Below are 132,377 nucleotides of genomic sequence, written 5' to 3'. Positions count from 1 at the left end.
AAAAAGTCTAGCTCTGCAGTGATTTCACACCCGCCAGATCATAATCATAAACGTGACTTGAAGGACAGGGATGAGAAATCATTTATCAGTGGACCAAGTTTAATAAACAGGATGATTGTGATAATCGAGTTCAGGGCTCAGAATGTTTCGCAACCTTCTGTTCCTGTTTCTTTCTGTTCTTCGCGTTGCTTCTCTCATGGATAGCTTCATACTAGTAGATGATTTTTTTTTGTAAATGCTCAGCCAGACAACACTAATAAGGGAATCCATTGACATCGTACATGATGTCAAGTGGACAATCTTTGGTAGTTCGGTAGTTGGTGTAGTGAAAAGGACATTTATCTTTTCCATAAAACCAGGTTTAATCTACTATTTTCCATACGAGAAAATGCGTGTATCAAGACAGGAATATGACAGTTGTTATCCGTTCGTTTTATGTGCCTAAGCTTTTAATTTTGCCATTTGCTTAGGGACATTCCCTTGGAATTAAGTTTTTGTTTTTATCTCCTTTTTCCAAATCTATGTACAGCAACTAGTAGACTTCCTGATCCACCTTTTTAAAGAGAAATATTTTTCTCCCTCTAACATGAACGCCCAAGACGGAAGATTTTTTTTTATATATAATACCTTATATATCTTGGAATTTGTTTGCAGTTATAGTTATCAAAGGTACCAGGATTATAATTTAATACGCCAGACGCGCGTTTCGTCTACATAAGACTCATCAGTGACGCTCAGATCAAAACAGTTAAAATTCCAAACAAATACAAAGTTGAAGAGCATTGAGTTATATCGGTTTTAAAATTTCATCCTTTTGAACCTAAAATGGTTGAAATCAAGTCATTATTATAAAAAATATTGTCTTGCCTTGGCCTCTGGTAGAAGTGATGTTCGTTCGTTTCTTCACTGCCGATCACCGCCTTCGTTTTAATAGGAATAAGCCTTCTGTTACTCTCTTTAAGGTCTCTCTCTCTCTCTTAGATCACCCCCAGTTTTTTGGTGGGGTTCATGTTGCTTAGTCTTAAGTTTTCTATGGTTTGTCTTGTGTACTATTATTATTTGTCTGTTTGTCTTGTGTACTATTATCATTTGTCTGTTTGTCTTGTGTACTATAATCATTTGCCTGTTTGTCTTTTTTTTTTTAGCCATGGCTTTGTCAGTTCATTTTCAATCTATGAGTTTGACTGTCCCTCTGGTATATTTGGCCCCTCTTTTTAATGATCCTTTTTTTTAAGCCAATAACGGAATACAGGGCTGAGGTTTAGATCCAATAGTGATTCCGACCCTTCCCGATTTAAGTTCTAAAGTTCTCGGCCCCACCCTTACGTTTATACCTTCAGAGAACTCTGAAGTCTGTGTATCCCTCAAGTTCCAGGTTATTCATTCTTATTCACAAAGGAAAGCAAGATTAAAGATTTGTCTACTAAAACCATGCTCAACTTGGATCTGTTAAACTTCAATTAGATCACGCTTCTCTAGAGGACGTTTATATAATTTACTTCTCACTATCTGAAATTTATCTTCTCAAGCTCCTAGTGTGTATGGTTTTAGACCTTTAGTTTCTTCACAAAGAGTTGTTTTCCTGTTTACAAAACTTTGATTTTTTTCGAAAAACTAAGGATTTATTATGCCAGGCATAGATTACCGTAGCCGTATTTGGCACAACGTTTTGGAATTTTGGATCCTCAATGCTCTTAAACTTTGTACTTGTTTGGCTTTATAAATATTTTGATTTGAGCGTCACTGATGAGTCTCATGTAGACGAAACGCGCGTATGGCGTACTAAATTATAATCCTGGTACCTTTGATAACTATTTCCCTCCTGTATCTTTTGGTTCAGATTCTTCCACTTTGCGTTACATTCTGGATATTACTCAGAATTTATAATGGTTAGTATTTATTTAATAAAATCTTATTTTACATTAAAAATGTACAAGTTTTTGATTTTTCTATCAAAGGGTCTTATTTGGGTTGTGTTAACAATCCATCAGTGTGGTAGTATAGAAAAAAAATCCAGAAAATGGTTGCATAAAATTGTCAACTACATATTTACATTTGTTTACAAAAGAGGGGCGAAATCAAATGACAATAACAGAGGCTCAACTTCACGTGATCGGAAACGTGTGTTTTTGAACGACGACAGATATAAACTGTTAGCTGTGGGTGTCAATATGAGTCTGTCCATTTATAATACATCAGTGACTCAATTTATTACTACGGTATACTTTTAAAGGTAAAAACACAAAAATACTGAACTCAGAGGAAAATTCAAAAAGGAAAATCAAAAATCAAAAGGCAAAATCAAAAGTCCAAACACATCAAACGAATGGATAACAACTGTCATATTCCTGACTTGGTACAGGTAATAGTTTTCTGATTAGCTGTGGTTCCCTATGTTGTTTATATATATAATTATATATCAAAGGTACCAGGATTATAATTTTCAAATACGCCAGACTCATCAGTGACGCTCCGATCAAAATATAAATAAAGTCAAACAAGTACAACGTTGTTCAAAGAGCATTGTGAACCCAAAATTCCAAAAAAGTTGTGCCAAATACGGTTTCCTGGGATAAGAAAAATCCTTAGTTTACGAAAAATTCTTATTTTTGTTGACAGGAAATTTATAAGAATGACCAAATACGGTTATGGTTATCGACGCCTGGAATAAGAAAAATCCTTAGTTTACGAAAAAATCTTATTTTTGTTGACAGGAAATTTATTAGAATGACCATATAATTGATATTCATGTCAACATCGAAGTGCTGACTATACTGGGCTGGTGAAACCCTCGGGGACGAAACATGCACCGACAGTGGCATCGACCCAATGTTGTAAATATACATCAAAGGTACCAGGATTATAATGTAATACGCCAATATGCGTTTCGTCTACATAAGACTTTAACAGAACTTTCAATTTCTAGGTAAATTTGGTTTATGGATATATATAAAGTTATGGTTCAAGTTAAGATATTTTTGTTTCAATATAAACCACTGTTAGATCAGATTTCAACATTGTTGTGCTGCTACTCCACTTTGCATTTGTTGTCTCAATTTCAAAAGAAAGAAATAGAGGGGTCATAAACAGCAGATAACTCGGATTTTCCAAGTTTAGTTTGTTTTATTACTGCTGCACACATCGTTTTATGGGAATTTCAACAGAAGTGTAGTATGTTGATGTTGAGAAATAGCTGAATTGTATATTTATACATTTGCTGATTATGACAGGGAGTACTCCACTCAAAGTTGTTGTTTTAAAAAATCTTTATAAAAATCATCACTGTAAAATGTTCACCTTATATTTGGATGGATCCTCCTCACTATACATAAAAATATTATCCAAGATAACAGAATAGCTGATTGTTAGCTGCTTAAAACTGTAACTTAATGCAACCCTTACATATACTGTATGTATGTATAAAATGAAATACTGAGTATTCTTTTTAAATTTTATTTCATAAACTAAAGGAATCAATACATTGAGAAGGATCATTCCAACTTAATCTATAGTTATTTCGATTTAGAGCTTTATGCAATTAAAGCCGTTCATGACTGAAATGAAGTTTCGGTCAACTGATCTTGCTGTGGTATAATGGCCTGAACCTAAAGATGTATAATTTGTTTATCTTATTAGGAAAGTCAATGGTAATGTAATGTTACAAATCAACCATTATGAACGGTGCCCTCTACTGCACAGCTACATGTTGTAAGTAGACTTCTCACTTCTTTGACAACATCATAAGGCACCAAAAAATATGAAATTAGAATACAAATTAAAATGACATTTAACTCGAAACCGCCAAGAAAACGGATGTTTCACAATAAGGCTGAAGTCTACTAGACTTATCCTGATTCAGAATCTAAGAAAAGACTTCTTGTTGTTGATTAGATGTATTGAGAGAATCAAAGGAAGAACATCAACAATGGGGAATTCAGTAAGCTAATTTCAAATCATACAATGCATGAACTAAATAAGATTCATTTAGGATGCATATTTCATTACTTGCACAGATGAAAGCCGTTCATGTGTATATGTAGGTACATGGAACCTTTAAAATTCAAGCAATTCATGTGTAAAATGTAGGTACAGGTAACCTTTAAAATTCAAGAGAATGTATGTATATAAAAAGAGCATATGCATGTAGAAATGTCCAGTTTCTAAGAGCGACTTATTGCAAGTTTCATATAAATATAGTGTATCAACTATATAATTGACAAGGAGTTAAAAATAGAAAATTGCCGAAGATCATCAGTTCTCTTCTATACCAAGACTTTTGTCTAACAAGGAATTGCTCATTATTGAAGGCCGTACGGTGACCTATAGTTGTTAATGTTTGTGTCATTTTGGTCTTTTGTGGATAGTTGTCTCATTGGCAATCATACCACATCTTCTTTTTTATATTTTGTCCCAAATAAAGACTAATCATTGATATATTGACGGGCACTGAGGTTGATATTAAATACCAACAAGGAAAGCATTACAATTTTTTTATTGCACGTGTCTAGGCATTTATTGAGACTATGTTAAACGTTACTAACCTCAGACAACTGACCTTGAAATTACATGTTTTGTAGCTATTAGAAACTGTTGATGAAATTCAGTCTTCTATTCTCCAAAAAATTGATTTTAAGACAAAACAAGCTGTTATCCCAGAGATATGTCTCTCCTTTTTGTAATTTTGATATAAATGCAAATATTAAAATAAAAATAGCAATACTTAAATATGTAAATTAAGCAAATATTCAAAGTTGACGAACCATGACTATTACGACAAAAGAGATGATTTCAGCTTTCCAATTGTGAACTTTCCATTTCTAAGTAGCAATATTCCAGCAGCACCTGCATACGGGGTATATATCTCCCAATTGATACGATATTTCCGTGCTTGCAGTTCCTATCATGATTTTCTTGATAGAGGGTTGCTGCTCACAAACAAGCTATTAAATCAAAACTTTCAAATGGTGCAGTTAATGAAATCATCCCTTCGTAAATTTTACGGACGCCATCATGACCGTTACGAATAACCGTTTCACAAATAATATCGGATATGTTCCTTACGTCGTAACTACAATTCCCTTCCCTTTCATGAATGTGACCTATAGAATTAGACTATTTGCCGGGTTTGATATCACATAAGCAACACGACGGGTGCCACGTGTGGAGCAGGATCTGCTTACCCTTCCGGAGCACCTGGGATCACCCCTAGTTGTTGATGGGGTTCGTGTTGTTTATTCTTCGATGTCGATGTCTCTGCTGGTGGACATTTTGTCCCCGAGGACATCATCTGCCCAGTAGCAAAACTACAATTCCATGAATTTACGAAGATCAAACAGGAAACTGGCTCGGACGCCGCCCAGTATAAAAAGGTCCGAAACAGACGTCACCATGGACACGGTGTCGTCTGATACGGCAGGTGTCCCCTCATCACCAGACATTACAAATATCTCAAATATGACTAATTCAGATTATCGTCCTAGTGACAATAGCAATATTACACATTATACAGCCATGTTCAGTTCTCCTTAAAGACATTTTGGTTTTTGATGACACAGTACAACACTGTCGCATTTCGAAATGCGAGACCAAAAGCTGCAAAACTTGTGCAATTTTAATTACAGATGCTGAATTCACTAGCAATTTGACCAAGAAGTCCTATTTTACTTTGTATTATAGCTCTTCATCTTTCATGTAAGCTTTGGATTTCAAATATTTTGGCCACGAGCATCACAGAAGAGACATGTATTGTCGAAATGCGCATCTGGTGCAAGAAAATTCGTACCGTTAATTTTATTACTTCCACTGAGTCGATGCCTCTGCTGGTGGACTATTAGTCCCCTAGGGTATCTCCAACCCAGAAGCTAGTACTTCTGTACTGGCATGAAAATACGGATTGTGTGTGTTATTTAAATTTGCTGTTTCAAAATAATAGAAATTATTATAAATTAAGGAATGTATCTCCCTCATGCAAAGCTCTGATTTCTTTTCACGAAATTGGCTATACTTTTTGGAACTTTTGGATTATAGCTCTTCCTCTTTCATGCAAGCTTTGGATTTCAAATATTTTGACCATGAGCATCACTGAAGAGAAATGTATTGTCGAAATGCGCATCTGGTGCAAGAAAATTGATACCGTTAATTTTATTACCAGACGTTACGATGATCTGAATTGTAAATCGATAAATGTCGTCTCCGGGTTAGAGTGCAGCCTTTGTGGATTGGTATACTAGTACGTCTGTGAAACGAAAGGAAGGCTAAACAAATGTATGTGCGGTCATAGATCAGATATTAACCTCAATGCTAACGACATTCTATACCAGCATTTCAATCAGCCCGATCATTCCATCGTTTCTATGACAGTTCGCATTATCGAAAAGATATACCATAGCTCTAACAATCCTAATCTTTCAACGGCTTTCCGTAGACAAAAAAAAGACTACTGGATTAGACAATTGGGAACTGCGACACCTTATGGCAAAATTGATGGTATAGGTATTCCATCTAGTCCTTCGTGTAACTCGGTGAATGTGATGAATATTTTCAACTCGACTCCTCAACGTAGACGCAGTCATGGTCATCGTCATTATACATCACCTTCTCTGCATGATGTCTCTATAAATGACCTGCTGCCATTTATACAAAAGCCGTTAGGTATTCATCACATTCGCACGAAACTTAATGGCCCAGGATCTTTATTCATTACCCCTTACAAAACTTCATTCTCTGTTCATTTTATGCTGGAATCCACTGTTACAAACCGTCATTCAAACCAATACAAACTTGGAGCTATAATTTCGGATATTGCCAGTCACAGACTTTTCAAGCCATTCCGCATTGGAAAAGATGAAAAAGAGAAAAGATTTTTCCTCAATCTTTCCTTTGCCAACAAAGGTCTCGATGTCGTCAACTTAGGCAATATCCTCCATCATAAATTAGTTCAATCGAAAATACCTCCTGATTTCAAAACCAGTCTGTACCAATCATTTCTTATACCTATACCAAACCTATTGCAACTAAAATGTTCAATTACAACCACGTTTTGCAGGATCTCGATATTGACGACTTCAAGTCTAAACCTCTTGATTGCACTTGTGCTAGTTCCCAATTCACATATAATCCTGCAGGCCACGTTATTACCGGTGACATCAACATTGTTAATAACACTTCTCTACGCAATGTGTTATCGAAAGGTCCGAAATATCGTGAGCCTAAATCCATCAATTGGAAATACAACTTTAAATTTTTATGGATTCAGTCGAGGATTATGCCAGGCAATGGGCTAAACGCGAGAAAGAAGACGTGGACACTCTTTCCGAATGGATTAAGGCAGTGAGGTCGTTGATACAAATCAGAATTAAGAAACTGAATGGGTCCATCAATACCCATGCTACGTCAATCCTTAAAGACCCAAATGATGCTAAAGACCTATCCGACCTAAATGATAAATAAATTAAATATGTTGTTGTATCCGCAGACAAAGCCCCAAATAACATCGTTTGTGTGTGTAAATTTTATAGCTATAAATACGTTACCATCATAAATTCTGAGTGTAACCCCAATTGCGTCATAGGTCAGATGGAAAATCCCAACTAAAAATAAACGTACTCTCACTGGTCCGGACATATACCCCTGTTTGCCCATATTCTTCCATTCAATTTCCATCTGCGACATCGGTCACACGTGCACATCAAGTTTTACAGATTCAACAGAGAAGTGTTTAGTTTTTTGAATAGCTTAATTGCTTTTCATATATATTGTGTATTTTATTGGAAATATATTCCCTTGTTTTGTTTAAATTTCTAAACAAATTATTTGTGTTTTTTTGACTAAAGTAAAATTTATTATGGACTTTAATTTGAATAGTCCGTATGTAAGTATTCCTGGTTCGGACTATCTCTTAGATGGGTCACTACCTTTAAGTCCCCCCCCCCCAAACTACCAGTACATTGACCGGAGTTTCGACAACGGTGTCTGGTAATGCTACCTATCCGACCCTTTCACAAGGTTCGGCCATGCATTTTGGGGGGTACCTACGTCAACGTCGGTGACTCATACTTTATCTAGGTCTGTTAATTCAGCGGGTACTATTAGTTCTGTCCCAGGTACAGCTATGGGCTTGAACTTGCCAGGTTCTAGACCCCCATTATCCTATTGTGGGTATATGCTTCCCAACACGGGCACACAACCTTTACCCTCATGGTCTCAGCCACCTTGGCCACAGTCTTACCCTTATGGTGGGTTTATGCCAAACCAACCTGGTTTTTGGCCTTATAGGGACAATTTCTATGGTCCCCCTTCTGGGGTAGCTACTGCACCACCTTTAGCTCCTGCTCTACCCGTAGCAGTATCTTTGACTTCTGCAGTACATGTAGCTCCTTCTACCACCGTACCTAAATCTCAAGCTTCTAGTTCTTCTCATGGTACTCAGGTTTCTGATCATGCATCACCTTTGGATGGTTTACAGAAGTTACTTTTAGACTTTGGTGAGTCTTTCAAGGCTGAATTTAGTACTCTATCCAGTCGTATGACTCTACTGGAAAATAGAGTTTCTTCTCATCAACCTTCTCCAGCTAAGTCTGTAGAATGTGATGAGAGGGAGGATGACGAGCTTTCTGTTTCCCCTGGGAGTCATGAAAGGGCTTTCCTCACTGATGAGGATGTTGAAAGTTCTTCTTCTCCCAAGGTATCGAAGACGGCCCCTGAGCCTTCTTCTAAGTCAGCTCAACAACCTCCCACCAAGGAGACTGAGGATCCTCCTTCCTTGAAGGATCTTAGGGATAAGGTGTATACCTTGATGAGGGATGAAGCACATATCCCTTTTCTCTCTCCTTCCAAGCCGAAGAAACCTTCTTCAACTTTTGAGGCTTCCTGTGGTATTTCTCAGGATACTGTGACTTCTCACAATTCTTTTCCTGAATCTGGCCATATGGCTTTTGCTTTACAATTTATTAATGAAGGTATCGCTAATTCTGCTAGTGAAAAGGTTTCTAATAACAATATCTCAGGATTTGGAATGTCATCATTTTCTGATCAGGTTAAGTACAAGGATTTTGATATATTTGATTCTTCACTGGGTAGACTTGTTCCCAGTTGTGACAAATCTATGTCATCTTTATTGGGAAAAAAGCCAGTAGATGGTCTTCGTCTCACTCAACCTGTTTGGTCAAAGACTGAGAATCTCCTTCGTAGTGCTTCTCAAGTTCTTGGCACAGCCGAACATTTTCTAGCTGCAACCGGACATTTGCTTAACAGCGAAGATTCGGTTGTTCCAGCAGAAGTACGATCCTTCTTACTTCAACTGGATAAAGCTTTAGGTTCATCTCAGTTGCTTTTAATGGGTTCTATTGCTAATTGCACCCTATCTAAAAGAGCAGAGTTTCTTGAAAACATTTCTATCGCTGAGCCTTTGAAAGATTCTTTACTGAAATCTCCACTCTCTGACAAGATGTTTGGTTTACCCTTACAGCGGGTTCAAGAGGAACTCAGCAAAAACCCTCCTCCAGTCAAAGTTAGTGTACAAGTTACTAATGGCAAGAGGTCGGTTAATGCTACATCTAGTTCTAATAGTACTTCTGCTTCAGGTGGTCCTCCTTCTTCTGCTAAGAAAAGGAAGAATAACTACGGCAAACCGCAGAACAAACCCAATAACTCAGGAAAAAGCTCAGGTAAGCCTTCTGGTGGTTTTAAGGGTTCCAAGAAACCTGGGTCTAGTACCTAGGTTCTTGCCCCCTCGTACGTTATTGACAGCTTCCCCAGGGGAAAATTTACAACAAGTTCCTCAAAAATCAATACCAGTAGGGGGGAGGTTAAGTTTTTTCCTAAATCAGTGGAAGAAAATTACCTCAGACTGTTATGTGCTGTCAATAATTCGAGGGGGATTAACACTTCAGTTCAAGAACCCACCTCCTCTATCTGCAGTTCCAATAAGTTTGTCTCATACACAAGACCCAGTCAAGTGTCAACTTCTATCAGTAGAAGTGGACACTATGTTACAAAAAGCTGCAATAGAGGAGGTGTCGATCTTAACTCTGTCTCCGGGATTTTATTCCCGTCTTTTTCTGGTTCCAAAGAAGACTGGAGGAATGAGGCCAGTCATAGACCTATCTATTCTGAACAAATTTCTTATTGTTCCCCACTTCAAAATGGAAACAAACAGATCCATCAGGGCTTCAATCCTTCCAGGAATGTGGACTACTTCTCTGGATCTTTCAGACGCGTATTTCCACATTCCCATTTCCAAAACTTACAGGAAATACCTTCGCTTCGTTTGGAACAACAAAGTTTTCCAGTTCAAGGCTCTCCCTTTTGGCCTGTCTACAGCCCCTTTGGCTTTTACCAAAATCATGCAGGCAGCTATAGCGCACCTACATTCCCTGTCTATTCAGATTCATTCCTATCTGGACGATTCCCTTCTCAAGGAATTTTGCCCAATCAAATTGAGGGTTCAGACAGATTTGGTCATCAATTGTTTTCTGTCCCTAGGCTTCCTTATCTCTTGGAAAAAGTCAGAGATAATTCCGTCTCAAGACTTTGTTTTCCTGGGAGAACATTTCCTAACCAGTGTAGGCCTAGTCCTCCCACCAGAGGAGAAATTTACAAAACTATGTCAGAAAATACATTTATTCCTGACGGTTCAATCAGTCACAGCACGTCAATTCTTGCAACTTCTGGGTCTATTGAACTCTCTGGCAGATGTAATTCCATTGGGACGACTTCACATTCGTCCGCTTCAGTTTTATCTGCACAAGTTATGGATTGCAGCTTCACAAGAATGGGAAGCATTGATTCCAATCACTCAGCCTTTATTTCCACACCTTCAATGGTGGTTAGTACGGGAAAATGTAATGAGGGGCCTATGTCTGTCCCCTCAAGTTCCCAGTCTAACATTATTCACAGATGCCTCCACCCTCGGTTGGGGAGCATATCTGGAGGGGCTTACAATCTCGGGAGTCTGGAGTCCAGATCTTTTGGAAGAGCATATCAATGTATTGGAAATGAAAGCAGTTCTGTTTGCACTGAATCATTTCCAAATGTCTCTAAAGAATCAGTCTGTCATTCTGGCCACGGACAACACAACAGTTGTAGCTTATCTCAAGAATCAGGGAGGAACTCATTCACCTTCTCTTTATCAGATAGCCAGAGACATTCTCCTTCTGTGTTTTCAACTCCAGGTTCATCTAGTGGTGAGAAATATTGCGGGGCACCTCAATATTCTAGCCGACACTCTATCCAGATCCCTTGCTCCAGTAAACACGGAGTGGGAACTACTTCAAGTAGTTTTCAAAGCTGTGACTTTTCATTGGGGGTCACCTCAGATAGATCTGTTTGCGACCAGTCTCAATCACAAACTTCTAACATTTGTGTCTCCGGTTCCAGATCCAAAATCTTTTGCGGTAGACGCAATGAGCCTATCTTGGAAAGGAATGTTCGGGTACGCCTTCCCTCCTTTCAGGTTTCTCTCCCCAGTACTTCAGAAAATAGCAGGGGAAAATTGCAAGATCATAGTTATTGCTCCAGCATGGCCAAAACAGTCTTGGTTTCCAGACCTTCTGCACCTATCATGTGCTTGTCCTCTAGTTCTACCTCTGAGACCAGACCTTCTGTCTCAAATCAAGGGCAAGGTTCTGTATCAAAATCCAGAAAAACTTCATCTACACGCCTGGCTTCTCTCAGGGTTAGCCTCAGAAAGAGAGGTTTTTTCTGAAGGAGCAACCAAGCATCTCACAAAGTCTGTCAGAGACTCCACTAGCATTGTCTATGATGCAAAATGGTCAATCTTCTCAGATTGGTGTAGTGAGCGGGAAATTGATCCTTTCCAAGTCACTGTACAACAATTAGCAGACTTTCTAGTTTTTCTTTTTGAATCCAAAGGATTATGTCCCTCTACTATTAAGGGATATAGATCAGCTATCTCAAGAACTATTCATATTTCTGGTGGCCCAGATTTTGGAATCAATGAGCATATTTCTCTTTTGGTTCGTAGTTTTAGTCTTGAAAGACCAAGACAAAAAACTTTAGTTCCTAAGTGGGACCTTGGACTAGTTTTATCCTTTTTAAAACTTCCTCCTTTTGAACCAGCAGAAACAATAGATTTAAGGTTTCTTTCCTATAAATGCTGTTTTCTTTTAGCTTTGGCTTCTGGACGGAGAAGGAGTGAAATCCATGCCTTCTCTATTTCTGATGCTTGCCTTCGATTTAACAGGGATAAATCTTCTGTTACTCTTTTAACGGATCCTGCTTTTTTGGCAAAGAATCAGATTCCAGATAAGGGTGCAGAACCAGTTGTGATTCCTGCACTCCCTAGCGATTCTATTTCTGTACTTTTATGTCCAGTAAGAATCCTATCTATTTATCTGGAAAGAACATGTAGTTTACGTTCTGTTTCTAACTCAAGACTCTTTATTCCTATTAAAAAAGGAATCTCAGATCTTTCTGTTAAAACTATTTCTACTTGGATATGCAAATGCATATCTTTAGCTTATGGTTCTTCTAAGGCAGAACTTTTAAATAGTTTTAATGTTAAAGCTCATGATGTTAGGGGTATCTCTACATCCTGGGCTCTGTTTAACAGTGCATCTTTAGAAGAGGTACTGTCTGCAGGTTTCTGGAGAAACGAGAACTCTTTTATATCTCACTACCTCCAATCTATGGCTACTTTTGCCGAGAGTTTATACTCTCTTGGACCTATAGTTTCAGCACAAAGATTGAACTTTCCTCCTGTTTCTTCTGTTACAGGGGATTCAGCTTTACGTTAGATTCTGTTACTCAGAATTTATGATGGTAACGTATTTATAGCTATAAAATATTCAAATTTTAAAGTAAATTTGGATTTTATTAGATAAATACTTACCATCATAAATTATAGGTCCCACCCACCTCCCCTTCATCCCCTTTCCTTATGTTTCTGTCTTGAGGAAATTGAATGGAAGAATATGGGCAAACAGGGGTATATGTCCGGACCAGTGAGAGTACGTTTATTTTTAGTTGGGATTTTCCATCTGACCTATGACGCAATTGGGGTTACACTCAGAATTTATGATGGTAAGTATTTATCTAATAAAATCCAAATTTACTTTAAAATTTGAATAAGTCATTACATTAACTGCTTGATAAACGACTTAGGTATTGACAATTCACTTGGACGCTCAACATATACCCTCACGACACTTAACAAGGAGGAAATCATGGATAATCATAAGTCTGTTCTTTGTTCCTTTGGAATTTCAACCAGAGATGAAGAACTGGATCTTCCATCACTGTATTGGATACCTAAACTACATAAGTGTCCTTAAAAACAAAGTATATTGCTGGGTCTTCCAAGTGCTCCACGAAACCTCTTTCTAAATTATTAACATCTATTTTATCAGCAATCAAAGACGGGCTTCAAAGTTATTGTGAAACTGCCTATTCTAGAGGTGGCGTGAATCAGATGTGGATACTTAAAAATTCCAAAGATCTTTTAGAGTACATACAATCCTCTTTCATCTTGTAACAGTATTAAAACATTTGACTTTTCTACTCTTTACACAAGTATTCCACAGTCCAAACTAAAAGACAAATTGAAAGAGTTGGTATTAAAAAAAGAATGGCCAAGTAGATACAAGTTTCTTGTCTTAGGAAGGAATAAATCCTACTTTGTAAAGGATCAGTCTGATTCAAACAAAAAATTCTCTGAAACTGATATTATTAAGATGCTTGATTTTTTGATTGACAACATATTTGTTACGTTCGGAGGACGTGTTTTTCAACAGACTGTCGGCATTCCATTCTTAGGAAGAAAGATAAGAAGTTAGCAATATCCTTACACTCTACTTTCCGCTATATAGATGATGTTCTTTCACTAAATACTTCCAAAATTTGGTGACTATGTGGACCGCATCTATCCCATTGAACTAGAGATAAAGGATACTACAGATACAGTTAAGTCGGCTTCATATCTTGACTTACATCTAGAAATTGACAATGAGGGTCGGTTGAAAACAAAACTTTACGACAAAAGAGATGATTTCAGCTTTCCAATTGGGAACTTTCCATTTCTAAGTAGCAACATTCCAGCAGCACCTGCATACAGGGTATATATCTCCCAATTGATACGATATTTCCTATCATGATTTTCTAGATAGAGGGTTGCTGCTCACAAGGAAGCTATTAAACCAAGAGTTTCAAATGGTGCAGTTGAAATCATCCCTTCGTAAATTTTGTAGACACCATCTCGAGTTGGTTGACCGTTACGGAATAACCGTTTCACAAATGATATCGGATAAGTTCCATAACTACAATCCCCTTCCCTTTCATGAAAGTGACCTACCGAATTAGACTATTTACCAGATTTGATATCACATATGTATGTGGAGCAGGATCTGCTTACCCTTCCGGAGCACCTGAGATCACCCCTAGTTTTTGGTGGGGTTCGTGTTGTTTATTCTTTGGTTTTCTATGTTGTTTCATGTGTACTATTGTTTTTCTGTTTGTCTTCTTCATTTTTAGCCATGGCATTTGTCAGTTTGTTTTAGATTTATGAGTTTGACTGTCCCTTTGGAATCTTTCTTCCCTCTTTTACATGGCTAAACGATCTCTAAAAATGAGATGAGCCAATGCTAATACAACTGCAAACTAAATACCATAGACTTATTATACATGTTATAAGTCATTACTTTTAAACAAATCTAAACGAAACAGTAATTTGTAAACTTTTTTAAAGTTTTAAAGTCATTAAACTATGATGAAAGAGTGGGGCTTATATAATCTCAATGGAAACAATACTTGCAAAGAAAATAAATTTCCACACCAAATATCATTTACTTAACATTAGCAGTTCATCTTAAACTGATCTAATCACAAACTATAAATACTTGTTAACTAGGCAAAAGTTTCAAAGTCAATAGACCATGACTGAGGGAGCAGGGCCAAATAATTTCCATTGAAAATAAGATGTCACAATGCAAATACAAATGCATACCAAATATCATCGACCTTCCAATAGTGGTTCACCATAAGCTAAAACTTATCACAAACTCATACCACCAGAAACAGCATATCTATGTCTCACTTTTGACTCTGTCAAGGCGAGACAAAAACTATAAGAATAAATGATTTAAACTGTTTTATATATTCTTTCAATGCTAAACCTAATACAAAATTAGAGATGATTCAATTAATATACAATGATAACAAATATGAAACAACACTCCATTACATTGTGGTATTTCTGAGATACAGATCGTTAAGATGTTACATGCTGTAATATATCATTATGTGTATTGATAAACTAACAAGTTTATATGTCAATGAGACAGCAGGAGCAGCTAGTCAACATTAAATATCTGTTATATATGATGTCTTTCAAGATATATATCAACAATGCATTTTCAAAGTTCTGAATGTGTTCAAAGTCTGTGCCATTGACAGCTCAGTTGGCGTAAATAGCTTTAAAGGAATTTAAGCTACAAATTTGTAACTGAAACAGCAAACAATTTCCAAAGAGTAACATTCTATCTTTTAATTGAAGAGTTTGTTAAGAAAATTACAGGGCTGCCAATTATTAGCTTCAACACATATATGTATCTGGCCTACAAACAAATATATAATAAATTTTCTGCAAAACTACGATTCATTGGAATACATCACATGTTCTATATCAATACATACAATGACCATTCAACACCTTTGTCTAAAACCATTAAAACAGCAGATCATGCATAATTCTGTTACATATGTTAACTCAATGTGGTAATATTGTTACACAAGGAAACCTCAAAGCTTTTTATAAATCTAAATGAAGGTTTAAAATATGTAATTTTGCATGTTAATATGTAATTGTTTTTAAACTTTATATTGAGACACTCATACTTATATCACCAACAACTAATGGTGATTGTGAAAATTCATAACAAATATTGCTATTACATGTACTTCTTATTATCTTGACGCAACAAGCATGGTTAAGGACACATATATATTGAAACTTATTAGTGACAAAAGCATACATGAAAGGCTTAAGAGTGGTATCAAATGATGAGGGAAATCAACTCAGGACAAAAATTTTGAAAGTAAAATAAAAATTCAGCTGATTAGATTCTGTGTATCTAAAAATAAAAATTTGTCAATTTTGTGAACAATAAAACAGCTTGCAGCTTTGTTTTGGTACTCAATACTTCTTATTATCCTTTGTTCTGACAAATAACCTTCATTATTGACTTTTAAGATAGTAAAAAAAAAATCTTTATATTTGGACATTTATTTGTATAAAAATATGTCAATATCGTTTTATTGCTAATAAAACAATTATCTTCATGTATATGTATTTATGTTAATATCATTGCAAATTCAGGCTTTGTGCTCATAACACTATTACATTTTTAAGTATGACTGCTATCCAAAAATACAATATCGCGTTCATGGTATTGTTAATTGTTTTGTTACTATTTATTTGTTTGCAGTATTTACAAACACTGAGAGTCATGATGTTATAAATATGTTTTTTAATCTTTTTTGCCGACATTTTTTTAAAAATAATTCAAACATTTTAGTTTTAGATTAAAGAAGAGAGAGATTCAGTAGTTCGTACCTTATAGAAATTCATTTATCGCTATTTTGTGCATTTTTTCTTTGATCTTTTTTTGTGATAATTTTCATATCATGCTTCTCGCTTGAGATGGAAAAATTATTGCTAGAAACTAAGGAGGCCACGTGGCGTTGCTAACGAAATTGACATTGAAATTGACAACGTCGTCATAGGTAAAATAGCGATAAACAGATTATCATTGATCATCTCAACTCGATTGCTTTTCTCACTTTCGCTGTACCAGCTCAAGCGAGAAAACCAATCTCGTTGAGATAATCAACGATAATCTATAATTATACAACATTAGAAAATCTAAACATAGCAGGCTCTTGAGATGGCACTTCTTTTTCTGCTTAAATATTGAATTTGTATTAAATGTAATTATTTGCCAACAATAACATTATACCATCATCATGAAATTCATTTCAGTTTGTATTTGTTAGGGATAAGTTTACTTAACGAATTGGATGCTAGTTTAATACAATTTGCATCAACAAATGAATCTCTTAAAAACAGCTTCTGAATTTAAAGACGAGGCCTACAACTTTTAATTTAACTATAATTCTTCAGAAATTACAACATTTCAATTCATAACCATGACTACAGCAAGCTTTGTTCATTCAGCTATACCTGGTTCACAAGTGACCTACTTTTTTAATGAATTTTCAATTTATAAGATTGATACTACTCTGGTTTTATATTGCTTAGTTTAGAGTAACACACACAAAAAAATCTTGGCCCTTCTCAAAAGCAATTTTAAAATATACTACTATTTTTGATTTGTATTATTTTCTATTACTATTATTTTCAAAAATATAATAAAAATATTACTGTAAATTCAGAAATTATTGCAAGGTTTTTATTATTGCGAAATATGCGACAAAGCTGTATCGCAATAATTTAATCTTGCATTTTCAAATATTTTACATGAATTAAACAGGATTTTTCTCAAAATGGTCAAAATTAAAATAGCAGTTAAGTCTATAACGACAAAATCGCAATAAAAATTGCACGCAATAATTTCTGAATTTACAGTATATGAATATACTGTTACACTACAAATGATATTTCTTGTTTTTACACACTTATATGTTTGTTTCATTGATTGTTTATTTTAATCATTGACAAGACACACCCTACTGGTACCAAGTAACCCACAATAAATACAATCAGATCAAAATACTTATTTTGTTTCTTTAACATGACAGAGTACCCTACTGATATGGTTTTATTAATTCATTCTTGATGGTTTTTAGTTTTCAAAAAAATATTATGTGACAATCAAAATTTAAACCCATTATCTACATAATATGATAAATACATCATTTGTACATTGTCTACAGGTAAAAGGTAATATATGGTGTCCAGCATGACAAACAAGACAAAAAGTAAGGCAAAGCAACCAAAAAAATCTTTTAAACAGTGTAAAAATATAAACACTTTTCTAGCATGGAGGATACAAAAGCAATTTCACATTCCCTATAACTGGAAGTGGTTTAACTTTATATTTTTTATATACCATACATAATTTTTTAATATTAAATGAACACAAATTTCTATTTGGATGCAATGTGCACTACATTTACATTATAAAGACATGATCAACAAAAACAAACACATTAATGCAAATACTGCAGAATAAGTAAAGGTGCACCAAAAATCCTTCCAAGGCTTGACTATAATGTGGAATAAGTCTTCATCTATATCTGCTCTTCAGTCACAATCCTGGGTTATGACAATCATACATTGTCTATGGAACTTCATTCATTAAAAGTTATGTACACACAATCGGAAAAATTCATGTGCTATAAAAAATGAATTAGAATCAGCTTTCAAAATAAACGTATGAGCATAGGGCATGGGTGGATCATCGTCTGTCTGGAATATAAATTATATAAAGTTAATGCCATTTCTCAACAGATAACTCTGTCATTCATATAATATGAATTTAAAATTATGATTTTTCATGATCTTATTTTTTGCATTGTTGCAAGACTTCTGATTTCATACAAAATATAAATAAGGAGATGTAGGATTGTCAATACGACAACTACATGTATCCCCCAGAGACTAGAAAAGTTAAATATCAATTATAAGGCACTATACTGCCTTCAAAAATGAGCTAAATCCATACTATATATAATTAATTGTATAAGCCCCAGAATGTTTCTTTTTTTAACGTTTTAAAATTGCTGTTTTTTTCTCATTGTAGTCTACATGGTTCTGCCTAGGCCAATCAATGAATCCTAGATTAATGAAAATCAGTCTAAACTCATCATTCTTAAAACTGGGAAATCCAAAAGTGCATCAAGATTTTAAATTGTGTATTAAATGAGCACAAATAGTGTCATTTTTACATTTAATAACAAAAGTTTGAGAAATCTAAACTTGATTTACCATAATAACGAAACTTGATTAACAGTAATAACCACTACTAAATCACTAGCTCCATTGATTAGTAATGTACACTTACCTTAAGTTGACCTATAATCACTACTATAAAACTGGCTCCACCCAGTGCTGATTGACACTTACCTTAAGGAGGTAGACCTAGGTTAAGGGAAATAACTCTTAAAATCATCAGTACGTTTGTGTCAACCATTTTCAAAAATATATTCTAAGCTTCTAGGTTACATAGATTATTTTCAATCTGTTTCAGGTAAATACTTAAAATACATTGATGAACTTGACTTTTACAAACGCATAACTGATTTAAAGAGTTATCTCCCTGAACCAAGGTCTACCCCCTTAAGTTGACCTATAATCACTTCTATAAAACTGGCTCCACCCAGTGCTGATTGACACTTACCTTAAGTTGACCTATAATCACTACTATAAAACTGGCTCCACCCAGTGCTGATTGACACTTACCTTAAGTTGACCTATTATCACTACTATAACACTGGCTCCACCCAGTGCTGATTGACACTTACCTTAAGTTGACCTATAATCACTACTATAACACTGGCTCCACCCAGTGCTGATTGACACTTACCTTAAGTTGACCTATAATCACTACTATAACACTGGCTCCACCCAGTGCTGATTGACACTTACTTTAAGTTGACCTATAATCACTACTATAAAACTGGCTCCACCCAGTGCTGATTGACACTTACCTTACGTTGACCTATAATCACTACTATAACACTGGCTCCACCCAGTGCTGATTGACACTTACCTTAAGTTGACCTATTATCACTACTATAAAACTGGCTCCACCCAGTGCTGATTGACACTTACCTTAAGTTGACCTATAATCATTACTATAACACCTCCATCAGCCATTGGTTGACAATCACACTTCGTTACATTATGTGCTATTTTTGTAATTGGTAAACTCTGAAGATTGAAAAAAAATGTAATCAGCTCTGATAAATTCAGCATACATTTGTCATCTCAATTGTTGACCAATGGAAAATAAGTCAGAATAAACAAAATAGTTCCAGGAATGCCAATGCAAACACTAATAAATCTATGTATGTACAAGACTCCAGCAAATCAAATAGTCATAAAGATAGAAAAAAATAGCCAATTTCCCCGATATACTCATTTAGTCAATAAACATTTTTTAATTGGATCTTCTTTAAAAAAAAAAAAAACATACATGACGGTGACCTAATACTGAGGTATTCGCTCTGACCAACTGTTCTTGACGTTATATGTATGGCATTTATCTCATCACTGATTTTGATCTAACAAAACATTGTCAAATGTAAATAAATAAGGCCATTAGTTTTCTTTGTAGAATTGTTACACATGTACATGTAGCTTACAAAACAGTATACATATTCTAAAATCAAAATAAACAAGTACAAGACTCTTATGAATCTTTTTTATCTGACACATATAAATAAATACTGACATAAGAGGTCTCTTACATGTAACACAGTAACCTCAAATCTTTGTTTGAAAAATTGTTCAAATAATTACCTTTATCTTATTAAGTATAGCTTCTTTGCCTTGTGCTGCAAAATCTTCAAATGTAAAAAAACAAGTGTCCTGAAATTAAATAGAAGATAATTAATTGTTGAACAGTAAATATTGTTTTAAATTTGGTATGACATTGTAACCAGTAGAAATTATTAGACGGTTTTAACAAACATTTCCCAACTTAATAACATAAGGGGAGATAACTACTATATCATTATAATTGGTCCTAGTTGACCTATGAGTTGTCCCACATTCAGGATACTTCTGTAATTCAATTACTTTTTTACATTAAAAATGATGGTAATTATTTGCCAGCACTAGTTGTGATATATCATGAATTGTGGTGTAGGATATGACAGAGGTATTTTTTATAATGGTGGTGTTTGAAATCATGGTAATACACCAATGTTGTGTTGTTGTTTTTTTTATTAATGAGAAACACATGTACATATGATTAAAAAAGGGCACATTTTGGATGATACATACCACAACTATGTAATTTAAGCATATATGCATGTGACTAGTCTACAGACTTTTTACAGATTATCCAAATAATTATGACTTCTTTCAAGGCTACTTTAATTTTTCTGTGACGCCTTCCATAGCCTTGCAAGATCAGAAGATATTTGGACTTAGGTAGGTGTAGACATAGGAACATGATCCCACATCCAGTTTTTGTTATGACTGAATAACAACAGTTGACCAGGGTTTAATCATTGTTATTAATGACACCCCAGGGCTCACGCTACCAGGCGACTTGGGCGAAGAAGTCGCTTTTCCGACCGTCACTTCGTTTTCCCCAACCCCCAAAAGCAAAGACAAGTTGCCCTGTTCTTGACCATACTTGCTTTCAGTCGCTTCTGTCATCAGACATTTCCAATTTTTACCAAGTTGATGAAACATCATTTTTTTTATATTGATAATTAAAGAAATTAAGACAGACGATTAATTGCTTATTAAAAAGATAGATATGTGTCATCAAGTACTTTTAGTAAAACAAAAACTCTATTCGAAACACACCTACTCTGATTTTGTGATTCATTACATAGGTATTTCATTTGACCCATATATTTCATCTTTTAGTACTGTGATTTCTTTATGTTATAAAGTCAACCTGTAGCTTTGTTAAATAAAAATGATAGAATCTGAAGCAAATTGATGCATCAAATATTCTTGCTTTTTACGTTTTCAAGACAAAGTATTCATGTATTCAGAGTAGGTGTGTTCGAATAGCTATTTTGTTGTTATAAAAGTACATGAAGACAGTCTTTTCAGTTGGGCCAAAATAAATAATAGGTTTGTTTGCCCAAACGCTACCTACCCAGAATAAAGCTGCCTACTCAAATTCTTTTATTGTCCTGATTTGAAGAAGTTTTTTTTTAAACAAATAGGAATGAAGACTAATAAACATCTGATACTTCAATTTCTTTTTTTGAAAAAAGAAAAGAAAATGCCTACCTACCTACCCACTGTCTCAACATTTGGGTAGGGTTTGGGCAAACCAAAATATTTTTAAGTGTGGCCTTGGATGATGAAAATGCTTAATTTCGAGGAAAAACAAATACAATTTTTTGGCTTCCATTTCAACGATTGCTCTTGTCATCTTGTGATGTTTTAAAATTTAGTGTCCTTAACTTCAAACATAACCTCCAATAAAATTTAAGTATGATGTATACAAGCTGAAGCCCCGCCCCTCTTAATTGCCATGCTTGAGCAAACATTGACGCAAACAAATTAAGCAAGTCAAAAAAAGATTTGTCTTGCTAGCATTAATGTAAAAGCTGTAAGATTTTTATATTTTTTATGTTTTCAAATTGTGGTGAAAGACCCAAAGTAAGAGAGAAATTCCACTAAATTAGGTATACATTCCCATACATGATAAAATCCGGCTAACTTCACAGCTCTGTCCTCTGGATTAGCTGCTGCTTCATAAGCCTGATAATATGCCTGAACGAACTGTGAACCTATATCGCTAAATTGAGGGTTGTAAGCCATGCCGATGCTGCTCCAGTAGATGGCGCCGTCTAGTTGTGCACGATAAAGTGTTGATTATAAATTCAGTACTTTCAATTATCGTTATTTACTCCAAAAAAAAATAGAATAATCAATTTTAAAAAATCTGAAGTGAAAGTGTTACCGGTATGTTTTTTCGTTTGAACTTTTATATTTGTAGGAATAATTTGTTAAATGTATTTAAAAGAGTGCTATTTTCGTTGCTGTGTCGGTCATTTTGACGTTTTTATTTTACAATCACCGGAAACCAGAAATATTGGCGGAAGTTTTGAATGTTTACAAATACTCCACCTGAATACGTCGATAAAAAGTGACCAAAACAAATAAAACTAAAAGGTTGAGGTAAAAAACAATTGATACAACACATAATTTCTAAACAAATCATTCAATGGTTAGTCTGTTTAAAACACTTTCGAGGATTTTCGGCCAAAAACCGGTGTGTTGTTTTGTCATAAATTTCACCACCTCGTCCTTGGTCGTTTCGGTCATTTACCATATTTTTTTCTTAATGATCATGTCTTTGTCAATCAATGATTTGAATAAAACCATAAGAGTTTAAGGCAGAGATAGTTAACCTTTAAGTAACATGGGAATATTTCTGAGTTTAGTATGACGATCTTTAGGCCAAAAAAGTGTATGTATGTTTCCTGCTGCCAAGGCAAATAAATCAGGTTCGGTAGGTCGGATTTTTTAAAATTTTTGCACTCCCTGTCAGATTTGCAGTCTGTTAAATGTCATGTTTGGTAAGGGTTCTGTACCCAAAATGATTTAATGCTTTATTAAAGTAAAGTACAGACTACAGTAATCATTATTTAAAGTCGGGTTGCATATACATAACAACAAGGCAGTGTCTGTGCGTACCCGCATTCTTGATGTTCGAAAAGGTATAATCAAAAGTAGGATGATGACACGAACGTACACCCTACAAGCTGATCGGCACAAATTCAGCAGATATGAAATTGCTCCAACTTGTCAAATGTGCAATCAAGAACCAGAAGACCTTACTCATATGCTTACTACCTGCTCAGCATTAAGTGAAACAAGAAAAGAAACTTTCAACCCTATTAAAAACCATGTAACGAAATTTATTGGAGAAAGGAAGTGGAAAGAGACATTCTTTGATAGACATCAAATTACAGTCCTTATAATTGACTGTACAAACTTCTCATATATATTTAGTGAAAGTAAGCTCAAAATAGAGGAACTAGAAATGCTCACGAAAGATATGTGTTATAAGATGCACAACTCGAGGCTAAAACTGATAAGTATAAGTGCGTAATGGCGGTTGACAATTATCACTCAATCTTAAAAACTTTTTATTTAAAGTCTATTTTAGATTTTAAGCAAGTGTATATATTCTTGGAGTGTGTATATAGTTAGACTTTTAACCATATTACCCTCAAAAGAGGGGTGTTCCTACCAGAGGAAGCTTATACGAAGAAAAGAAGAAGATGCAGGTACGAATAGTCAAATTGCCATTTTTGCTGTGCGTACCCACATCCGGTTTTCTAATAAAATGCCATCAGATGGGGTATAAAACTTGAAATATCTACGGAAATTATCGATAATATGGGAATAAAACGTGTAGAACGAGTGAAGAGTACGAAAATTAATAATATTTTCAAATTGTATTTATTAAATAATGATACATAATAAACATTGCAAAATTATATGCACAATGATGGAAAATGAAACTGTTCAGTCCCTCTGAGACTACTATAACACATGTGTTATAGTAGTCTCAGAGTCCAGTGTAAGAGAAAAACAGAAACTAAAGTTTTAAAATATTTAAACTACTAAAATTATAGCTTGAGTTTATAAAAATTAAAATTTAAAGAAGCAAGTAATAATGAATAATGAAACATGAATGTAGGCTGGCAACATTTGAAATGTGCAGCCGGGTTAAAAGCTGTGCCAAAACAATCATATTTGATATATGTAAAATTTGTTCCAAATCTTAATTAGTTACATGAATCTTTTATAATTGGTTAAAATTGATATAATTACTTGCTTCTTTAATTTTTATAAACTCAAGCTTTAATTTAAGTAGTTTTATTTTACTTTTTTTCTTTTCAGGGACTGTACAGTTACATTTTCCATCATTGTGCATTTAATTTTGCAATGTTTATTATGAATCATTATTTCATAAATACAATTTGAAAATATTATTTTTTCATATTCTTTACTTGTTCTACACGAAATCCCTATATTATCGATAATTTTCGTATATATTTCTCATTTCATTTATTAGAAAACCGGATGTGGGTATGCGCAGCCTAGAACGGCAATTTGACTATTTGTTCCGGCATGCGGGTATGCGCAGACACTGCCTAACAACAAGGAACATGAGCTCTCAAGAGCTCTTTAACCAACTGATATTTAAATCAAACAAAACATACATGTAATAACATCAGATACACACACAACACAAACATACAGACAGACAGCACATATATATCAATGCATAGATAGCACATGCAGAATAAAACTAAAAGCTTAGCAAGATATATTATAACAAATGTCTAATATCAGCACATATATAGTAGCACATAGTATAGTTTATATCCTAAGTAGCACATGCAAAATTAAGCATCATAAGCACAAACAACAGACTGCATGCAGCTATAGCGAAGGTAATGCATAAGCAGAAGAATAAATGGCTAAATAAAAATAAAATATCTGCAAAAGGATAAAAATAAAAACACAAAACAAACTGCAGGCTTAGAGATCAAGTTATGGGGCAGCAAGTAAGTACATTATTTACAAGAACTACATGTACATTTTCCTGAAATACACCAGGTGGAGATAAAATTTTTGAATTGGCCATAAGTTGATAAGCTCCTTGCCTCATTGCAAGGAGTTCCAGAGTTTTGCTGCCTCATAACTAAAGCTTTTTCTTACCATATCTTGTTGTTTTTGGCCATGGTATATCTGCTATGCCTTTGTACCTGAAGTTATATGAATTTGCTTTAATATTTACCAAGTTATGTAGGAATTTTGGACTAGATTTATTAATTATTTTATGTCTCTAATATCATGGTTCTCAATCGCCTGATTTTTAGTGCTGGTACATTGTAGCTTAGACTGTTCATGAAATGTATCATAAGAATTTGTGTAGTCGTCGTAAATAAATCTGAGTGCTCTTTCTTGTATTTTTTTTATTTTCTTTGTGTTATGTTCACTGCAGAAGTGCCATGGCATGTAAGAGGACAGTAGCTGAGGTTTGACATTATAAATAAGTGGTATATTGTAAAGAAGCTTTAATTGAATAATCCTCCCAGTTCCGACATTTTTTAAACCTTAATTGTTGCTGGGGGCAGCCATTTTGATTGTTTGGGCATAGTAAGATACAGATCTGGATTGGACTGGAAACAAATTTTTCCAGACCGGAAACGATTTTTTTCCAGATTTGAATAAAAAGATCTACGGTCAGGGGGTTTGAGTCAGGGTCGGTTGGGAAACAGGAAACAGATATATATATTTTTTTGGCCTTATCACTGAACTGGTATAAATTTTTGTTTAAGGGCCAGCTGTAGCAAGCCTCCAGTTATTATTAATATTGAATATAATATATGATTAGACTTGGAGATTTCACTGTCACAGAAAACAAGGCTACATTGTGTAGGTAAAGACAGTTCTGCCAACCTTTCATGAAGTAAATGCGTGAGAATTGGCCAAAATTGAAAAGATTAAAGAGGAAAAACAATAGATCAACGGATAATACTGCTAAAAAACATGAACATGCGTGAATCTCACGCTGAATGTGTGAGACTTGACAGCCCTGTAAAGATTAGAATTTTCTAAGTTGTTATCTGTTGTTAGAAGTCTTTAATTATAATTAAATTAAGTAAGAAAAAACATAATAATAATCGTACCATATTATATAACAATTATAAGTTTAGATTCTCTAAAGGTTTGAAAAGAAGATGTGATATGAGTGCTAATGAGACAACGCTACATCCAAGTCACAATTTTTAAAAGAAAAACTATTTTAGGCCTTTTAGGTCAAAGAACTGTCTTCAACACGGAACCCTGTCTCAACCCAAACATCTGGCTATAAAGTTCAAAAAAAAAATTCACATGATTGTACATGTTGTATATAAACATTTATTGGAAAAAAAGTTTTCAGCATATTTTCTGGTAAAAAAGTAACTGAATTATTTCATGTATATAATAAAAAATCATATTGGTAGGAATTTTATCTTTGACATCACTTTAAATCTTATTGATTTTTATCATTATTTTATAAAATAATGGCTAAAAAGGACACACCAAGGTCAATGTTGCAAGCATTCATTGAAAATGTTCCAACTACAGCTCCTGTAAAGAGGACAAGAGCTAGAACAAGATCTCCAGAAGACAGACATTTCAATGAAACTGTTCCTAATCAGAAAAAGAGAAGAAGATCCTCTCTAGCTGTGAAACAAACACCAAGATCAATGGTAAACTGTCTGTCTGTTAACTCTTATAGCTAGCATCCACAAACAAACACCAAGATCAATGGTAACTGTCTGTCTGTTAACTCAACATCCACAAAAAACATCTTGCGAACAGAAAAATCCTACTTTTGTAACAGTGAACATATTTTCAGTAACATCAAATTACAATGTCTATTTTTTTTAGAAAATAATGACCTTCATTTTTGAAAGTCTTCTATGCTTACATGTAACTAAAAAGGAGTTTTCAGGCACTTAATCATACAATGTTGATGACCTTATTTAGTGTTTTATTTTGATGTAATAACTGCCATTTACATGTGCAATGTATAAATTTACATTGTATATGTGTAACTGAGACAGACTTTTACAAACAATATTTATTCCTTCCCATCACTGTCATAAATTCCTAATCCCGAGGACTCCTAATTTTTGGTGAGGTGTATATCAATGACATTTTTGAATAGATATCATACATGTATCATCCACAAAATTAAAACCTCAAAATATTTTATCCAACGAAGAATATTAATTTAACATTCTTAGAATCCACAAATAATAAATCCCCATGAAAGGGAATTTAAAAACAAAACCATGAAACTAATGTTTCTACAGTTATCATAGGTAGGTCAACTACAATAACTTTGTGTGTGGATGTGAATTTTCATTGTTGTCTGTTTATGTATTTGTACTAGTCTGATTTTTAAAAAGTCACCCAGTATGTCAACCTGTTATAGTTATTGCTCTATTTTTCAGATTGAATCTTATATGCATGATCACAAAACACAGACACCATTTGTTCGTGTACTACGTAGACGGTCCAAAACTTTTACTCCAATTATACAGTCTGATGTTCGGGATGACGTTATTACCCCAAGAACAGCATTGGAAGGATTTATTAATAATGGTAATCTTTTTAAATGCAATCAACATCAATCATGACCATGACACTCAACAGACAGAAAAATTTGACAAAATAAATAGATAAAATTCTTTTGTAGCAATAACTATCAATCAATCAATCATAGAAGCTGGAGTAAATTTTATTGGTCCAATAAATGTATAACACATGTACATCATTTTCAATTAACCAAAAATCAAATAAATATCTAATAATGTAAAATGATAATGTTATTTTTAGCACCAGAGGAGACACCTGTCCAGAGGGCAGTGAATGAGAGTGAGCTGGATAGTGAATCAGATATCATACTGCCTAATGAAACCCTTCATGTCACTCATTCACCAATGTAAGTAGTAGAGGGAAATAGTCAAAGTTCCCAGTAACAAATTTTGCCTGTAGCCAAGACTTAAAATCAGTGGTCACAGTGAAAAATTGTTAGTTCTATATTTGTCTTTATTTATAGAGTAACTTATTGAAGATTTCATATAAAGAAAACTGTTCAACTAACCTAACAACACATTAAATCATGAATGTGCTTAAAGCAAGATTTTTTAAGAGTGTTGTTAAAAGGTTTTAAGTTGAATATTTTTCAATATTTGAATTCAGTGATTATTTTTATTATTACACTTATTTTTTCAATGGAAGTTAAGGAGAAAATGCAAGGAATTATATTGTTTTCTACGCATTCTTAATTTGCTTTTTGATGCAATGTCATCAACATTTTCTTGCCAAAACAAGTTTATATTACATGTGAAACTATTTGTTTTTTATTTGCTAGGAAACATAATAATTCATTGCAACCAATGTAGTAATATTTATTTCTGTCAATTTGGTCAACAAGTTTACCTTTTTTTCTATATATATGGTGATTTTGCATGTCTTGTATCTTATTGATGTTGATCTATGTATGGCTCATTGATTTTTGATGAGCACTTTGATTTTAAAAAGATGGGCAACTCCAAATCCCTTTGTTTGTTAACTTGATAACTTGAGGGTTACTCAACTAATCCTTTTGTGTGTTAACTTGAAAACTATTCAACCAATCCTTTTGATTGTTAACTTAAGAACCATTGACCAAGATAAAATTCATATCTTTTGGATTTTTAAAGTATGGTTGAAATAATTTATTTTCTTTTAATTTCAGACATAATGAAGATACTGGCTCAATGACTATATCACAGAAAGAAAGACAAAACCAACATCATATCACTCTACAGCAATTTACACAAGGGATGCATAACCTGACCGCTGGTGAGATCATGTGACCTTGTCATGTGATTAATGTAAAACCTATGTCATATAGTCATTTACTTTACTTTACACATGATATTATGTCAACTGAAATAGAATTCTTTTCAAAACAACATAGTATTATTTGATGAAAAAAGTACTAGGCATAGTCAGGGTACTGTTTTCCTGAGAGAAAAAAAACAATGAAAAGGGAGATAACTATTGTCTCTCCTGCTAAAAGGCAACATTGCAATCATACATGCTAGGGTTATAGTTTTATGAAAACAATTATAGTTTTAAACATCATTGACTTCTAGGACCTTTTACAGACAAAAATGGCAGAAATCTTCTCATATTATCATTTTCCATGTTTTACAAATAAATGTACTAAATTTGTTAGGGCTATTCCATTTAAACATACATCAACCCCCAGGAAGGCACTATGACAATAGGGCAGCCACCCAGAGAAGCATTTTTACAAATTTTGAAGGATTGTCCTCATCAAAACTTTGAAAAGGGCACCCACCACTAGAAGTGGTTTCAAAATGCCTTCCTGTGGGTTGATCTATGTTTAAATGGAATAGCCCTTATGGCAGTGATGTCACAACCAAGGAAAACATGATGGGAGAATGGCTACAATCATTTAGCAAGTTCATCCAACACCAAGAAGAAATAATTTCATTCTCTGCGGTATTATGAATATTAATTGAATGATTTGTTGCTTTTGTAATACAAAATCTTTACAATTCAAGATTCTAAAATGCATATACCCCTGCAGTTGACTCCACTGAAAAACACACCAAGTCAGTTAAATTTATTCAGTTTAGTTTCAGTATTATTTCATAATGTTTTCATTTTATTGTTTCAGCCAATCAGACAAAAGATAGGATGTTTAGCAGTGATTCAGAAGACACCCCTGAGATTCCACCTGATGTTACCCTTGATGTACTGGTAGACTCATTGAAGTAAGTCACATATAATTTACTCTAACATCACTTCACTTATTTTTTATATTAAATTTGGTTTTATTGGAAATCATACCACATTTTACTTTTCTATATAAATATAGTAAAATTTGTGTTATATAACCAGTTTTTATTCCATATTCTTTAAAAAAAAAAAATTTTGCATAATTAGAAATTTAAAAGGTCAAGAGATCCATAAATTCATTTCCTTAAACATGAGTTTTCTAAAAAAAAAAATCTGGATGGTTACTTATATTTATTATTATGGATATATGATGGAAATATTAATTTTCATTTGTGTTTCATATACCAGATAAATAAGGTGCAGCCTTATTTTAACTTTGTTTTTCAGTTCAGAAAGTGACAGAAGTCATATCAGGATGCCTCAACAAGACAGCAGACGACAAAATCTCAATCATATAACGTTAGAACAGTTCTCACAAGGATTGAAAGGAAAAATAGGTATACATCATACTTAAAATAATATCTTGCTGTGACATTGATTTCACCAAATTTATTTAAAATATTAAATGCTATATAGACATCGATATATATATATATATATATTCAAGTGTAAGTAATTTAACAAGTTTCACTACCTCAAAATCATAAAAGTAAATGAATTTCTTTTTTTTGTGCCAATACCAAACATCAAATGTGAACACATTTAAAAAAAGATTTGATTTATCACTTTGGCATACACACAAACACCCATTTCTTCAGCTCCCTCCCCCATAACATCCCTCAAACACCTTTAAATATCACAAGTAATGGAAAACAACTCTCACAACATTGTTTTTTTCCTTATTTGACTTTCTCCATGTTTTACAGGAAGTGGATCTGATGCTGGTGTTATGGGTGATGATGAAACAGAAGAGGAACATTCAGGTTTGATGTTAACACACAATTATTGTTGTTTCTTAATTATATTGCACTACATTTACTTTTTTTTACATTTTATTAACCAGACGTTTTTTTTCTGTACTTGACTTTAAATGTTTGAAAAAGTGATTTCTTGATGTGCATAGAAATCAATTTCACACGTCAAATTCTTTTTTAATAGAGAAGATGTATTTAAAGATTTTTGTGTTATTGGGTTGCTGTCAAATAGATGTATTTGTCATTTATATTTTAAATTATTTGAAGTCACTATTTTGATTTTCTGCTTTAATTTTTTTTCAATAACCTAATGGAACTTTAAGGTTGTTTTTTTTTTTTATATGAAATGAATATTCATATACCCATATTGACTGATATGTTTACCTACATCATAAAACATTAAAAAATTGTTTAGTGTCTAGAAACTTACTGCCATTAATATAAGAATAATGTTTGAAGCAAGGATTTCATACATATGCAATACATGTGTTTGGGAATGCATATTTATACATCTCTTTCATTCAACAAACACCTCACTTTAACACTGGTTTGCTACCAAAAATTTCTTTAAACTGCTGTTGTCCCTTTTAGTTTCCTGTGTTTATGAAATTAGTTTCAAGATTCAAGTATTTTTTCATGGTTTTATGATCTTTTTACAATCAGCAATTGAGGTAATTCACACAACAGTATTTGGACTAAAGAATTGTTGTTTATTTCAGATATTCAAACATTTAGAAGAGGTCAGAGGATGTCTAGTAGATTATCCATGGGGTCACTACATACACAGGTCTTAGAAAGATCCATGAACAATAGGTCTTATTTTAGTCCAGGAAAGTCAACACCACATGAAGATTTGACACCATCAAGAAGAACATCAGTCAGGTCCCCAATGGTTTCATTGCCTGTTGAATCAAACTTGTCCCCATCAAATAGAAATATAACTCCAGACAAGTCAAAAGAAGGTTCATTGATAATAGAACAAAACTTTACTCCATCAAAAAGTATTCAAAATGTTAACGTGACTACTGACTCAGATTTGACTCCATCAAAAAGACCTCTTAATTTGAAGGATTCATTGTTGAATCAAACAGATCTTACAAGATCACAAAGGACTGGTACTCTAAATAGGTCAACAGCATTTCATGTTCCATACGAATCAGACTTTTCACCATCCCGAAGAACACAGGTTGTCAGTGAATTAGCCTCAACACCGTCAGGAAGAACTCGGATTGACAGTAATTTAGACTTAACACCCTCAAGGAGAACTCAGATTATCAGTGAATCAGACTTAACACCATCACAAAGAACTCAGATTGACAATAATTCAGACTTAACACCCTCACGAAGAACTAAGATTGTCAGTAGGTCGTCAGCATTGCATGAACATGAAGACTTAACACCATCAAGAAGGACTCAATTCAAAAACAATATTTCATCTCATGTGGAGTCTGATTTGACTCCATCAAGGAGAACTGAGACCTTTAACAGATCTACAACATTTCAATCTCCAAAAACATCTGACCTGACTCTGTCAAGGAGGACTGAAAACCTACACAAATCTCCAACACTTCAATCTCCTGACAAGTCTGGCCTGACTCCATCAAGGAGAAGTACTGCTCTTGATACATCTTCATCTGTACACCCCTCAGCATTTAATGCCACTCTATCAAGAACAACAAATACACCTAGGGAGGCGGTAAAAACAAATGAATCATCACAGAATGAATCGGGAGAAACTGATGGATCATTACAAGGTGAATTAGGAGAAACTGAATCAAGTCTGTCACACACTGCAGATATACCTGTTTCATATGATAATGCTGACAAGTCTAGATTGACTAAATCTCGTATGGACACTTCACAGAACAGACAAATTGAAGATCATGGTCAGACACCATCTTACAAATCACCAGTAAAAGCATTGAACGCAATGATGCCATCTTCTGGTACTATTCTGAAGAAGAACAACCAAAAATCTCAAAATAGGACTAAGGATATATTGATGTCTGTACAAAATGATGAACAGGATAGTAAGACTGAGAAAACACCAAGAAGCCAGATAAGGTCGCAGTCAAAGCTAAAGCCACCTATGAGAACACCACTGAGTTCTAATGTAACAATACTTGAGAATATTAAGCCTTTATCCAGTAGTACACCAGCCAGAATTCTTATAAATAAACATCTTGGTACACCAAGCAGGGTACCAGTTACCCCATCATCTGGTTCCACTCCAAAAAGAGTTCCTATGACGGGCAATTCAGTGAACATGACTCCAGGAAGAATACCGATTAAAAATTTGTCAATGAATATTTCAAACAATGCTAAATCATCTGGAACTCCAAACAGATCAGTTAGAAATAAATCAAATCTTGGAGAAAACATGGCGAATTCATCACTGCCAAGTACAAACAGTTCACTTAGGAAGTTGTCACATAAATCAGTTAATGTGTCACAACAGGGTAAGAGAATATACTATTTCAGTACTTTAAATTTTGAAATACAAATTAAAAAATCATTAATTTTGTAAAATCAATGATATACTGCAAATCCCGCAATTATTGCGAGTTTTTTTTTAAATGTGAAAAATGCTACTTGGTGAAAATTATAAGAACTTGAATCTCATATCTTTATAATGCATTATCTGTTTGCAGATTTTCTGAGATTGAGATTATAAGTCTTGCTGTATTGTCCATTCTTGAAGTAATGCAGTTATTAAGCACACAATAATTTCTGAAAATGCAGTATCCAATAGGCTATTTTAACATGGTGTAATGACCCTACTCAATGATCCTACATTTGTCCATGTGACACTATTTATCAATAAGTTTTTTGGATGTGACTGACTTTGCCAATATTCAGCATTGTTATTTCTTGTAGTAAATAGTAATTCCTTATCATGTTTATAATCAATTTTTCATGGCCTTCATTTTGTAATATTTTAGCAGTAACTGATGGGTTGGAGGTACGTGAAAGTGAAGAGGAATCTGGTGAGGAGGTAAGTTGAACTGATTCTTGATTGAGGTCAATTCTAGACAGCTGAGTACTTTTAATATTCAGAAATTGTAAACAATTACCTGATGAGGCTTTTATGCATAATTATGCATATAAATGGCCCTTAATTTCTTTTAAATGAAGTTGGTGCATTTAATAGCTAGATAATTTGCATGTCAAACTTAAGGTTTATCATATTACAAAAATGGAGCTGATATCATGGATATTATCTAGTTTACAATTTACAAGATTGTTAATTTTTAAAATTTTCTTTGTGACTCACAATATCAATGCATGGACAAACAAAAATAATGTCACTGGTGTATATCATTTATTAATTATACCAAACAAACAAAAAATTAATCAAACTATGACCAATAAACATTGATGAATGATGAACAGGATGAAAAAAATGTTTCAATCAATCAAAATGATTTTTTTTCTCAGTAAATTGGATAATAAATATTTACACCACGAAAAACATATACTGTAAAAGCAGAATTTTTTGTGGAGGATTTAATTTCGTGTATTTTGTGGAAAGAATATATCCACGATATTAAAACCCCCACGAAAATTTAACCTACATATAATATCACTTTCATTTATTGAAACCACGAAATTAAATCCTCATTAAATCTTATATAGAGACAAAACCACAAAATTTTAACCCCACAAAAATTAATGTTTCTACAGTATACTTGTAAGCTGATTAAAACTGATTGCAAACAAAGTAATGAATAATAGAGATGTCAGTTATCTATCATTGATAATAACCAAATAACCAAAGCACATCTAGCATGTCTAACCATGCTAACTGATTACCAAACTTATCACTTTACAAACAAAATTATTTGGGAGTGTTTTTTTCAAAAAGTAGAAAACTCTTATGTCAAAAGTGTCCAATTACTACTAAGAAATGCACTATATGTTTGTCTCATGTGTTAGAATTGAGAATGGAAATGGGGAATGTGTCAAAGAGACAACAACTGGACTATAGAGCAGACAACAGCCAAAGGCCACCAATGGGTTAATTAATTTTCTTCTTCTGAAGTCAAATGTTAATTTATACTTCATGTACCTCCAATGTAATGAGGAAATTAATTTTGCTACATATTTTATATTGAATTGGTTGAAACTGTTTCTGAAGTGAGAACAACAGACTTACCTGTAAAAACAGTATAGTATGATAAATAAAAATGTATATGCATTGCAGCTGGATACTATAGAGTTATACAAACTAAAGACGCCCCACTTGAGAGGAGATATTTCACAGATACCTACACCAATATACAGCAGTACACCTGCACCTGTTAGACCTGTCCAGAAACAAATACCAAGGTGATTCTTTAAAAATATTTTAAGCAGTGTTCTAATTCTATCAGTACCTCCCATTTCAGAATTAAATGTGGGAGAGCTTTAATTAGATAGATGCTGTATATTCCTGTTGTCCCCAATTAGTGGGTGTGGTGTAAATTTGTTTTTTAAAGTGATTTCGCAAGGTCAAGTATATTTATATTTATAAAATCAAGGAGTAGAATGTATTATTTTGTGAGCTTGAATTGCTAGAGAATTTCCAGTTTCATTGAGAGCCATTTTCGTTTTGTATATGTGATTTCGTATCTTTACTATTGTGATTTGAATTTGATTTTGAAGTAATCTTCTTCACAACAGCTGTTTTTATTTGCTATATAAATTAATTGTATGACATAACTTTTTTTTACAGACCAATTCCTCAGAAGAAACAAGATACAAAGAAAAGTAAAAAAACAGTGTCTTCAGTATTACCAAACAATACAATAAAACAGGCCTTTCAGCATTTCTGTAACATGAAAGCTGCTCCTGACACTATGGATGAACTCATTAAATAGTAAGATATGTGGATGCATAAAAAAGACCTATTTAAATAACCATCTCACAACTGTTTGCCACTGGACATTAAGCAAACAACAATCAATCACAACTGCTTCAAGTAATATTTTCCTTTAAAGACGTTGGTTGACTAATTCATGTAATTTTTGTCTTTTTGCCTCTTATAAAAAAACAAACTGAAATAGATGGAAAGAAATGTGAACAGAACAATCGTCAGCAATACAAGGTCAAAATACATTCAAAGAATGGTTGATACTTTGCACATGTTATTTCCCTTAAATTACAAATTTTGACTTATTTATCATTATCTTCCTAAAGATAGATAGAAACTGCAAAGTACACTTGTATTATTATGATGACACATTATACAACAGTCACAAAAATTCATAAGACTGATCATGCTATCAATAATTATGGAATGGCTACTGTAAATTCAGAAATTATTGCGAGGTTTTTATTATTGCGAATAATGCGACTGAGTTGTAAACGCAATAATTAAAACTCGCATTTTGTAATATTTTAACTGAATTAAGCATGACTTTTCTTAAAATCGTAAAAATTAAAATCGCATTCAAGTGTAAAATGACAAAATCGCAATAATAAATGCACGCAATAATTTCTGAATTTACAGTATTTATTGGAGCTATGTATTGCCTTTTAATGATGATTTTCTTGATCTTATTTTTTTTTTTTATGTTCTTGAATTGAAAAACATGCAGATGGTACCATTTTGGTGATATTGAAAACTGCATACGAGAGAATCATTTGATTAATCGAGAGGATGAGAGGGTTGCAAGTTTTTGAAACTATTATTCTGTTTTCTGTTTAAGTAAATAATTTGAGCTGATACTGAACAAAAAGAAATAAAACCTTTGATTTTTTTATTGCAGCACTGATACATATTTTGAAAATACCTTTAAAACTTTAGAGGCATTTGCATTGCATGCTGGGAGAAAAACGATTGATGAATCTGATGTGGAACTCTTGATGAGAAGGTGAGATTACTATGTACAAAATGATGCAGAGTAAAAAATATATACAATTTTCCAGAACATCCATTACCTTTATCATGTTTATGGCATTTTGGGTTTTCTAATTTATACAACCTCACTTTTTTTTATTTGACCTAAAAATTGTTTTGAATTGAACTTCAGTGATAAGTTTTATGTCTAGGAAAAAAAAACCACAAATGTGGCTTTATTAAGGTTGCTGTCTTTAATAAAACCTTACAGCTGTAAAGCAAAAATTCACTGCTAAGTAATTTTCACTGCATCTTATTTTCATTATTCTGCTTTTACCATGTTTACAATTCCATAACATATCAAATTAATTTCCCAAGTAACACTTATTTTTTGCTTTTCTTATTTTAGTAAATATCTTTTAAAACATATCTCTGCAAAATCTTCTTATATTTTTTTCATTTCTAATTGGATTTTGACAAATCAAGAAATCTCTACAAAATATATGAAAAATAAAGAAATTAGATTTTTTCTATATAATTAAACATGTAAAATTGAGAAAGGAAATGGTGAATATGTCAAAGCGACAACCACCCAACCATAGAGCAAACAACAGCCGAAGGCAACCAATGGGTCTTCAATGTAGCGAGAATTCCCGCACCCGTAGATGTCCTTCAGCTGGCCCCTAAAAATATGCATAATAGTATGGTCATATATATTATTTCTTGTTAGTTTAATTTAAACATATTTATTTATAGTGGATTTGGAAACAAGTTATTGCAACTTATATATATTTCTAGTTGCCATAGTTGGTTATGCTTCTTGTCCAAATGTTTTTATGTCAAAAGCTTTAATGAGGAACCTTGTCCCCTGGGTTATATTGCACAGGGCTTCTATAACTTGCAGGAATGGGTCATATGATTTTTAGTCTCTTCTCTGACATAATGTATTTGTGTATCCTGCACATCAATTAATGTTTGCACATATCTTACGGTTATTAAATCTGTATGTGATATCTAACTGACAGATTCACACTATACCTGGAAAACTGGAAAATACTGGAACATTATTTCAGCCATCCCAGGCCTGAAAATGATATTTGCAAAAATTGAAAAATTATAAAACATTTAATTATATAAAATAAAATTTAAAAAAATATTTTGAAAAATTTCGAAGCAAATTATTAGACAAGCAAAATAGAAATCACAAAGCAACAATAAATCAATCCTCTTGGTATTGGCACATATAAGAAGAAAATGTTTTATCATCTGTTGAGGAAAAGTGAGTAACTATTGGGCAATGTCTAGGTCTTACAGAACATTGCATACTCTGGATTCTTTTATTTTTCTTGGGGACCAATTTCCTTGAATCGAGGAAAATTATGCAATCATGGATATGTATGATTTCAAGGTTTTGGCAAAATTTACTGACAAGCTATATAGACAGCTTGTACAATGTTGGACATTTAAATTTGTGGCTCACCTTTCAACACTGATTTGACAAAAATTGGTATCCAACATATAATAATGAATCCATAGTATTGAAACTTACATGATTTGCCTTAAAACAAATAAACTCATAACAGAGATATCAAAGTTTTTTCCCTTAATTTTGTTTTGTATATGGGACAAGATCCCTAATGTGCCTTGAAATGTGGAACTCAAAAGTCATGTGTAAACAAAAATTCTCTGTGTAGTGATATTTGACACTTTTCTATGATAAACAAGTGACTGAGCTTAACCATTTGAGTTAATTTAGAAAGTAGGGGAACACAGAATAAATGTGTAAAATCTATGGAGCTATTAAATGTGTTCAAAGTATTAAATTTTCAAAGAACTTATTGTGTTAAAAATGCGATTATTTACCATGAGGAGCCGCATCACAAAAGGATACTTGGGGTTTGCTAATTTACGGAAAAAGTCATCTCAGTTCGTACCCCGAAAATTTAACCACATATGTCAAAATGTCTCAGCTTCGAAATGAGCTATCACACATATCCAAGTTAACGATATGGACTGAGCAATAGAAGAAAATGTTACCATTATGGCCTATGGAAAAACTAATGCACATCTGCACCCATATATTTATAATAGCCTGCATTTATGACCATATTTCATCTTAATTCTTTTTATTTTCAGACAAGGCTTTATAACAGAGAAGCAGCCATTGAATGTATTAGTGGAAAACATTTTACCTTTGGAATTGCGACAAGAAATTATTCCAATGGCTAGAGCTAACAATGTTGTTGAACCATTATAAACAATACATATTTTATTTATATATCTACCAAGGACATACATGGATAATGAAGAATATAGATCCTAAAGATTAAATCAAATGATTTGCTTTTGCTTATCAAGGACATACCTGGAGAAAAACCAATGCATGCTATGGGTAGCTGATCTAAATGCAGTAGAGCTTAAGTAACATTTGATTGGACTGTCATATTACATTTTAGAATTGTTGTTTCCTGAAAACTTTCAAAATTATAAGAAGAAATAAATTTATTATTTAAAAGAAAATAAAACATTTTTATTCACTTACAGTTGTTTGGAAATTTAATCCAAATATAGGATATATTCAAATAATTCATGTTTCAATGTGAATTTGTTTTAATTTAACATATAGAATTTTTCAGATAATGATATACTTAATATGGAATTTTAAACATTGAAATTTATAATTATGTATATTTCATAAATAATGAAAAACGATTGGAGTTTATTGAGATTTATATATACTAGTGTTGTCAAAACGTACACTATTGCCTAACCGGTTACTCGGATAATCGTTCGACCGATTAACCGGTTAACCGGTAGTTTAAGTTGTTGTTTGAAAACCTTAAATCTTTAGTATCCTACACATAGCTATAGGATGTGGTATGAGAGTCAATGTGACAACCTTCTATGGCATACAAGTCATAAATTTACGCTTTTTGGGATTGAAGTTTGTCCTTAAGCAGTTTAAGGCTAGTCTGTGAGGATTTCTTTCGAAGTTTGACTTTACAACGTATCTACTATTGAGTTTGTATCAACTTCAGATTGAAAAAAAAAAAAAAAAATCTTGATCTCGTAGAAGCGAATATGTCTGAAAACGATTATTTTCTCTGTTCTCTTGTCTCCGAAATTAATGTGAAGTGTTTCAATTTGAAATGATTAAGCATGTTACTCGTACTAATAGTATCATTATGCATTTAGTACATTTACATTGCTTTTCATTTTTCAATGTTTTGAGTTAAGCATTTCATTTAAAGTATAACAAAGCCTTACATGACGGAGGTTGCACATTTCGGAGTAGGTCTGCACGCTATTAGATCAAAAAATAAAATAATGAAGTGAATCGTAAAATTTAATCGTATTACTGATTTAAAGTTTCTGTTAGAATAACATGTATACTAATTAAGTGTCATTAAGTTCTTGCTCCAAGCGAGCGACATTTTCTAATTAATTTAATGGGTTTTTTTCGGATTAACAATGGCAATCAATAGACTGGACAATTGATTTGTTAAATTAATTACCGCGACGACAATTTGTAAATAGAACATAACTTTTCAATTGTTTCGATACAAATTATATAGAATCTATTAAAATTGAAAACAATGTCCGGTTAACCGGTTATCGTTTTCGGTATTCGGTCGTTCGACAGGTTAACTGGTTAACCGTTGACAACACTAATATATATGCTTTGTTTTGCTCTGTTAAATACTCATTGGTGGCCTGTGGATTTCAGTGAAACTGCACATAAAACAGTACATAAACAAAGATAGTTCATTTCAAATAAATCCAAGGGAAAATACATAATTTAATTACCTTAGGTGAAGGGGCAACCGATCTTAGAACATAAATTGATGGATTGTAATGAAAATAGATAAAACTCCATATACACATAAAGATCTTCTGGATAGCAAAACTATCTAACATTCTGAACAGGAGGTTATTCAACTCTTGAATTTGATATAAAGTAGAAGAGAGAATCATGCTGTGACCTCATTCATAATGTCTCAGGTAGTTTACATCTAAAATTTATGAAGAGCCAATGCAAGCCACTAATTGAAAAGGGTCATATTTCCAATTTTGTTATTCCAATTCTATTGAGTTATTTCCCCTTTTAATAGCTTATACTTATATCGGTCTTTTATTTGACATATACATGTATGTATAAACCAGCTGAAGGACGCCTCCGGGTGTGGGAATTTCTCGCTACATTGAAGACCTGTTGGTGACCTTCTGCTGTTGTTTTTTTATTTAGTCGGATTGTTGTCTCTTTGACACATTCCCCATTTCCATTCTCAATTTTATAAACCCATTTTTTTTATATAGATACATCTTCATGAGAGAAACTTTCATGAAAGAAACTATGTTTGTTAAGTAAAGTTACTGCAGACAATCTTTTGCAACGTATATCCTAAGAAGGTTTGACTAAAGTCAGCTGACGATTAAAAATAATAGTTCCAACAAGAAAACATTTTTATATTTGATAATATGTCTTCCTATAAAAATAGAACTATGAATAATTCATACCCAATGTTATGGTTAAAACAAATTATCAACAGAGTTAAAACACTGAAAAGGAATGCATATATAGTAGTTAAAATCTGGCCTCACTTTTTCCTTGGCAACCAGATAATTCCATCATACTGAAATCCCAATTTATAAACATTCATTTTTTCACAGGGATTCTGGAAGTTTAAAATTTTATTGCAGTAAAATGGTTCATAGCCCAATTTATTGAATGTATGAAGCAATCCACTTGGTATATCGTGTCCAGGGCTATACCATTGCATATACACTCCTATTACATTTTTAGTGGTGAAAAAACTATAGGAACCTTCGATGATCCTTCGTTCAAAACTTTGAACATTCATTATTATAAAAACTTTTTTCATTGCATGTACCTCTGCTAGTGAGAGGAAATCGTTCAATGTAGCAGTTTTGACAGTTTCTCTGGGTTTACTGGAAAAGTTATTTGATTTTACATGCATTTCTTTTACAGACTTCTCTTTACTTTGCTTCACACTGCCGAATTTAAACTCTCTTCTTTGAAATGAAGGTGGCACATCCATGTGATTGGTACTAAGTGCATTGTAAACAATAGAAATCTGATTGGTTAGTTTGTGTTCAATGACAGATGCACATAAATGTTGGATGTGATGGTAGATTGTTTCCACGGCAATGACTTTTCTCCCTAATCTAGCCAGTGGTAAAGAGTAAATGCCAGACTTTGCTCCAATGTCTATAACACCAACAGAAGGGTCATTTTGAATATATTTGTAAATTGTGTTAAAAACCCATGGTTTGTATACATCTTTAGAATAGATTTCATTGGAAACGAAATCTGTTTGTGGATTGTATATATAAATTGTTAAATTGCCAAATGAAAACGGGATAGCTCCTTTCTGAAAATAATTCATGGATTTCAATGTCTTTATATATTGTTTATTACAAAGAGTAAAATTCCTTGTCCATACCACATCTTGAAAAGTATATACGATTGGTTCCTCTGGTACCATTCCTGAAATAATATAATCATAGAAACTGTAGTGACTCCAAGCATACTTATTATAACATTTACTTTTAGCAGAAGGTAATTCCAATCTTGACAATAATTATTGTGAAAAGACAAAAAATAACTTAAGAACAACCAAGTTGTAGAATCATAAACATCAACCCATTTTTTTATCCCTATAGGCCAACTCTAAATGGAGCAACCAGAATTTAATTCACATAATGTGACATTCCATCGAAAACAGTAATATAATCTTGCCAAGTTAAACTGTGTTTTTATGTTATTTGGACTGTGCATCTGTCCATGCGTTCGTCAGTCTGTCCCGCTTCAGGTTTGACTTGTTGGTCAGTGTAGTAATTGATGAAGATGAAGTCTTATTAACTTGAAACTTAGTACACATGTTCCTTGTGATATGGTCTGTCTTATTTTAATGCCAAATTAGAGATGTGTTCCCCATTTCACAGTTCACCAAACATTTTAGAAAATAATAGTGTGTCTGGGGCATCCATGTACTATGGGCACATTCTTGTTATACATATGTGCAACAGCATATATACTGTTAATATGTTCAAAGAAAACTTGCATTAAGATTTAGTTTAAACGCTAAATAATCTTTGAAGATCTTTGAAGCATATCGATTGAATTCTTTTCACACAGCTGCATATTTTTCAAAATTGTAAATGTTTGGATGCTTCCAGGCGCAATATGTTTTTATGATCACTCTTATCTTATAAATAAATGAACTGCAATAAATGCCATTAAAAAGAAAACCAAAAGTGCTATAACTTTTGGCAAACATATCTTATACAATTGCATACCTGTGCTTTGGTTTAACGTTGAAATAATTAATAAATATACTAGAACTGAGCACACCATTAGAATTACAACTCCATACTGAAACCAAATTCTTAAACTGCTTCCATTGGCCATTTAGCTATTAAAAATAAATATGACAATAAATACAAGTAAATGCGTTAACAACAAGACAATAATATGTAAGTTGCAAAAAGGCAGGGTTGCCATTTTTAATAAATTCCATAACAAAAGCAAAAAAATCTGTCTCTTATGGCTCCCTTCTTTCATTTTTCAATCCTAGCATTCCTCTTTTCACAATCATATATGTTGGAACCATGATCAAGCTAATGGATAAAATAAAGGCTTTAATAGAATTTGTATTATTGACTTGCAAGTGAATAACAGACCAGCTTGGTCTATAAGCTATTTGTTTTACTCCTTATAGCGAAAGAGTATTCATATCTACCTTTCTGAACATTTCAAACAAACAAATAAATCCTACTTCAAATTCTTGTTTTATTCTTAGCAAAATGTCCTATCTCAAAAATTTGAAAACAAAATTTAACTGAGTTCTGCAATTTTATAGTATATTGTCGAGCCTGCAACTTTTGTTGCAGAAAGCTCGACATAGGGATAGTGATCCGGCGGCGGCGGTGTTAGCTCACTTCTTAAAAGCTTTATAATTTAGAAGGTGGAAGACCTGGATGCTTCATACTTTGTATATTGATGCCTCATGTTACAAACTTTCCGTCAGTCACATGTCCAATGTCCGTGACCTCATTTTCATGGTTCAGTGACTACTTGAAAAAAAAGTTGAGATTTTTTAAATTCTCTCTTATTATAAGTAATTGGATAACTATATTTGGTATGTGTGTACCTTGCAAGGTCCTCATGCCTGTCAGATAGTTTTCACTTGACCTCGACCTCATTTCATGGATCAGTGAACAAGGTTAAGTTTTGGTGGTCAAGTCCATATCTCAGATACTATAAGCAATAGGTCTAGTATATTCGGTGTATGGAAGAACTGTAAGGTGTACATGTCCAACTGGCAGGTGTCATCTGACCTTGACATCATTTTCATGGTTCAGTGGTTATAGTTAAGTTTTTGTGTTTTGGTCTGTTTTTCTTATACTATATGCAATAGGTCTACCATATTTGGTGTATGGAATGATTGTAAGGTGTACATGTCTAGCTGACAGGTGTCATCTGACCTTGACCTCATTTTCATGGTTCAGTGGTCAAAGTTAAATTTTTGAGTTTTGGTCTATTTTGCTAATACTTTATGCATTAGGACAACTATATTTGGTGTATGGAAATATTTTATGATCTATATGTTTATTTCACAGGTTTTATTTGACCTTGACCTCATTTTAACGGTCCATTGCTTAGTGTTAAGTGTTTGTGTTTTTGTCTGTTTTTCTTAATTTATAAGCAATAAGTCAATTCTATTTGTTTTATGGAACATTGTTAGCTGTACATGTCTGCCTGGCATGGTTCATCTGACCTTGACCTCATTTTCATGGTTCATTGATTAATGTTTCATTTTCTTGGTTAATGTTAAGTTTTTGTGACAGTTGTAATAAAGCTTTATATTTAGGTCTATCAACATAATGTCAATGATTAGTAAAGAAGGCGAGACATTTCAGCGTGTGCACTCTTGTGTTTTCAAAATATAAAGCAAAATTTACCTGAAGCTATTCGATCCATAAAGAAATATACATAAATATTATTTGTCTGGAATCAAAAAGTGGTATTAAAAAGGAATAATTATTCGTTCTAACTGAAAAAGTTATTTGAATACTTGAACTATCAATTTAAAGAGACTATTAAATGATATTTACTAAGACTCTATTATTCATTTCACATAATTCATTTAAATGATATTTCCCATTAACGACACATGCGGATAAAAAACAGATAAATATACACTTGTATATGATAAAATATTAACTTTCGTTATCAAAAAGGAAAATGATTGTTACGATTGTTAAACAAGGATTCCATTTTTAAAATAAATGTAATCCACCTTATTGGCAAGACCGTTATTAAGAGTCGGTTTAAAAGCAACTGAAGATCGTTATGAAAAGATACATAACCACAGTCAATAGGCATTAGATGATGTTAAAGCTTGTAAAATGTTCATTGTGCATTAAAGAACGTTTGCCGGGCAACATCTCGCACGTAGTCTGTAGGTGACTTGTGGTAAAGTAAAGCTACGTTCCTGCACCTATTCAAAATATAACATCAACTTTGAAGGAGTCCAAACTGACTGATTCGGAAACTGATTTGCAGACATGAGAAAATTCCCAAAAAGGATACAGGAAGCCGGACTTCATATACTATATAGATGCAAATATAATGGGTTTATCCAGTTTTACGTGCAGACACACCAAATGTCGTTACATATTAACTTAATGTATTGCTTTTGTTTTCGTCCTACACAATATGAAATATCTGCCACTGTCATATATTCTAAAAACATAGTAATATGTTTACTATTGATTGCCAAATTAGAATTGAAAGGTGTATTTTTTTATATATTTATTGCTTTCTGTGAGAACTAAAGAGAAACATTACAAACCACAACAAAATTTAGTCAGTGTAAAGCAGCCATGTATTTTATACCTTTCAGATAAGTAAAAATTCATTTCAGTTTATCAGCTCAACGAAACTGCATGAAGAAGGGGTGGTGATAATTGTGATGCACTCGGTGTCCACTGTCACATGCAGTCGTCACTCAGAAACAAATTAAAAAGTATCCAACGGATAATGTTTTACTTTATACATGTGCTTTAAAATAGCTTGACATCATATATCTGGAACTGAAATCGAAATGATTCCACATGGTTCACGTTTGGTTTTCAGCATGTTGCCATTGGACGAATGACAGTCTGTGAAGAACTACCAAAGCGATATATGCGTCAAGTCACATAGAAAATTCATAAGATCATTGTATGTATATTTGAGAAATACGGTATCCTCTAGTTATACTTTTCAATATGTTGTCAAAGGGTTTCTATGACTTACCCTTTTATTATAATATTTAATATTAAATAAAAACAGTGCCTATATGACCAAATCCAGAATAATATATAAAGTGATGAAGATTTTGTCTGCTGTAAGATAGGAAATTTAAATCTCGCGACTGCTTGTCTGAGCAAACCAATACTTGTATTCCCGAATTGGCCGGGTGCTCGTTTTGGGAAATAAGGGAGGGGGTATAGAAAAGTCCCTGGAATAGTAAATGAAAAGGTACAGAAAGAATCCAAACCAGTTGTAAACTGCACCTTTTGGTCAAATCTAATCATCTCAATATGCAATAGCGTAAAGTCCTTACAGTTTTAGGTATAGTTTTTGTCAAAATTATATCATTTGGTATGCATCTTCGTTTAATGTTCAAAATTTTGAATAGGATGTTGGTGTTAGGATCAAGATGGCATGTCAGACTTAATATATTTCTTGTGCTTTTAATGACCAACAGAATATGTGCCACCAAAGGAGCTATCGGTTTCCTTTCTATTTGAATCACCTTCTATGAATTTGACCAGATGTTACTTGTTATGTGAACCACAACAGGTGTCACTAGTGGAGTTATCCTGACCCTTTCTATGTGAATGACCTTCTTTGAATTTCACCAGATGTTACTTGTGATGTGAACCACAACAGGTGCCACTAGTGAAACTACCCTGACCCCTTTCTATTTGAATGACCTTCTATGAATTTGACCAGATGTTACTTGTTATGTGAGCCACAACAGGTGCCACTAGTGAAGCTATTCTGACCCCTTTCTATGTGAATCACCTTCTATGAATTTGACCAGATGTTACTTGTTATGTGAGCCACAACAGGTGTCACTAGTGAAGCTATCCTGACCCCTTTCTATGTGAATGACCTTCTATGAATTTGACCAGATGTTACTTGTTATGTGAACCACAGCAGGTGCCACTAGTGAAGCCATACTGACTCCTTTCTATGTGAATGACTTTCTATGAACTTGACCAGATGTTACTTGTTATGAGAGCCACAACAGGTGCCACTAGTGATGCTATCCTGACCCCTTTCTATGTGAATCACCTTCTTTGAATTTGACCAGATGTTACTTGTTATGTGTACCACAACAGATGCCACTAGTGGATATATCCTGACCCCTTTCTATGTGAATCACCTTCTTTGAATTTGACCAGATGTTACTTGTTATGTGAACCACAACAGATGCCACTAATGAAGCTATCCTGACCCCTTTCTATGTGAATCACCTTCTTTGAATTTGATCAGATGTTACTTGTTGTGTGAACCACAACAGATGCCACTAGTGGAGCTATCCTGACCCCTTTTTATGTGAATCACCTTCTTTGAATTTGACCAGATGTTACTTGTTATGTGAACCACAACAGGTGCCACTAGTGGACCTATTCTGATCCCTTTCTATGTGAATCACCTTTGAATTTGACCAGATGTTACTTGGTATGTGAACCACAGCAGGTGCCACTAGTGGAGCTATCCTGACCCCTTTCTATGTGAATGACTTTCTTTGAATTTGACCAGATGTTACTTGTTATGTGAACCACAACAGGTGCCACTAGTGAAGCTATCCTGACCCCTTTCTATGTCAATGACATTCTTTGAATTTGACCAGATGTTACTTGTTATGTGAACCACAACAGGTGCCACTATTGGAGCTATCCTGACCCCTTTCTATGTGAATCACCTTCTATGAATTTGACCAGATGTTACTTGTTATGTGAACCACAACAGGTGCCACTAGTGAAGCTATCCTGACCCCTTTCTATGTGAATCACCTTCTTTGAATTTGACCAGATGTTACTTGTTATGTGAACCACAACAGGTGCCACTAGTGAAACTACCCTGACCCCTTTCTATTTGAATGACCTTCTATGAATTTGACCAGATGTTACTTGTTATGTGAACCACAACAGGTGCCACTAGTGAAGCTATCCTGACCCCTTTCTATGTGAATGACCTTCTATGAATTTGACCAGATGTTACTTGTTATGTGAACCACAACAGATGCCACTAGTGAAGCTATCCTGACCTCTTTCTATGTGAATGACCTTCTATGAATTTGACCAGATGTTACTTGTTATGTGAACCACAACAGGTGCCACTAGTGAAGCTATCCTGACCCCTTTCTATGTGAATCACCTTCTTTGAATTTGACCAGATGTTACTTGTTATGTGAACCACAACAGGTGCCACTAGTGGAGATATTCTGACCCCTTTCTATGTGAATGACTTTCTTTGAATTTGACCAGATGTTACTTGTTATGTGAACCACAACAGGTGCCACTAGTGAAGCCATACTGACTCCTTTCTATGTGAATGACCTTCTATGAATTTGACCAGATGTTACTTGTTATGTGAACCACAACAGATGCCACTAGTGAAGCTATCCTGACCCCTTTCTATGTGAATGACCTTCTATGAATTTGACCAGATGTTACTTGTTATGTGAACCACAACAGATGCCACTAGTGAAGCTATCCTGACCCCTTTCTATGTGAATGACCTTCTATGAATTTGACCAGATGTTACTTGTTATGTGAACCACAACAGGTGCCACTAGTGAGGCTATACTGACCCCTTTCTATGTGAATGACATGTCTATACAGTTGGAAAAATGTGACTGGTTATGAGCAATATAACAGGTGCCATCATTTGAGCTGGATCTGCTCAGTTCATCACTTTTTTGGGTTGTGTTCTGTTGTTTAATTATTATTTTTTTGTATCATGTTTTGTGGACTTATTTTTCTTTTGTGTATAGTGTTGCCGAGCTCTCCTTCCTCTTTAACCATATAGATGACGTACCATTTTACTATAGAAATTTTTATCCATCGACAATAATGTTACTGATGAGAAAAGTATGGTAACACCTGCTTTAAGTTGTCTGCATTATAGATTCAGCATGGAATTAATCTCCAAAGAGACAAAAAAGAAAACCCCTGGTTAATTAAAGATTAATTAAAGTCTAAAATTATACAAAGCCCTTTATTGTGAAATGTATTTTTTAATTGTCCAATATAATAACTTATAAACAAAAGCAATGATAAACTAGCACACATATGAAGTCATTTTACTTCAGGCAAACTATTTGAGTTTTTCCAATATGCCTTAGAAAAGTATTGTTTGCCAGTGACAGCTAATAATATATCCTTTATCATTATTATTTTAATTTCAGACCCTGTTTCTAGTAACTAATATGTTAATTAATGTGTTTGCAGCCTGAATAAGTTTGAAATATTTGCCACTGGATATGACCAATAAGGAAGATTTTTATCATTATATAAGTTAAGTTCAGAACCTTCACTACAAAATGTACTATCAATGGAAATCTATGTCTTTTTTTCAATCATATCAATGATTTTACAAAAAATACAGCTTAGTTTTTATTTTAACTAATTTTATTTTTATCATCTATTATTTTTGAAATTATAGTCTTCAAAGTCAACATCATAATCCTGGTAACTTTGATCATTAGCCTTGTCCTTTTCACTTTTTTCAAAAAAATCAGAATATTTTGTATCAGATTTCTTTTTCCATTTTTTCAAAACTTTTCCTTGTGTTGACTTTTCCTTTCCATCTTCAGATGTAGAATCTGATCCATTGGTTGTTTGAAATCTAGACCTTACGAAATATTTAAACTCATGGTCATTTGATGGTTGTCTATTTTTCAATTTGTGTTTTGAAACTTCTATTTTTTTCATCAAAAGTGCATGGTTTAAGCCATATAAATCATCTCTGTACTGATTATGTATGCCGTCAACAAACTCAGTTCTATAATTAGATTGAGTCTCATTTTGACATTTTGCCATCTCAGCTTTGATTTCCTGTGTATTATTAGATTCCATATGTACAACTGGGGTATCCCCTACATCAAATCTTTCTCTAATTTCTTGTAGTTCGTCTGTTCTATGATCATGACTTTCTATATAGTTTTTAGATTCTGTATCAGTGATTTCTGGCTCAGGCAGTTCAGAATGGAGACCAAAATCTGCTTCGTCAAACATTTTGTTCATTTTAATTTCCTGTGTTCGAGCATCATCTTTCAGAAACACAACTGGTGGTATATTAGCAATGGGTCTGTAAGATGTTAAAATTGATCTGCAAGAAATAAAGAAAACAATTCAGTGAAAATGTGATAAGCCACCTAAACTAACATGTTTGTTTGAATCATATTGTAAACATAGTTGTATCAGTACATTCTTTAAGGGAGTTCGCTTCTCAGTTTAAAAGTAATTAACTTTTCAAAAAGCTAGTTTATATTGATAGGGAATTAATAAAGAAATCCAAAGTGCAAAAAAGATATATAGGTCACCGTGCTTTGTTTCGATATATGAGTCATTGAAATTTTGGAAGGAAAATATTCTCTCTTGACTTTTCGTAACTTTATCATTGACAAGTTGAAGTTCTCAAAAACTGTTAAAAAGTAAATAAAATTTTATAAGACTTTTACAGATGGCTTATCATTAAACATGGAAAAGATTTTAAAAAGAAAAATGGGGGTCACTGGGCAAGTTTTTTTAAGGAATTCAAAAGGATAAAACTAGAGGATTTCGAAAATCTGACAAACAATCCAAAACATGATAAGCCAGCTTCCTTAACTAAAAAAAACTAATAACAAAATTTACAATGAATAACTGTGTAATAACTACAATAATATGCATATATTGAATTGTTCATACATTATAGATACCATTATTTATTAAACTTCCAATAAAAATAAGAACATGGTTAAACTTTACACATCATCAATTCTAATGCTTCAAAAGTACTCCAAATTTCATGATATTATAATATATTAAAAAATTTCATATATAGATATAGGAAGATGTGGTATGAGTGCCAATGAGACAACTCTCCATCCAAATAAAAATTTATAAAAGTAAACCGTTATAGGTCAATGTACGACCTTCAACACAGAGCCTTGGCTCACACCGATCAACAAGCTATAAAGGGGCCCAAAATCACTAGTGTATAACCATTCAAATGGGAAAATCAAACGGTCAAATCTATATAAAAAACAAGAAACAAGAAACACGTATAAATTACATTAACAAATGACAACTGCTGTACATCAGATTCCTTACTTAGGACAGGTGCAAACATTTGCAGATGGATTAAATGTTTTAATGGTACCAAACCTTCTCTCTTTTTCTAAAACAATAGTAGGACATCACAAGATAGAAAAACACATGATAATTATATCAATTGGAATTCTTAACTCAATCAAAAAATGTAAATTAACACACTATGAACAAATAAATTTGATCTGTGATACATGAATGCAAATACATAAGTAATAAAATTATTAGGGACAAACATTCAAGGCCAAAAAGCAAACAAACAAGTCCAAAAAAGTCATGGCAAGACACCACCGCGAAATATTTAACAACCCTTAGAAATAATCACTTTTGAAAAAACGGTTTGATAATATATACAGGTAAATTAAAAATTACTTTGTCGTTTTAGGTAAACTACTTCTGTGTATATAAAATCTTCCAATAAGGAATACCAAGAAAGTTTTGTAATATAAATACCTAATTTAACACTTATACATATGGGTGAATGTCAACAATAAAACTAGACAATTAGAGGTAGATAAAACTTCCCTGTACAGATAATCTTATCATATATCATGTATATTGATAGTGAAAATTGTTGAGGATTTGATACAAGACAACCAAGGGTGAATTTCTTAGCAACTAATCAGCTCTAAATTAGTCATCTGTCTTATTTCTTGGACTTAATAGTCTCTAATCTGACTATGAAATCATCCAATATAGTTTTGAAGTAAGACTCAAAAATATATTATGTTTGAACAGACAAACTGATTTCAGAGAAATCTTTATTGAATGTCATTATCAAAAGCACTGATTTTGATGATAGTGAAAAGATGGTTCTAGTTTGCATCAGCCCTGTTACAGTGTATTAAAATTGTAAATTGTGTACAAATTAACAAATATGAATAGTTTACCTCAATTTACTTTCCTTTCTTTGAAGAAGAGTATCTAATTCTATATCTTCCTCATTACCAAAAGGTAACCATAGCACATGAATGGCAGAGAAATCAGGCAGCATTTTAACCTTGACCAAAATGAAAATCATTTACAATAACGAAAATGTTCAACAAAACAAATATGGAAAGCAAGTAATTACAAGTTGATTTCACAAAAAAACACCTTACAACTTATAAGATTGATCGTAATTCATGAACAATTCATTACACTTATGATCAATCTTAGTCATAATTTTTTTGTGTGAAATCGACTCCAGACTCTTAATCAATAAAAAAAATTATATTGTAAAATGTATTAAGTAAAACTTTATATATAAATTGACTTTAGATAAAAATTCAATCATTCATGTTGAAGATGTACTTCACAAAAACATGAAAAATTTGCAACATTTAATCAAACTTGTGTTCAAAAGCAATATATACACCTTTTAAATAATAACTTAACTTTTATGGAAATTTGTAATATGTTGTAAAACATGAAAAATGATTTTAAATATTTAAACAAGGTTTCAATAGACTCTAGTATATATTTGTTTAGGGGCCAGCTGAAGGACGCCTCCGGGTGCGGGAATTTCTCGCTACATTGAAGACCTGTTGGTGACCTTCTGCTGTTGTGTTTTTTTATTTTGGTCGGGTTGTTGTCTCTTTGACACATTCCCCATTTCCATTCTCAATTTTATCTAGTCTTTATGTGCCTTGTATAGCTGACTATGGGATTTGCTCATTGTTGAAGGCCATACAGTGACCTATAGCTGTTAGTTTCTGTAAGTATCTTAGTAAGTTAGACATAAAAGTTAAGCATATTAAATCAAATTAATACCTGTGTTATTTCTACCATTGAATCAGCAATTTTTTGGTCGAGTTCTCCACTGTTAATTATCTCCCTTACATAGTTATACAATACAATACTGACATCATGGGCTCGTCTCTGTACTTTATCACTAGGGGCCCTGTATTTACTGCCTGGTCGGGTTCTTGTAGTTTCTAAGTCTAGAATTATCTGCTATATAATTTCATAAGTCTAGAATTATCTGCTATATAATTTCAAAGTAGAAAATTTAATTTTTAAATTACATATTTACTATAATTGTTAAAACAAGCACTGTAAATTCAGAAATTATTGCAGTGTTTTTATAATTGCTAAAAATCATTTAAATGTGACAGGGTTATAATTGTACTTATTAAAACTTCCATTTTGAATTTTTTTATATGAATTAAACAGGATTTTTCTCAATTTCGCATACTTTAAATTGCATCTTAGTCTTAAGGTGGTATGGGAGTCTAAAATAAAAATGATAGAATTTGTTCATACTTTTTCAAAATGTAGTTTCTATTGATACATGTTCAAAAATATTATAAAAATGATAGGTCACCGTGCATTTTCTCAAGCTACAGGTTGTGACAAAATGACAAATTTTGTATGGATTATACAGGAAAAAAACTACATTTTGTGAATAGAAACTAAACAAAATGATAGAATTGTAAAAAAAATTAGGAAAACATTGCTTTCATACAATGTTTTGAGAATATCAAAAGAAAAGATAGGGTCACCGTACGTTTTTTCCGGCTAAAAGACAAAATAGGAAAATTTCATGAAGAGTCCTTCAGAAAATGCACTGTTTTAGAGTTACCTCCCCTTAAATTGCAAATTTGAAAATATTATAAAAACAACCAAAAATAATCTACACTTGTAAAAATATTAATATTTATAAGTTATATTCTTATAAATTGATTCTTTTAAATGAAAGTTTACATTAAAAATCTGCATTCCAACATCAAATTTTGCTAACTTGATTGAAAATATGGACCTTAGATTCTCTGTTTTTTACAATCCAAGATAGCGAAAGACACCCATACCACCTTAAATGACAAAATCACAATAATAAGTAATAATTTCTGAATATATATATATACATTGTGAGAGTATAGTTATATATAATTCTTATAATATGATATGCATATTAAATGATTTGTTAATATGATTGGTTGAGCAAGCTAGAGGTCATGTAGGTACTAGGTAGTGGCTCTTTATTTTTGTATAGACAATGTTGCTACTTTTTGTAACCAAAGTGCATTGGATAAACCTGGCTGTATATTTATAAAAAATGAAATTTTAAAATGATTAATCAAAGATCTATCATAAGTGATAATTTAAAAATGAGCAAAATCAGAAAATTAAAATAATGACATTGTTAACAAATGAGAAATGAAACACTTATATATACAAGTATAATTTAACTGTATATTACCTCATCTATCATGACTATTGTTCTTAAAATACACTTAAAGGATAATACTGAAGCTCATTTCACTGTTTACAAATTAATTGCCTATCATTTTGCTGACCATGATGACAAATATTTCACTTCAATGATCATTTATTAATATATATAGTTTTTGTGGTTGACCTTGTCACATTGTAAAAACACAAACACTGATGGCAAATGCTAACCTTGGGTGAAGCGTTCCATCCTGTTGAATTTTTACTCCTTCTGAAATTAAAATATATGAAAATCATAATAAATGCAGAAAAATTTCACCTGTTGAGCATGAGGCTCTGTAAAACTGTAACTGCGCACAACTTAAGTAGCTTAATCATACTTCATGTACTTAAAAGTTAAATTTACATACAAAAATGATATTTCTTCACATTGTAGCTGGTATTTTTGAAGTTAAAAAATTCACATTAACTTAGAAAAAGATTTTTAGTACATGTGCATACATATTTAATTAAACTTTACAAAACCAAAAGCCAAGGTTATTATATAACGTTCCTTATCTCCATGTAAAATCTAACTGCAAAACTGGCATAATACATTGCGCCTTACTTTTATTGTTGTTTCAGTGACAATCTTTAAAAGTGAAAGTTAAAATGCTAGATTTGATGGGTCACTGTGAAAACTGTCCAAATATGAGAAAATAAAGGGTGGCAGGTAAATGAAACTTACATAAATGAAGAGTTGAACAAAAAATGAATAAATTGAGGCCCTCTTTATATGGCTACAAGGCTGTCAGTCAGCTCCAGAAGATACGAAATGAAGATTTAGGAAGCCACTAAACAGCACATCCATTTTGGACTGGAAAATATCCACTTTTTGATATGGGATGAGCTCTGACATTACCAGCCCTACATGTAGCTTGTTTGGAAAAACAGCTCTTAAACATTTTAACGTTAGGGTATCTTGGACTACACTCGGCCGAACTCAAAATGAAAATTGAAGAAAGTACAGTCTTCAGAAGCACCTGATGGAGATCACCCCCAGCTAGAGATGGGGTTCGTGTTGCTTAGTTGCTTTAGTTTTCAATGCTGTGTTTTGTGTACTATTGTTTATCTTTTCCTTTTTAGCCATGATGCTGTCAGTTTATTATTTTATTTATGAGTATGAGTGTCCCCACATGAGTTTGAAAACCTATCAATATCGGTGTAAAAATATACCAAACTCGACTATCACAGAGCTTCTCTCGTTACCCTGTTATTGATAGGATTTCAAACTCCAGTGATTTCCTATTGGTATCTTCCGCCCCTTTTCTACAAAGTGTAAGCACACAAGTGAGTTCACTCACAAAGAAACAATTAGGAACGAGGGTATTTCAGGATATTCCACACTCCGGCACCAGAGTCTTTCCCATACCAGGAAGAAGAAGAATGAGTTAGCCATATTGGTAAGCATTAATTCAGCGGATTTAATTTGTTTTCTGTAATGGGTCTAATGGTTTATCATGGGTGGGGGCGATTTGGCTATGGGACGAGCTGTCATAAATTCCCTGCCTACTTTTGTGACTTCTTCAGCATCTTGGCCAAAGCGCCTTCAATCTTGACAGCTTGTTGGAAACATGCACATGACTTCATATAATTCCTCTGCCACAGAATTCTAGAAAAGGCTAGCAATTTAAGAGTTTGCTGAGAAATAAGAGTTGACATTTTACGTTGTATTAGTTTTCATGGGCGCATCCATGTTGTAGATACGCACAGAATATTGGAGAAAATAACATTTAAAAAAAAAATCATATCTTAAATTATTTTTTTGTTTAGAACATCTGTAAGAATGCAAAGAATTAGTATTATTGGCTGATGTCTCAAATTTCACATATTAAACCTTATACATTAAATATCCCGCAGTGGGTAACTTCCGGTTTCTCAACAAATTGTAAACATTGAACATGTGGAACTTGACATAAGAGTTCCTGGCTTTACATCTGCACTTTTTGTCCTTATTTTGTACAATGTCATCTAGGGCATTGCGCAAACTTCATGGAAGACAAGAATTAGAAGGTCTGACCGTTGATGATGAAATAGACGAAGAAGAATGTCATGAGAAAACACAGACTGCTGTTGTAAACCCTTTTGCACTGGTAAAGGAAAACATTATAAACATTACACATACATGTATATATGTAAAATGCAACAACACAACAGTCTGACACATTTTACGATTCTTGGGATCTTTAATTATACTCCATAAATATGATAAATGTAGATTTATCTATACAGAACTAATATGGGGGTAGGATGTTGTGATATGGATTTCTTTAAAATCAGGACCTCAGGATTTCATGTTTTTAAGCTGGGGATTTCGGGATCAGGCCCCTCCTACCCTCCCCTTTAAACTTTTGATGTCATGTCATACAACAATCACTTTCACAAATGTTGTGCAAGATATTTTGACTTAAATATTATGGGAACCTTTGTGATGTCCAGTAATGCCCAATAATAGAGTTATGGTGTATAGAAATTTGTTTTGATCTTTTCTTAATTAAAAATAAGGAGATGTGTTTTGATTGCTAATCAATGAGACAACTCTGCACAAGAAACCAAGGGACACAGAAATGAGTCCATATTCACTGCTATCAAGATGTTAAAAGCTATCATAATAAGAATTACAAATGTAGATATTAGGTTATCCTTTTATATGTTACAAAAATATGCTATTTGATATAAACTCTAGAATTACATGTAAAAACCAAGAAAAGAAACAGGAATTAGAACAAGAACAAGAATTGTAATAATACAAAAAAGTTATTTAACTTTCATACCTTCATGACCTTCAATACTATATATAAAAATGCATGTACACGTAGATCATTTGTATATGTATAAGACCAGTACAAAAAAAAAAGACATGTGAGCAGGAATTAAAAGAAAATACCACACAATAACCGACCACAATAATCAACAGCCAAATTTTGTCTCCTGAAAAAAACTTTCTATGTTCATGATGTTGTAAAATTAAAAAAATATTTACAGCTTGGAGATGATGAAGAAGATGATGAAATTGAAGAAACAAATGATATAGAAAATGTTGTTCCTAAAGACATTCCGCAACAAGGTGCAAAGAAAAAGAAGAAGAAAAAGAAAAAGAAGAACAAAGAAAAAGTTGCAGAGAAATTTGAAAATGGCGAAAACATGGATGAAATTGATGCATCACTGCAGGAAGTTGAAAGAATTCTTGGTGAAAGTAAAAGTACACACATACAAGACACTGAGCAGTCAACCGTAACATCAAGCATGAAAGCCTTATTGACTGTAGAACACAAGTATTAGTTTTTATTTTAACTGAATATTAGAAATAACTGTAAATGTGGCAATATTCGTGCTGGGACTCTTTAGCTTGTTTGGCCAGAATGTAGATATTGTTAAAAATGTACCCTCCACAAATGGTATGTAGAAATCAACATGATCAATAAAATTGAAGTCTTGGATTCATGAATATTAACACCCATAGCAAAAGCAAATTACAACCATGAAAAATCCATGTTTTAAATAATTTTAATGAATAGACCAGTCTATCTAACAAAATTTGCTCTCACCTTGAGGTAATTGCAACAGAAGATTTTTAAGTTTTAATTCTTATCATTATATTTGTACTATAAACATGATAAAGTGCAACTAAATCTAACTTGAAGAAAGCTAAAAAAACACTTTTAAAATTCCTATGGAGATTTGCATTGAAATGGGAGATAACTCTACAAAAAAAGGCAGAAATATGAATACAAATTGATACAAAGTTATAACTTTACTACTTCTATTCAACAGATGTATTCTGGATATTTTAGCAGTCTTAAGAGTTCAATAAACAACTTTAAAGGTTTTTCATATCTTTTATAAAGCTACAACCTAGATTTCATAATTCTGATATTCATTAGTTGACCCTTTATTAGATTTTTCATCATGTCAAGGTAATTAATCACAAATTTAATAAAAATAATTGAGCATGTATTCTTCTTTTTGTGGTTTAAAGTTTCTTTAAACAAGGCCGATGCTGAACAAATATAATTTACAGATATAATCAATATCAAATATTCACATTATTTTTTTAAAATGGTCACAAAGCCATAAATTTCTTTAATGAAAAATGTGCAAAAAATATTAAAAATACCCATAACACTATGGTTTTGTACATTTCATAACTTATAATATAAATATAATTTTGTCAAATACGAACTTATGACCCCATCAAAGTATCATACTTTTAAGAAAATCAACTGAAAACTGACAAAAAAAAGACTAATTTTTGCTTAGTTATCCCTCTTTCAAATGTTAATTTCCACAGGAAATTAAAAATGTTGAATTTTAGTTTCCTCAAATCAGATTTTATGGGATTTTTTTCTGTGTTTATTTGGGGCTAAATGCTATAGATTAGAACTAACACATTTTCTGTTACTATTAGTTTGAGGTTCAAACTTAGTTTGACTGGAGTAAAATGAATATAGGCAGTATCCCAACAAGACATCCAGAGATCAATATAAAGTTTTCAGCATGTTGAGCTCTCTTCATTGTTATGGGTTAAAAATTTGGAAGAGGTTATATTAGATTGCCTTCAAAATCTTAACTCCAAAGGACATACATGTATACTATTACAATATTATTAAAGACAACAACTGAAGAAGTTTCCTGGTAGATTAAAACATGTTTATATCATCCACTGCAATACATGGCAATTTCTACAATTAAAGCGATATAATAAGATGAATGCCAATGAGACAACTCTCCATCCAAGTCATAATTTGTAAAGATCTGTTTGTAAAAAAATGCAAAAGCTAAAAACAAATTTTAATATTTAGCATATTATTGATGATAAGTATTTAAGATTTTCTGGCTGGTACTCAGTTTTAATTTCTAGTCCTTAATGTTTGTGAAAATGAGTTGAAATGTAACTGCTTAGGCAAAGCTTGCATAATTTATTAATTTCCAGATTCAGTTAAGTAGAATTTTATCATCATAAGTGCACATTAACGGGAGACACCTAACACCTTGTCTAAAATTAATTTGGCTAAATAAATTTTGAAATAATATTTCCTTTGATCCTTTGACCGTGTTTACAACAATAAAAAGAAAATAAAAATATTGAATCACACATTTTATCGGAAAATTGACATAGGAGTAAGAATAACACTAGTTTTGATCATTGAGAAGCTTACATGTAATAATACCAAAACAATAGAAATTGATTAAAACGTTTAGCTTATTTTACAAAGGTTATCTCCCTGTGTTGTTATGTACCACCTTTATAGATATACAGCATATAACAGGATGATAGTAAATTTCTTAAAATTTGTGTTTTGAATTACAGGAATTTGAACCCAGATAATGAGATGAAAAGAATTTTTGGTTCAAGAGTTGTTCAAGCTGAAATGAGGTACATTTTTTTCTATGATGCCTTCATGTTGACTGATGTGTCCTTAGAGCCTAAACAACCATCATTAGAAATCACATTAACATTTATGTGACATGAACACATGAATTCATTTTGCTTTTGTTTAAGTGTTGTGATTATTTAAAAAGTTGCAATAACACTTTACAATTTCACAAAATTATATTTTTGGTGATAACAATAATCCATTGTTTCTTTTTTTAAGCTTGGATAAAAAATGATTTGTACAATTTAAATACCAGTATATATATGATGGTGTGAAAAGAAATACTTTTTAATATTGTTATCATTTGAAATTACATTTATCATATCGATATTTGTTTGTATTTTATAGTAGACGACAACCAAGAAATGCACGCGCTAGGAAAAAGGCAACTTGGATGTCAACTCCTAAAGATACCTGGCCGCCAATTGGCAAAATAGGTAAACATACTTCATGATGATCAGTTTAACATTTTAAATTGATGCTGATAACACATTGAAATACTAAGGATTCATTTATTGTCTTGGGTTCAAATTTCAGTGCATTTTTGTGGCTATATGAAATGTATGATTTCTTGGTTTTGACAAACAGAAAGTCTGCATATTACCTTTTAAAAAATTGGTAATTTTGTTGAACATTTGATTTATGATTTACCTGTACTCATAATATCAATGAAAAATTAGTATCCAAATAATAATAATTTATCTCCTGAATATTAATGAAAAACTATAGGGAGCACAAATTAACAAAAAAAAGTTTTAATGAAAAACATAAGTAGAAATTGAACATTTTCAGTTGATATGTATTAAAGGAAATTAATAATGTGATATTTGTCACTACACCACGAACTAACAGAAACATTTGAAATGGTTTAATTATTCTCAGTTTTGTATGTATGTAATCATAAAAAATAAATTACTTTATATTTTAGGTTTATCCATGACCTTAAAAGAAACTAGAAATGGTGTCCAGTATTATATATTTGAGCACAGTAAAGACTACCAAAAAATTCAGTTCCAGTTTTATGAGGCTGTCGAATCTCTAAACCCACAGAATATAGCAGTATGTAAATAATCTCTAAACCCACCGAATATAGCAGTATGTAAATAATCTCTAAACCCACAGAACATAGCAGTATGTAAATAATCTCTAAACCCACAGAATATAGCAGTATGTAAATAATCTCTAAACCCACAGAATATAGCAGTATGTAAATAATCTGTAAACCCACAGAATATAGCAGTATGTAAATAATCTCTAAACCCACAGAATATAGCAGTATGTAAATAATCTCTAAACCCACAGAATATAGCAGTATGTAAAGATAGTTGTTTTCAGTCTTTCATTAACACATTAATCATAAATTGTAGATCAAATAAGATTAGCTCTACAATTCTCTAGCATATATTTTAGGTGCACTTAAATCCTTTTACCATAGGGATAAGCAGATGGGACTGTCAGAACCCCACCCTATTCATATTATTATTATTATTATTGATGTTTTGGGAGGCGACTTTCTTGATATATATGGAACTTGCGCCCTCATATTTACATATCATATTTATTTTTATATAATGAGACAAAAAATATACCTAAAACAGGATTCTCGCTAAGGATTTTTGAAGGCGAGTCCTGGGACTCATCATTTTTAGCCGTGATGAGTCCAACAGAAAGAAGAAAATATTTTATTGCATTATAATGTAATATTTTAGTCTCCATTTCCTAACAGAGCAATGCAATGACATTAAATTCAGATCACTTTTAAACTTTTGCTATAAAATGATGATATTTGTGTTTAACTGTGTTCAGTTTATACAAAATATTTCAATCTTGATGCATCTGTGGACTCACCAGTTTTGAAAATGATGAGTCCAGACAGATTTTGATGAGTCCAGGACTCATGGACTTGCCTTAGTGAGAACCCTGCTAAAACTTTCATGATTATGATATGTCATGAAGAGATGAATGAATTTGACAAAATCAACTATGATTTTAGTGGCATCTGTGAAAACAAATAGACATCTTATTATTTTCAGCTACTTGCCATTTCAGTTCCTTGTCATATCCATTACATCATAAGTCACTCCTAAGCCATGAATACAAACATAAAAGTGATTTTATATGTAGTAAATGTATTATAATGTATCTGAAAGGATCCATGAATAAATCCTATAGACATAAAATGACTAGTTGCATAAATAATTCGTAGTTTAGTATGATGTCCATTATCACTGAACTAGTATATATATCTGTTAAGTGGCCAACTGAATGACTTCAGGAGTTTCTGGCTGCATTGATGACCCATTGGTGGCCTTCGACTGTTGTCTGCTCTATGGTCGGGTTTATCTTTGACACATTCCCCATTTCAATTCACAATTTTATAAATATGTATTCTTTCACTATAAGTATTTAAAACCTATTATTTTAATGAGGACACCAATGCTTGAAATTGTGTACAAATACTAACTATTAATTTCGTCTGTAACGGTCAGAGACACAAAAAAAATGTGCAGTTATCTTCTTCTTTTTAAATAATAGATTTGTTTCATTACATCACCATGAAAAGTCATATATATCATTTTTGTAGAATATTTTACAAATACAAGGTTACCATATAGATGCCTTAATAGCTTTGAGTGATGTGTTTAAAATGAGTGAAGATATGCAGATGTCAGCTGAATTATTAGGTAACAGATTAATACAAATCTTAAGATAATAGATTGTGTAGTATTAGAACTTTTTCTCTGTATTTGCCTTTTATCTAAAATCTAACACTAAGTGGATATATAGCTTTATCCTGCAATTGGGTGTCCTACTATACAGATACAGCCCTACAGATATCGCTATATGCTGTATCTGTATACTATACAGATATCGCTTTGAAGCTCCGCCCACTGCCGGACTGAGTGGACTGAGTATTGTTTGAACCTGTGTGACCTCAGAATGTGTATTCCAGTTGCATTCCAATGACGATGACAATTGTTCATTTCAAAACTTGAATGTGTATGATTGTGTTGCAAAATCAACCATGTCAATTTCAGCATGTATGTTTAATGAATGTCAAGTCTGAAGCGTAGGACAACTCGTACACTTCTGTTTCAAATTTGACAATGTTTTGTTATTTGTTTTTACTGTTGAAATCAGTTGTTATGTTAAAATAGATAATTATTCACCTTGAAGGATGCATTAGTGTTGACCATTCGAGATTCTTTTATTGCGAACCCGTCTTCAGCATAATGTGTGATTTTGATATAACTACGCGGGCCTCAAGGGATTACAAGTCGAAATTAAATGCTAAATATGTTAGTTTTTGTGTCTTTCAAAACACAAACAATATACGGAACTAATTGCAGGATAAAGACAATAACTGTTAAGTGTCTTTAAATATCAGCTGTATTTGTACTAGGCTCGAAACAGGTGTAGTAGCTCGCTAAAAGCTCGCATACACCTTGTTTCCTAGCCTCGTACAAAAACAGCTGATATTTAAAGACACTAAACAGTTATTGTCTATATCATGTATATACTTGCTTTGATTCCATTTGGTACTAAAACCTGTATGTATGTATTTAATATACAATGTAAGGAAGTCTGGTGAGACATTTTGCTATACATGTAATGTTATTGAATTATTCAAATTCTATAATGTTTAAAGTAAGTTTTCTGCAGAGGAATGGTTTTTTAATGCAATATTTACATATTTTTTTATTCTACATAATGTATGAATTTTTTCTCAGCATTTTACTACAATTTGAATACTGTTATTTCAATTTGATAAATAAGTGAAAATAAACCACAAACATCTGTCTTAACTGTCTTATCCCTTATTTCTGAACTCAGCATATAATCATAGAATAACACCAAGCACAACACATTGTTCAGATAGCCTGGCCAAGAACAGACACACAATTTTGAGGCAAACTAGGTTTATGTGTGCACAAACCTCCCTCCTTCCTTATGCAGATAATATGTCATTAAACTAAAGCTTCAAACTTCTGTATAAGTGTCCTGGTCTGATAATAGTGTGCTTGCCTCATATGTGGATAGTGATTAGTTTAATCCTTAGCCAGTCTAAACTAATAACTTGAACATTGGTATTTGCTGCGACTCAGATAAGCACATGACATTTAGAATCAGTTTGTCAGTCAAATAAGAAACAGGGTTAATCACATCATTAAGTTGTTTCTCTGGAAAAAAAAATAGCACATTGAAAAATGATATGTCGCTAATGAACCTTACAGATTTTATTTTATCTTAACTTTATTTTAACTATTTTGTTTTACAGAGAGAGCTTTGCATTCATTTGAAACCTCCTTCCATCCACTATTTAGTTTAACCACAGGAAACTGTAGATTACAATTCAAAATAGCAGAAAATAGGTAAGTACCGTGCTGCAACCTGTGTAATTAGACACACTGGGGGGCCAGAAAAAATTGTCAAATTGAGCAGGGTGTTGGAATACCCAATTTTTTTTGCAAGGAAATGCATATATTTGGACCAAAATATGTTTCGGTTAAAGCAGGATGTTGGAATACTCAGGTGTTGTATAAGGCAGGTTACACTGTAATGAAATAACAGCTAGTAAAGTAGTGATTTTAATACATGTACATGAAAATGCTATCAAATTTTGCTTATAAAAACATGTGTGATTGTTACGGATGATAAAGGTTACATCATATTATAGTAATGTAGTATTTTGAAGCTTGCTCTAAACAATTTCAGAGCAATTAAGGTTTCAATTTCTTTTCGCAAAATTGCACACCTTTGGAAGACATTTTTCTAATAAGCTTATTTGAAGGTAAAGCATCATACATTTGTCAGGATTATTTTATGGTATACCAGTAATTATGCAGTAAACCTGATCATCTAAAGACTCTTACTCTATGTTTCAGACCTTTCTACTTGACAGTATTTAAACATTTAACCTATGTAGGACAAAGAGGTTGTTACAGGACTGCGTTAGAATTCTGTAAATTATTACTCAGGTAAGATTTTAAATTAGTCTATAGCAAATATATCTCTTACTAGAATTTTTACCATCTCAACATTTCTTACATTAAAAAAAAGACACATTTTATGTAAAAATTCACACCAAAAAGCGTGACATAGGTATGTGTTTCTGACGTCAGCTGTGGCAATTATGGCGTCAAAAATGTATTAGTTTGTGATTATGTCTAGTTTATGGTGAACCACAAGTGATAAGTCAAAGATATTTGGTATGCAGTTGAATTAGTAGTGGCACATCTCATTACCATGGAAACTATTTGGCCCCACCCTCAGTCATGGTCTGTTGACTTTGAAATTTTTGCTTAGTTTTTATGTATTAGTTTGTGATAATGTCGGATTATGGGAAACCACTAGTATGATAATTGGTATGCAGTTGTTTAAGCATTTGCATATAAATATCTCATTTCCATGGAGATTATTTGGCCCCACCCCCTCAGCCTCTATTGAGTTAAACTTTCGCTTAGTTTCATCAACTTTCATGTATTAGTTTGTGATTAGGTAGGTTAATGGGGAATCACCAGTGATAAGTGAAAGATATTTGGTATGCAGTTGTATTAGTATTGACATATCTCATTACCCCCTGTTCCCTTAGTAATGGTCTATTGAAGTTGGAACTTTTGCTTAGTTTTCATGTATTAGTTTGTGATTAGATCAGTGGTAAGTTAATAATAATTGGTATGCAGTTGTATAAGCATTGGCATATCTCATTTTCATGGAGATTGTTTAGCCATGTAGCTACAGTCATAATTCATTGACTTTAAATATTTGCAAAACTTACATGTTAACATTATTGAAATTTCTAAAAGCGAGAAATATCTCAGTGTTTATATTTGGTAAATTGGTAAGTATTTTACAATCAATGCTTTCAGAAGAATAAAATGATAGGGTCTTTTGTTGAGTACAAAATAAATGCTTTCTTACTAATAATTTAATTACTTACACATATATTTGTTGTCCACTGCTCAACATGTTGCTCAACACGTTGCAAGGGACATAGAAAAGCATGGTGGCCATCTGTCTGTCTTTGTGTTGATCTTGTTTCATTCTTTAATTGCTCTACTCTCTTTAATACAATTTTTCATCCCATATGTTTTTATACGACCGCAAAATTTGAAAAAAATTTCGTTGTATATTGCTATCACGTTGGCGTCGTCGTCGTTGTTGTTGTCGTCGTCGTCTGAATACTTTTAGTTTTCGCAATCTAACTTGAGTAAAAGTGAATAGAAATCTATGAAATTTTAACACAAGGTTTATGACCACAAAAGAAAGGTTGGTATTGATTTTGGGAGTTTTGGTCCCAACATTTTAGGAATTAGGGGCCAAAAAGGGCCCAAATAAGCATTTTCTTGGTTTTTGCACTATAACTTTAGTTTAAGTTAATAGAAATCTATGAAATTTCGACACAAGGTTTATGACCACAAAAGAAAGGTTGGGATTGATTTTGGGAGTTTTGGTTTCAACAATTTATGAATTAGGGGCCAAAAAAGGGCCCAAATAAGCATTATTCTTGGTTTTCGCACAATAACTTCAGTTTAAGTAAATAGAAATCAACGAAATTTAAACACAATGTTTATGACCACAAAAGGAAGGTTGGTATTGGTTTTGGGAGTTTAGGTCCCAACAGTTTAGGAATTAGGGGCCAAAAAGGGACCCAAATAAGCATTTTTCTTGGTTTTCGCACCATAACGTTAGTATAAGAAAATAGAAATCTATGAAATTTAAACACAAGGTTTATGACCATAAAAGGAAGGTTGTTTTTGATTTTGGGAGTTTTGGTCCCAACAGGTTAGGAATAAGGGGACCAAAGGGTCCAAAATTAAACTTTGTTTGATTTCATCAAATATTGAATAATTGGGGTTCTTTGATATGCCAAATCTAACTGTGTATGTAGATTCTTAACTTTTGGTCCCGTTTTCAAATTGGTCTACATTAAGGTCCAAAGGGTCCAAAATTAAATTAGTTTGATTTTGACAAAAAATGAATCGGTTGGGTTCTTTGATATGCTGAATCTAAAAATGTACTTAGATTCTTGATTATTGGCCCAGTTTTCAAGTTGGACCAAATCGGGGTCCAAAACAAATCTTTTGTTTGATTTCATCAAAAATTGAATAAATGGGGTTCTTTGATATGCCAAATCTAACTGTGTATGTAGATTCTTCATTTTTTTGGTTCTGTTTTCAAATTGGTCTACATTAAAGTCCAAAGGGTCCAAATTTAAACTTAGTTTGATTTTAACAAAAATTGAAATCTTGGGGTTCTTTGATATGCCGAGTCCAAACATGTACTTAGATGTTTGATTATGGGCCCAGTTTTCAAGTTGGTCCAAATCAGGATCTAAAATTATTATATTAAGTATTGTGCAATAGCAAGTCTTTTCAATTGCACAGTATTGTGCAATTGCAAGAAATATCTAATTGCACAATATTGTGAAATAGCCAATTTTTTTTTAATTAGAGTTATCTTTCTTTGTCCAGAATAGTAAGCAAGAAATATCTAATTGCACAATATTGTGCAATAGCAAGATTTTTTTTTAATTTGAGTTATCTTTATTTGTCCAGAATCAACTTAAATCTTTGTTTTATACAATATACAATGTATATTCACTTTTTACTACCAACTGATAAATTAAAATAATCTTTATCATTCAGTGATAACAAGCATTTTTTTTACATCTTAATATTTTATGATTTATTTAAATGAGTAGTTATTGTTGCAAACTCCATTAGAAATTTTAATTGAGATAAGTTTTGGAATAAGGGAAAGGGGGGTGTAATTAAAAAAATTAGGTTCAATTTTTCCCATTTGAAATTTCATAAATAAAAAGAAAATTTCTTCAAACTTTTTTTGAGAGGATTAATATTCAACAGCATAGTGAATTGCTCTAAGAGAAAACAAAAATTTTAAGTTCATTAGAACACATTCATTTTTTGTCAGAAACCTATGCTGTGTCAACTATTTAATCACAATCCAAATTTAGAGCTGAATCCAGCTTGAATGTTGTGTCCATACTTGCCCCAACCGTTCAGGGTTCAACCTCTGCGGTCGTATAAAGCTACACCCTGCGGAGCAACTGGTTCATTTTATATCCATAAAGTTTGCTTTATTTTGTTGTTGGTACGGGATATATATGTCAATTTTAATGTTTTAACAGTAGCATTATTTCCTTTTAATTTACTAGCATGATAAATTATCAGGCCTTATTTAAAAAGAAGAGGAATGACAACTACAATTATGCCAATTTGCATTAATCGAACATCCACAATTCTAATGAATGTAATAACATGAAAACAAATGATGTTTTATGAATTTTATTAATATGGTACATGAACCAAAATGCGTACTGTTTAATTTCAGTTTAGACTGATACCTTTACTGCCGATGGGATATTGTACAAGAGCAAATCAAAACAAATTGTTTATTTTATTTCAGTTTAGACCCTGACAACGACCCTATGTGCGTTTTGTTAATGATTGATTTTTATGCCCTGAGATCTGAAGAATTTGCATTTCTAATCAGATTATTTAATGAATGGGAGGTAAGAAACATGATAAATCTAGTTCTTTAAAGAAAAAAAAATAATAGCATACAAAAAAAAATAAAAGCCATGAAAGAACTCTCCAGAGAGACCAAATGACACAGAAATTAAAACAACTATAAGTTACTATACGACCTTCGGCAATGAGCAAAGCACCTATCGCAAAGTCAGCTATAAAAGGCACTGTAATGATAAATTTAAAACAGTTCAAACAAGAAAAAAACCTGCCTAATGTATGTACAAAATTGTGAAAGATAAACAAATTTGTTACAGAGAAACAAATGACAATAAATGAATTGTTGGCTCCTGACTTGGGACAGGCATAAACAGAAAGGTTTATATTAACACATACTACATAGTTAATATGAAAATAAATATTCTGTTTAATGTGGATATCCAGAGAATGCTAGAATCTTGTTGATAAAAACCGGTATTGAAATGTAATTTTTGTCGAGCCTGAAACTTTTGTTGCAGAAAGCTCGACATAGGGATAGTGATCCGGCGGCCGCGTTAGCTCACTTCTTAAAAGCTTTATAATTTAGAAGGTAGAAGACCTGGATGGTTCATACTTTATATATAGATGCCTCATGTTACGAACTTTCTGTCAGTCACATGTCCAATGTCCTTGACCTCATTTTCATGGTTCAGTGACTACTTAAAAAAAAAGTTAAGATTTTTTGTAATGTTAAATTCTCTCTTATTATAAGTAATTGGATAACTATATTTGGTATGTGCGTACCTTGCAAGGTTCTCATGCCCGTCAGACAGTTTTCACTTGACCTCGACCTCATTTCATGGATCAGTGGACAAGGTTAAGTTTTGGTGGTTAAGTCCATATCTCAGATACTATAAGCAATAGGTCGAGTATATTTGGTGTATGGAAGGACTGTAAGGTCACCTTACAGTCCTTCCATACACTAAGGTGTACATGTCCAACTGGCAGGTGTCATCTGACCTTGACCTCATTTTCATGGTTCAGTGGTTATAGTTAAGTTTTTGTGTTTTGGTCTGTTTTTCCTATACTAAATGCAATAGGTCTACTATATTTGGTGTATGGAATGATTGGAAGGTGTACATGTCCAGCTGACAGGTGTCATCTGACCTTGACCTCATTTTCATGGTTCAGTGGTCAAAGTTCATTTTTTGAGTTTTGGTCTATTTTTCTAATACTTTATGCATTAGTCAACTAAATTTGGTGTATGGAAATATTTTATGATCAATATGTCTGTTACGCAGGTTTTATTTGACCTTGACCTCAGTTTCACAGTCCATTGCTAAGTGTTAAGTGTTTGTGTTTTGGTCTGGGTTTTTTTAATTTATAAGCAATAAGTCAACTATATTTGTTGTATTGAAGAATTGTAAGCTGTACATGTCTGTCTGGCATGGTTCATCTGACCTTGACCTCATTTTCATGGTTCGTTGATCAATGTTTGTTTTCTTTGATTAATGTTGAGTTTATGTGGCAGTTGTAATAAAGCTTTTTATTAGGTCTATCAACATAATATCAATGATTAGTAAAGAAGGCGACACATTTCAGTGTGTGCACTCTTGTATAGAAATAAAGATAGAAAAATTAACATTTAGTATTTCAATGATATGATTTTTTAGTAACATACCTTATGTTTTACCAGGGCCACAGGAATCTATCCCAGTTGCCAAACTTTGCCTTTTCACTGCCATTAGCAATGTTTTGTCAGGCAGACAAAAATGGAGAAGACACAATACCTGCAGATAATCTGGTACTAAATACTTAATATTAACTACAGTGTTATACTTCAGCATTTAACTCCACCAATAACTTTAAGCATAAGTTATCTTTATTAATTACAATTTTTATTTTTTTTATTTGAATAGTTTATTTTATGGTTAAACCATCAGTCAAACCATATTTATACAATAAAATCTATGATACTTTTTATTTAATTATATTTGTTGTTTGTTTATGAGAAGATAGTGGATTTTGATTTCTCTTGTATCAACTGATTATTTCCCTTTTAACAACTGATTATGTCCCTTGTTATTACTGATTATTTCCCTTTATTTATAGCTGCAGAAATCACTGATGATGTTCCCTGGTTTTCTGATGCCATTGTTAGATAACTGTAGTGTTAACCCTGATTCTGAAGTCTCTAGTCACAGTTTCTTTAGTCCAACAGCTCAGTATAGGTACAGTTTTAAATGAGTTTTTGGAAAGTTTGCTTTAGCTACTTTCCAGAGCCGTCGGCCTCAAACTTATGGTGACAGATTATCGCCATTTATTCTGATCCGAGATAATTTAGTACTAGTACTAGTGTTAAAACTCTGATTCTTGGAAGGTTCTTTTAAAATTTTGAGTAACTTCTCAATTGACTGGAAAGATTACAGCTTTAATAAAAAAGAATTGAATGTTCACCAACGATTCAGATGAATTTAACTAATTTTGAAAATGAGTATCTCAAACACTACTTCACGGATCTGCCATACGCTGAAGAGAAAATCAAAAGAAATCTACGCCAGATTGCGTCAGTTTCATTCATGAAAATTTCATGAATGAACATTTTCCGCTCTACTTTTACCTGTTTACTATGACTTAAGTAAACGTGGTAAAAGCCTGAGAGTATCGAAAAAATCGGGAATGAGGTGACCAAGCCGTCGGATAATTGACAAGTGATAATGGTTTGTTATAACAAAACACAGGTGATAGAATATAAAATACTTGATAAGTATATGTCTTATGTCTCAGTAATGGACGAGGACAGGTAAATACGGTACCTGCTTTCATAAAAAAATAATATTTTAAAATGCATTGTTTTTGTCTAAAACATCGATCAAAAGGTTTTGATGCCAAAAATCATTTGAAAACGTTAATTCCGTTATTTAAATACATTCCAATGTGTATATAAGGGCATTCACTCGTTCAGCATACTCAAGTGGATCAAACTGACAGCAGAAAAAACATTGACCCACTGCCAACGTCAATTCTTCTTCAGTCTTCTTCTAATAATTTACATCATACCACCTCTGGTGTATATTATTGCAAATTTGTATCATATAGCATCCGTATTAAGGACAACCGAGTCAGCATCTACTTCTTAGAATAACATAGCTCAGGGTATGAAGACAAGGGCTGTAGAAATGATTAAGGTTCATGATGATGTGTACCCCGGTTTGGCTTAAATGGCGGCATTTTCACCTCAAAATTTATATAGATTATAGACAAACATGTGCATATAGCATGCCCTATTTGAATATAAATTCAATTGCTTTTCATCCAAACACGGAGGAAATGATTACCATAATATATCAAACGAATGGCTTACAACAAAAATGTTATGAATCTAGCGTATATAAACTTTTTAATCCTGTGGTCATACTGCTGTTGTTATGCTCCCACCGTATTGAGTTTAAATTTATCCTTGTTCTTCTGTAAGTATGTATATTCTTCCCTTACTTATATAAGTACCTCCATATATATCCCAAAATTTGTTTCTGTCTCGAGGTTTCTGTTCTCTTACTTTAGTTTGCCTGAACCAAATTGTATGAAACTGATATGCAATGCTTATAACCACAATTCACAAGTCAAGTTTGAATTTTAGTTTTACCATTCTAGCATTTAATGCTACTTTACAAAAAGAAAAGTTGCTGGAAATTTAAGTTTCTGTTCTCTAAGTATAGTTTGTCTTAACCAAATGTTATGAAACTTATACACAATTCTCATTACCACAAACACTGATCAAGTTTGAATTTTGGTGGATTTATTTTTACTGTTCTATGGTTGTGTCTTGTTACAAATGAAACCAGATGCTCAGCAGGGCACAGCTTTATACGACCGCAGAAGTCGAACCCTGAACAGTTGGGACAAGTATGGACACAACATTCAAGCTATATACAGCTCTGAATTTGGATTGGGATCAAATTGTTGACATAGCATATTGGTTTCTGACACAAAACAAATGTCAAGATCTTACAATTATATTGCGCAATACTGTATAATTAGAATGAATACACAATGTTTATCAACCCATAATTCTGATCAAGTAAAAATGTTGGTAGTGTCACATTTACAGTTCTTGAGTTTATAACGTTAATGCTAGCGAGGGCATCATTTGAGTCCCATGGACATGTTCCCTTTTTTTGATAAAAGCCTTAAATATAAATTCACTTTCTTTACAGTTGAATTGATTTAAGTTACTGTAACTGTCTTATTTATAAGTAAGGTTGCAGTATTTTTTGCAAAGAACCAATGCTATCCAAAAGAGTTCAAAGAATGAAAATGTATTAATAACTATAGACCACAATAAAGGTCGTCAATAATGAGAAATGTTTGTGACATATACATGTAGGAAGCTTTAAAAGGCCCCGATATGAAACTTGCGGAACAATTAAAAAAAAAAAACTTAAGTATTCATTTACTAAAAACAAATATGAAGGACCTAAACCAATAGAAAAATACAAATTCACAGGCCCTTGAAGTTGACATGGCATGGGTACTTAAAGAAATTAATAGAGCTTTCTGCATGTATATTTCATTATTTTAGATCTACAGTTTAAGGTTGCAATCATGAGAAAATATCAAAACTTTTTATGATAAACATAAAAAAACTGATTTTTGATAATTACTGACGAGACAATGGTTTAGTTTAAAACATCAAAGCTGTGATGAAATATATATTTGAAATAATACACGTCTATAACCTTTTTGGAATAATACACAGCTACAGTTGCAAACTTTCCAGGGATGCTATCCAGCACTTTGATTTTACATTGAACATGTACCTATGACAGATCAAAAGGAGAACTTTAACCCAATAGTTTTAGAACAACAGCCAAGTTCTGATATATATATGCAAACACGATATATGTAATGGCAATAGCTAATTGTAAATTGTTATATCAAGTATTTATTAAAATGCAATTAAAAAAGAACAGCGCGATAACAATTCAGTTGTAGTCTTAAAGATTGGATTACATATTGATATTAAGTATATTTTTTCAGTTACTATAATTGATTATTACCAGTAATTTAAAAGCATCCACATGGTATTTCTTTTACTATGGTGAAAAAAATTAGTTGGTTAGCAAAAAAATACCCCTCAAAAACACAATTACAAAGGTCTTTGTGATTTATATGAATAGATTTATGATAATGTCACATATATACTCATATATTTTTCTTTTCAACAGCCAATCGGATGCTCTGAAACAATTAATATCTTTATATGTTGGACGCTGCCATTCATGCTGGAAACCACCAGAGGTTTTACAGTGGTTAGAAAGAAATGTGAAGGTTGTATTACAAAGAGTTAATGATAAGGATCCTCTTATGGAGGAATACAATAAAAAGTAAGTATTTGTACTATTTTCTAAGTAATGTATATATATTGATGTAGGATGATGTGGTATGAGTGTGAATGAGACAACTCTCCATCCAAGTAACAATTTATAAAAGTAAACCATTATAGGTCAAGGTACGGCCTTCAACACAGAGCCTTGGCTCACACCCAACAGTAAGCTATAAAGGGCATAAAAAATTACTAGTATATATATATATATTCAATGTACATAAATAGTTCTTTTGATGAACTTTTTTTTTCTCCCAAGAGTAAAGAAATGCCTGTTTTATAATGAATTTAAACATGCTTTTAAAAGTTGTAAAAATGAGTCTTGTCACTCTTTATGTGCTTGACATTGAATGGACTGACTTTTAAGATTTTTAAAAGTCAAAGTGGCCAAAAAAGCTTATTTTGTTTTTCTCATAAACTAATCTCAATTTTTCAAACAATAACTTAGCTTGTCCTTGTCAAAATAAACTTACTGAAAAGATGTGCTTTAACCTTTTACCAATTAGTTGTTTCTTCCTTTTTGGATTGTTATAGCTACTCTCTGATTTATTTGTGTACACAAACAACTAGTTTAAAGGTTAATAACAAATAGAAGAAATAATTCATGTTCAACAAATCATTTCTATTTTGTTACAGAAGGAAAACACGGTATCAAGGAACACCCAGAAACATTTTACGCCATATATTATTATCAGAGATAAAAGATGCTACAGCTGCTCTTCCACAGGTATAAATTTAATTTTCATCTAATTATACCTTCTCCAGGAGTGGATACTAGTTTACATATTTCCATTCTTGGTAGTGTCTATTCCATGTAACAGTTGCTAAAATAAGAATTTCCTGACTTTTTTATCAGGAAATTTTGCTATCAATCTTCATGTGAGCATGCATGCCTCCATTGTTCTTACACATAATGGCAATGTATGAATTTTTAGTCACATATTTCTCATGAACTATGTATCAGAGCCCCACATGATGTTAAGCAGGACTCTGTGAAATGTGGTATCAAGTTTCATATGAAATGCATGCTTTTACTATAGTATTTAATGGGATTTCACATCCAATACTTGTTGACTTCTAGTTACTGAATACTTATAACTTGTATTATGTGAGGCGATCTGGTCATGTATGCAATTTTCTTCATTTTTTTTCTGAAGGAACTATGATTCAGAGCTTCCTGATAGTTGATGTCAAGCTTAATTTGCTTGATTACTTTATATGAATTATATTACAGGATTTGGCTAATACAACTGTAGTCAGCTATGACCCATTACCTCCAACCGATTCCATAGCAGCCTATGAATCACCACAAAGGTAAGTGAAACTGTGAATATTTGTAAAATTAGTGAGAAGCACCTATAAAAAATCATTATCTACAATATATATTCTCACTTTTGTGTTTGTATTGACTTAAGGGGCCTAAACACCTCATTTGATTATCATTTTCAGTACTAATAAAAAAAAATTGTGATGCTGTATAAACATGAATCTTTTTAGTACAAGCAAGTGGTTTTTATTATGCCCCATTATGGGCATTAAGTTTTCTAGTCTGTGCGTCTGTTCGTCAGTCCGTCTGTCCGGCTTCAGGTTTTAATAAAGTTTTTGGTCAAGGTAGATTTTGATGAAGTTGGAAGTCCAATCAACTTGAAACTTAGTTCACATGTTCCCTATGATATGATCTTTCTAATTTAAATGCCAAATTAGAGATTTTACCCCATTTTCAAGGTCCACTGAACATAGAAAATGATAGTGCTGATGGGGCATCCTTGTACTAGGGACACATTCTTGTTTGTCATGAGAATTAATCTGACATTTAAAAAAACAAATGATTCGTAATGTCAAACACTATTTTGTGTCAATTTTTTGTTAAAATGTTTTTTTAAGTTCAAGTTATGTATTATTTGTTCTGAGTTGTAGAGTTGAATGGATCTCTATAAATTTTTACCAGAAGGTTCCATACCACTAAAAGAAGGTTTGGATTGATTTTGGGGGTTATGGTCCCAAAAGTTTATGAATTAGGGGCCAAAAAGGGGGCCCAAAATAAGCATTTTTGTAGTTTTCAAACAATAACTTGTGTTTAAGTGTATGAATCTCCCTGAAATTATACCACAAGTTTCCATACCATTAAGGGATGCTTAGTTATCAACTTATCACTTTGGGGAGTTATTGCTCAAAATGTTTTGGAATTAGGGGCAAAAAAAGGTGGAATTAGTTAATGTTTTTAAGTTAATGTTGTGATGTTTGTTGATTTTACAATGAATTGTTTTATTTTTCAGGACGAGAAGAATAAATCAAGAAAGTAGCACATTAACAAACTTTTTTAGATCACTGATGCCTAATTTTAACCTTGATGTGAGTATATTTTTTGCTTTACACTCTGCTTGTTTAGTATAGCAAAATAAGTTAATTTTGGATGTAACATGTCTTCTGATTGGCTGACATTGTTTTGTCTATCAGCTCATAGACATAAGTTAGTCATGTGAACATGATGTCATCAATGTTTAGAACTCTGGCTTTATATGGAATTTAGAATTAAATTATAAGGAATGACTTTAATTTTTCTGTCTAATCGAAATAACATAAAAATGTGGTTCGCACTTTAAAATAACCTGCTACACATGTTATTCAGTGTGCACCACATTTTTGATGTTATTTCTTCTTAGACAGAAAAAGTATTACAGTTGTTCCTTAAACAGAAAATGTATTATTGAAAAGTGTCTTTCCATTAACTATGATATATTTTACTGTCTAAAAGAAGTTAAGTACTCTTAAAAAGTCACATAGCTAAATTGCAGAAGTCTATGAGGTGTATATAAGAAATGCATTAAAAAGAATATACAATAAAAATCAGTTTAGGAAAATCATCCTCTTCAGTGGCGGATCCAGGAATTTTCATAAGAGGGGGCCCACTAACTGACCTAAGAGGAGGCCCGCTCCTGTCACGCTTCAGTGATTCCCTATATAAGCAACCAAATTTTTTCCCAAAAAGGGGGGGGGGCCTAAATCCGCCTCTGCTCTTATTATGATTTACTATCTCAAAGTAGATTTCATTAGTTATTGAAGTCTGAGATTGCATTAAATAATCAGCAGGTTCTAAGAGGGGCATAAAGGGGGGTTTCTGAACAGAAGAACGTGAAGTAGAAGTGCCAAAAATTTCTTGCCCATTGATCTTTTTACCAATTTCACAGAACAGGTAAATAATGAACCTTTTTCACGGCTGCACATAAAATTAAATTTGGTAAAACACTGTGCACGACAATAACCCTAAACCACCTTCTTCTAATACTCCAATTGTTTCATAACTATAACTGATGGAAATTCACTAGTATTTTTCATCATGTGAACCTTGCTGAAAACATATGTTTGAAATTTTGTAGGAGCCTGCAGCACCAGTTCAACCAGCCCAGGGGGCAGAAGGCGGGGCACAAAATCTACGACAAGGAATGGTGGTATTAATGGGTGCAATGAGAGACTTACTAAATAACATCAGACCTGTAGAACACCCATTTGAAAATCCTCAGAACGAAGGGGATAATCAAAATAATGACGAGGAAGGGGATGAGGCACAGGATGATGAATGGGATTGAAAGATACTTATTCTCTCTTTTGTGGAATAATTATAAAATCTCAGCAACTACCTGTACTGCAATGAATACTATTTTAAAATTAAAGAATTGATGCTTTTGTATTAGTAAGATGTAAAGTCTTAACTTTTACCACTGCTGTATGTTCTGTAATGAATGTAGGACAAATACACAAGATGCATGATTGTTCTTGGTCATGTAAAAAATGTTTGTATCCATGTAAGCAAATGAACTATTGAACCCTTTATATCAGTTGATTTCATTGATACCAAGTATACTCAAGTCAGATTTTAGATATTACCACAAGAGCTGAAAAGTGTGTTTCGTAATTCAATTTTTAAAATAGAAGAAACCATGTAAGAAAAAAATATAATAACTTTTTTATATCTCCTATGTTTTATTGAGTTTATTTTAAAAACTAATTCTGAAAGATGGAATCAAAGCAAGTTAAGTCTTCTCATATATTTTATATATAACTCATTGGTCGTGAAAATATTCATTTTGATAGGTTTGACATTTATGATTCAACAGTTTTTGCCTTTTTACCATATTTTAAATAAAGATTTTTCTTACTGATGGTTTAGACTGTCAATGAACTACTGCTTGACACTTACTATTTGAGATATATTCAGTACACAATTGCAATGTCATAGCTAAAAATTAAGAAAAATAAAATGTTTTATTTTGACTTAAATGAAATATGGTTTGTGGAGCAAATGAAATACTCCTTTGTGGAAAAGCAAAGAACTGTTTAAATCAAGTCTTACAATTTCATGGGCAATGATTTATAGATTTCAATTTAATTTTAGCAGACTATTCAATAGTTCATTAGTTGTTTCTCTTAATTTCCCAAACTTGCATTTAATATTTATTGTTATAAGATTTGACAGCTATGCCAATATTTTTTTTATAAAATATTAGGGAAATTTTGCACAGATTGTTTTAAAGACCAGAAATCTGCTATTATTTTTTTTTTTTTTTTTTTAGTTATGTGTTGGTCCATACCTTAACATTTCTGCTTTTATTATTTGGAGACAACAGGATACATACATAGGTCTACTCTGAAGACTTGCAAAGTTTCTAGTGAATCTTTTATGCATGCAAAAGAAGATTATGATTTACCACAAAATGTGTGTTATATATCTTTTGATGAAGGTTAATCTAGAGAAGTGAATTTCAATGTTCTCAATATTTTATTTTTTTGGAAAATGACGCAGTCATTGTTCCATTACTGCCAACCTGAACTTCATTACATTTCTCTGCCTACCGCGCTTGGTTTCATATTTACTATTTTACAAACTAACTGGTTTCTGCTTGTATTCCACTACACTCGAACAAAGTGTTGTAGTTTGACGGGAACCAGTTTAGAATTTGTAAACTACAAAACGTAATCGGTTATTGTTCATTTCGTTTTGGTGTTTCATACCAACTTATATGGTTTGAATAAGCTTAAGACCCTTCAAACATTAATGTGATAGGTATATTAAGACTGTTTTACAAAAGGATTGAACTATTTTACTTTCAAAGTCGTACTATAGTGATATCTGTAATGTACGGATTTCCACTCTCACCGGTTAATTTCTTCTTTTACACATGCTTTTGAAACTTCCTGTTTAAACATCGCAAGTTTTAAAATTGTTTTTTGAGTGAATTAAACTTATTTTAACAATCATGAACCATTCCAGAATCATTTCAAAGCAGTTTCTTCTTCTCTTTGATGATGGAAAATAGGTTTTCTCAAGAAAATACTGCAAACGATCGCAGAGGAATTGAAACGTACAAGTCAAGTCGGCACCTGGTTAAATTGGCATCTAGTCAAATCGGCACCTATTTGACGTTAAATTCGGCATCCAATAATATTTGTTATAATATTTTCTTTTCAATTAATTAATTACTGTTACCAAGTACATAGTGAATATGTTGTTGTGTATTTAGGTAAACAACGAAACGAAAGTGAATATGTTGTTGTGTATAAAGGTAAACAACGAAGCCCTTACCAAAGCTGTTGTTTTAACAATAAGACAACTATTAAAATAAAATGGAAAACTATGAGTCCCTTTCAATAAATCAAACTTTTATGCCAAATAATTAGCAAATTTAAGGTGTTTTTTTTCAGTAAAGTTTAAACAGCATTAAACCAACAATCCTGTAAAATGCTCAACTGGTTAAAATAATGCAGAAAAATATCCAATATCTCATGTATTAAACCAAATAATTATGACGTCTGGCAAGGCTATTTTTTTTCTGGGACGCCTTCCTACGACATTCATAGGAAAGCGTCCCAGAAAAAATTAATATAGCCTTGCGGTCATAGGAAGGTGTTCCAGAATAAAATTAAAAAAGTCTTGACAGACGTAATAATTATTTGGACTACTCATATATATATATCATTAAAAATACACCAAAAAAGTCATTTAGTTGAGAAAAATAAATATATACAAAATGTACATGAACACCCAAAAATGTGACAGTTAGTATTTAACTCTTTTTGCTTAAATACTGAAAAAAATGCTGGCAAACCCTTTCTTATTTTTACTCTTTTGCTTAAAACACTGTTAACAATATATATTTAACATGGGTGACGAATTGACTATATCAGGTGTCGATTTTAACCAGGTGCTGATTTGTCCAGGTGCCAATTTAACTAGGTGCCGGTTTGACTAGAATTCTTTGACAAATGTTTGAAATTATCTTAGTTTCATTAGACCTTTGATAACAGTAACAAAAAGATTATTTACTTAATATTTTGTGGGAGAAGGGGGTTCAGACTATGTGGTATCAGGTCTGTTTGCGCCCAATACATTTTCGCACCCTACACGTTCGCACATCCGTACCCTACACGTTCGCACATTCGCACCCTACACGTTCGCACATTTGCACCCTACACGTTCGCACATTTGCACCCTACACGCTCGCTTATTCGCACCCAAGGTCCGTTCGCACTCTACTCATTCGCGCCCAATTTTAATTCAAATTCAAGTTGAATAATTGGAAAATCATGGTTGTTGTTTTAAATTGCTTTGGTGCAAATACTGAATGTATTTATAGCTTGGTATTCATGAGTAAAACATTGAAGATTTTAAAGGAAAAACACAAAAGATAATTGTTTTTAACAGCTTGGTCCCTTTGATCTGAAACAACAAAACAATAAAACATAGAAACCAAAATATAGCAATCCACTAATATAACCAAAACATGATAAAATTTATTCAACACACAGAAAAAAACATAGTCAGAATCTCACTTCATTTTGAAACAAGTCAATGAAACACAGTTATAGCAATACACTTACCAAAACATGAGTAAGAGTTATTCAACACAAAATAAAACGTGACAAAATACCACTTTATTTAGAAAGGATTATTATTATTTTTAACAATACGCTATCCAAAACATGATTAAGATTTATTCAACCCCCCAAAAAAATGCTGTCTCACTTTATTTTGAGACAATGACAACAATTATACTTATAAGAAAACACTTGCTTACAGAGTTACCAATTAAGATTGGGTGCGAACATGTAGGGTGTGAAAGTGAAGTGAAAGGGTGTGAACATGAGTGGGCGCAAACGTGAATGATAGCGAACGGACCCGGATTCAGACTATGTACCAATGAGAAATATACAAGCCTTTCTACGGTATTTATTTGTACAATCCAGGTAGTCTTGACCTATTCATTTGTCTTAAAAACCAGCCAGTTGTCACCTTCACTTCACACACACACACATATATACGAATATCAATGATATGCTTACGATACATGTTGCATTGTTAAACTAATTCCGGTATGTGAAAATCAAGACTTGCATAAAAACTATCCCAATATTAGAGACCGTGGCGTCATTTTTCTTCAGAGCTTTCAGCTCTTTGATTATTTAATTGATTGCTTTTAAAGAGAAAAAATATTTCTAATTTTCATACTGCCTCTGTGTAGGTGAGAGTAACCATAATTTGAAATATTCCTTCTTTTCCCCAAATTATTCACTATTTGCTCCAAGATTTATTTAACATTTTTTTTAAATTTCACATACAACTTTTCAACCGTTAACTTATATATAATTTATTGATGCTAATAAAAGAGTTATGGCTTCAAAAAGATAAAAAAAAAAAATGTTGACAAATTGAAGTTCATTGATTTTACATTTTAAAATGGTGAAAGCTATATTATTCAAAACCATTGACAGCATGTTTTTACACCTTTTAAAGGATGATCTGGGAAAAAAAAACATGTCACATGCAGGTGATGATAACATTTACATCTAAATAAACTAATATACTGAGTAAAAAAGTTGAGCAACTACAGTTCTTTTTAATTTTATATTTTATTTTTCAAAAATATATTATACTTCTAAATATAACAATAAAAATGAATGATTGCATCAAAGAAAATAAGCCATAAGGAGATGCACATTCATTCAACAAAAAACTTTGTTTTAAAAACTACAAAGGTCAAAATGTTTAATTTAAAGTTTTTTGTAGAAAAATATATGTTGCTCAACTTTATTTACCCATTATACAAACTAAGCATTTTACTGTTCTATTACAGCTGGGGTTTTTTTTAGAAGAAGTTTTTATTTACATTAAATTAATGTTGCTTAGATACAAAAAGTATTTATTTACATTGAATAAAGGTTACAAACCAAGAGTAACTGTTGTATGTTTTAGTCTGTTATGAAATTGACATGTGGAACTAGATAGGAAATTGAATACTTGAAGTTTATGAGATTAGGAAAACAAATGATTGATTGAGGTGATGTTGGTTTTAATCACTTTCAGCACTATTGCCTATATTATATGGAAGTCAGTTTGCAAGAGTGCTCCAATAGAACAACCAACCTTTGGTAGTAAAACTGACAATCCTAGTTAATTAAGATTGGTGGTGTAAGTTGGATGGAAAGGAGTAGGTCCAGTAAGACCCCTTTTCGGCCCCAAAATATAGCAGTTTTACAAAATTGTTCAAATGTAAACTTTTAGTTATTTATTGGATAGTAGAATGGTTCTGCTACATAAATATGGGCTGTTTTTGACAATACAATGCACATATATTGGGCACTAGCACCTATAAGTCATGCTAAATTACTGAAATCTTCACAATTCCAGCATTTTAGTTAAATTTTAGATGGTTTCCGTGTAAAACGAAAGTGGCCACATTCGTGTTGATCCAAAATATTGAAATGGTAGTTGTATTTGATGATACTACATAACATATATAAAAATTGAGGATGAACACGGATGCGGCCACTTTCGTTTTTGACAAAAACCATCTAAAAAGTTACATTTTTTCGCATATTTGGTACATTTTTCATATTTGAGCTTGAATCAGATCGATTTTAATGACTAAATAAGTTAAAATCTTTCACATAAATTAATTGAATCATATGAAATAAACACTTAAGTGTTTAAAAAGTGGTCAAAATCTTTCGTCAGATGAAACTGAAATTTGAGGCCAAAATCGGTCTTTATCGGACCTACTCCTTTGAATTTTGATGGTGTCCCTCTAACTGTTATAGAGTTATGCTCCTATATATATGGAAAAATTGCAAAATTTTTAGTTTCCATTCTCTTGCTTGAGTTGGCCTCAACAAATATTATGAAACTTATACATAATGCTTATCGACACAAAACACAGATCAAGTTTGAATTTTGGTGGTGTCATCTAACCATTCACAAGTTATTCCCCTTAATAAATGAAAAACAATGTGAAAAGTTTAGTTTCTGTTCATTCACTTTAGTTGCCTCAACCAAATGTTATGAAATTGATACATAATGCTTTTTACCACAAATGTTAGATCAAGTCAAAACACTTTTTCCATTTACGAGTTATGCGCCTTTACAAATGGAAAACAATACCAAATTTAGTTTCCATTTTGTAACTTCAGTTGTCCCAACCAAATTGAGACCTATATACAATACTTATTACCACAAAGCTCAGATCAAGTATAAATTTAGGTTTTGTCACTACTATCGTTCTTGGGTTACAAAAAAAATGTATTAGATATAGGAAGATGTGGTGTGAGTGCCAATGAGACAACTCTCCATCCAAATAACAATTTGAAAAAAAGTAAACCATTATAGGTCAATGTACGGCCTTCAACACAACAAGCTATAAAGGGCCTCAAAATTACTGGTGTAAACCATTCAATATGTTCCTTTATATTGAAAGGGGGCATATGTGTCAATGGGAACTCATTTTCAAGAATTTTTTTTATATTTTTTATATTTTATTTTATAGACGCCGGATAATAGTGACAATAATGTCTATATTATATTGACAGCTGTAAGTAGCTGTAAATGATTTTGAAAAATTCAGTGCAAAAGAGAAGATAATTTAATTTTGCATAATCCGAGACGGGTCTCTAAAAACACCGCAAAGGACCTCCTTTGTGCACAAAGGAGCACTAAGGACCCCAAAGAAGTTTGTTAAGAGCATAAAGGACCTGAAATTCCCTTTAAAGCGTAAAATTATAATAATTCCTGAAGGAAAATGTGAAAAAAAAAAAATTTCAATAAAAATTGCGATTTTTATAATGTACGATTTGGTGTTGACGCCGCTATCGATTTGGAACCGACTTTATATCCGGGCTATGTGTCAGCTCGTGTATGTGAATTTTAAATAGTTATAATTTGATATAACTGATAAAAACCTCAATTATTTTGTTGTTATAATTTTTTTTTAAGACAAGAGACTACCAAAACTACGAAAATCATGTAAGGATACCGATGCTTTGCCGGGTTTTTTTTCTCAGCTAGTCTCATATTTCATCATCAGCTTGTTTTTTTTTTTTATGTATGATAACATTTATTGCTATGACAAAAACTTGTCTAAAGGCACAAAGAAAACGGTATGACCATTATTCTAAAGGTAGGTAATTAATTTGGATTTGTCAATTCGTATTTCATGAAATTAATTTCAATACACACTTTGTTTTATAACAATTTATTCTACACAAAAACAAAGTATGTACCGAAATGTTCTTACTTGGTGAGTCTCAAATTACTTTAAAGAAAAACGTTTCTAAGCCACAAAGGGGACAGTATGTGATTTTTTTCTGAAGGTATGAAAATTGGGTTGATTTTTTTCAATTCGTATTTTTTTCAGAAATTTCAATACACACTCTAGAGTGTTTTATCAAATTTTATTCTGTACAAAACAGTTACGGACAGAAAGTAACAGAAAAAAGTCACAGGACAAAAAAATCACAATTCAGTTTTGAGGTTAGTTTTCTTTGAACACGAAAACACTTCTTTTGAAAAAAAAATGTATTTTTCTTGAAGTGTTATTTATGAAGCAACTTTGTAATAAAAATTTACTCAATAAATATCAATAATTATTAAATAATTGTTACGAAAACAAAATGTCAACGAGGCTTAAAAGGCTTCATTTTGCCAATAAATATCCTCTGCATGATTAAAAAATTAATACATTTTCATTTATCAAGGTTAATGAGCTCCTAAACTTAGAAATGAATATATGTTAAAAAATATAAAGATATTTCAAAATATATTTAACAATTATCAAAACAATATTTGACTTTTTGTCCTATCAAATTTGTGACTTTTTGTCCGTTTACCTCCTCGGACATATTTCAGACCTAACTTGAAACTGTCTTATGAAGGTTTAAGTAAAGATATCATAAACTTGTCGCAAGTTCTTTAAATTTTCAAATGGATATAAATCTTGACAAACAATGTTTGCTTTATTTATTTATTTTCGATTTCATGTGCAGTCTGTATTTATATCATATGTTTGTGTTTTCTCAATATTTTTCAATACATCCGTATATACCGATTACAGAACACGGTTCGTAAATCTTCAACTTTAATACCAATTTAACTCGTCGAGACGGGTTTTTATTTGTGAAAAAATCAATATTTTTTCGTTGGAAATCACTTTCCCCCATTTCATGAATAATTTCAGTTCCTTTGTGCACTTATAATATCAAACTACTTTGTGGTCACAGGCACTTGTTTCTGTCAATATGGGGTTTACTATCCATACCAGTAGAAAAAACCCACAAAATTTCACATACATGAGCTAGCGCATAGCCCGGGTATGATGTCGATTCCAAACCGATACCGGTGACAACACCAAATCGTACATTATAAAAATCGCAATTTTTATTGAAATTAATTTACTTTTTTTACATTTTTCTTCAGGAATTATAATAATTTTATGCTTTAAAGGGAATTTCAGGTCCTATGTGCTCTTATCAAACTTCTTTGGGTCCTTAGTGCTCCTTTGTGCACAAAGGAGGTCCTTTGCGGTGTTTTTAGAGACCGATCCGAGACGAGACATGTTTATCTCGAACAAATAACTATTTATTGCTAGTATATGACCCTGGTACGGTCTGGAACTAAACATGTATAACACTTAACTGTTTTCACTTGCAAGTTTACATTTTTCCCAGGACTCTTTAATCCAATAAATCTAATTAACCAATTTATAATATGATTTTACATGTCACAGACAGTTTTGTAATGCATCTTAGTATTAGACATCAAGGTTTACTTGCCTTACAACTTTTACAAGAGAAAGAACTTGATTATTCAACTTCCAATTTTTAAATAAAAAATACAGAAATATTATTACAAAGGCATGTATATGGCAAGACGTTTAACTTTTATTCGAATTTCAAGATATCTAATACTCCAGTCCCACTAGGCCACGATCGCAATACGATCTATGAAAAAAATACAAATTTTGACGAGCGTAGTGCGATCGTGTAGATCGCAGTGAGGTCGTAATACGGTCGTGGTAAGGTCTTGGAGATCGTGATGAGCGTGGACAACTTTGAACATGTTCAAAACAAGCGTGGTGCGGTCGTGGCGAAATCAGGTCGTAGTAGAAGCGTAGTGAGAGCGCAGTAAGGTCGTAATAAGATCGCAAAGGTCGCTGTACCATCGTAGCGAGGGCGTGATTTTATTCGGGGAGATTACGCTACGATCTCACAGCGACGTTATCACGACCTCTCTACGATCATCAAGTTGTCACCGCGACCTAACTACGCTCCCACTACGACCATACCACGTTTACACCACGCTGTTCAAGACCATAGAACGATTCTAGTACGCTCATGCCGTCCTCATCACGCTCTTCTTACGACCTGTCTACGTTCGTACCACGACTATTTCGAGTTCTTGTCACGCTCATTATCATTGTCACATACATGTATAATAGCTCTTCAGTTTTTGTTTGAAACATCAATTTCAATTGAACCATGGAAACACAAGACCATGCACATGTAGTTATGCTTCTTCAATCAATTACTCAGGTACAAAATCTTAACGACCAAGCCATGATGTTGTTATTGAGAGAGCGAAGAAGACAGATTCGAAGAACATTTAGACGGCGTATGTCCTTTTGGATTCGTCCTTGGTTAGCAACGGATAGGAGACTCTAGTTTGGTCATTATGATCAGTTGATGAACGAGTTAAGAATTGAGGTTGAACCTTCCTTCTCAATTTTTTTAAGAATGTCTCCAGTGATGTTCGATGAACTTCTTAACCGAGTTGGTCCAAGAATTAAGAAGACGGATATGGTGTACCATTTGGTTCAAAAGGTATTTTTGTCGGTTAACCGCTATTTATATACCGGTTAACCGCTATTTTTATCGGTTAATCGCTATTTTTATCGATTAACCGCTATTTATATGTCGGTTAACCGCTAATTTTATCGGTTAACCGCTATTTATACCGATTAATCGCTATTAATATGTCGGTTAACCGCTATTTTTATCGGTTAACCGCTATTTTATCGGTTAACCGCTATTTCTGAGTGTTAATAACTTCTAATTTATCGTCTATGTACAAAACAAATAATTATTGAAAATAAGTAAGTGATTGATGGAGGAGGTTTATCGCTTAACCTGTTAACACAGTAATTTTAATTGCTTACTCCTCCCATTTTGGTCAATTAAAATTACTTGAAGAACGCCCACATGTTTCGAGCGTTGAGCACGTGGCAATATTATAGCACATAACACTATATCGCACGTCAGTAATCTTTATTTTATTTATGACAAAACGGATTGTTTTGCATGAATTAATCACCACAAAATGGATTCATTTACTTATCAGCTTCCCCTCTTCTCCCACCCTACCTCCTTTTTTTATATTTACGCCGACATAACCACACGGTAGACGCTTTCCTGGTGGTAGAATTTCTCCTCTTCATTCCTTAATATCATAATTTCTAGATCGATTTGTGAATAATTATTGGTTGGTTCATTCTCTTTATAAAAAAGATGGAAAAACATATTAAGCGCTAGTTGTTTTTGGCTTTTTAACCATCTTTAACGCTTCCAAAGGATACGTAAGACGCAGAAATTAACAACTATAGGACACCTTCAACAATAAGTAAAACCCATACTGCATAGTCAACTATATACTGCCTCGAAATGACAAACGTAAAACAATTCAAACGAAAAAACTAACGACCTAATTGATGTACATAATAATAAACGAAAAACCAAAATTGTAACACAGCAACAAAAAGTAAATAAAAAAAACATTGGATGACAATAAAGTAGAATGTGCCATGGGAGTTTACAAAACATTTAATGGCACAAGTAACACGATACCGAATTGCATATCTCCCGATTTTTTAAATATTTTGTACACTTTTTGACTTTAATCCGAATTAAATCGGAATATGAAATACAAAATAGAGGTCACATTTTTTGTTTTTTTGTAATTTTCATTGGAAACTTAAATTTTATGCCAGGTTCACACTGCCGATCAGATCAATTCGATGATCCCTATTGTCCCTATTCCACCACCAAGCGAAACCAAAATCTTGATCGGGCCTGTTTACAACTTCTACCCGACTGTTATTCGACAGACTGTACACGACTTTAACTCGACCATCCACGACTCCAACCCGACCACTAATTGATTAAATATTCGATAATTCCGACCAATTTACGATCCACACGATCTTTACTCGACTTGTTAGACCAAATCATTTATACTCGATCACAGCCTGATCTCTACCAAACCAGATCGACCGAATCGTATAGATAGTCGGGAATTAGTCGGGTATATACAATTTTTATATAAAAACATCATATTTTATTATGCGACGCCGCAGTGTAGGGGTCATTAAGACTAATACCGAGTTCACACTATAAAATTTATACCTCGGGTTGCTTTGCTACAACTAAAAGTGAAGAAATGGGGTATAAGTGTTGCCTTTGTCCGTCCGTAAGTACATTGTGTACGTACGCTCTCTTCAAGCTTCGTCACAACCTTTGACCTGTCTCTCTGTGCTCTATAAATCCAACTGCTTTATTTCCATATAGATATTCTAATGGTTTTACTCGGACCTTCTGTGCACTACTAAATTTAACTAAACAAACGAAGAATGTGTCCATGGGACATAGATAATGCCCCAGCTTGCATATAACGTTATAAAGGTTCATTCACCAAGAACGACAAAAGTGACGCCTTCCAAATTCGATCTTGATCTGTGTTTTATGATAATAAGTGTTGTGTGTAAGTTTCATAAAATCTTATTGAGGCTAAACAAAATTAGTGAACGGAAACTAATTGTGAGGACATACGTAGAAGACGAACAAGAAGGCGTAGACAGCAACGGATGCCGAGACGTCAAGGTTAGGCAGTGTGTAACACGGCGACCACTGTGTGAGTAGCATCAGAGACTTGCAGGAGTTCGACAAATGGTTGAAAAACTTCTTCAGAGTCTAAGCTGATATATTTTGGGAGTTTAACTGGTCTTTAAATTTCTTGAAAATGACACCACAAAATGAGATTTGTCACTGGATTAGTACTTATGTTAGATAGCAATATACATAAATTTGACCATCCCCTTTGATTTTTTACAAATGAAGCTTGCTGTTTGTGTCATATATATATGCATACATGTATGTGTATATCCATGGCAATTACCTATTGGCTAAAAACTATTGTAGAAAGGTGGTAAAGCTGTCATATATTACCCAAAAATTGACCAGAAGTAGACTTGTATAATCCCCTGGAGTGAAACCTTTTCTGAAACTGTTTACGTATAACTTTCAAGAGATCAAATCAAAATCAGTTGTCTTTCGTCTTATTTTCTGTAAAATTGCGTCATAAAGTTCGTTTGTACGGTAACAGATAGTTGTTCATTTCTGTATTATTTGGTTTCCTGTGGAGAGTTACCTCATTGGCAATCATACCTGTTCTTATTTTTATACTACACAACAGTCAAACAGAAAATAGTTCATAAAACAGGTAAACCCCACTTTGGAGGCTATAATAGTCATTAGCATTCTAAAAATGATTTTTTATTGCACAATTACTTTCATATCTGAAAAAAACCCAAGGGACCAAAATGAAGAATCTATTTCCCTTCCGGAACACCTGCACGAGATAGTCCCAGGTTTTGTAAGGTTTCGTGTTGCTAATTAGTTTTAAGCTTTCTATGTTGTTTTATGTAGACTGCTGCATGTTTGTCTTCTCGTCGTTTTTCGTTTTTCTTAATGGCTGTGTAGGTATTTTCGAAATTTTAGTTTGAATGTTCCTTTGGTATCTTTTGACTCTCTGTTAAAATTTTACCCCTCCTTGCAAATGTACAGACCAGTACTGTACATGGAGGATTTTTGGTACAATTAAAAATAAATAGTGACAATATACTTTTGCGAAAGCAAAGTTATGAGAGTTATTCAGATTTGCAAACATTTTTACTGAATCGTGTAGCAATCATGTGTACTTATATATGGCAGAGTAAAGATCGAAGAGATGTCAAATATGGTCGCGTAGAAATCGGGTATTGGTCGATTTGGTCTGGGGTCAAAATAATATAGAGGTCGCGGTGATCTAAGCGATCGGGCATCGGTCGAGTTCATCTGGACCACAGATCAAACAGGTTGGCGTTGATCGGGAAATGATCTGATACTAATCAAGCAAAGGTCGAGATGATCGAGTAAAGATCGGTAAAATATTTGTATTCCACCCAAACTCGATCTTTACACGATCATTTCCCGATCAATTCGACCGTTACTCGACGAATAGTCGATCTCTTCTTGTGTATATCATTTTATTCTGGTATCACCTAAGTTGAACAAAGGTATACAGAAAAAACATATTAAATAACTTTACATTGCATTGTACATTTGGAAAGGAAGCATTAAATATGAGTGACTGGCTTCTCGATCCTTACTCGAATGTTTTTAACATGTCAAAAATTATCGGGTAGAATTTCAGATTGATGACGACCAAGATAGACAACCTCGAGCATTCTTGCCGATTGAGTCAGACCAGTATCCCGATTACTTAATTTGTCATGATCGGGATTGATCGAGTTGATCTGATCGGTAGTGTGAACCTTGCTTTAGTTACCCGCACAAGATCAGCCAGATTCACACAGCCGATCAGATCAACTCTATGAACCCGAGTGCTCAAATTCCCACGATCAAGCGGGACCACATTCTTGACCAGGCTTGTTTACGACTTCTACCCGACCGCAATCCTACTGTACAAGATTTTAACTCGACAATTCACGACTTCTTAATGACTACATCATGACTCCAACCCAACCACCACTATAATAAACATTCGACTATAAGACGAATTCACAATCTCTACAAGATCTCTACAAGACGAGATCTTTACTCGACTAGCTAGAACAAGTCAACAAAGCTCGAACTCAGCCCGATCTCGACCAGAATTAATAGACTTGATCGTAAAGGGGTCGTAGGGATAGCCGGGAATTGGTCGAGTAAGTGCAATTTCATTAGAAAAAAGTCGGATTGTCTTATGCCTCGCCGAAACAAATGAGACATTTAGTGTTACACTTGTCAATCCATTCGTCCGTACGTCTGTTCATTCCGCATATTAGTTTCCGTTCTCTAACTTTAGTTTGCCTCTATTAACCTAATGTTATTAAGCTCATACACACTGCTTATTACTAGTATCCTAATCAAATATCACAGATTAAATATCGTTATATGCGAACGGGGGCTAAAGCGTCCGGATAAAGTGCACCAAGGACTCTGGTACACTGTACTGCAACTACAAAGGATTATTCTCAGTCACTCTATTAGCCCTCGTTGACGCATGTTACAAGTTTATATGGTACAGAGATGGAAGTGCGTCTGACTCTTCAACCATTCTGAATAGAGAACTTTGATTGAGGAACTAGAAACACCCACTGCCCGGCGATATGGAGAACACTCATACCGGTACCTCATGATTGAATATGGTGCATTACCATTGAGATCTGGATGAAGCCGTACTCCAGAGATATCAAAACCGAGACTATCGTATGCACTATTTCAAAATGCCAGCAGGTTCAGTTGAGTGGCAAGGTGGCAAGAGAGTATGATTTTGTTCATCAGTGCTATTGTAAATTAAGCTACTTGTAGTTTTATCGTTAAACCACTGATGTAGTTATTTTTTAATATGGCACCTTGTTTTTATGTGTTATAAAGTTGTCAAGATTGATTTTAAAATAAAGGTAATTATGCCTTGTTTTGTTTAAAACTGTACTAAAGCTTTGGTAGATGTTTTGCCTTTTTTTACGTTTCAAAAATGATTCGAAACGTTTGTATTTACTTATTTATTAGATTTACTGCTCTTTTCTTGAAAATGACACCACTAAATGAGACTAAATGATTGGTACTTATGCAATATGACAGGTGCAATGTGTATTTGGTGGGTTTCGTGTTGCTAAGATTTTAGTTATAATGAGTTGTGAACTGCTGTTTTTCTTTTCGTCGTTTTAAGCTTTTTCCATGGCTGGGTCGGTTTGTTCCTGACCTCTGGGTGTGATTGTTTGTTTGGTATATTTGCCTCTGTTAAAGTACAGCTAAGTACGGTACACGGGGAAATTTTTGCGGATTTCATTTTCGTACATTTCAAAATAACAAGGACAATATATTCTTGCGGGAAAAGTTATGAGAGTTAATTAGATCTACACATCGAAAAGTGGTTGCGTTTGGTCGAATAGAGATTGGGTATTGGTCGAGTTGGTCTGGGATAAAAAAAAAATAATAGTAGTCGCAGTGATCGATGACGTTGGTTGAGAAACGATCGCATTTTAGTCGAACAAAGGTCGTGATGATCGAGTACTGATTGTTCAAATATTTGTATTCAGACCAAACTCGATCCCTTTACGATCCTTTTTCGATCAAATCGATCGCTACTCGGCGAAACTCCGATCTCTTCTCGAGTGACTGGCTTCTCGATGCTTACTCGAATGTTTTTGAAAGGTCAAAAACTCTCTGAAAGAAAGTCAGATCGATGACGAGTAAGGTAGACCACTCCGAACATTCTTGTCGAACTAGCCAGACCAGTCTCCCGATCACTTAATCTGTCTTGATCGGAATTGATATAGTTGGTCTGATCGACAGTGTCAACCTAGCTTTAGCTTCAAAAATACTAGACTTCTTTGTTACTTAATTAAATTATCATCAATAAAATGACCTTTAGCTGTCATATATCACCATTTCAAAACCAAATTCAACTAAATTGTTGAATTAAACAGCTTTGCATAAAGTTTAACCTATAGAAACCATATATATCCCGAATTTTTCGTGTATAAGTTGTTATGCCAATTCATAGCCAATATTTAAATCTTTAAGAGACAGATGCCGAATCACTATAACGACCGAAAAAAAAATCCCTAGGACAGTGTGAAAACCTTAACACATTAGCACATTTACCCTAAAGTCTTAATGCAAATTAATTGACTAAATTTGTGGCTAAATTATATCATCTTATAATTATTTTGCATTAACTTTTTATCCCTCATTTTTTTGCCAAGCAACAACATCAAAAGAGCTATATAAATGTTCGTGAGAGTCGGGCTCGATGATGTCAAAATTGGCTTTGAGAATATTTTCATAGATTGAAATGATTTCCGTGTACATATTTTATTATCATGCATAAAACGATGCATCCAATGTCGTCTGATAGGACCCGACACTGTTTTAGTATGTCGGCAGTTATAGCTTGGGTTTGTCCTCTAGCTTAGACTTGATTATAATTAAATATAAAAAAAAAAATCGTTTACCAGTACATGTTAAATCAGTCATAAATCTATAAATGATTCATCATTATCATGACAGATATGCCACCATTAGGGGTACAACTATCAAATGTTGTTTTAAAAGTCTTGATCTATAGTTCGCATTTCCCCTAGACTTTTGTGATTGCTCTACATAACTAATGGTTTACCATTTAACACTTGTCCTCGTCAGACTGCAATAAATTTATGCGAATATTTCATGATACTTTATATTTTGCTATTAAAAAAAATGAATATATTCTTTCTTGTTTAAGTTTCTGTGCTGCAATATTTCAGTAGAATCAATAAATAATAATAATACATATATATATATGTTTTGTAATTATACTAGTTTCGTCGTTTTGGACGTTATTATAACCACTTATACTAATCTAAAATTTGTTAGATTTGTATTAATTTTAATGGTCACCTGTTGTTTCTGTATCAGTCGCTTCATCTTTAATAAACCCTTGGAATACATGCTGTGGTGGACAGCTATTGTGATTCAGATTGATAACATTTGTTTCTTTTAAATGTATTTCAAGGTCAAGAATGCCATATGTTGTAAATCTTAAACCTTTAGTTACAATAACACCTATGAATAGTTTGACCAGACGATGCTGATCTGATGCTCCATTATATATTATAAATCCATAACCCTGAATTTTCCGTGACGTTTCGTTTTCAGCAGAAACTATCTTATTCATTATTTCAAACATAAAAATTTGCCACAGATTTCAGGTTAAAAGACTGCCGTCAATTATCGGACCTAGTACATTTATTGTGGTTTTATATTTTTATTTTTTAATATATAATTTTTCCAATAAATTCAAAACAAAAAGTAATCTATAATGAGTTTCAGTCAACAAATGTATTTTATTACATTGACCATTTGAACATCGAATTTGAATAAGTCAGTTTAGATTTTATAATTTTATATGGAGCCCAGGGCCGTAACTACATGGTCTGATGTTGGAAATAAATTTTAAAAAGTTGAAACAAAAGCTTTTCTTCAGATCATATTGTTTTCACGGCGAGTGTCTTGCAAAAATCAGCTGATTTCTCTTCACTTTTTGATGTTGCCCCTGTATATTTTTCGTGATCCATCTTTATAATCAGTGTTAATTTAAAAGGTCTTTTATTGTAGTTATGTGTCTTATCTGTACCCGGGTTTGTTTTTTGTTCATTTATTGTCCTACTTTTTGACTAAATTCTAAGTGTTGATTTTCTTTTGCAAATCTAGTAAATTTTTTTAACTTGGGAGTTTTCTTATACCGAAGTACCTTTTGTCTAATTAAAAAAAACTACATGAAATTGTTAGAATATTATCGAAATTAGAGCTACGATGACCGGTTGTGGTTTGACAATGCTGCATGTCCACCGATGTCCAAATATTGTGCGAGAAAATATTTTAAGAAAATACGATGCTACTGAACACAGAAAAATTTATCCTTTCTTCATGGGAGAATTGACTTAATATTAAAGATAAAAACTGTCCCTCTTTTTTGTAGATAACACTAGATAGCTGACATGCGTTAAATTAACACGAGGCCACCAATCTCCCGGTATTAAGTCAATTAAAAAAACAACATCAATGTATTGCCATATGACCTTTAACATTGAAGGACTAAACTTGCATTAATAAGTCGTGCGAATATCAATCTTTTTATGCCATATGTAGATCTTATTGAGTTGTTGGGTTACTGCGTGTTGATGTTTAAATCCAAAATCATTATTATTTACTTCTTAAATAAGAAAAGTCAAACAAACTTTAGTTAATCGCATGAATTCACCGTTACAACGTACGGCCATGGTTACAAGTAGAATATAAAATGGGGCGCATTTCATTTGCGCCAATTTTTAAAAAATCGAACCTTTCATTTGCGCCACAAGGTTAAATATCATTTGCGCCAAAAAAAAAACTTCATTTGCGCCATTTTACAGGTATGACAGGTAATATAACGGAAAAGTTAAATATTATTTACGAGTTTTTTTGTTTTTTGTTTGTACATAACAGGTAATAATTATATATATAGTGTTCACATGAAAATTTCAAGACATGACTACATCAAGACCGTTGCTTATAAATTTTTTGCCAGAACAGACTTGTAACTTTACTATAGTGCTAACAAATGTCTCAATAATGACTATATTGTACTCCAGTGTATAGTGCTTTCTTTTCTGTTTTTATCAACGTTTTAACATTACTTTCATGATTTTACCAAGGTTTTATTCAGGTTTTAACATTACTTGTATGATTTTACCAAGGTTTTATTCATCTTTTAACATTACTTGTATGATTTTAGCATTACTTGTATGATTTTAGCATTACTTGTATGTTTTATCGAGGTTTTAGCATAACTTGTATGATTTATGATAACTGATTTTTGATATACATTTTAAAAACTTTCTTTATTATTAAAATACTTTTTGAAATTTTTTATGCTTTATACTGTTATTACCTGTATCTATATGTATTAACCGGTATTTACCTGTACTTACCTGTAATATTGGCGCAAATGAAAGATTTAGTTTTTGGCGCAAATGAAATATGGTTTGTGGCGCAAATGAAAGATTTTTTTGGCGCAAATGAAATGCCAATTGGCGCAAAAGCAAAGCACCGTATAAAATGAATGAAGTGGTTATCGCGCATTAAATTACATACAATCAATATTTCAAAAATATAGTCTCATCATTTTATGCCATTCATATCAATACAATATGCATTAAAATCTTTTATCTTGAATAATGCAGTTAGGTGAAATTAAACAAATATCTGGAATTAAGAATTGATACTAGTACTCTAAATCCGAAGAGTATTAGTACAGAAGCGTATTGGCGCCACACATTTTTATTTTTTGTTTTTCTTCCTTTCTTATCGTTATAACACAAACCTTTGCGAAATAACACAAACAGGTGTGTTCTAACACAATGTGATCTTTGCGATATAACGCAAATCTTTGCAAAATAACGCAAACCTTTGCAATACAACGCTAACCTTTGCGTTATAACGCAAATATCTTGATTGCAATCATTCATTAAGTTTTGTATAAATGTCCGTCTGTCCTTCCTTTCGGTTGTAATTTACTAGTTACTGTAGATAAAAAAAAAGATACATACAAGGCCAAATCATTATAATAAATATGCATAGGAATAATGGAATAATTGAAGTACAATTATACATAAATTAAGACTGATTTGTGCATCAGAAAAGTATATAATTTAACAAGAAAATAGATATAGTATAGCAGTGTATATAAAGTGCGAATCAAGCTAGTTCATTTTTACTGTTATATGCGGGTATGTCTATTGTAGAATAAAGGATCATGGGAAAACTGTATTTGTTTACGTTTTGAAAATATCAAGTTAAAGGATTTTAAGTTAAGTTTTAACATATTTTCATTGTGATATGTCTTTATAATATCCAAACATAGCATTAAAGTTCAAATAAGTGTTATAAAAGCATCATAATATAGCATATCGATTATTGAAAGCGATCCATTTTAACTATAGATGCGATGAATTATCACTGTTAGTGCATTCATTATTAATGTAGAATGTTCAAAGATGCGAGGAATTTTTATTGTAGAATTATGTGATAAATGCACTTGCAACAAATGAAAAAAACTTAGTTGATGACTTTATGATTTATGATACATGTATTTTCAAATATAAATACAAACTCCTCATTCATTCTTCATCAAATATATAGCTTTTCAAACTTGTAACAAAAGCGATTCCCAAAATGTCATATTGTATTATTCAGATTACGTTTCTCCTTGATTTGAACTTATATAGGGAATCATTGGAGCGTGACAGCAGTGGGCCCTCTTAGGCAGTCAGTGGGCCCCTACTTATGCAAAATTCTAGATCCGCGAATGGATACTACCGCAGAGGTAAAACCATGCACATTTGGGTTATTGTACACGAAATGCATGCTACAATTCATTTTTGTTGATTTTAGACACTTTGGAACTCTATGTGGGCTATTTCAGCAACTAGGCAAAAAATCCCCAAACTATAAACACAGTTAGATTCAGCATGTCAACGAATTCCAAATATCTATATTAAAGGACTTTTGTCTATAAATTTGGACCCCACAAAATTGAAAAAGGGACCAAAAAAATAAAAAAATGCATGCATCGGATACATTTGTTTTTGAAGGCATGACTGTAAAAATAGGATGAATATACAAAAATATCTTATTCTGGGGTCTCATTGGGGGGTTCTGATCCCGGATCCCGCTTACTGTTTTGGCAGATTCCCGTATTCCGCTTATTGTTTTGTCAGGTTCCCGTATCCCGCTTATACTATGCAGTTCTTAATTTTTGTAATTATCCGTGTCCCGCTAGACTTCATTTCTTGTTTTTCACTACACAATCATTTGACTTTCAACTGTCACTCTTGCAAAAAATCGGCAATCCGGCGTGACGCTTATACCCAAATGCGACCCACTATTTTACTCTATTTTAACTCTTATTAAGCCCATTATAAATATATTAAAAAAGAAGCGTGGATTATTATCCCTTTTTATCCCGCCTCGTTTCGTTTTTAAAAAAGATGTCGTATGTGACAATGAGACAACTCTCCATCCGAGTCACAATTTATAAAAGTAGACCATTATACGTCAAAATACGGTCTTCAACATGAAGTCTTGGCTCACACCGAACAGCAAGTAATAAAGGGCGCCAGTGTAAAACCTTTTAAACGGGAAAACAAAGATGCAATCTATATCAAGATGTACGCAATTAGTGGTGAAGTGTCATGGAAATGGATAAAAAAAAATAAGGATAAAGATCACTATACGCTTTAAAAGAAACTAAATGGAATACATTTGAAATAAATGTTATTTCTATTGAATTTATTAGAGTGTTTTAAACCAAACTTTCCTCCGTAAGTTAAATTTTATCAAATCTTTCTCTTACTTTATCTATTGTTTGAGCAAGTCGGCTAAATTAAGGCTTTACAGCTAATTTCCTAATGCATGTAAAGCAAAACTTTAGTTGGCTTGCTTGCTTTGTTTGTATAATTGTTTATACACACTTTGTAAATAAGATAGACATTTTAAAACAATATGAATAGGCATAGTTTAACCTGTATTTTTAATATTTGAATTAAATTGGGTGTTATCATAATGATTATTCAATAATGAAAAAAGCAAGCCAATCAACTAAAGTCTTGCTCTACATGCTTAAAGAAATGAGCTGTAATAGATAAAAAAAATAAATAAAATTATACAGTGAAAATGCACCGCATATACAATACTAATGATTCGCTCCACAGTGAAAATGAAAGAATAGTATCATCATTCGACAGTAAAAATGACTAGCATTACGAAATCGTCATAGTGGAATTTCGTTAAATATGAAGAAACTGAATGACAAAACATATTCTACGTTATACAACTTTAATAATTGTATTAAAATGAATATTTTTTACTGCAACAACATCTTATCTGTTAGTTATAAAGCACCTGCACGATCTGTTCGTGAAATGTCCTAAATATTCACCTATTTTGGTATATATTTCACAGCTGGATGGCTTTAGGCGCGATAAAACCCCGCTCGAATCTCTTACTTTGTTTTATTAGTATTATGCATTTCTGAACATATACATTTTAACTAATTTTCTTCATTTTCTTCAAAAATTAAAAAAAAGTTCGTCTGTTTATTTATCATTCTACATTAGACATTTATGGCATATACAGTAAAAATGATAATTTAGGATCCGCACTTTACATACACTGGTATAGTATATAGGAAAGATCAAGAATAATGTCATACAATTGTGAAACTTCATAGTCAAATCGCAAAATGTTATTTATGCTTTGAAATGATTTATTATTAATAAGGAAACATTTTTTTTTAATTTTGAAGCAAAAATCTCAGAATATGATAAAGACTTTTTGTTAGAAAGTTATTGAATTTTCATTTCAATATAGTTTAGTACTTTTAGGATGCCTGGGTAGCAATTTGAATGGAGAGAACATAATTTTATTAATTAAACATCTTCATTCTATACATTCATTATCAAAGGGTAGCTTGTTTGAATCTAACCAACTTTACACAGTTCTCAAAGAGAACTTACTTTGGAAGTATATTTATATTCGGTTATAGCTATATTAGCAGGCTTGATTTTTTTCTTCGGGATAACCTCAATTTTCTTGGTATACTAGTAGTAACATGGATATCGTTTTGGGGGACCTTTATATAGTTTGCTGTTCGGTGTGAGCCAATGCTCCGTGTTGAAGACCGTACTTTGTCCTATGATGGTTTTCTTTAACGAATAGTGACTTAGATGGAGAGTTTTCTCATTGGCACTCATACCACGTCTTCTTATATTTTCTGCTCATAATTATTCAATGATATGTTCTAATTATTCAAGCACATGATTTTACTTTGCAATGACTTCAAAGGTGATAAATTTTAATATATTCAGGCTCCTGCATTAATAACTGCTGTTTCTTTTAAATCTTTAATAAGATTATATAAAAAACAAATGTTTGCGTTAAATGCAAAGATATGAAGAATAATTAAAAAAAAATGTGTGGCGCTAACACGCTTCCGTATATTAGTTTAAGTATAAATTAAAATAATTGACAGGTAATGGATTTCCTTTTTAAGATATTTTTTCGCGGGAATTGGCTGACTTGGACTTTTACCTTATTTAGCATAGGCAATATTTGGCTCTCAATCGTGAGAGAAGAAATCTAGAATCAGCTTGAATTTGGTTAATGACCTTTTATGAGATATTGATTGATTGATTGTTGGTTGCTAAGCGTTCAATGGCAAATATTTCATGCATATTCAGGACGAGAAAAAATTAAAAATAAATGCATAGTTAGGTTCTGTAATAGAGCATCCGGGATTAAGGTCAGATAAATTAAGACAACCAAGGAAATGAGGGTATATTGGATAGGGACAGACATTTAGCAATGCGGACTCAGCATGAAGTTGTTGCAAGGAATCTTAATTTTCAAAGAGCGTGGCACTCTCTATACACAAGACATCGGATTGGATGTCTCCATTCTGACCAGATGTTGCTGCACATTTGTACATCCCGCACAGCCAAACGGATGACCCTATTTGACGAGGGTTTTAATACCGGTCCCCAGTTACCCTTGTGGATATGATAAATTGAAGTCTTATATGCAATGAAAAGAGGGTAATACATGTATGGGGGAAACATGTTACCCTGTATTGTTAAAAAAACAAACCGCAAGGAGTCCGAAAAGTTCACACAAATTCCTAAACCTGAGATGAATACAAGCTTACATGTATTCCTCTGTTTCTAATTTCCGTCCCATATTCCTTTTTTGCTTTAAAAAAAACCCACCCATTTTCAAGTTGGTTACTTACTAGTAATCCTCATTCCTTATTCGTTACATTACGCGCTTATATTGTAATTTCACCTCTAAGAATCCATAGCTAACACCTGGGGTTTAAGTCATAAAACTTTGCTCAGTGTTCGAAGCACACAAATTATGCTCGAAACATGAAATCTAGCATTTTGATTGGTTGATTTTGGAGTATGAGTACAACAAATTTTTTCGAAAGTTTTATGACTTCAAGGCCAGAGACAGAGTATACCACACTCATTACAAGCGAATAAGGAATGAAAGGTAACAGTGTATCAGTCGAGCGCCGAAACCAGTGTGTACACACTAATAGGGTTACTTCACATAAAAGAACCCATAGCTAACACCAGAGACAAGAATAAAATCGGAATTAAATGGAACGTAAAACACACGTATTACAAACGAATAAGGAACGAATAAGTAACTGAGTATCAGTCGAGCGCTCAAACTGGTTCATACGACTTAATGGGGTGATTTCACCCCGAAGAACTCATAGCTACATGTAACACCAGAGACATGAAAACAATTGTAATGATTTGTTTAAAAGGTACAACGTATTACACACGTATTACAAGCGAATAAGAAACTAATAGGTAAAAGGGTATCAGTTGAGCGCTGACACGGGTGCATACGCGCTAATAATGTTATTTTACTTCTAAGTACCCATAAGATACACTTAAGACAAGAAATTTGTTTACAACAATTTATTTGAAAAGTGCAAAGTATAACACACGTATTACAAGTGAATAGTAGACGATATTTCACCTTTTAGAACTCATAGCTAACACCAGAGACATGAACAAAAATGAAAAGATAAAATTGAGAATGCATGAGAATGCATATGTCAGGCAAAAAGACAACAACCCGACCAAAGGGCAGATAACATCCTGATCCTTAGGCCACCAATGGGTTTTCAACGCAGCGAGAAAATCCCGCACCCGGAGGTGGTCATCAGCTGGCCCCTAAATAAAATTGTGTACTAGTTCAGTGAAAATGGACGGTCACACAGAACTCTAAAAGTAAACATATACAAGTACTAAAATAAAACTAGATACCATAAGGACCATTTATTTAAATTTGAAGGTATTTGGCCTTTTAGTTTCAGAGGAGAAGATTTTTTTAATAGTTAACCACGACAGACGACGGACGACGACGGACGCAAAGTAAAGGCATAATCTTAGATGGGGCCCTTCGGGCCCCGTTGAGCTTAAAATACACAGACTGACAAAATCAAGCTCATGACTTGAGACAGGCGCAAAAATACGGAGTTGTCAAACCAAGAATTTATTTAAAAGGTGCAACGTATAACAAGCGAATAAGGAATGAATAAGAAACAGGGCAAAGTCGAGCGCTGAAGCGGGTACATACGCGCTTATAGGGTTATTTCACCTATAAGAACCCATATAGCTAGCACCAGAGACCAGAAAAATCAGAATGATTCTTTTTAAAGGTGCAACATATAACACACGTATTTTAAGCAAAAAAGGAAATAATAAGTAACAGGGTATCAGTCGAGCGCTGAAACGATTACGGAATCCCGCTTACATGTTTAACCCCGCCACATTCTGTATGTATGTGTCTGTCCTAAGCCAGGAGCCTGTAATTCAGTAGTTGTCGTTTTTTGATGTGTTACATATTTGTTTTTCTTTCATTTTTGTAAATATATTAGGCAGTTAAGCCTCGGTCACACCTTACCGGATGGCACTAACGGACGCCTAACGGATGAAAACAAAAGTTGTCCGTTGACAAAATTGTTATCCGTTGGGAGTCCGTTGATGTACTGACCGAATAAAACGGACGCTTAACGAATTCATAACAGACATCCAACGGATATGCAACGTACGAGAAACGGAAACGTACCGGACAGAACGGATGTCGAACGTACACCCAACGGACGAGTGCCGCATAAAACGGACACCTAACGGAAGCGTACCGGATAAAGCAGTTATACGGAAAAATTAAAGACGACAATAATAATACATGTAAATCGCATAAATATTCAAATGTTTCTGTGTAACTGGTTTTGGTTTGTTCTTCAAAATGCCGCCAGAGGGCAGTGTCTGGCCTGAATAAGAGCTGCTTGATTGTGAAGACGTGCCTTTACTCTAAGATCGATTATGAATAATCAGAATTCACGAACCTTAAGAAATCTGACATACCAATAATTGGCATTTCTGACGCGAAATTTTCAATTGGCATTTATCCGTTTCAGATCCGTTCACCATCCGTTTTATCCGTTATACGTCCGGTAGGAGTCCGTTTCTCATTCGTTTTATCCGTTTAACGCCCGGTAGAAGTCCGTTGGTGAGTTTATCTTCCAGACCTCCAACGGACGTATAACGGACACGTAACGGATACAAAACAGAAACGAAACGGACAAGTACCGTACAAAACGGACGGCTAACGGACGTTCAACGGACATTTTATCCGTTGGACGTCCGTTCAAAGTATCGAACATGCTCAAAATTTTCCACCGGACAGAACGGACGTCGACGGACAAAACGTACGCTTAACGGACATCACTGTGCTTAAACGGCCGTGGGTAACTTAAGTTACCCACAGCCCAAGATGGCGGACTCTAAACTTGTTGAGATGATAGTTGATACGAAATCTACTTTTTGCAACGTTTTTCATGATCTATGTAAATATTGATAGGACTATTGAATAAAGAAATCACTTACCATCACTTCAAATTTGTTTATTTTAACTTCATTTTAGCGCAAGGCCAACTTTTGAAAAATGTATAAGATGTCCGTAACTTATAAGTAAAAAATAATCAGACTGTCCGTAACTTTATTTTCGGATGTGGGTAACTTTTTTTCAAAATTGTAAAAATTAACAATTTCAACACTTAAAGGACAATAAACACTACCAAACCCCTTAATTATTACATAGATTTATACAACAACGATATGCTTCAAACTAAACAAGAGAAAAAGCAAACCAGAGTGTCACGGATTTTCCGTTAAATTTTAAAAAAATTATTCCCGGGATAAAACGGGATCTTACAGTACGGCGAACTTTATCTAACATTCTTCTAGCTTTATAGATTGTTCACTGATGAGTCCTTGGTCTGTATAGCCTCGGAAAAATTGATATCCTTTCCTTTAAATAATTTCTGAATTGTTAGCCAAAAAAGTATGGTCTCTTCGCTATATCTAGTGTGATGGGTTGTTGATTGTGAGAAAAAAAAGTGCCAATATCTGGGAATAAATGGAAAGCTATATTGTTGAACAGGATTCAGTTTATTATAGCAATAAAAGTAGATTTAAAATATTCTAAAAGTTTCATTGACCTCAGGGACTTAAAAAGATCGGGTATCAAATCATACACATCTTCTTGAGGGTTTGGACTGATTCATCTATGTATTTCTACTAAGGATTGACCTCCGAACTTGTTCTCCTAAGGTCATTTTCATATGTTCACTATTAATGTAATTTCTACAGTTGGAAATGGTGAGATTTATAACCTGCATGTCATGATTTATCATCTAAAACTTAAGCAGTTAACAATCTATAAAGCCAGTAGAATGTAAGATGCATTAATTTTGCCGTACAATTTTCTACATAAGAAAATGCCTGTACCAAGTCAGGAAAATGGCAGTTGTTATCCATTCGGTTGAGCTTTGGATTTTTCCATTTTATAAGGGACTTTCCTTTTTGAATTTTCTTCAGAGTTCAGTTTTTTTGTAATTTTACTTTTTAATGCCTGTACCAAGGCAGGAATATGAGCGTTGTTTTCCATTCGTTTGGTGTGTTAACTTGAGCTTTTGGCTTTGCCATTCTATAAAGGACTTCCTGTTTGAATATTCCTAGGAGTTCGATATTTTTTTTATTAATCATTTCTTTTTTTTATAATTACATCTACGAATAAAGATTCTTTGAAAGTTACCGACATCATGCTAAAGTTACGGACATCCCTATTGGTACAAGGAAAAAAGTTACGGACTAGTTGTTTTGAAGTTACGGACTAGTTGTTTTGAAGTTACGGACATCATAAGTGTTTTGGAAAATCGTGCTGTAATCGTTTATTTTGTAGTAACCAACCACGTTTTGCATTGCAAAGTTTCCCTAAAAGATTTATATAACTTTTTAATTACTGAACATTTCTTTTGTATGCATGGTATTGTAATTATATAGGAGCAAATTTCCTAACCGAAGCCCGGCGGCTCCATCTTGGGCTGTGGGTAACTTAAGTTACCCACGGCCGTTTAAGCACAGTGGACATGCAACGGATATGGACGGACGTCTAACGGATAAGAACGGACATAAACGGATTGAAAAAAAGTTATCCGTTAGTCGTCCGTTCGAGCTATCCGTTAAGGTGTGACCGAGGCTTTAGTTTTTCTCGTTTAAACTTTTTTACATATGTCATTTCGGGGGCTTTTATAACTGACTATGCGGTATGGCTTTGCTCATTGTTCAAGACCGTACAGTGACCTATAGTTGTTTATTTATGTGTCATTTGGGCTCTTGTGGAGAGTTGTCTCATTGGCAATTATACCACATCTTTTTTTTTATACATATGCGCTAATAGGGTTATTTCACCTCCAAGAACCTATTGCTACATGTAACACAAGTGACAAGAAAAAAAGTAATCGTTTTTTAAAAGGTGCAACGTTTAACACATGTTACAAGCGAATAAGTAACAGGGAATCAGTCAAGCGCTGAAACGTGTACCTTCGCGCTTAAAGTAATTTCACCTATTATATACAAACCAAGAAATTTTACCAGTGATATTAAGAAAGTAAAGCACGTAAACTGTAGACATATAAGGAGTAACAAATAAGGACTAATGAATAGGTAATGAATAAGGAATAAGTAACGAATAGGTAACAAATAAGGAATAAAGAATAAGTGACGAATAGGTATCGAATAAAGAATAAGTTACGAATAAGGAATAAGGAATAGTAACCAACTTAACGACCCTCATTTTGAGTACTATTTTACTTCAAATTCAGCATTTAACATTACATACGTAATTTTTCGAGAGCAATATTAAAAACGTCTAGTGTTTCTTTGTTTAGATTGTAATGGAGCTGATTTGAATCAATATTTTTTTAAGTTTTTTGTCGAGCCTGCGACTTTTGTCGCAGAAAGCTCGACATAGGGATAGTGATCCGGCGGCGGCAGCGGCGGTGTTAGCTCACTTCTTATAAGCTTTATATTTTAGAAGGTGGGAGACCTGGATGCTTCATACTTTGTATATGGATGCCTCATGTTACGAAGTTTCTGTCAGTCACATGTCCAATGTCCTTGACCTCATTTTCATGGTTCAGTGACTACTTGAAAAAAAGTTAAGATTTTTTGTAATGTTAAATTCTCTCTTATTATAAGTAATAGGATAACTATATTTGGTATGTGCGTACCTTGCAAGGTCCTCTTGCCCGTCAGACAGTTTTCACTTGACCTCGACCTCATTTCATGGATCAGTGAACAAGGTTAAGTTTTGGTGGTCAAGTCCATATCTGAGATACTATAAGCAATAGGTCTAGTATATTCGGTGTATGGAAGCACTGTACGGTGTACATGTCCAACTGGCAGGTGTCATCTGACCTTGACCTCATTTTCATGGTTCAGTGGTTATAGTTAAGTTTTTGTCTTTTGGTCTGTTTTTCTTATACTGTATGCAATGGGTCTTCTATATTTTGTGTAAGGAATGGTTGTAAGGTGTACAGGTCTACCTGGCAGGTGTCATATGACCTTGACCTCATTTTCATGGTTCAGTGGTCAAAGTTAAGTTTTTGAGTTTTGGCCTTTTTTTCTAATACTATATGCAATAGCTCAACTTTATTTGGTGTATGGAAATATTTCATGATCTACATGTCAGTCGCGCAGGTTTTCTTTGACCGTGACCTCATTTTTTACGGTTCATTGCTCAGTGTTAAGCTTTTGTGTTTCGGTCTGTTTTTCTTAAACTATAAGGAATAAGTCAATTTTATTTGTTGTATGGAAAAAATGTTAGCTGTACATGCCTACCTGGCATTGTTCATCTGACATTGACCTCATTTTCATGGTTCAAAGGTCAATGTTTAGTTTTCTTGGTTTATGTTAACTTTATGTGACAGTTGTAATAAAGTTTTATTATTAGGACTATCAACATAATATCAATGATTAGTAAAGAAGGCGAGACATTTCAGTGTGTGCACTCTTGTTTTTTATATCAATTATACATAAATTACGTTACTTGAAATCTAATATCCTATTGCATACGCCGGCATATAGAGAGAAAATACACACAATAACCTGGGTCCAAAGCAACTTTGCCGTCAAAAAAAGGAAAATTAACAACAAAGAACAAAAAATCGTCTCTTTTTTGAATAGTAAGAGTTTTTCGTGTGAAATTGGAATATAATAATTCAAATCTAGCAAAATACAATCATTTCTGTATATTAAAGATTTATTTTCAGCAAGTTCCTATGCGTAAATTTCTGCAGAAAATGCGATTTTTTTTTTAGTTAAAGCAAAAATATCATCAAGATAACGGTAAGTGTTTTTTAAATTTACTTCAGACGGATCTTTTCTGAGATTGGCAATTAACACTCTTATCACAGTTTCAGAAAAAGGCTTTTGTATGAGTTACAGAAAAATAAATCTGCAATCGTGAATTTAACATAACATCAAAATAAAACCTTATAACATGACCGATTAATTACCGAACCACACTGTGATATGATTGGTCTTCCAGGTGAAATAACATTATAAAGTTCATTTGATCCAGCCTGTTGTCACTGTTGTATTTGTTTTAACTTCTGCGTTTCGAGACGGAAGCTTTTTGGAGGAATATAAACTCTACCTTTATTTAAATAGCTGGAAATGATCAATTTGACAAAGATAATTGATTGTGTCATTAGTAAGTAATATTCCAAGATAGGATTGCCTTGAAGTTACACCATGACCTTCCCTTTCTGTATTTTGATTCTAATGCAGATGATTTAAGTTCAAAGTGTTGAGTTTAAATAAGAAAACCCTGAGTATATTAGATATTGTTTTTATTTCATGATTTTTTTTTCGAATATAAAAACTGACAAATTCATGTTGACATTGCACAAAATAAAATGATCAATTATAAAAATATCTTGCAATTTAACTTAATCCTTAATGTACAAATAGTCCCCGAACATCCTATTTCCATTCCTGATGCTCCCAAATTTTTAAGCAGTATGTAGTATATCCTTAAAAAATAAAGATATAACCAGGAATATTTGCAGTACATATAATATATATATAATAGTACGAATGAGGGTTTGGTGAAGAGGGGAAGAGAAAGAAGATGTTGGGTCAATTAAGAATTCAATATATACGAGTGTCCCATTTCAGTGTCAAATGTTACACTGAATGTTTATATGACTTAGCAATTGGAATGTCCTGGCTTTATAAACTGGAAAGTAAAATTATTAACTATACTTTGACTCCCGTCTTATCTAAATTGTAAAATAAATTGCCATTCCCTTAACCATTCGTCCAACTTATTATTTCGTGGTCAATACCTGGTTCGATTGGCAGTGTATTAAGACCGAGATTCTGGTCCAAACATCATCAGACAAAATATCTACTAATAAAACGAGTTAATCAAATATAATTTTAGTTTATATGAAATATTCTAGTCTTAGTTTTTACTGATTCTTGAAGGACTTCAGCGGGAAAATGACCAAATACAGATTGTTTATTATCCAACGTTATCAAATAACTTAGAAAAGTCAGACAAAAATCAAAAAATAGAAGTAGCTTATTTTTTTTAGACTGAATAATTATAATTAAACTGCTTAAAAACACCAGGTATATGCATTTCTATGAGTTGATGAACAGTTTGCCATTTTAGGCGGAATTTTGACAATATTTATAACACGTTTGTTTCTCGTTATTAAATACAGTTAAACTTTCTTATTAAAACACTCTCTCCATTGCTCTATACCATCACGACTTGTTACATATATCGGCCATAAATCGGAACGTGGATGCTATATCCACCTTTTTTTTAAGATTTCAATAACAATTGCAATAAAACAATTATAGAGAAGATACATTCTTCAAGTGATTTATTAAAAAACCATTGAATTAAAGCATTGATAGAGTTTTTGAATATCATCAACAACGTAATTCAATAATATAGAAAACGTATGATAGATCTATACTGTTTCATGTCTGTGGGCGAAATATGGTAGCGGACACTTTTTCCTTTTCTTTTTTTTTTTAAAAATAAGACAAAATTAATACATGTGCATGTTAGAAGATTACGTTTCTCGTCTTCATTACACATGGTATCATCAATCGAATTATCATTTATACAGATTTGTACCTTTATATTGTAGGAGTGGAGTATATACAAGTACCTCTATTTAAATTTAAAACATCGTCATAATTATTTAGTATTGGTCCATGAAATCCAATACATTTTGTCGTATTAAAAGTGTAAAATAAAATAAATAAAACAAAAATTGTTGCATACAATAAAGTGTAATGTGCTACATAGAATTGCTACGTGTTCAACACTAAAATTTTGTGTGTTCGTTTGCCGATTAACAATTCTATAACTTTGGTGGGAGTGATTGGCCAACAATAGAAATATGGGAGGCGTAAACAATCCACACTACTGTTTTAACAGGTTGAGCGATACAATTTGTCCATCAATCACTTACTCATTTAAAATAATAAGTTATTATGTGTATACACTATAAATTAGAATTGATTATGTTATAAAAATAGCGGTGAACCGATAAAAATAGCGATTAACCGATAAAACAGCGGTTAACCGGTAAAATTAGCGGTTAATCGACATAAAAGTAGCGGTTAACCGACATAATAGTAGCGGTTAACCGATAAAAATAGCGATTAACCGATAATAGTACCGGTTAATCGATAAAAATACCTTTTGAACCAAATGGTACACCATAGACGGATGCGCTATTTATAAGAGCCCTATCGCCTTGTCTTAAAATTGCCATCACTTTAAGACATTTAGCTACTGGTGACAAGTATTCGACCTTGCAGTATGACTTCAGAGTTGCTCGGAATTCTGTAAGTAAATTTTTACCCGAGGTTTGCCGAGCAATAGTTGGCGAATATAAAGATAAGGTGTCTATGTTTTCCGTAAAATATTCTTACAAATGAGAAATAGAAGGAATGAAACAGTATTTATATGGAGTTCGGTGCTGACATTATTGTTGACAGCGTAGTAAGATCGCGATATTGGCGTGGTGTGATCATAGTAAGGTCGTGGGACGAGCGTGCTATAATCGCAGTAGAAGCGTGGTAAGATCGTGTTGCACTCGCATAAATCGTGGTATGGTCGTAGTGAGAACGTGAAGAGCGTAGAACGGTCTTGATCAGCGTAGTGAGGTCGCAGAATAAGCGTGGTGAGAACGTGGTATAATCTTAGCGGGGTCGTTGTAAAAGCGTAATGAGGACGAAGTAGCATCGTGAAAACAACGAAAATGTACATTTTCATGCCGCTCATACCGCGACCTCACCACGATCTGATTTTATTTTAGATCGTGATGAGCGTAGTGCGATCGTGGTCTAGTGGTACTAAGATATCTTATATAATATATAAGAGATCTCCTTTAATATATAAGATATCTTATATGATTTCATATTTATAAGATACCTTATATATTATATAAGATATCTTATATTAGATATCTTATATATTATATTATATACCTTATATAAGATATCTCATAAAGGTTATAAAATATCTTATAAAGTATATAAGTTATCTTGTAATTATTTTTTATATAAGATATCTTATATAATTTATGATTTTTTATGGTCGGGTTGTTGTCTCTTTGATACATTCCCCATTTACATTCACAATTCTATTATATAATATATCTCATAAACTATATAGGATATATTATATATAATATATAGGATATCTCATATAATATATGAGATATCTTATATAATCTGTTTTTACAAGATATCTTCTTTTATATAGAATATATCTTATATATTATATTAGATATTATACAATTACTGTCTTTTGTTTCGGTAAATATGCGGATTTATTGACTTTTGAAAAACTTATATTCACTGAGGCCGACGGCCGAAGTGAATATCGGTTTTTCAAAAGTCAATTAAACCCCAAGGTTGACCGTATAGGGTATTCATATTAAAAACAAAAAATACGTCATGCTCCTTGTATGCAGTTGTCAATATGGAAGGGTATGAGACGGACGACATTTCTTAGCAAGCGTTGGATTTGGTAGATGAGACTAATTTAAAAGATAAAGGCAATATTATAACCCAAAGTACTTACCTGTATCAGTTTAATAAAGGTAATCATTACTATATTTTCTATAATAATACGGTTTTATGGAAAAAAGCCCCCCTCTTCTCGAGAATGAATAAACATTCATGATATTCGGACTTACAAAGGGATAAGTGTGTCTGCAATAGAAACCCGACGTCCAGGCACGCTCAGCATACAAAGATACAGATTTAATATTTCATTACTCTCTTTTGCGGAAGAGGGGGGAAGAGGGGCTGATCCAGCTGGGGTTCCCAACTCGAAAGAAAGGGGCGGGGGTTCAAATAAGTCAAATACATTGATCTTTTAAATCTGGTCCTAACCGCGGAAACCTACCCCGGATCGACCACTGGATAACAGGGGGGGGGGGGGGGTCCAGAGTTAGAATCCCCCCTTTTTTTATAATAGAAACATATGACTGGGGTAAAAAAAAAAAACTTTCAGCAAGGGAGTAATTGAAGTATTTTTTAATTTAAAATAAATGCTTAATTTTTTTTTTCGCTATTGGAATTTCCTTAAATGTTTTTTTTTTAATATCTTGAAACAATTTGTAGTGAACACTGTTAGTAATTTCTTGTGTTCATGCTATTTAAAGAATAATCAATTTCTATTGTTACGAATAACAATGGACTTTGTTTGCGGGATGTAGAAGCAGGGGTTTCCAGAAACCCGCTTGTCACAGCCTGTGGTCAAAATCCATTGTTATTCGTAACAATAGGTCTATTCAATTTACACGTGTTTCAAAAATAGAAACTATGAAGTATAACAATAGAGCTGGGTGTAAAAAATGTTAGATATCTTGCTGAACGTATATGAGGGTCTGGATTTGGTTTTATACAGAAAAGAAAATAACGGACGAAAAGTGCAGAATAGAGGAGGACAAAGAATTGAGAAAAAGGAAAAAAAAGATCGAAATTTCTGTATTGAAATGAATATACATCTCACAAACAGGATTTTCAAATAACGATTTTGAGTAATCACCTTACAAACCAATATAAACGTATGGCAAGATATAACCATGAAGGAATTTAGTTTTTGTCAGACACAAGAACTCATCACTATCATAAACGTATACGTATATATGCATACAATTTCAAATATCAAGAACAAGCGGTCGATGTCGATAGTCCGTTTTCTAACTGTTCGAGTTAGACATGTCACTTGTTCATTCTTGAAAGCCTTCATATTCCCCGTCTAACGATGGGAACTGTTTCTGATTGTGTTGACTATAAATGTTTGTATGGTAATTCCGTCGTTTATCTGTACAAGCGGTTGCATTTCCTCTCCTTTCCCAACAAACAAACGAACGAAACGCTACTAGTCTGCTTTCTCTGGAGCTCATCCTCAATGGCTCTTATACGTCAGGAAACTTACATGTATACTACTAATGATTGTTTCAAGAACAACGATGTATGGACGAACTATTCTAAATTCGTCAATATCAGTTATGCATGACTAAAATATAACTTCTACTGTATTGCTTATTTGGATTAATGACGGCTATCATGTTCAACATTGCACAAATATTATCATAGAATTAAAAAAAAAATCAACCAGGCAGAAGCTAGCGAACAATAGCTAGCGAACAATAAGCCAGCGAACAATAAGGCGATATATCGAGAAACCAAAAAACAGAATAAGACAACAACGGCCGTTAAATAAAAAAAGTATTCAAAAAGGCAGAAAATCAGTTAAAATATAGCAATTTTAACTCAATTTTGAAATGGTTTTTATCCAATCCATTGATTTAACAAGTCGCATTACTTTTTAGGCTAATATTCAGTACCACAATAACTCTGCATCTATCAACGGATTATTTGTAGGTGTAGGGCCACCAATGCACCCACTTCAATTTAGAACGTATGTAAAAGTAGTCCTACCCTGTAAATTGTAGCACCTTTTATGTCATTGTTTAATTTAGAGCTCAAAATTTGAAAAAAATGTCAAAAAATTAGGGGGGTCGGCCTATTCCAGGGCTTCTAGAGAAAAATAATGAGGGGTGTCACGGGGAATGACTATATAGGTCTTGTAGAGGAGAAACAGGCGCTTCTTTTGCGCTAGGTATCGAAGGGCGCTATGTTCAAAAATCTAAAACTAGGGCTCAAAATTTGAAAAAAATGTCAAAAAATTAGGGGGGTCGGCCTATTCTAGGACTTCTAGAGAAAAATAATGAGGGGTGTCACGGGGAATGACTATATAGGTCTTGTAGAGGAGAAACAGGCGCTTCTTTTGCGCTAGGTATCGAAGGGCGCTATGTTCAAAAATCTGAAACTAGGGCTCAAAATTTGAAAAAAATGTCAAAAAATTAGGGGGGTCGGCCTATTCTAGGACTTCTAGAGAAAAATAATGAGGGGTGTCACGGGGTATGACTATATAGGTCTTGAAGAGGAGGAACAGGCGCTTCTTTTGCGCAAGGTATCGAAGGGCGCTATGTTCAAAAATCTGAAACTAGAGCTCAAAATTCGAAAAAATTGTCCAAAAAATGGGGGTGGGGTTGGCCTTTTCCAGGAGTTCTAGAGAAAAATAATGGGGGGTGTCACGGGATATGACTATATAGGTCTTGTAGAGGAGAAACAGGCGCTTCTTTTGCGCTAGGTATCAAAGGGCGCTATGTTCAAAAATCTGAAACTAGGGCTCAAAATTTGAAAAAAATGTAAAAAAAATTGGGGTAGGGTCAGCCTATTCCTGGAGTTCTAGAGAAAAATAATGAGGGGTGTCACGGGGTATGACTATATAGGTATTGTAGAGGAGAAACAGGCGCTTCTTTTGCGCTAGGTATCGAAGGGCGCTATGTTCAAAAATCTGAAACTAGAGCTCAAAATTTGAAAAAAATGTCAAAAAATTAGGGGGGTCGGCCTATTCCAGGGCTTCTAGAGAAAAATAATGAGGGGTGTCACGGGAAATGACTATATAGGTCTTGTAGAGGAGAAACAGGCGCTTCTTTTGCGCTAGGTATCGAAGGGCGCTATGTTCAAAAATCTGAAACTAGGGTTCAAAATTTGAAAAAAATGTCAAAAAATTAGGGGGATCAGCCTATTCTAGGACTTCTAGAGAAAAATAATGAGGGGTGTCACGGGGAATGACTATATAGGTCTTGTAGAGGAGAAACAGGCGCTTCTTTTGCGCTAGGTATCGAAGGGCGCTATGTTCAAAAATCTGAAACTAGGGCTCAAAATTTGAAAAAAATGTCAAAAAATTAGGGGGGTCGGCCTATTCTAGGACTTCTAGAGAAAAATAATGAGGGGTGTCACGGGGTATGACTATATAGGTCTTGAAGAGGAGAAACAGGCGCTTCTTTTGCGCAAGGTATCGAAGGGCGCTATGTTCAAAAATCTGAAACTAGAGCTCAAAATTCGAAAAAATTGTCCAAAAAATGGGGGTGGGGTTGGCCTTTTCCAGGAGTTCTAGAAAAAAATAATGGGGGGTGTCACGGGATATGACTATATAGGTCTTGTAGAGGAGAAACAGGCGCTTCTTTTGCGCTAGGTATCGAAGGGCGCTATGTTCAAAAATCTGAAACTAGGGCTCAAAATTTGAAAAAAATGTAAAAAAAATTGGGGTAGGGTCAGTCTATTCCAGGAGTTCTAGAGAAAAATAATGAGGGGTGTCACGGGGTATGACTATATAGGTATTGTAGAGGAGAAACAGGCGCTTCTTTTGCGCTAGGTATCGAAGGGCGCTATGTTCAAAAATCTGAAACTAGAGCTCAAAATTTGAAAAAAATGTCAAAAAATTAGGGGGGTCGGCCTATTCCAGGGCTTCTAGAGAAAAATAATGAGGGGTGTCACGGGGAATGACTATATAGGTCTTGTAGAGGAGAAACAGGCGCTTCCTTTGCGCTAGGTATCGAAGGGCGCTATGTTCAAAAATCTGAAACTAGGGTTCAAAATTTGAAAAAAATGTCAAAAAATTAGGGGGGTCAGCCTATTCTAGGACTTCTAGAGAAAAATAATGAGGGATGTCACGGGGAATGACTATATAGGTCTTGTAGAGGAGAAACAGGCGCTTCTTTTGCGCTAGGTATCGAAGGGCGCTATGTTCAAAAATCTGAAACTAGGGCTCAAAATTTGAAAAAAATGTAAAAAAAATTGGGGTAGGGTCAGTCTATTCCAGGAGTTCTAGAGAAAAATAATGAGGGGTGTCACGGGGTATGACTATATAGGTATTGTAGAGGAGAAACAGGCGCTTCTTTTGCGCTAGGTATCGAAGGGCGCTATGTTCAAAAATCTGAAACTAGAGCTCAAAATTTGAAAAAAATGTCAAAAAATTAGGGGGGTCGGCCTATTCCAGGGCTTCTAGAGAAAAATAATGAGGGGTGTCACGGGGAATGACTATATAGGTCTTGTAGAGGAGAAACAGGCGCTTCTTTTGCGCTAGGTATCGAAGGGCGCTATGTTCAAAAATCTAAAACTAGGGCTCAAAATTTGAAAAAAATGTCAAAAAATTAGGGGGGTCGGCCTATTCTAGGACTTCTAGAGAAAAATAATGAGGGGTGTCACGGGGAATGACTATATAGGTCTTGTAGAGGAGAAACAGGCGCTTCTTTTGCGCTAGGTATCGAAGGGCGCTATGTTCAAAAATCTGAAACTAGGGCTCAAAATTTGAAAAAAATGTCAAAAAATTAGGGGGGTCGGCCTATTCTAGGACTTCTAGAGAAAAATAATGAGGGGTGTCACGGGGTATGACTATATAGGTCTTGAAGAGGAGGAACAGGCGCTTCTTTTGCGCAAGGTATCGAAGGGCGCTATGTTCAAAAATCTGAAACTAGAGCTCAAAATTCGAAAAAATTGTCCAAAAAATGGGGGTGGGGTTGGCCTTTTCCAGGAGTTCTAGAGAAAAATAATGGGGGGTGTCACGGGATATGACTATATAGGTCTTGTAGAGGAGAAACAGGCGCTTCTTTTGCGCTAGGTATCAAAGGGCGCTATGTTCAAAAATCTGAAACTAGGGCTCAAAATTTGAAAAAAATGTAAAAAAAATTGGGGTAGGGTCAGCCTATTCCTGGAGTTCTAGAGAAAAATAATGAGGGGTGTCACGGGGTATGACTATATAGGTATTGTAGAGGAGAAACAGGCGCTTCTTTTGCGCTAGGTATCGAAGGGCGCTATGTTCAAAAATCTGAAACTAGAGCTCAAAATTTGAAAAAAATGTCAAAAAATTAGGGGGGTCGGCCTATTCCAGGGCTTCTAGAGAAAAATAATGAGGGGTGTCACGGGAAATGACTATATAGGTCTTGTAGAGGAGAAACAGGCGCTTCTTTTGCGCTAGGTATCGAAGGGCGCTATGTTCAAAAATCTGAAACTAGGGTTCAAAATTTGAAAAAAATGTCAAAAAATTAGGGGGATCAGCCTATTCTAGGACTTCTAGAGAAAAATAATGAGGGGTGTCACGGGGAATGACTATATAGGTCTTGTAGAGGAGAAACAGGCGCTTCTTTTGCGCTAGGTATCGAAGGGCGCTATGTTCAAAAATCTGAAACTAGGGCTCAAAATTTGAAAAAAATGTCAAAAAATTAGGGGGGTCGGCCTATTCTAGGACTTCTAGAGAAAAATAATGAGGGGTGTCACGGGGTATGACTATATAGGTCTTGAAGAGGAGAAACAGGCGCTTCTTTTGCGCAAGGTATCGAAGGGCGCTATGTTCAAAAATCTGAAACTAGAGCTCAAAATTCGAAAAAATTGTCCAAAAAATGGGGGTGGGGTTGGCCTTTTCCAGGAGTTCTAGAAAAAAATAATGGGGGGTGTCACGGGATATGACTATATAGGTCTTGTAGAGGAGAAACAGGCGCTTCTTTTGCGCTAGGTATCGAAGGGCGCTATGTTCAAAAATCTGAAACTAGGGCTCAAAATTTGAAAAAAATGTAAAAAAAATTGGGGTAGGGTCAGTCTATTCCAGGAGTTCTAGAGAAAAATAATGAGGGGTGTCACGGGGTATGACTATATAGGTATTGTAGAGGAGAAACAGGCGCTTCTTTTGCGCTAGGTATCGAAGGGCGCTATGTTCAAAAATCTGAAACTAGAGCTCAAAATTTGAAAAAAATGTCAAAAAATTAGGGGGGTCGGCCTATTCCAGGGCTTCTAGAGAAAAATAATGAGGGGTGTCACGGGGAATGACTATATAGGTCTTGTAGAGGAGAAACAGGCGCTTCCTTTGCGCTAGGTATCGAAGGGCGCTATGTTCAAAAATCTGAAACTAGGGTTCAAAATTTGAAAAAAATGTCAAAAAATTAGGGGGGTCAGCCTATTCTAGGACTTCTAGAGAAAAATAATGAGGGATGTCACGGGGAATGACTATATAGGTCTTGTAGAGGAGAAACAGGCGCTTCTTTTGCGCTAGGTATCGAAGGGCGCTATGTTCAAAAATCTGAAACTAGGGCTCAAAATTTGAAAAAAATGTAAAAAAAATTGGGGTAGGGTCAGTCTATTCCAGGAGTTCTAGAGAAAAATAATGAGGGGTGTCACGGGGTATGACTATATAGGTATTGTAGAGGAGAAACAGGCGCTTCTTTTGCGCTAGGTATCGAAGGGCGCTATGTTCAAAAATCTGAAACTAGAGCTCAAAATTTGAAAAAAATGTCAAAAAATTAGGGGGGTCGGCCTATTCCAGGGCTTCTAGAGAAAAATAATGAGGGGTGTCACGGGGAATGACTATATAGGTCTTGTAGAGGAGAAACAGGCGCTTCTTTTGCGCTAGGTATCGAAGGGCGCTATGTTCAAAAATCTAAAACTAGGGCTCAAAATTTGAAAAAAATGTCAAAAAATTAGGGGGGTCGGCCTATTCTAGGACTTCTAGAGAAAAATAATGAGGGGTGTCACGGGGAATGACTATATAGGTCTTGTAGAGGAGAAACAGGCGCTTCTTTTGCGCTAGGTATCGAAGGGCGCTATGTTCAAAAATCTGAAACTAGGGCTCAAAATTTGAAAAAAATGTCAAAAAATTAGGGGGGTCGGCCTATTCTAGGACTTCTAGAGAAAAATAATGAGGGGTGTCACGGGGTATGACTATATAGGTCTTGAAGAGGAGAAACAGGCGCTTCTTTTGCGCTAGGTATCGAAGGGCGCTATGTTATAAAATCTGAAACTAGAGCTCAAAATTCGAAAAATTTGTCCAAAAAATTGGGGTAGGGTCGGTTTATTCCAGGAGATTTAGAGAAAAATATAGAGGAATGTCACGGGGAATTACTATATAGGTCTTGTAGAGGAGAAACAGGCGTTTCTTTTGCGCTATGTATTGAAGGGCGCTATGTTCAAAAATCTGAAACTAGAGCTCAAAATTGGAAAAAGATGTCAAAAATTAGGGGGGTCAGCCAGCAGCGGCATAACACAAAAAAACTCATCATAAATACCAGACGCGCGTTTCATCTACAAATGACTCATTAGTGACGCTCGAATCAAAATAATGGTTGAAAGGCCAAAATAAAGGACGAATTTGAAGAGCATTGAGAATATAACATTCCTAGCAGTTTTGCCAATTACAGGTAAGGCAGTCTATTCCTGGTGTAGAAAAACCTTATTTTTTTCAAAAATTCAAAGCGGTGTTAATTTATAAGATTATATCAATGGTTAGCCAAGTCAACACAAGTGCTGACTACTGGGCTGGTGATACCCTCGGGGAAATGAATCTCTACCAGCAGTGGCATCGACTCAGTGGTTGCATTTTAAGTTTTAACTCATCATATATAGATACCAGTATTTTAATTTTATATTTACGCCAGACGCGCATTTCGTCTACAATATATCAGTGAATGTCCTGTGAAGGGAAAACAGGCGAACCGTTTGCGTAAGTCTTCAATAAAATCAACGGTACCAATTTTGTTGCACCAGATGCGCATTTCGACAATACATGTCTCTTCAGTGATGCTCGTGGCCAAAATATTTGAAATCCAAAGCATATATAAAAGATGAAGAGCTATATTTCAAAAGGTCCAAAAAGAATAACCAAATTCGTGAAAGGAATCAGAGCTTTGCATGAGGGAGATACATTCCTTAATTTATAATAATTTCTAATATTTTGTAACAGCAAATTTTAATAACACAAAAAATCCGTATTTTCATGCCAGTACCGAAGTACTGGCTACTGGGCTGGTGATACCCTCGGGGACTAATAGTCCACCAGCAGAGGCATCGACCCAGTGGTAGTAATAAAATCAACGGTACCAATTTTGTTGCACCAGATGCGCATTTCGAATGGTGCTATGTTCAATTTTGTCGAAAGGAACTTAAAAAATTTAATGAAAAACTCAACTGTCAGACAAGAACGCGAAAACCAAAAAAAAAAACATATGATAGTCAGCAAAGACTAATTTTCAATTTCTTGTCATAAAAAGTCATAATTTCCCCATCCGAATAACATGATAAAAGAGTTTGTAAAATGTGTTATGTAAATACTGATAAAAAAAATGCTGATTACTGGCTGTGAAGGTTATGTCGAAAAGAAAACAACGAAGATGAAAGAACTTTAGTGCGAATGCCAGATGGTATATAACCAAATTAGAATTGAAATTAAAAAAAACACTCTTTATTTTTTTCTGATATAATTTGTTAAAATTGAACTAGTTAAACACTATTTAAATATCACCGGAGTTTGATCAATAATTATCGACTCGATAAGTTCTTATCTGCACATGCAGCTACTGCACCCGTACACAGCAAAACATGTGTTTCATCCTCATTGTTTTCAACACTTTAAATAACCAAGTTTATAAAGTTGTGTGATTGACACCTTGAAATAGGTCCTCCACAACTCTTAACCGCAGCAAGATGGCAGATTATCAGCATGAGAGAGGCAGGAATGTCGCTCTGACAACTGCACGTATTGTCGGTCATCACTTTTCCACTATTAGTCGTTTAGAGAATAAAAATCAGGCAATACACGATATGAAAGACTATCCGAGATCAAAAAGACCGTGACACCCCTCATTACTTTTCTCTAGAACTCCAGGAATAGGCCGACCCCCCTAATTTTTTGACATTTTTTTCAAATTTTGAGCTCTAGTTTCAGATTTTTGAACATAGCGCCCTTCGATACCTAGCGCAAAAGAAGCGCCTGTTTCTCCTCTACATGACCTATATAGTCATACCCCGTGACACCCCCCATTATTTTTTTCTAGAACTCCAGGAATAGGCTGACCCTACCCCCATTTTTTTTACATTTTTTTCAAATTTTGAGCCCTAGTTTCAGATTTTTGAACATAGCGCCCTTTGATACCTAGCGCAAAAGAAGCGCCTGTTTCTCCTCTACAATACCTACATAGTCATACCCCGTGACACCCCTCATTATTTTTCTCTAGAACTCCAGGGATAGGCCAACCCTACCCCCATTTTTGGACAATTTTTTCGAATTTTGAGCTCTAGTTTCAGATTTTTGAACATAGCGCCCTTCGATACCTTGCGCAAAAGAAGCGCCTGTTTCTCCTCTACAAGACCTATATAGTCATACCCCGTGACACCCCTCATTATTTTTCTCTAGAAGTCCTAGAATAGGCCGACCCCCCTAATTTTTTGACATTTTTTTCAAATTTTGAGCCCTAGTTTCAGATTTTTGAACATAGCGCCCTTCGATACCTAGCGCAAAAGAAGCGCCTGTTTCTCCTCTACAAGACCTATATAGTCATTCCCCGTGACACCCCTCATTATTTTTCTCTAGAAGTCCTAGAATAGGCCGACCCCCCTAATTTTTTGACATTTTTTTCAAATTTTGAGCCCTAGTTTTAGATTTTTGAACATAGCGCCCTTCGATACCTAGCGCAAAAGAAGCGCCTGTTTCTCCTCTACAAGACCTATATAGTCATTCCCCGTGACACCCCTCATTATTTTTCTCTAGAAGCCCTGGAATAGGCCGACCCCCCTAATTTTTTGACATTTTTTTCAAATTTTGAGCTCTAGTTTCAGATTTTTGAACATAGCGCCCTTCGATACCTAGCGCAAAAGAAGCGCCTGTTCCTCCTCTATAAGACCTATATAGTCATTCCCTGTGACACCCCTCATTATTTTTCTCTAGACGCCCTGGAATAGGCCGACCCCCCTAATTTTTTGACATTTTTTTCAAATTTTGAGCTCTAGTTTCAGATTTTTGAACATAGCGCCCTTCGATACCTAGCGCAAAAGAAGCGCCTGTTTCTCCTCTACATGACCTATATAGTCATACCCCGTGACACCCCCCATTATTTTTTTCTAGAACTCCAGGAATAGGCTGACCCTACCCCCATTTTTTTTACATTTTTTTCAAATTTTGAGCCCTAGTTTCAGATTTTTGAACATAGCGCCCTTTGATACCTAGCGCAAAAGAAGCGCCTGTTTCTCCTCTACAATACCTATATAGTCATACCCCGTGACACCCCTCATTATTTTTCTCTAGAACTCCAGGGATAGGCCAACCCTACCCCCATTTTTGGACAATTTTTTCGAATTTTGAGCTCTAGTTTCAGATTTTTGAACATAGCGCCCTTCGATACCTTGCGCAAAAGAAGCGCCTGTTTCTCCTCTTCAAGACCTATATAGTCATACCCCGTGACACCCCTCATTATTTTTCTCTAGAAGTCCTAGAATAGGCCGACCCCCCTAATTTTTTGACATTTTTTTCAAATTTTGAGCCCTAGTTTCAGATTTTTGAACATAGCGCCCTTCGATACCTAGCGCAAAAGAAGCGCCTGTTTCTCCTCTACAAGACCTATATAGTCATTCCCCGTGACACCCCTCATTATTTTTCTCTAGAAGTCCTAGAATAGGCCGACCCCCCTAATTTTTTGACATTTTTTTCAAATTTTGAGCCCTAGTTTTAGATTTTTGAACATAGCGCCCTTCGATACCTAGCGCAAAAGAAGCGCCTGTTTCTCCTCTACAAGACCTATATAGTCATTCCCCGTGACACCCCTCATTATTTTTCTCTAGAAGCCCTGGAATAGGCCGACCCCCCTAATTTTTTGACATTTTTTTCAAATTTTGAGCTCTAAATTAAACAATGACATAAAAGGTGCTACAATTTACAGGGTAGGACTACTTTTACATACGTTCTAAATTGAAGTGGGTGCATTGGTGGCCCTACACCTACAAATAATCCGTTGATAGATGCAGAGTTATTGTGGTACTGAATATTAGCCTAAAAAGTAATGCGACTTGTTAAATCAATGGATTGGATAAAAACCATTTCAAAATTGAGTTAAAATTGCTATATTTTAACTGATTTTCTGCCTTTTTGAATACTTTTTTATTTAACGGCCGTTGTTGTCTTATTCTGTTTTTTGGTTTCTCGATATATCGCCTTATTGTTCGCTGGCTTATTGTTCGCTAGCTATTGTTCGCTAGCTTCTGCCTGGTAAAAAATCATGGCCTTAAAAAAAATAATGCCTTACCTTAGATAATTGGTATTTTTTCACAAAAGGTTCGTGTACATGATTGTCAAATGATTAAATTGTGTAAGAATAAAATGTTAAAAAGACACTAAAAAAAAAAATCATGTATGTTGTATTTTTTTGTCTATTAAAAACTTTAAAATTGCAATAGTTTTATTAGCATTTAAACACAGCCAGATTTGAATACAAGTTACGAAATTCCGGTAAAGTCAATGATATCAAACAGATGTACAATGGTATATCAAATTGGGTAATATTGCATTTAGTTTTTATTAAAGATTCAAACTACTATTTTTTACTTGATATTTCAATCTTTACGCCAATTGCCGCAAAGAAAGTATTCAAAAATTGTTTCCTTTTATTTTTATACATTTTCGGAATTACGAATCTGAATTTTATTTTCAATTAATTTACACAATTTAATTATTGAATCTTTATTCTCATCGTGTATTAAATCTTAGTGTATTAACATCGTGACATCATACTCTTTCTAATCCTTTCTGTTTATCCTTTCCAATAGACAATTTCCAAATAAAAACATTTATACCTGTGTACGCTTGAACTCACACCTGCGGCTAAATAGCTACAAGGTAAACGAATTGACCTCAAGCCGAGAAATATACAGTGACCTTTACAAAATAATATACACTCTGTTCACACATTAGTTGCATTGAAATGATTATCAAAACAATAACGGTAAATAGAACTGAAATATTTTCAGTTCAATATCAGTAAAAATGTTCAATAAATATTTTATGAATAAAATCTCAACAATAATTAATTAAATTTATTCAAAAACATTTACTAGAGATAATTTTATAGGAGTTTAATTCAATCAATACAAAGCGGTATATGCATATTCATTTTCGTTCATTCTTATATTGTGGTTAATAACTACGAATATTCGTCAGCTGTGCGCTTTTAATTACGTATATTGTCGATAAGCTATAAGAGTTAAACAGTTTTTATTTTTTCCCAGAATTTAATAAATCGGGCTAATTAATACGTCACGACCCACTCGAGAATTCAACCAAAAAAGTTACAAATACTTGATTTTCTCCGTTATTAGAAGGAATACAAATTTAAAACTTTGCAAATGTGTTTTTTGTGTTAAGATGAACATAATTAGATGATAAGTAAAAAATCGCAGAATTTCCCTTTAAAGAGAGGCTAAATTATAAAGAGAAAAGTGGACAAACATCTAAAGAAAATCGACTAAAAATTTAAAAAAAACACCAACAGAAGCTCTATTCTAATAAAATATTGAATCTCTATAAGCTAAATTTGGAACTCGGTCGACCCCTATCGCACCCAAGGCGATCACTATACCACGAGTTTGTCGGGAGAAGGTCCGATACATACTGTGAAATCAGCTTAACTTAAACTATTGTTTACAAATTGAAACCAATCTCAAGTTGGTACACATACGATCATGAAATACTTTAAGGATTTATAGGGAAAATATAAGTTCTTCCTGGAAAATTTAAATTACTTCTCCGTAAATTTTGATATTAATTTAGTTACTAAAGTGCTATTGTCAAAATTATTGTCAATACTTATTATCTCCAAACAACATGCAGACGGAAAATAGCATTTTTATTAATAATCTGATTACTGAAAGTGTTATGGTTAATATCATGTTAAATACTTCATATCTCAAAACAACATGCAGACGGAAAATGGTATTTTATTTTTGCCAAATTTCAACAACAGAAGTGGTATTAAACATAAAGTGTATAATTTCCTTCTCGTATGCCATATATAAGAAGCCTTGTCCTTTTCCTTCAGTATTATACTTTAACACAGCGTCATTACAATGAACATCTTCATAATAGCAGTCATTATTGGTGTTTGTAGTGCGACCATGGTGCAACCAAGACAAGAAACGGTTGACGAAGAATGCAGAAGCTGCGCAACTATATCAGGTAACATATGTCATTTTGCTTTACATTATTACAACTAGGCAGCAATCATTTGATTCTCGGAAGGGGGTGTCTATGGATTTTTTTCCGGACAAATTTTTTCCAGCCTTCGTCAATTATGTTTTTTGGCGCCGGATGAGTCAAAAACATTTTTTCTCTCAATTTTCAATTTTAGCATTACATGTAGTGGCAGCAGAGGGTGAAACAAACAATTTTCTTTTCTCAGGGTCAAAAACAAATTATATGTTTTCCAAAAAGTGGAAACAAAACTTTTCCCAAAAAAATCCATCAATCTAAAAAACTAACCACAATCAAATGGTTGTTGCCTTAGTCATAAAGCGATATTTTTCAGGGAACCATATGCCCAGTGGCAATGCTTCAAAGGGTCCTACAATGACTTTATTGTAATTGTCTAGTCTTCGACGAAATTAGCGAAATCGTTCTATCTAGATACCAAGTTGAAAGTTTAATATAATATTTAATTGCACCGACTGCCTAAGGCAGTTTAACGTAGCTATAATTTTGACCGTGTTTTTTTGGGGTGTTAGAAGCTTTTAAGAGTTGTATATAATACATGCAATCAATTAGCGTACGTGATGCGAGGTATTCAATGCGCTAAAACTCGATATCATAGTAAATGTAACCACAACCGTTAGAAGGAACTGAAGATATTTTTCTTGTTGTCTGCTCATAGACTGTTATTAATCCCACTTCCCTCCGCCCTTCGTGGATAATTATCAAACATGTATAATAATAACAGTTTTGATTTGCTTGTTGATATATTTAATGTATTTTTAATTTAGTATTAACTATTCAGTAGAATTTATAAATTACTGACTTTTCGTACGGTGTATTCAATTTGATATTTTAGTTTGGTTTTTATTTACATTTACGAGTAGAGGCCGGGTTGTCTTGTCTATGGACATTGCAGAAGAACGCGTATATTTCAATGGGATTGGGTATGCTCAAACTTTGTGCCTTGTATCATGATAATGTGAGTCTTTTTAAACTGTGTTCGTATTCTGATTTCAGACTTGAAGAATGAATTGGCACAATTGAGACTGATGATAACGCAGATTGATAATACATGCAAGACGCAAGGTAAAGAAACATTTTATTGTTTTCTATAATTTAAGATTGAACAATTCATATCACGCCAATCCGATCATTAACTGTGGTATGCTTTCTACTTCAACGTTTCTTTTAAATCGTTTGCCGAAACGTTTTATCCAAATACATGAAAAGCGATTTGAAGAGCGTCAATAAAAAATACAGGCCAAAATAACGATAGAATAGAACAGAAGACAAATTGTTCAGTCACTTTCTTTGGTATTTCAGTTTAATTTGAGTCAAGAAATAGCTCAAAACAGGCATAATTCCCACAGGCACTTGTCTCAGAATTTGTTTCCCTATTAACCTTAATATAAATTAAGGTATATAGGATTTTTTTTCTGAGACAAGTGTTTGTGATAATTCCACTTGTCAAAATTGTTAAACACGTGCTGATTTTTTTAAACACGAAAATGGGAGACATATGATGACGCTGTCAATTTAGTTTTTGGAAATTGTAAAAACAAATTTGACTTCTCGTGACTTTAATCCAAAATGCTTTGTACATTTTTAAATTTTTGTTCTTCTAGTGAAAACCTGCAGTACTCGTCCATGTTTGAATGGCGGGACGTGCACTCATTTTAGCTCCAGTTACCAGTGCAAATGCTTGAATGGGTTTTCGGGTAAAGATTGTCAAGGTAAGTTGAATCAAAGTACTGAACATCGGATGGCCGCAAGTTTTGGTGAATGGTCACAAGCCCTTGTCTCAGAAAAAGAAATCACATCTCTATAAATGAAAGTTAGGTTAAGGTACATAGACATATTTTTTTTCTGAGACAAATTCCTGTGTGGATGATGAATATCGAAAATAGGGAAATTTTGGCGGGGAATTTAACCACACCGTACTTACTATTATATTGTAGTGATATAATCACTACATTTGTTATCAGTATACTCTGGGTTATTGTTATATATTATAATAATATATATTAATGACAGTTATAGATAATTTTCATCCATTTGTGTATCATTTTATTCTACTTTTCTAATGATAGTGCAGTGCCAGTGCATGGTAAACACTCTTCTGTAAGCAGTAGGCATTCATATTTTCCCGCATTTGTTGCAAAACGTTTTTGAGATATTCTCCCGCATGCGTCAACACACATTTTTGGTATTCTTGATTTCTTATTGATATATATTGCTCACGACAAAACATTATCATATCGTTTATCTATGTTCTTAAAAACTATTTTCATGAATATTTATTGAAGAAATTAATATATATAACATGCGATAAGGAATGTTATTTTACACTCGATAATATCTGCGAAGTTATACGAAATGCGTTCTGATATCAGTTATAAAAAAAAACGGAAGTCATTTGGGTAGAAATGTCTGCGGCAACATACGCTGTAAAAAGGACTGACACAGGCAGACAAAATTGCTTCCGATATTTACACGTACTTAATTTTCAATCATGAAAACAAAAGCCATTTTCAGAGATAACACGGCGAATTAATCTCGTTTTAAATCATTGGACTATTTACATTGATTGTATTTATTACATTTTATATTTGTGCCCTTAGATAATGTTCATAAACTAATTTAAAATTAAACTCAAATTGAACTAGCATACATATTTGTTTTGGGGCCAGCTGAAGGACGCCTCCGGGGAATTTCTCGCTACATTGAAGACCCATTTATGGCCTTATGCTGTTTTCTGCTCTATGGTCGGGTTGTTGTCTCTATGACGTATTCCCCTTTTCCATTCTGAATTTTATATTAGCTTTAAATCAATCCTACGTGTTAATTTATGATTGTCGTACTGTGTCATGTGATTATTATGTTTCTTATTATATTATGCACATGTAACAAATAGTACAGTATTTATTCCTAACGAAATGAAGGGTATTGACTATTTTTATAACAGGAACAGATTTTAACAAAGTTTCCAAAGAGATCTCTGTTAGGCGGAACAACTATACCTTGACAATGTATATTGAAAAAGGTGTTCCTATTCATTTGGTGGGGTGTGATATTTTGTACATTTTTACTTGTTTTACTAATTAGGAATGAAATAAAATGACGTGTTGCCAGAGGAAAATAATATGATGTATATAATGCTTACTTCTTCAATTTTCAGTTTGTGCAATTTCTGCAAACGATTGGACACTTTATGATGGAAAGTATTACATGTTCGTTAAAAACGCGATAAACTGGATGGATGCTCAGGTAAATAATTTTTGACAAAACACAAAAGTTATGACACTTTGTGCAAATATAACTTTCTATATATAAGGTTATATAATTCTTATATGATTTCCAATTTATAAAGAATATTAAGGATTTAAAGAAATTTATTGGTTTCATAAACTGGGTGACCAATTCACTCACAACCATATCATAAAAGTCCTTTTTTTGTGAGTGAATTGGACGAGTTTATAAACCAATACATACCCTTTATAAGGGGTTTTTAATCCTATAATAACATAAAGGGCATACGATACAGTTTTATAGTGCTGACGATTGGCACAGGCTGTTTTTCCAACGTCTGTCTCTGTCCGGGATATGAAAGACAAATATAACGACGACGACGGTGCCGACAAAATAGCCACTGACTTTTTTTTTAAAAGACCTTGACAAAGGCCCATTAGGCTCTTGAAGTGTCGGCATAATATAAGATGTACATCAACGAGAAAAGGTTCATACGTTTTAATTTGATTTTTCTAAATATATTAGCAGACCAAACCAATCATTAACACCAGAGTCCTCCGAAAAATGATAGACCTACACACAACAACAAACAACGCGTGTTCCACATTCAAAATTGGACCAGACACAAATGAAATTATAGCTTATTAAATATGTTTAACACATATATCAAAATGAATTATATTATATGGAGGTTATTATCATTGTTTATTTTTTTCCTTTTTTTATTTTATTTCTTCTTAAAAATTCTTTGTATGATTATTTCTAATTATCTCTTTCAAGTGAAATTTTGAAAAAAATTCAGTATCCTGATTCTGGGGAAAAAAGTGGGTTTCATTTCTGAAGTATTTTTTTTAGACCATTTTTCTGAAATATTTATAAAAAAAACTACTTTTTATTTGAAGAACGACTGTCTGTCACGTGGTGGAAGATTGGCTGAAGTTAATTCTCAGAATGTTGGAGCCTGGTTAAAAAGGCAAGCCAGCCAGAGAGGTGGAGGTAAATACAATTTGTTGTGAACAAACAATTAGTATATACGATGTTGTTTTAAATGACAGTATAGTAAATCAGATAATTATAAATAAAGCATATATATATATCAGTGGCTATAGTTTATAGAAGGTTTATACGTTTGAGATACATCGTGGCATGCATAATATGGATGTCAAAAACTTGGTTTTTTTAAAGTCAATATAAAAATATATTATACTGTTGTTTTTCTCCTCTGTTGAGGCATTTGGTAGAAAGATTTACATTTGGGGTCCAACATCCTTTAACTTTTCACTTTCAGTGAACTTCAACTTGAGAACCACTTGAAAGGATCAATATATTAAACTATTAATTTTCTTCATTGTTGAAGCATATAATAAATAGGTCATAACTTGAGATGTAGTCTCAGCCCAAGAGCGTTTCTCATACCAGATGTATTATCAGGCCTTGAGTCTTCGGCTCATTGTATTGAACATTGGGCTTATTATACACGATATGAAAAATACCATGTTATATAATTTGATGATATTGCAACATTTTGGAATTATAAAAATGGTGCCTCCATCTTTGGAAAATGAATAAGTCGTCACCTGTGAGCTGATTTTAAAATTTCTTTTTGCTAGATATCTTCAACTTCTTTGCTTAATTAAAGCAAATAAAAAAAAAAATCTATAAATAACATATGTTTTTCAAAGCAAAATAATTCAAAAGAACGAATTCCTAACGTTTACCAATCAGGTTGGTGGTTAGGAGCAACAGATCTGGTTCAAGAAGGAACGTGGAAATGGACATCAGGAAATCAGATCGGGTATTCTGATTGGGCATATGGGGAACCAAACAATACTGGCCAAGACCAAGACTGCCTCCAGCTATGGGACAAGGAATCATATCTCTGGGATGATCTTTGGTGCACATCTGAACGAAATTACATTTGTCAGAGAAAGTAAGTAACGCTTTGTAAAGCATTAATCAATGTGAGAGAGATAGTGCGAGGGAAAGAAATGATAATGTAACAGAAACTTTCAGACTCAGGTTGTGTTTTTTTTTAGTTTAAACAGTATTTATCAATGAAAAATTATAACATCGAAGTAGTACAATGTTAACATGACATTCAAATATTGGATTCGGAAACAAGTTTGGAAAAACTTTTATAAATCCGTTACGACGTTTATGTTTTTGTTTACAGATACTTACTATATATGTTATAAATTTAAAGCAAAACTAATCTACAGTACAGATGTTCTAATATCATAAATCGTTAAAAAAAAAAAAAAAAAAAAAAATCAATATATTAACAAACACTAACTAATTTTTTTTAGTACATGTACAAAAAACTTACTCGAAAGTGTTATATCTTCAAGGGCTAAAACATCGACAGAGTAAACGTCTCCTGCTTTGCATGCATTACCCGTACGAATCTACACTCGGTCAAAATGTCAAAATCGGTACAGGTTAGACGACTATTTTAGTACCTAAAGATGTATGGCTGAAAAAACACATTGGCAGTGAGTTGAAACACATTGTCGGATCCAGGGGAGGGGGTCCGGGGTTGGAACCCCCCCCCCTTTTTTTTACGATCAATGCATTTGAACGGGAGCATATGGTTGGATCCCCCCTTTTTACTCTGGGTTGGGAACCCCCTTTTTAAAATGGCTGGATCCGCCCCTGAACACATGGTCAATATATAACATAGACTTTTCTATTGTGAGTAGTATCCTTAATATCTATTTAATTCACTGGAATATGTGAGATTCAAGCACTTTTTATTGTAATAAAAAAATGTTCAAGAAGTAGTGAATAAATGAATCGGTTAATGATTTTTGGGATTAACTGTTTCGCTGCAAGTAATGTATAACTAATAATTTTATTATATTGAATATTTTTCAGAACTTGCAATAGTGATGAATAGATGTCTCCACAGTAGTTTTGAAGAAAATGAAACTGATTTGATATTTAATAAACAGACTAGATACAAATAATTATATGTTTAGCTTCTTTCGTTGCATTAAGCTTTCTATGCGACTTATTTCATCTTGAAAACCAGTTTCAAGGATGGTCACTCCTCTGTCTAAAAATGTTTTTTTTTTATATAGAAATAGAAACTTTGGCGGAAAGCGTTCCCTCAAGATGTTTCACACATTTAGCATCTGCACCTTTTCTCTTTCAACTCTCTCTCAAAAACTATGAAAAATTACAAAGATTTTATAAAAAAAAGATTTTCAAAAATGCCTTTTAAACTATATGTAATAAAATTATGAAAAGAAAGTAAGATAAAACTAGAGGATTCCAAATACAATGATTAAACTAGAGGATTCCAAATACAATGGATAAACCTAGAGGATTCCAAATACAATGGATAAGTCTAGAGGATTCCAAATACAATGACAAAACTAGAGGATTCCAAATACAATGGATAAACCTATAGAGGATTCCAAATACAATGGATAAGTCTAGAGGATTCCAAATACAATGGCAAAACTAGAGGATTCCAAATACAATGATAAAACTAGAGGATTCCAAATACAATGACAAAAAGTCAGAAGCAGGGAAAGCTCAACTTGACATCCTTAACGGATCATCATAATTTGGTTCATATTGTTTATATTACCTTTTTGATCAATTCTTAATTACAGTGCAAACAACTTTTTATGCCCCCATTTATGGGCATTATGTCTTCTGGTCTGTGTTTCCGTTCGTCCGTTCGTTCGTCAGTGTCGCTTCAGGTTGAAGTTTTTGGTCGTGGCAGTTTTTGATGATTTGAAGTCAAATCAATTTGAAACATAGTAAACATGTTTCCTATGATATGATATTTCTAATTTTAATGCCAAACTAGAGATTTCATTTTCAAGGTTTATTTAGCATAGAAAATGATAGTGCGGATCTGACATCCGTGTACTTGGGACACATTCTTGTTTGTTTATCTTTTCAAAACTATGAACTTTTCTGTCGGTTGGACTGATAATTTTAGACAAACACGAATCAAACACATAAAATCGAAAACTGAATCGTAAAAACAAACAAAAAATACAAAGTACAAAATGTTTACCAACCTATCGCACAATTCAATATTCAATATTTTGTTTAAGTCTCATCTCTCAATAATATATAATACAGCATTACATTAAATGTAAATATATATATATAAATATAAAAAGAGAGCCATTCTGTACATAATTTACAAGAGACTATAACATTAAAAATTATATAAAGAATGCATCTATTATAAAACATATTGACATTAAAATTATTTACAGTATAAAACATTCCTACGTCTAGTATTTAAAAAAAGATAACAGGCTTTGGTACAGCTACGAATCATATTATTATTTGTAAATAAAAACACTAATTTCTGTTTATCATTAAAAGACATAAAATCACTATTAAATTGTGTTGCTTCATCAAATATTTTTTTTTCTAAAATCGTGATAAAGGACACGATAAAATAACATGGGCTTACATCAATTTAAAACTCCATGTGAAACCTGGAAATAAACTCATAATGATTAAATTTTGTATTGATGACAGATTCGCGTTTCGTCTACAAAAGACTCATAAGTGACGCTCGAATCCCCAAAAGTTGAAAATGGCAAATAAAGTACGAAGTTGAAGAGCAATGAGAACCAAAGTTCTTAAAAGTTTTGCCAAACACAGCTAAGGTAATATATTCCTGAGGTAGAAAAGCCTTAGTATTTCAAAAACTTAAAAGTTTTGTAAAGGCGATATCTTTTAAAGCCAAAAAATTACTCATTTGCGCCACAAATTAATTGCGCCAATACTTCTTTTGCGCCAATAAAATAATCATCTAATTGCGCCAATTTTAAATATGACCATATCAATAATGATCTACTGGGCTAGTGATGTCCTCGGGGAATTAAAACCCCACCAGCAGTGGCATCGACCCAGTGGTTGTAAATAAATCATCATAGATACCAGGATTATATTTTGTATTTACGCCAGACGCGCGTTTCGTCTACAAAAGACTTTATCAGTGACGCTCGAATCCAAAAAAGTTGAAAAGGCCAAATAAAGTATGAAGTTGAAGAGCATTGAGGACCCAAATTCCTACACGGGATGAGAAATCTTTATTT

General features: G+C 33.4%; 5 protein-coding genes across 8 annotated transcripts; 3 read left to right on the top strand and 2 right to left on the bottom strand.

Moving 5' to 3' along the window:
* Positions 1–15,090: 15,090 nt before the first annotated feature.
* Positions 15,091–22,549, bottom strand: LOC134721906 (nuclear transport factor 2-like). The gene is made up of 4 exons (XM_063585193.1): positions 22,373–22,549; positions 20,498–20,566; positions 19,808–19,906; positions 15,091–18,442 (listed from the first exon to the last, which is right to left on the bottom strand). The coding sequence occupies exons 1-4, from the start codon at positions 22,490–22,492 to the stop codon at positions 18,332–18,334; spliced, it is 399 nt and encodes a 132-aa protein (XP_063441263.1). The 5' UTR covers positions 22,493–22,549; the 3' UTR covers positions 15,091–18,331.
* Positions 22,550–22,751: 202 nt separating this feature from the next.
* Positions 22,752–39,260, top strand: LOC134721905 (mucin-17-like). 4 transcript variants are annotated; one of them, XM_063585189.1, is made up of 14 exons: positions 22,752–22,852; positions 26,763–26,952; positions 27,703–27,853; positions 28,088–28,193; positions 28,992–29,098; positions 29,946–30,042; positions 30,395–30,504; positions 30,874–30,930; positions 31,641–33,380; positions 33,864–33,916; positions 35,126–35,250; positions 35,636–35,779; positions 36,672–36,776; positions 38,879–39,259. In XM_063585189.1, exons 2-14 carry the CDS (start codon positions 26,764–26,766, stop codon positions 38,997–38,999), a joined length of 3,105 nt encoding a protein of 1,034 aa, XP_063441259.1. In that variant the 5' UTR covers positions 22,752–22,852; position 26,763; the 3' UTR covers positions 39,000–39,259. The 4 variants fall into 4 exon arrangements, with proteins under 4 accessions (XP_063441259.1, XP_063441260.1, XP_063441261.1 ...); XM_063585190.1 differs by having other exon boundaries at positions 22,759–22,846; XM_063585191.1 differs by lacking the exon at positions 22,752–22,852 and having other exon boundaries at positions 33,867–33,916; positions 38,879–39,260.
* Positions 39,261–49,142: 9,882 nt separating this feature from the next.
* Positions 49,143–56,033, bottom strand: LOC134721904 (uncharacterized). Its single transcript, XM_063585188.1, has 5 exons — positions 55,848–56,033; positions 54,527–54,566; positions 52,895–53,077; positions 52,033–52,142; positions 49,143–50,159 (listed from the first exon to the last, which is right to left on the bottom strand). Exons 1-5 carry the CDS (start codon positions 55,994–55,996, stop codon positions 49,469–49,471), a joined length of 1,173 nt encoding a protein of 390 aa, XP_063441258.1. The 5' UTR covers positions 55,997–56,033; the 3' UTR covers positions 49,143–49,468.
* Positions 56,034–56,200: 167 nt separating this feature from the next.
* Positions 56,201–81,797, top strand: LOC134721903 (ribosome quality control complex subunit TCF25-like). Its single transcript, XM_063585187.1, has 16 exons — positions 56,201–56,427; positions 57,320–57,609; positions 59,646–59,711; positions 60,061–60,149; positions 60,641–60,771; positions 62,297–62,396; positions 63,992–64,085; positions 64,599–64,691; positions 68,143–68,248; positions 69,880–69,987; positions 70,296–70,414; positions 73,412–73,570; positions 74,206–74,296; positions 74,804–74,883; positions 75,846–75,921; positions 76,947–81,797. Exons 1-16 carry the CDS (start codon positions 56,299–56,301, stop codon positions 77,154–77,156), a joined length of 1,941 nt encoding a protein of 646 aa, XP_063441257.1. The 5' UTR covers positions 56,201–56,298; the 3' UTR covers positions 77,157–81,797.
* A 42,103-nt stretch (positions 81,798–123,900) lies between these two features.
* LOC134723764 (perlucin-like protein) lies at positions 123,901–130,268 on the top strand. Its single transcript, XM_063587313.1, has 7 exons — positions 123,901–124,041; positions 125,071–125,139; positions 125,679–125,786; positions 127,232–127,320; positions 128,205–128,298; positions 129,028–129,232; positions 130,177–130,268. The coding sequence occupies exons 1-7, from the start codon at positions 123,933–123,935 to the stop codon at positions 130,196–130,198; spliced, it is 696 nt and encodes a 231-aa protein (XP_063443383.1). The 5' UTR covers positions 123,901–123,932; the 3' UTR covers positions 130,199–130,268.
* The last annotated feature ends 2,109 nt before the right edge of the window (positions 130,269–132,377 follow it).

This window comes from Mytilus trossulus, chromosome 6 (genome assembly GCF_036588685.1).
Source record: "Mytilus trossulus isolate FHL-02 chromosome 6, PNRI_Mtr1.1.1.hap1, whole genome shotgun sequence".
In the NCBI taxonomy this organism is placed as follows: domain Eukaryota; kingdom Metazoa; phylum Mollusca; class Bivalvia; order Mytilida; family Mytilidae; genus Mytilus; species Mytilus trossulus.
This window is presented reverse-complemented; position numbering and strand designations above follow the sequence as displayed.

Excerpts from the sequence above, each read along its gene's own strand:
- LOC134721906 (XM_063585193.1), bottom strand. The coding sequence starts at position 22,492 with ATGGCTTACAACCCTCAATTTAGCGATATAGGTTCACAGTTCGTTCAG. Across the intron at positions 20,567-22,372 it reads AGTTAGCCGGATTTTATCAT|GACACTTGTTTTTTTACATT; the intron begins GTATGGGAATGT and ends ATTTAATTTCAG. Across the intron at positions 19,907-20,497 it reads CTATACTTAATAAGATAAAG|AGTTTACCAATTACAAAAAT; the intron begins GTAATTATTTGA and ends TTCAATCTTCAG.
- LOC134721905 (XM_063585189.1), top strand. The coding sequence starts at position 26,764 with ATGGCTAAAAAGGACACACCAAGGTCAATGTTGCAAGCATTCATTGAA. Across the intron at positions 30,043-30,394 it reads GTACTGGTAGACTCATTGAA|TTCAGAAAGTGACAGAAGTC; the intron begins GTAAGTCACATA and ends TTTGTTTTTCAG. Across the intron at positions 30,505-30,873 it reads AGGATTGAAAGGAAAAATAG|GAAGTGGATCTGATGCTGGT; the intron begins GTATACATCATA and ends CATGTTTTACAG.
- LOC134721904 (XM_063585188.1), bottom strand. The coding sequence starts at position 55,996 with ATGTCAACTCTTATTTCTCAGCAAACTCTTAAATTGCTAGCCTTTTCT. Across the intron at positions 53,078-54,526 it reads GATGGAACGCTTCACCCAAG|CAGATAATTCTAGACTTAGA; the intron begins GTTAGCATTTGC and ends GAAATTATATAG. Across the intron at positions 52,143-52,894 it reads CAATGGTAGAAATAACACAG|GTTAAAATGCTGCCTGATTT; the intron begins GTATTAATTTGA and ends ATTTTGGTCAAG.
- LOC134721903 (XM_063585187.1), top strand. The coding sequence starts at position 56,299 with ATGTCATCTAGGGCATTGCGCAAACTTCATGGAAGACAAGAATTAGAA. Across the intron at positions 60,150-60,640 it reads GCCGCCAATTGGCAAAATAG|GTTTATCCATGACCTTAAAA; the intron begins GTAAACATACTT and ends TTTATATTTTAG. Across the intron at positions 60,772-62,296 it reads TAAACCCACAGAATATAGCA|AATATTTTACAAATACAAGG; the intron begins GTATGTAAATAA and ends TCATTTTTGTAG.
- LOC134723764 (XM_063587313.1), top strand. The coding sequence starts at position 123,933 with ATGAACATCTTCATAATAGCAGTCATTATTGGTGTTTGTAGTGCGACC. Across the intron at positions 127,321-128,204 it reads TAAACTGGATGGATGCTCAG|AACGACTGTCTGTCACGTGG; the intron begins GTAAATAATTTT and ends TTTTATTTGAAG. Across the intron at positions 128,299-129,027 it reads AGCCAGCCAGAGAGGTGGAG|GTTGGTGGTTAGGAGCAACA; the intron begins GTAAATACAATT and ends TTTACCAATCAG.